Genomic DNA, 144,179 nt, shown 5'->3' with positions numbered 1-144,179 from the left:
TTGAAATTTAAAATCCTTTTTGAACACTGCAATGATTGGTAGGTGAGGCCGGGTACATTTCTATGAGCAAAACAAATAGATGAATCAGAACATAGGTCATTCGTATTATTTAAACAATGGAGAAGAGAGTTAATCTTTGACAGTATCTGATATATTGACATTTTGTTCTTCATAAAGATGAGGGGAACACATTTGATCCTGACACGAGAACAAATTTGTCCCCATCCCGCAGGAACTCAATTTCTCCATCCCGTCTCTGCAAGTTTTGTCACTATCCCTGTCACATTCCGGTAAGCTCTGCCTTAACCACTTATGATTTTAAAGTGTTTGAGGCTTGTGCAGATGAGGACAGAGCTTGCAGGAATGGGGGCAGGAACAGGAAAAGAACTCGCTGGGACGAGAAAATGAGCTCCCAAGGGGAAAGGCAAAAACTTGTCCCCATGTCATTCTCTAGTCTTAAAACTGCTCCCTCACTGCCATACAGTCTGCCACTGAGTCCTGTCATTTATTCAGGGAGTTCCTCCGAACTAACTCCTCATTAAGTCTGCTCTTGTCTTGGGCTTCTCTCCCCTTTCTTTACTGGGCTTTCCTCCTTTCTGTTTCAGGGCTCCCTATCTACTGTGATCCGCTAAGTAAAAAGGTATCAAAAGTGGGATACAACTAACATAGATAAAGGCCATAACAGTTTGAAGGGGCGACATTTATTTTTGACAATTTTGTGTACCACACAATTTATTTTTCATAATTTTGGAGTTTTCATGTTCTACAGCCTATAAAGTGCAGATACCCAAGGTGGAATATGTGATTTCTAGGGTTAATTACTTTTTCGTTGGTATATGTTTCTTGGTTTGTTTTTTTAATGTAATTAGTCCATACCTGAGGATGAAACTTTGCAGGATTATGCAGTTGATTTCCCTCTGTCATGTGGTAAAAATAAGTTACATATACCCCTCTGTTGGCACCTTTTCACTCAACAGGTCACGTTTTATCCTCTTATCCCTAGCAGCATGCACCACTGTTAATTATTTTCAGCTGTGGACGATGCAGCCATACTGCTTCTTCCCCACAGCCACGCCTGCTCATCTCAGCTGAGCTGAAAAGCATCACTGTCTTCTGGGACATGTAGTTCTCCAGCTAAGAAGAAGATATACCTCCCAGATTGTCCTGCCTTTAACAGTATAAGCATTTTAGATATTCCAGATTTTTGGTCAATAGTTCATTGTTTTCCCCTGCACCCCAATCTCTAACAAGATGCTTCCTTTTGATTCAAACCATCTTGATTCTCTTCCATTTGCAATTTGTATCCCAAAAAATGCTTTTTCTGTTCCCCTTACATCTCATACACTCATTGTATGTATCTTGTTGTAAACATCTCTTACTTCTTGTTGTATATATCTCTTACTCTCATTGTATGTAACTTGTTGTAAACCGCTTTGAACTTATGGTATAGCGGTATATAAGAAATAAAATTATTATTATTATATAAGCGGTATTCTCTAAAGAAAAAGGCCCCACTTCCACCATTCTCTTGGATTGGTCTTTAAAGAAGGAGAACAGTTTTCCCTAAGTGAAAACCCTTGATTAGTTTTTCTGCTCTTTCATTCTGCTTTTAAAGGTCTTATAATAATAATAATAATTTTATTCTTATATACCGCCATGCCCATCGAGTTCTAGTCGGTTCACAACAATTACATTAAGATCCGCATTGACATGCCGATTTACAAACAATGTATTGGATTTACAACACCTTCAGCCGAACATGGCTGAGGAAGCGGAAGTGGGAAGGAGAGAAGGAGGAAAGCGGTCAATAGAGGGGGGGAGGAAGGGCCGAACGGGCCGAATTACCACAGTTTATTGGATTTACAACAACTTTAGCCGAACTTGGCTGATGAAGAAGGAGGTGGGTAGGAGAGCAGGAAGACAGCGATCAATAAAGGGGGGGAAAGGGTCGAACGTGTGGCCTGGTAATTCCGGAAAGGGGGCGTTATGGGGCTTGTTTGTTGAAGTTTTGAGTGTTTTTCTGAAGTCGAGGTAAGAGGGAGCCTCGAGAATCATTTGGGCTGCATGTCATTCAGTTTTGTATGTTGATTGCAGTCTTCTTTGGAAAATTATGCTTTTGGATTAATCTGTCTATATATTTAAAATCGGATGTATCTGTGTGTGTGTGTGTATGTTCCAGCATAACTCTGAAACGCATGGACAGATTTCAACCAAACTTGGTATACATATCACTTACTATCTGAGGAAAAATACTGTGAGGTTGGGAAGGGGTGACATGTACAAATTATTGATAAATTGGGATAAATAAATATCCAGGCAACGCCGGGTGGTCAGCTAGTGAACTATAAAACATAACATTAATAAATAATGTTGCCTAGGATCAATTTGTTTCATGGAGGATCATTATATCAACACATCTGTTCCTGAAATACTTAGGAAACCAACCTATACAATCTTAGTCCTCGCTAGAACTATCAATCACTAAGTCTGTACTTGGTTTATTCCATTCAATCTGTAACATTTCTAATCTTTGTAAACCGCATAGAACTTCACGGTCCTGCGGTATATAAACTGTTATTATTATTATATCAGATCAGCAAAGGACTGTATAAGCAGGATGCTTAGCTTAGTTGTAGAACTATTTTGCTGAGAGGAAGGACGAGCTTAATGTGCTTAAGACTGGCCTAAGGTTGTCTTTTCTTTGTAGGTGCAGTACCGGCTGCTGATACTACTGATCTTTGTGCTGGGCATTGGAGGAAGCTTCCATCATGGCTTCCATATTGCAGTGATTAATGCCCCCTCCCTGGTAAGCAGAATGCTTCTGGTACACAGAAAAGCTGTTAAGTCATAATGATATTCAAGGCCAGCTCAACCTTTGGACCAGTTGAGGCACTGTCCCAGGGCACCAAACTCCTGGTCCAGTATATTTCCCTCTGTCTTCTCTCTCTCCCCCCTCCCCCCCCCTCCCGCAGGCGGAGAGAACGAGAAGTGCCAGATTGGGATCCTGGATTTTAGTCCCCTTTATTATTAGCTGTTGTGGTGTACAAGGGCATAACAACGGGGGTGGGGGTGGGGGCAGAGTCAGGAGGGTGATGGGAATTGAGAAGGCAGTAAGTAGGAACAGGTAGGACATGTGACACACAGGTATTGATAGAAGTACACACTGGGGCTATGATAACAGAGAGATACATGGTTATGGGAAATAATGTTAGAGTGTACATCAATATGATAGTTCTCACTATAATCACAAGAAATGCCTCCATATGAGGTTCTCTCAGGCCTCCTGGCCTCTTTGGGGATCCTGTACAGGTATTAGGGGGGGGGTTGGGGAGGGAGGACTTGAGACAGAGGGAGAGCTGCCAGATTAAGAACATAAAAATAGCCTTACTGGGTCAGACCAATGGTCCATCAAGCCCAGTAGCCCGTTCTCATGGTGGCCAATCCAGGTCACTAGTACCTGGCCAAAATCCAAGGTGTAGCAATATTCTATGTTACCAATACAGGGCATGCAGTGGCTTTCCCCATGTCTTTCTCAATAACAGACTATGGACTTTTCCTCCAGGAACTTGTCCAAACCTTTCTTAAAACCAGCTACGCTATCCGCTCTTACCACATCCTCTGGCAACGCATTCCAGAGCTTAACTATTCTCTGAGTAACATAGTAGATGACGGCAGATAAAGACCCAAATGGTCCATCTGGTCTGCCCAACCTGATTCAATCTAAAAGTTTGTTGTTGGGGGTTTTATTTCTTCTTCTCCTTAGCTATTTCTGGGCAAGAATCTAAAGCTCTGCCCGGTACTGTTCTTAGGTTCCAACTACTTAGGTTCCAACTACCATGAAAGCTCACTTCAATCCATCTACACCAGGGGTGCCCAACGCGTCGATCGCGATCGACCAGTAGCTCAGGAAGGCAACTCGAGTCGATCGCACTCGTGTTGCCGTCCTGATCTACGGGCCGATCAGCCTTCCTCTCCAGTGTTCTCCCTAGGGCCTTTTAGCTGGGCGGTCCGCCCAGCTGTCATCTGCCGCTGCTGAACATTAAACCCCCCCCCCCCAAAAAAAAAAACCCGGCTTGGAGATTTCAGCCCCTAGCGAACTTATGCTCCGGGCTCTAACGTGTGCGTACAGGCTTCTCTTCTCTTCCCTCCGAAACCGGAAGTTATGTCCGGGGAGGGGGGGGAGAAGGGAAGCCTGCACGCACATGTTGAGAGCCCTGAAGCAAGCGTTCGCTACGGGCTAATGCGGGAGACAGGTTAGTGAAGCATTTGTTCTTGTTCCTGTCGGGTCCTGCCTACTTTCTGTTTCCGCGAAGGCAGGACCCGGCAGCATTTCCCCCAATAGGTTGATCACGATCTTGGGCTGATCAGCCTTCCTCTTCCCGACGGCAGAATTGACGTCGGGGAGAGGAATGCTGGTTGGCCGAAGCAGGGAGAGCTTGGGGCCTGTTATTGGTGGCGTTTGGGTCCTGGTCCCCGATAGTAATGGCAGTGGCAGTGGCTTGGGGGAGGGCAGGGAGAAAGAAAGAAAAAGGGCAGGCAGGGAGACAGAAGGAAAGAAGAGAAACAGAAAAAAATGAAAGGGAGGCAGAGAGAAAGAAAGGGCAGGGAAGAAGAAGGAAAAGTTGGGGGGAAGGAATGAGGTCTGGAGGAGAAGAAGCATACAGGCTAAAAGAAGGGAAGAAAGATTGTATGCACAGTCAGAAGAAGAAAGTGCAACCAGAGACTCATGACACCAGACAAGGTAGGGAAAATGATTTTATTTTAAATTTAGTGATCAAAATGTGTCTGAATTTATATCTGCTGTCTATATTTTACACTAAGGTCCCCTTTTACTAAACCGCAATAGAGGTTTTTAGCGCAGGGAGCCTATGAGTGTCGAGAGCAGCGCTGGGCATTCAGCGCAGCTCCCTGCGCTAAAAACTGCTATCGTGGTTTAGTAAAAAGGGAGGGGGTATATTTGTCTATTTTTGTATGGTTGTTACTGAGGTGATAGTGCATAGAGTCATCTGCTTTGACCTCTTTGAAAAACCCTGGAATAGGAATGATGATTAACATTTTCTATGCATACAGTGTGCTTTGTGTTTTTTTAAAATTTTATTGTTGGTAGATCATTTTGACTTGGTCATTTAAAAAGTAGCTCGCAAGCCCAAAAAGTGTGGGCACCCCTGATCTACACCCTCCCAGCCATCGAAGCCCTACCCAGCCCATCCTCCACCAAACGGCCATATACAGACATAGACCGTGCAAGTCCGCCCAGTACTGGTCTTAGTTCTTCAATATTTACTATTATTTTCTGATTCTAGATCTTCTGTGTTCATCCCACGCTTTTTTGAACTCTGTCACCGGTTTCCTCTTTTGTAACCCGTTCTGAGCTGTTGGGAGGACAAGATAGAAATCTAAATAAATAAATATGTGGAACATGTATTGCTTCTCTAACCCTATTAACAGTTAACAAAGATAAACTGTTTCTAATATTGAATGGAATGGCACTACAAATTGGAAAAGCGTCACTCCTGAATTTTCATTTTTGGTGGGAAACAGCACGTCTTTACTACGAATCTTATTTGGCAGAAACATCTGGGAATATGGCTTCTTTTGTAGATGGGTGGGGCTCTTTTGAGGGCTTTGTTAAGCAATATGTGTGAATATGGTTGGCCTGCCAGACAAAATGGGAGGGGGGGGGGTAGGGAGAGGGGCTTGGGTAAGGGAGGGAATGGTTGATAAGATCCTGTATATTGTGAAGGGTTGTGTGTTTTTTCCTCTCTTTTCTTCATGATGTAATTACTGCGAGTAGCCAAACTGTTACTGATTATTTGTAATTTTGAACCGTTTTATAAGATGCTAAAAGTTGAATAAAGATTGAACTGGAAAGAAAAAAAAGAAAACCAGATGCAACAGTCCAACAATTTTTCATGGGAGCTTCTCAGGAATAGGGTGCAGTCCCTGATAGCAATTCAGTACAAACAACCAACATAAATTTATAGTTTCCTTTATAGCAGTGGTCTCAAGCTCAAACCGTTTGCAGGGCCACTTTTTGGATTTGTAGGTACTTGGAGGGCCTCAGAAAAAATAGCTAATGTCTTATTAAAGAAATGACAATTTTGCATGAGGTAAAAAAAACTCTTTATAGTTTATAAATCTTTCCTTTTGGCTAAGTCTTAATAATAATATTGTAATTTATAGCTAAAGAGATATATGATCAAGAACTGTTTTATTTTATTTTTGTGCTTATGATAAACATACTGAGGACCTCAAAATAGTACCTGGAGGGCCGCATGAAGCCCCCGTGCTGCAAGTTTGAGACCACTGCTTTATAGGGAACAGATTATAATTACACCTTGTCCCTGATAGAAAGCACCTCCCTCTCCTGCAGTGAAGCTGAAGGTTGCAATGTTTTCCTTTTAACAGCTTGCAAACATTGACAAGTATAACCCAAAGATCTATTTACTTTATACTGTATATTCAAAAAAGATTTATGACTCACGTTATCTACAATCCTGAGCGGGATAGAGGTACATAATAAAATCAATATGCAACATGGTACAAAACTCTATCATGTATATTGTTTGGTCAGTCGATGAAAAACCCCTTGGTTTGTATAGTGGTAGCACATTCAAGTTGCCATTACCTCATCCCACGATCACCAAAGATTAGAAACCTGGTGGTCAATATTCAGCTCTTGAGGAATCCTCACCTGCGCAGAGTCACGACTCAGTTTTGCTTTTAGTTATTAATCCACAAGCTTTTATATCTGGATCTTTAGGAACCCCTGAGGAAGACAGCATTGTCGAAACATGGACCATGATTAGTCCATAACTCTCAACATTTTGGGTCCTAGATATATTTTATGTGGATTATTAAATTGTACTTTTAAATAAAGCCTGCATCTTTCTTGAGATTTTTTGTATATTTTATTTTCTTATGACTGTTATTTGGTGTTTTTATTTCCTAAATTTTGCATGTTTTTACTGTTACCACTTAGGATTGCAGATAATGCAGGTTCTAAATATTTTTTTTATCTTTAAATCATGTTTATTAACCAATACAGAGACGAACAACGCAAACAGGACTGTCAACTGTGCAATACAAAAAACATTTTGTATATGGAATCCCAGCACAATAATCATACAATTCATCACAAAAAGCAACAACATCGCTCCATCAACATTTCATTTTAATTTAATTTATTTAATTTTTCTATACCGTTCTCACAGGGGAGTTCAGAACAGTTTACATGAATTTATTCAGGTACTCAAGCATTTTTCCCTGTCTGTCCTGGCGGGCTCACAATCTACCTAATGTACCTGGGGGGATTAAGTGACTTGCCCAGGGTCACAAGGAGCAGCATGGGTTTGAACCCACAACCCCAGGGTGCTGAGGCTGTAGCTTTAACCACTGCGCCACACACTCCCCCTCTTGTCTAAATGTTTTGGGGAGTATATATATTTATTGTGCCTTTGTCACCTTTGTCTTTTTCTTTCTTTGGGAGTGTGATTTTATTCACGTTTATTTCACAATGGACTATTTGATGTATGAGGCAGTTCTCATTTAGACTGCGGTCTGGTGCTGGTCACCTATGAGCCATAAGTTCCCGTTTATCCACCAAGGGCTCATACTGATGTCCATTATTCATAGAAGTTTTTTTCTTATTTCTTTCCAATTTTTTCTTTAAGTCAGACTTTTTATCCAAGGGATTAAGTGCGTTAGCCAATTCTTTAGTAGTATCATTTTTAAATAAATACGTGCATACATACATATGTATGATACTGATTTCAGAACGCTGCTATGTACACATGAAGATCCACATCATGCAGAGATTTTGAGGGGGCATGGTTCAGTATAGCTTGCAATCAAAAGAAAACCAACAGCACAAAAAGGGGGGGGGAGGGAGACTGCGGAAAAGATGTACATGAAACAGGCTTTTATTCAATTAATACAGTGAATCGCAAACTGTGTGCCACGGCAGACCAGTGTGCCTCTTGAGATTTCAGCTGTGCCATGACACACTGAGGAGGAAGAGAGGCACCGGCGTCAGCTGACTGCCTACAGCAGTGTTTTTCAACCTTTTTACACCTATGGACCGGCAGAAATAAAAGAATTATTTTGTTGACCGGCATAGGTCCGTGGACCTGCGGTTGAAGAACACTGGGCTAAGTCGTGGGCCAGACCCTGCCCATCTCTACCCAATCTCCACCCCAGACCCCACCCCCATGATAGTACTAATTGCACCTTGCACGTCCCGTGCCTCATCTGAAGCCTTGCCTCTGACATTGCAATGTCAGAGAGAAGGCTTCCGGTTCAGGAGCAGGATGCCCGTAGGAGTCACTGCCCTTGGCTTTGTGCACTGAATCAGTTAGGAAGAGGGAACTGGCTCGAAGATAACGCCACATCAATTGCACCGTGGACCGGCGGTTGAAGAACACTGTTTTAGGCCTGATGCACGTGCTGGCCCTGTGGTCCATGGACCGGTGGTTGAAGAACACTGGCCTACAGGATGTGCCTCTCTTGCGAGAGACACGTCCTGTAGGCAATCAGCCAGCGCTGGGGCATCTCCCTTTCTCTAGCCCTTTTCCCTGCTAGAACCCTCCACTGGTGGCTCAGGGTCCATCTGGAGGGCCTTCGTGCATGTGCAGACATCGAAGTGATGATGTCACTCATGCGCGTGACATCATCATGATGACATCCATGCACTTCTTTGTGCCTCGAGGACCCTCAAGGTTTAGTGTGCTGCGGCTCGACAAAGTTTGCGGAACACTGATATAATAGAACACAATGTAATGGTGTACATATGTAAATAATCCACATATGCTTATAGTGAGTAGGGGCCCAACACGGTCCGTGTTTCGATTAAAACATCTTCCTCAGGAGTCCGGAGGAATCTGTGTTCATAAATGAGAGACAAAGGTGGATGTAAGATAAGGATGATGCCTTAGTTGGAGTTAAATCGAACTCAGATAATCGTCGTGACGAAAGAAAACCATCCAGTCCAGGGCTGTGGACTAAAATCCACACACGTATTCCCCATTTTACAAAGAGAATACATGTGTATGGGATAAAATTTCCAACTGGGTTTTGCACCAGCTCAGAGGCAGACACAGATGTGTAAAAAGTGTTTTACCCCAGGCTTTACATGACGGATTAAAGGGAGTCATTCTTGAAGAGAAGAATGGCATAATGGTTGAGCCCCTGCCTCAACACCCTGAGGTTGTAGGATCAAATCCCAGCACTACTCCTTGTGATCCTGGGCAAGTCACTCAATCCTCCATTGCTCTGGGTATAAAATATGTACCTGTATATATGTAAACCACTTTGAATGTGTAACCACAAAAAGGAAGTATACATAGGTTTACCACCAAATTTTACAGATGTAAAATCTGAACCCATAGACCTGCCCGCCCAGTTCTATCCACCCCCACCCCATTATGCCAATGCCATGCCCCAGCCTTGACCCTAGCCCTGTTCCCCTCAGCCTGCTCATTTCAGTCGGGAGGGCATCCATGCATGCTCCACACTCGCCTGCCCCACACTAGTGTTTTCCCTTCCCCCATACCTCTTTAAATCTTTGTCAGCGCGGGCAGCTTCTCCAGCCCGCTGCTTGTGCCGGCATTGGCTTTCTCTCTGCCGTCACTTCCTGGCTAGTAGAAGGGTCAGTTAGTGCAATTTTCAGCCCCATACCAAACAAATAGGGGCTCATAATCGAAAGAGAAAAACGTCCAAAAAACGGCCTAAGTAGGCACTTGGATGATCATCAGTCAAAAACGTCCATGTGCTGATAATCAAACCAGGTTTTGGACGTATTTATAAACGACCTAGACCTTCATAGTGCCACTGAACAACCATAGCTAAATGGGGCATGTCAGGAGGAGTGTTGAGGGCGGGATTTGGGTGGGACGTGGGCAGGCTTAGACTTAGTCGTCCTGCATGAATAACCGAAAGTTCTCCTAGGACAAGCAGGATGAGTCAGCCACATATGGGTGTTGTCCCAACAGCTCCCAATTTGCGGATAAGCTCTCCAATAGCTCAGAGAGATTTTTTTTTTTTTTCTCTGAGCACGTGCAGTGCCCGGGCCCCACTGGACATGCCCGAGCCCTACCCATTTCCCCCTGCTTCCCCCTAATCCCCAGTCTTTAGTTTCCGCCCGTTCCCATCGGTCGGATTTTCTACAGCTCTCCATTACAACTTTTCTACTCATCACCTTGAAGATGCCTGAATCATCTAAAGAAACAACTGGGATGCAGGAGGAGGATGAAAACACTGGATCCTCATGAATTGTGTGCCCACTGATTGGATCCGGCGCTCGAGGTTTCCGTGTGGCTTGCATTGTGCGCACGTCACCACGTGCACGCAAGCTAAGAAAGAGGGCACTGAGAGACTTCATGAAGAGAAGTGAGGCCCGAGAATCTTCCTCCAGCAGCCATCCTCATCGGAGCGTAGCAGCGGGGGATCCACAGACGAATCCGGTGAGGAGCCTCCAGGACATCCTGGTTCAGTCAACTCCCCCGACTGCAACTTGCCCGGTCGAGAAATCTCTCCCGGAGGTCCTGCATGCTGTCGCTAGCCGCCACCCCCTGCAGGAAGCCGATAGGAGTCTCACCAGACCGAGAGATCTCTCCAGGAGTTCCTGCATGTTGCTGCTTACAGCCAGCCTCCGCAGCCCGAGAATCTTCCTCCAGCAGCCATCCTCATCGGAATGCAGCAGCGGGGGATCCACAAGCTACAGTGGCACGGAGCCTCCAGGATGCCCTGGCTCAGCTAATTCCCCCCGCCTGCACTCGGCCCGGTAGAGAAATATCTCCCGGAGTCCCTGCATGTTGCCGCGTACAGCCAGCCTCATAGTGCCACTGAACAACCATAGCTAAACGGGGCATGTCAGGAGGAGTGTCGAGGGCGGGATTTGGGCGGGACATGGGCAGGCTTAGACTTAGTCGTCCTGCATGAATAACCGAAAGTTATACAGTACAGGATCGATGGAACTTGGACTATGTGACTTAGACTAGTGGTTCCCAACCCTGTCCTGGAGGACCACTAGGCCAATCGGATTTTCAAGCTAGCCTTAATAAATATGCATGAGAGAGATTTGCATATAATGGAAGTGACAGGCATGCAAATCTGCTCCATGCATATTCATTAGGGCTAGCCTGAAAACCCGATTGGCCTGGTGGTCCTCCAGGACAGGGTTGGGAACCACTGACTTAGACCATTTAAAACATGGAATAGTCACAAAAACCCACCTAAAGTGACCAGATAAGCACTGCAAACACATAATACAGACCCCCACACACTATCCCAGTGATCACCGACCTCCCCCAATAAAAATATTAATCACAACTTGAAAATTGTGCCTCCAGAACATTATCACCAGGCAGCCTGGCATAGGAAAGTCTAGTCGTGCATCTTAAACCGTCTTGGGGTGGGTTAGGGACCCATAGAAAGGTAGATCCATTCTCATAAGCCCCTGTAATCACTGCATTGATATTGAAACATGTGCACTTCCTTATACACCCCCAAAACCCTTTTGTACTGGCATATAAGTGGCTCCTGCAGCCATAAGGGCTATTGGGGTGGTAAATAAGTGGGTTTAGGGGATTCTGGAGGTGGTTTGGGGGGTTCACCGTGACCTATAAGGGAGCTGTAGTGAGATGAAGACATGACACCCTTTTTGTGAAGTTCACAGCAGTGCCCTGTAAGGTACCTCACTATTTAGGTGCCTTATTTGGGTGTTCAGTCCATCACTTGGCAGACCCCTTCCATGTCCAACAGGGCTTGTTCTAGGCGTTTTTGACTTGGACAAAAAGTTGGACGAAAATGTAGTATAAAGATGGACGATTTAGCGACTTGGACGATCATATCGGCAGGACGTATACTTAGATGATTTTCGAAATGAAAAAAAATCTTGAAGTATTTTTCGAAAACATGTCCTAGGCTGTTTTTTACTTTGGACAACTTGCAACTTAGACGAAAACGGACTTAGATGTTCCTTTCAATTATGCCCCTCCACGTGTCTGATAATCCACATAATGGAGTTGTATGTTCACTGGCCGCCAGAGAATTTATAACTTAATTTGAATATTGGCACATCTCTATTTAATATCTAATTTTCCGTTTGAAATTCATTGCTTCACTCTCATATAAACTCATACCAATGAGGAAGTGAAGTTATTCCCATACTGAAAGTGTAGATCTTTTAGTAACCCCCTTCCCTCTAGGCTCTCCCCTACCCTGTGGAAATCTATGTGCTGACAGCACTTGAACATCATTTTCCCTGTTGTTTCTTGTCTAGTACATTAAAAGTTTCATCAATGAGACCTGGCAGAATCGATACAACTCTACTGTGAATGAGAAAACCCTCAAGGTGTTATGGTCTTCAGTCGTGTCTATGTTCAGTGTGGGGGGTTTCTTGGGATCTCTAATGATGGAATACCTAACTGGAAAATATGGCAAGTATGTATATCAAGCTATCAGTGCTGCTAATACATGTGGCTTTGGTGGAGGATCTCTGCGGATGGAGGCAGCAGGAGTGGTGGTCTCTGCGGTATTCAGACTGCAGAAGGCAGCCCGGCTGTCTCCTGTAGTCGGCAGAGAATCCGGAAATCCAATGCTGGGCCATTTCTGGCGACTGGCATTGAGTTTCCTGGGGGGTTTCTTTGCTGCTAGAAATCTAGCCAGTTAAGTCGATATTCATCGGCTAGCCACCTATGTTACAGCAGCCAAGGATAGATCTGCTATTTATGTGGGTATATCTGGCTGCTAAACTTAGATGGTCAACCAATGCATATTGTCGCTGGCTATGTTGTGTGATGTGGCCAGTGACTGGGCTAGCCTAGGCTTACCAAATTTCCTCTTTTAAAAAAAAGGACTGCCCCTCCCCGGCCATGGTTGTTCTTTTCAATTTCTTTATTTATTATTTTATTTTTCGTTTTATTTCTTTAATTTTTGTTTTTCCGTGTTTTCATGGGAGTGGAGGTAGGAGGGCTAGGGTTCCTCTCAGGGCTCATCAGAGTACAGAGCTCTGTTTGCATAATGTTGTGGCCTTTGCTGCTTGAGCCTCCCTAGTAGCACGGGGTTGGGTTGCTGCTGGTTCTGGGCTGGCATTTCGTGCTTCTTCTTTCTCCCGCTTGGATGGTGTTGGTTGGGGGTGGGTTGGGGGGGAGTAGGGTTTGGGGTGGGGGGAGGGGGAAGATTTGTTGTTACTCTTTTCACATGATTGTATTTTTACAGTGTTCTTTATGCTTCAATAAAAAATTGCTTTACACTAAAAAAAAGGACATGTGGCCCCACCCCATTGCATCACCAGCCCCACCCCTTTCTGCCCTTAGCCCTGCCCCCACACAAACCTCGCGTCTCCTTCACTGAGCTCTAGACCATGTCCAGAGAGCCTCTGCGCATGGGTGGACGTAAACATGATGACATCATGCGCAGTGTGTAGGTGTGTGACATCATTACATCAATGTCGACGCATGCGCAGAGGCCCTCCAGACGTGGCCCCGAGCTCAGGACCTTCCAAAACCTGGACAAACTGTCGGGTTTCTGAAATCCCTCTGGGCACCTGGACAGCCCTCTAAAAAGAGGACATGTCCAGGTTTCCCCAGACATTTGGTAGCCCTAGGCTAGCCACTAAGCACTAATATTCAGCAGCCATCTTTATTCTGAATATTAGCGTTTAGCAAGCTATTAACCGTCCAGGAGCTGTTCCTGGCCAGTTAAGAACTGCTGAATATCGGGCGGTGTGTGTTCTCTTTGAGTTTCATGCAGATGCATTCTTGATGCCATTTTGAGCGCATATAGAAGCAAACAAAAAGGAGAGAGGTCCCCATGAAGGTATGCACAAGAAGACTCAAGAACTGGGGTATCGAAAATCAAAAGGCTACCAGCAAGGGTAAAAAGTAAAAGCTGCCTTTATTTTCAGGGATATTAAGTAATGCATGTACCTCGAAGCCATGTTTCTATTTTGATCATAATTTACAAGTTTATTAGTACTACTATCACTACTTATCATTTCTATAGCATCAGTGGCTTAGTGAATATAGGAAGTGCCCAGGGCAATGGCACCTCTGCACTCACCTCTCTGCCCCCTTTCACTTCCTCCCCGCTCCTTCTCTACCCTTAATGCCACACTCACATCTCCCTTCCCCCTTTATCTCTTTAAATCTTCACCAGTGTGAACAGCTTCTCCGGCCTGCTGCTTGCACCAGCGTTGGCTTTCCTTCTGATGTCACTTCCTGGCCCTGAGACCCAGAAGTGATTTCAGAGGGTAGCTAGGCCAGCGCGAGCAGCAGGCCAGAGAAGTTGTTCATGCTGGCAAAGAGTTAAAGAGGTACCGGGGGTGGGGATGGGGCATGAGCGTGGTATGGGGGCCCCCACCAAGGCAGCACCTGGGGTAGTCCATCCCCCTGCCCCCCTTACTATGCCACCGTATAGCTTTATTAGTAAGAGGACAGAAGAGGGAAAAGGGGGTGCAGCTTCATGAATAAATTTTACTATTAAAGGTCTCTCTATTGTTCTTACAGGATGAAATGTCAAATGTGGAATAACATAGTGGTGCTAGGAGGGTCATTGCTCATGGGCTTCTGCACAATGGCTGGCTCCTTTGAGATGATTTTGTTTGGCCGTCTCCTTTTTGGTTTCAGTGCAGGTATCCTATCTCTTTCTCCTTCAATCTGTTCAGAACTCTGCTGCATGCTTCATATTCCATCAGTATTGCTATTTATTTATTTTAGCATTTATATACCACTTATAGCCTAAGTGGTTTACATTCAGGTACTCAAGCATTTTTTCCTATCTGTCTTAGTGGGCTCACACTCTATCCAATGTACCTGGAGCAATGGGAGATTAAGTGACTTGAAAAAATCTTCTATACAGGAATGAGAAAGAAAATCAAATCCAACTCCTATAACTTTCTCACTTATATTCAAGCAATGATTTACTTACACCACAATTTCATTGAAAGTTTCATGCACATCACATCTGAATAAGGGGAGAGCCTCAGAACCCCGTGCATAATAATGTCAATTACTGCACTAGAAAGGGAAAAGATCTTCACCGGCTCTTGACCCCCTTCCTACCTACAGCAGACACAGTAAATGTTTCAAAATGGTGTCAGAAAAGTCAAACTACTTAGCTTGTAGGTAGAATGTTCAATGGTATTGAAAATGTGTTTTGTCTCTGCCAGGACCGATCTTTTTCAATATTGTAATGCTTGATGATAATTGTAAAAGGTTATAAATAAAGTATGGAAAACAAAACTGAAAACTCGTATAATACTGAGGTCACAAGTACCTGGCAAGATCCCAAGGAGAAAACCAGATTTTATGCTGCTTATCTCAAGAATAAGCAATGGATTTCCCCAAGCTATCTTAATAATGGCTTATGGACTTCTTTTTGGGGGAAATTATCCAAACCTTTTTTAAACCCTGCTAAGCTAACCGTTTTCAATACAGTCTCTGCCAATGAAGTCCAGAGTTTAATTACCCAATAAGTGAAGAAATATTTTCTCCGGTTTCTTTTAAATCTGCTACCTACTAGTTACATTGTATGCCCCATGTACATATTTTTCAGCATATGAAAATGAAAGGGCTCCTTTTACTAAGTTGCGGTAGCGTTTTTAGTGTGCGCTACAGATTAGCGCACGCTGCCCCCTGCACTATGCGGAAAAACTAACACCAGCTCAGTGGAGGCATTAGTGTCTAGCGCGCACAGCATTGCAGCGCGCCTAAGCTTGCACTAAAACCGCTAGCGCAGCTTAGTAAAAGGAGACCTAAATCATTTTGAAAATTTGAGGATATGAATGGAATTGAATTGAATTGAACTTGCAGTCGGATTTTCAGGCTAGCCCTAATGAATATGCACTCCACACACACTCTCTGCTCACACACTCTGGGGGTCTCTCTCGCTATATCACATCCTATCTCACCCTCTGTCTCTCACAATCTCTCTAGCTGTCACTCTCACACACTCTCTGTCTCTCTCTCACACACTAGCACTCTCTCAGTCTCTCTCTCTCTCTCTGTTTCTGTCTTTTTTTTCACTATCTAACCACTTCTCCTCTCTCCAACACATCTCCTCATTACACCCACAAAGAATCGTCATTCCATGTGTAGAGCTATATAGAGAGTGGTTGACACCTGGAATGCCCTCCCAGAGGAGATTATGACGGAATCGACCGTCCTAGGCTTCAAGAGCAAATTAGATGCATATCTCCTTAAGAGAGGCATATAAGGATATGGTGGACTATAAATTAACACAAACGTGCTATCAGAAATAAAGTGCTCAACTTATACCAATAATGAAAACGGTATAGACCTCAGTGTTTCCCAAGATAAATCTTGTGAAACAATCTATGTCAGTATTAATACTAACATAGGAAATACATCCTTGGTCTAGTCATTTACCGTTCCTTCTTATTTCCAGATTTTTAATAATATAGTTTTCAAAATTTTATAGAAAAGTGAGCACTTATAGAAGAAAATAAGATAAGTGCTCACTTTTCTATAAAATTTTGAAAACTATATTATTAAAAATCTGGAAATAAGAAGGAACGGTAAATGACTAGACCAAGGATGTATTTCCTATGTTAGTATTAATACTGACATAGATTGTTTCACAAGATTTATCTTGGGAAACACTGAGGTCTATACCGTTTTCATTATTGGTATAAGTTGAGCACTTTATTTCTGATAGCACGTTTGTGTGAATATCATCTTGAGTGGTTAGAAATTTGAAGATATTCAGCTTGCTTTTTGCATAGGGACTATAAATTAAGCCAGGTGTACACCTGGCAGGGCCTCCGCGTGTGCGGATCGCCGGACTTGATGGACCGAAGGTCTGATCCGGATAAGGCAGTTCTTATGTTCTTATGTGACAGGCATGCAAATCTGCTCCATGCATATTCATTAGGGCTAGCCTGAAAACCCGATTGGCCTGGTGGTCCTCCAGGACAAGGTTGGAAACCACTGGATTATACCATCCCTAGAATGTCTAAGTTATCCCATAAGTTTCCATATATGGCTCATAAGCTGTCCAAAGCAGAAGCTCCTTTAAAATGTTCCTGATGATGTCAAAACGTTACCGCAGCAGTAATAGGACATTGTCAACATCCTACACATCTATATATAGCTCTACACATGGAATGACGATTCTTTGTGGGTGTAATGAGGAGATGTGTTGGAGAGAGGAGAAGTGGTTAGATAGTGAAAAAAAGACAGAAACTGAGAGAGTGCTAGTGTGTGAGAAAGAGACAGAGAGAGTGTGAGAGTGACAGCTAGAGAGATTGTGAGAGAAAGAGAGACTGAGAGAGTGCTAGTATGTATGTGACAGCTAGAGAGATTGTGAGAGACAGAGGGTGAGATAGGATGTGATATAGAGAGAGAGACCCCCAGAGTGTGTGAGCAAGAGAGTGAGTGTGTGTGTGAGTGAGTGACTGTGTGAGTGAAAGAGGTTGTGATGGGGGAAAGGTGGGGGCCAAATTACTCCCCATGGAAGATGGAGGCTCTTGTGGAGCTGTGCCTCCATTATAATAGGCACCTCTTTAAGTACAACGACCGCAGCTCCCCTTCCCCCCCCCCCCCCCCCGCAATGTCTTCCTGAGGGCCTGGCTATTTGTCCAGACCATCCTCCACAGGTGAGTGTCTGCTAATGGCCTCCACTATCTAAGCGCTAGACACAGGCAGCCAGAGCTCCATAGGGCCTCAGGAGCTGTCAGGGGGCCACATAACACCTATGGCCTCCTAATATGAGAGGCCCCAATCATGTCAGCCCCCACTAGCCCCCTCCAACCTTCCCTAAAAGCAGCCTGGCGCTATTTGTCCAAGGCCATGTGTGGAGTATTGCCCAGCAAGTCATAAGTAACAATCATGTATGTGAAGCCAAGAAGACCCCTCACCTTACCCCATTCTTCATCAATTTGTGTCTTTCAGGCACTTTGGGATCCACAGGGGTCTGGAGTTCCTGAGTCGCCAGTATAGGCGGGTGCCTTATCCGGCATCTGAGATGGCACCTCAGAGCTTGAAGTAAGCACCCCTTATACAGTAACCCTACAACCTCTCTGGTCCCCATCATGTCCTAGATGTGATGTGCCTACCTCTTTTCTGCACTTGCAACTAGGGTTACCATATTTGTGAAGTGAAAACAGAGGACACACGACCATGCCCCTACCCACCTCACCAGCCCTGCCCCGTCCTCACCCCACCACTAGCCCTGCCCCAGCCCTACCTCCCACCATTATTGCCCCTGCCCACCCCCAACTTTCACCTCTTAGTCCCCCTTCATATTCTCTGTACCATTTTAGTGCTTCTCTCTCCCTCCAACACCCCTCCCATGTGGGTGCTTCTTTCTCTCTCCCTTCCAACCCCACTCCCCCATGGATGTTTCTGTTTCCTTTTTTCCAGCCTCCCAGGGGTGCTTCTTTCTTTCCTCCCCAGCAGGATCCAATGGCACAGGCTCTTTGAGTCAGCTGTCAGCAGCGGCAAGGTTAGCCTGCTGCTGTCAGTCTGCCCCAGAAGCCTTCATTCTACAACAAAATCCTGTTCCCAAGTAGGCGGAACAACTGCAGAATGAAGGCTTCCAAAGCAGGCTGATGGCAGCAGGCTCACCTTGCTGTTGCTGCCAGCTGGCCTGAAGATTAAATATTCAGTGGAGGAAGTAGGTGAGGAAAACCTTGACAAACTCTTCAAATTTAGAAAGATGTCTGGACAACTAGACAGTCCTCTAAAAAGTGAACACATCAGGATGTTTTAAATCCAGACGTCTGGTAACCCTAACTGCAACCCCCAGGACCTCAATAAGATGACATAGGAAGGATCAAGGAAGGGGGGAAAGGTATATATCCACCAGTACCCATCAGTTCCAAAAGATACATTTTCCCACACATTCATATAATGTTCATTGCTGCAGTTGGGGGAAAAAAATAAACACAGTCACCACACACACCAACAGTGGGTATTGAACCCCCAAACTTTGGCACTGCAACACCTTAACCCAAACCACCATGCCACACAATCAGCTAACAGAAGGGAAAGGGATGAAGGACAGTACAATGTCAGTGGGCCCTCACTATAGCCCTGGCCCCTCAAACTGATAACCCCTCACATACCCCAAACCACACTCATTGCATACACTACAGTCAGCTCCACAGGTTAGGGTGCTCTCTTGCAAGACCGAGCAGCCCAAAACCTATTCACAGCACAGGGCCTCCACTAAAACCATTCTCTCTCTTCCTCCCCCTACCACACAAAACACCACCTATATCCATATGTGTTCCTCCCCTCTCCTTGCACCCCCAAAGATTCTTTATCAGTAAGGGCCTACATTGCCAACTGTTAGCATGACTCTCACACACAGACTGGTACCCAAAGGTCACATCCCCTACCCTCAAACCACAACTATGTCATCTTTGAGGGGGGCCTTCACAGTTCGGGCAATGCTCCCCTGATGGGCTTCAGTCTGCATTGGAATATATATGATTTCCAACACACCTGCTCCCACATCCCTGTCTACACACAATGGTCCCATCCATGCATCATCGCTGGACCAACCCACCCTCTGTCACACACTGCCAGGTCACCCTTCAGGGTTCTGTGCTATGTCATCTCATTGGTGCCACCCCTCAGACCTGACTCCCTGGTGCTATTAAAAAAAAACACATACCTGTGCCATTCCCTGCCTCCTGACCCTCAGCAGCACTACTATGTGACCCATATATGATGTGGTCACCCTAACTCTATGTCTTTACCAATGTCATCAGGCAGAGGAAGAGGGCCAGAAGGCTGAGGGTCTGGAGGGCTGGGAAGAGAATGAAGTGGCCTAGCAGCAGCAGGATGTGGCCCAGGAGAATCAGGAGGTAGAGGAGGTACCCCAGGAGGTGGAGGTGGACCAGGGGGTCTGGAAGGTGCCACTCCAGAGGTGGAAGAGGATCCCTGGGAAGACATGCCATCCAGGAGGGGGAGGAAGAGGAGGCGGCGGTGCCTCAGGGCCCATCTACCCAGCCACAAGGCTCTGCAGATGTGCCAGTGCCCCCTACAGGGCCTCCCCAATCCCCATATGCAGCTCCTGCAGCAAGTGCTGAAGGAGTTGCAGGGACATAATCTGATCCTGGACCAAATACTGGTGGTCTTGTAGTAGCTGCTACAGCTATTCAAATAATCTAATTAAGAGACTAGCCAGATTGTTTCCAGCTGTGGCCAGTCCAGCTCACCAGTAGCTGGCAACATGCCAATGACTGAAAAGGACATTATGAGGCCAATGCTTCCTATATTCTGTGGACTTTACCAAGTGCATTTCAACAAGACATATGGATATATGTGGTAAGACATTATCAGCCTAATTGATGTTACTGGCTGCTATGCTAAATGCAGTCACCACATTCTCTGCTAATAATTGCAAGAGTTGATGTATTATGTTGAAAAACATTGCAAGGTGATGTTTAAGGTTACTGTGGTTTGCAATTGTTTGTTTTTTGTTTTTTTTTAAAACATGTGTGTCCCAATCTTATGATTGCAGTAAGGAGATATAGATTTGCTGGGCCTATGTTCCCTGCTAAAGAAGGGTACCCTCCCCTAAGTTATGAAATAGTGCTACATAGTACTGTAGTCTATCAATAGGTCTGAAATCTCCCAGAAATAGTAAAGGCTATTTGGTACCTCATGGAATGGAATGTGCTGAAGACTGAGTAATTACTAATACTTTGAGAAAATACTCGGTGAATAGTGCCAGGCTAAGAGAAATAAACTATTTAAGGGTCAGGCAGAAAGAAAATTCTTCTTTGAACAAGTTGGACACTGTTAAACACGTTGCTTTAATTGGTCAGACCTGTATTGATTTGATATCATTTTAGCTGTAAGAAGCAATTTTTTCTATGTCTATTCTTATATTATTCTATTGTTAACAAGTATTCTAGCTTATTAATTCGTATTTCCCCAAAATGTGGAAGCATTATTATTATTATTATATACTTCACAATGAAAAGAGTAAAATAAAAATTACTATTATTAATAAAAACTTGGAGTTTCATAATTCTTGACAGGGAGAAGCACCCCTGCATCCATTTTTCTCCACTCAGGTTGTTTCAGTGACCTGAACCTGAGACTACAGAGCAAGCAGGTCACTAAAACAGCATAGTAGTTTTCAAGGGTGATGATGTGGAGGAACTGAAAGAAATCTCGGTGAATCTGGAAGATGTACTAAGCCAAATTGACAAGTTAAAAAGTGATAAATCACCCGGACCAGATGGTACACATCTCAGGTTAATAAAAGAACTCAAACATGAAATTGCTGGCATGCTGTTCATGATCTGTAACATGTGACTAAAATCATCTGTAGTACCTGAAGATTGGAGGGTAGCCAATGTTACACTGATTTTTTAAAAGGTTTCCAGGGATGATCTGGGAAATTACAGACCGGTAAGCCTGACTTCAGTGCTGGGCAAAATGATAGAACCAATTATAAAAGATAAAATTATGGAACACGTTGACAAACATGATTTAATGAGACAGAGTTAGCATGGGTTCAGCTGAGGGAGATCTTGCCTCACCAATTTGCTTCACTTCTTTGAAGGTGTGACTAAACATATGGATAAAGGTGAGCCAGTTGATGTAGTGTATTATGATTTTCAGAAAGCTGTTGACAAAGATCTTCATGAGAGGCTCCTGATAAAATTAAAGAGTCATGGAATAGGCGGCAAAGTTCAGTTGTGGATTAGGAATTGATTATTGGATAGAAAACAGAGGGTAGGGTTAAATGGTCATTTTTCTCAATGGAGGAGAGTAAACAGTGGAGTGCCACAGGGATCTGTACTAGGACTGGTGCTATTTAACTTATTTATAAATGATCTGGAAATTGGAATGATGAGTGAGGTGATTAAATTTGCAGATGACACTAAACTGTTCAAAGTTGTTAAAACGTATATGGATTGTGAAAAATTGCAGGCAGATCTTAGGAAATTGGAAGACTGGGCATCCAAATGGCAGATGAAATTTAATGTGGACAAATGCAAAGAGATGCACATTGGGAAGAATAACCCAAATCAGAGTTACCAGATGCTAGGGTCCACCTTGGGAGTTAGTATCCAAGAAAAAGATCTTGGTGTCATTGTAGACAATACGATGAAAGCTTCTGCCCAATGTGTGGCAGTGGCCAAAAAAGCAAACAAGATGCTAAGAATTATTTAAAAAGGGATGGTTAACAAGACTCTTATAATGCCTCTATATTGCCTCACCTGGAGTATTGCATTCAATGCACTGTTTCATTCAGGTTTTGTGGGGATGGAAGAAGATCACTGACCACTGTGGGAGTATGTGTGTGTGTGTGTGTGTAGGGGGGTAATTACTTAATCCCTCCAGTGGTCATCTAATCAGTTTGGGTACCTTTATGGCACTTAGGCGCTTTTAAAACAGGTCTATCTCATAACATCTAACTTCCGTTCAGGATATCTTAGGAAAGGTTGGATTATTAGTGCAAGACTTCCAAGTCTAAACCAGTTCAAAGCCTGCATAGAACACAAGTCTCCAACATGCCCCCTTTAGTCTTGGGCACAGAGCGGGTAGAACGCCTCGCAAGATGTCCAGATTTTTGTGCATTCTTTAACCTCCTTTATCTATTCTGCCTCGTTCTACCAACTGTTGTAGTTCCTTTGTTCTGGCCTTCGTGTGATTTTATTCCGTAAACTGCCTTATTTTGCTATGTAAAGTGGTACAGCAAATCACTAAGAAAATGGCTTGTTTTAAAATTGCCTGGACTTTAAACAGGCCAAATCACACATTCTTTAACCTGCAGTGAGTAGAGGCATTCTCATATCAGAACTAAGACATGGTCTGCACCTCCATGCGTGCTTTTGGATTCTGAAAAGTTTGTCTTTATTAAGTAGTAAGGTGCAGCTTTGTGCAGAGGTTTCAGTGAGATAATTTTGAAAAAGAAAATATGAATATACAGTAAAACCTTGGTTTGCGAGCATAATTCATTTCAGATGCATGCTTGTAATCCAAAGCACTCGTATATCAAAGCGAATTTCCCCATAGGAAATAATGGAAACTCAGACGATTCGTTCCACAACCCCAAAACTTTAATACAAAATACGTACCTGTATTGCAAGATCTCGCTCATTTAGAACAGTCACTACCAGTGTTCCCGCTAAGCTGCGCTGGCGCACAAACTATTACATCGCAGCGCACAAGTTTCACGTCACAGCGCACACTCGAGCGGAGGTGAGAGGAAGCGGCGGCGGTCTGCCCTGATCGCCTAAGATGCAGCAGCGGCGGCTCCTTTCATGATCCCCGTAAATTACGGGGATGCCGCCGCTGCTGCATCTTAGGCGATCAGGGCAGACCGCCGCCGCTTCCTCTCACCTCCGCTCGAGTGTGCGCTGTGACGTGAAACTTGTGCGCTGCGATGTAATAGTTTGTGCGCCAGCGCACGCCAGCGCAGCTTAGCGGGAACACTGGTCACTACACTCCTGCAGTGTCAGAGAGAGAAGAACCATTGGCTCAGTTGTGATGTGTGTATACTGTATGTACTTGTATTGCAAGACATTGCTTGTATATCAAGTTAAAATTTAATAAAATGTTTTGCTTGTCTTTCAAAACACTTGCAAACCAAGTTACTTGCAATCCAAGGTTTTACTGTACTTTCTTTTCTTAAAATTGATGTAACTTATGAGCATATTGGCTGCATACATTAGGCAAGCTTTTGCACATTTATCCTCCCTGGGGATAATCTTATGACATCACAAAGTGGAAAATATGACTTGTCCATCATTTACTTTTTAACCTAGTTGCACATTAGAGAGCCTTTGCGGGGCTATTGTTCTATGTTCATGCCAATCTCCATTTCACTAGATAGAAATTTAGAGCATTCTACAGTAGTTTCATGGTATGGCCTTTAGGAAAGTCATGAACTGTCCCTTATCTGCTATTCAGTGCTTCCTCTTCTTTCTTGTATAAGGTCTTGGTTTGAGCATACATCTGCAGTACCTTGCAGAAATTGCCCCAAAGAGACTGCGTGGACTCACAAATACCACTGCTGCGATCTTCGGCACAGTTGGGAAACTCACTGGTCAAATCTTAGGTCTCAGGTATTTCACCACATCAAATCTATTTTTTTTTTTTCAATGTTAGTATCTTTATTGAAAATTGTTTTTGTTGTAATAGGAGCAGTAAAATTATTTTTAACCTAACTAAAGATACAGTATACTCCTAAGTTGGAAATGATACAAAAGTAACAATATCTGATTGCAGAATTCAATTATGACTCAGGGGTCTCAAAGTCCTTCCTTGAGGGCTGCAATCCAGTCGGGTTTTCAGGATTTCCCCAATGAATATGCATGAGATCTATGTGCAAGCACTGCTTTCAATGCATATTCATTGGGGAAATCCTGAAAACCCGACTGGATTGTGGCCCTCAAGGAGGGACTTTGAGATCCCTGAATTATGTTGTAGTTTAAAAGCAAATGTAGTGATCAAGCTGGCTTTCTGTCCCTAAAAACCCAATCAGGGAGGGCCAGCCTGACCACCAGGCACGATGGCACAATTTGGGGGTCACCTGATATGGTAATCAGCAAGTCTATGAAAGAATCATTACAACAGGCATGGGGCCTTGAGTATCTATGCATGCTTAAGGTTTCCTGGATCCTACCCCCTCTGAACTTCCTGTTGACTGCTATATTGTATTAGGGTTGCCAGATTTTACATTTTACCCCCCTAGCCCCACCCCCCAGACCCACCCATCCCTGCCCCGTTACGCCTCAGTCCTGCCCCTAATCCCAGCCTTGCTCTGCCCTAGCCCCATCCCCACTGCTTGCTCTGGTCAAGCAGGAGGGCATTCGTGCATGCCCAGATGCCCTCTTGCCCGACACAATTTCGGGGAAAGTTTTTCAAAACCCGGTCAAAGTGTCGGGTTTTGAAAAGCTGTCCGGGACCCCAGACATGTTCTCAAAAGGAGGAAAAAGATGGTTTGAAAACCAAAATCACCAGACAACAAAGGTAGGGGAATTGATTTTATTTTCAGTTTTGTGATTGAATTGTGTCAGTTTTGAGAATTTACATCTGCTGTCTATATTTTGCCCTGTTCATGAAGAAATGCATTTGTTTCTATTTCTCTGGTGTTGTACTGCATGTAGAGTCTTGCATCTTAGGGTTTAATTTGTATATATTAGTACTTTTAGTTTGTGGTCCCGTATTTGCATAGGGGCTATCTGTGTTCTGTATATGTGGCCAAGGCCAGGTGTTCTGCTAAGAATGAATGTTGAGAAGCATACAGTGTGCTTTGTGTAGTTTAATTTTGTAATTAACCATTATGTGTTGTTAATATGATTATATTGTGTGTATATATGAAAAATGAATAGAAAAAATGGTATTACAATTAATACTATTATGGGGGGCGGGGTCTGGGGCGGAGCTTTCAGGGCCCCCTCCAAACAAAAAAGTTGTTCCGCTACCTACGCCTAGAATGACTATTTGAATAAAGTTGGGATTAAGTATGGTAACATCTATGAAATGAAAATAACCAGGTGGATTGCTGGAATGGTTTCTCAGAGTAAGGAAAGATCTATACTTCTACTAAGACTAAGGGCTCCTTTTACTAAGGTGTGCTAGCGTTTTTAGCACGCTGCATTGCCCCGCGCGCTAACCCTGCGCTATGTGCAAAGAACTAACGCCAGATCAATGCTGGTGTTAGCGTCTAGCACACGCAGCAATGCAGCGCACGCTAAGCACGCGTTAAAACCGCTAGCGCAGCTTAGTAAAAGGAGCTCTAAGTATCTTATTAAAAATTAAGCCTGTGATTTAGCCTGTGTTTTAGATTTCGGCCCCTTATGTGATTGAGTTTGACACCCCTGTTTGTAGACAATACGCTGAAACTTTTCACCTAATGCACGGTGGCAGCCAAAAAAACCAATTATTAACCTGTGTTGCCTGTTGTTTGAGGGTGGGTTGGGGGGTTACTGTGGGTAAGGGTGGGAGTGGGGAGGATTTCCAGTGGGGTAGATGTTTGGCCAAGTCTGGGTTATAAGAACCCAAACCTGGACTCTGATAGTCTTATTATGTTCTAATTGTTAGGTGGTGTTATGATCTGTAATTTTTCCAATAAACTGTTATAATGCCTCTGTATTGCTCAACGGTGTGACCTCACCTTGAGTATAGCGGAACTAGAAAAGGTTCAAAGAAGAGCAACCAAGATGATAAGACAGATGGAACTCCTCGCGAATGAGGAAAAAAGAGGTTAGGGCTCTTCAGATTGGAAAAGAGAAGGCTGAGGAATGTTAGAAGAGATTCAGTTTAACTGCATATACCTCATAAACCGTCCCTGTTACCAAAAAAAAGTTAGGGTTTCTGTCCTTATCTCTGTTAAAAACCTCCCCTTCTAAGCTATGTTCTCCCAGAGGTGACAAAAAGAAACAGAAATGCAGCTTAAAATTAAAGTGGTTTTGTAAGAATTACATTCATAAATTACAGAGGAGAAATATGGTACAACTGGTTAACATATAACTGGATGGCAAAAGATATATTTCAAAACAGACTAATTTTCTGCTAGGCTCTCTTTCTTTCTACTGCTCTATTACTCTATTAAGATGTTTCAGATTTTTCAAATTATGGGGCAACACAAGTACAAGGGGGCACTCGGAGAAATTGAAAGGGGACAGGTTTAGAACAAACGCTAGGAAGTTCTTCTTCACTCAGAGGGTGGTGGATACATGGAACGCGCTTCCAGAGGCTGTGGTAGACAGGAACACATTAAATGGTTTCAAAGAAGGTTTGGATAGATTCCTAGAAGAAAAAGGGATTGAGGGGTATAGATAGATATAGTCCACTGCTCAGGCAATGGGCTTGATGGGCCGCCGCGGGAGCGGACCGCTGGGCAGGATGGACCTATGGTCTGACTCAGCGGAGGCAACTTCTTATGTTCTTATGTGTTCCTATATTTAAAAAAAAAAATCCACAAGTTCCTCAGATTTTATACTCAGTAACTTTGAAAATGTAGAATTAAATTAGAAAGAAAAATATATTGCCCAATGTCTCTCTCAAGCTGCAGTTTCCCCTCTCCCCTATCACAGGGCTTTATATATCTTAAATCAAGTTCAAGTTTCAAGTTTATTTGTTCTTAATGAATCGCCTATTTTAAATTACTAAGCGATGTACAATACCATAAAAAATACAAATAAAACACTGGTGTCAACATATAAACTAACTTTTGTTATGCGATAAAAATTATCATACAAAAATACATACATATAAGAAAATATTAGTTATGGGTGAAAACATACAAGAGTGGTGAGGACAAATAGGGGAGAAATTACAATCTTTAGACAGGAAAGAGAGAGAAACATAAAAGGGAAGAACACATAGGAGGGAAGTCTAGTTTATCTGTTAAAAAACAATTATTAAAATATTAAGAATCATAAGCATCTTTAAAAAAAAATGCTTTTAGTATTTTTTTAAATACAGCTAAATCTTTTAATTCTCTAATATATTGAGGTAAGAGATTCCATGACTGAGGGCCATAATTGAAAACATGTCGTGTCATCTGATTCCTATAACTTTCAACGAGGGAACCGAAAGAAGGTTAGAAGAGGTTGAGCGGAGTGATCGTGTAGTGTTGTAGGGGATTAGCCACCTATTGATAAATTGTGGCTCATTAAAATTTATGGCTTTAAAAACTAAGAGTAATAATTTAAAAGTAATGCGGTGGCTTACCGGGAGCCAATGAGATTTAATTAACAGGGGGGGGGGGGGGTGACGTGATCATATTTTTTTGCATTGTAAATTAATTTCACAGCAGTATTCTGTATTAATTGCAGCCTTCTTTTTTCTTTTTGTGTAATATTAATAAGGAGAGAGTTACAGTAGTCTATTTTGGAGATTATTAAGGAATGGATTAGAATATTAATAGATTCAGGTTGTAGGAACTTGGAAAGTGAGCGAATTAAACGTAATTTATAAAAGCATGTTTTAACAGTGTTACAGATATGGTCATGATAAGTAAGTTTATCATCTATCAAAACGCCTAAAATTTTTATAGAAGTAACCAATTCTAATACAGTATTATTAATGGTAATTGGAGAAGTTAATTTTGTATCTCTTTTCCAGGAAAAGAGCATTGTTTTTGTTTTTTTGAGATTTAAAGCCAATTTGTTTGTGAAAAGCCAATTTTTTATTGAGACTAGTTTATTATTGATACATGTAATATCATCCAAGTTTTCAGGGTCTAAAGGATGAATAAGTTGTATGTCATCAGCGTATGCAAAAGTTGTAAAACCTAGAGACTGAGTTAAATTTAGAAGTGGAGAAAGGAATATATTGAAAAGAAGGGGGGATAGTATTGAACCTTGTGGGATGCCGTAATTTGAAGAATAAATTTTGGAAGTGTTATCATTAAAGCTGATGACAGAAGAGCGATTTGAAAGAAAAGAAGAGAACCAAGCCAAAACTTGGTCTTTAATTCCAATTGAATCTAGTCGATCTAATAATAGATCATGGTTTATGGTGTCGAAGGCGGCAGTTAGATCTAGGGAAATTAAAATTACCGATTAATGGTGATCGAGAAAGTAGTGGATGTTATTGGTCAAACCTATCATGGTGTATTCTGTACTGTGGAACTTTCGAAATCCAGTTTGGTGTGGGTGAAGGACGTTGGTTGTTTCGATGAAATCTGAGAGTTGTTCGAATACCAGTCTCTCAGTAAGTTTTGCCATAAAAGGAATGTTTGCAATAGGACGATAATTGGAAATTTCATCTGGAGTAACTTTAGGATCTTTCAAAATTGGAAAAGTTATGGATTTTTTCCATTTCTGGGGAAGAGAGGCCGTAAGTAAACTGTTTTGTATTAAAGATAGGATGAAAGAAACCAAACACGAAAAAAAAATTTTAAAATAGAATGGCGGTATTATTTCATCACGAGTACCCTTTAGATTAATTTTACGTAGACTGAGTTCAATATCATTTATTGTTGGGATTTTGAATTTGGAACATTTGGATGTAGGAATAGATAAAGCATTATTGTTATCTAAAGGTTGAAAGGAGGTGCCTGATTGAAATGTATTTCGAACAAGATTTAGTTTAGTGGAAAAATAATCTGCAATTTCTTGAGCTGAAAGAGAACATTTTTGAGTAGTATTATTTTTTGTTAAGTGGGAAACTGACTTCACTAAAGAGTATAAAGCTGATGGATTTTTTGCTTCAATAATTTTTTAATTATAGTAATTATTTTTGGCTTGATTAATTTTTTGTTTGTAAAATGATGCGTGTTCTTTGTATTGATGTAGGTTTCTGGTAGATTTATCTTTTCTCCATTTTCTTTCCAGTGATCTCAGCTGTAGTTTCAAAAGCGAAAGTTCTTCGTTATACCAAGGGTAAAATAGTTTGCGATATGAAATAGTTTTAGATAGTAAAGGAGCTTTAGTATCAACTAGATCTTTTAGTGTGGAATCCCAAATTCGTAATTGTTCGTCGAAAGAAGAAGAATAGAATGTTGTACTAATAGAATTAAAGATGGTGGTTACGTCGTTCAATTCAATTTTAGAGAAGTCTCTGTATGAAATTATTTTAGGAGTTTTAGGTAAAAGGTCCGAAATAATTTGTTGAAATGTAAAGTTACATGATATAAGATAGTGGTCAGACCAGGGTATTGGATGAATTAGAGGCTCAGAATATTTAAAAGATGAGATTTTGGGTACAAATATCATATCAAGAGTGTGCTTGGCAGTATGAGTTGGTTGGTGAATAATTATGGATAAGTTAATAGAGTTAATAAAGGTAAGCATGTCCTTTGTAATTGAATTTGTTTGATCTTCAAAATGAATATTAAAGTCACCTAAGATCAGGGGATGGGTAGAGGCTGTGCAATGGTCAAGTATTAAATTTTGCATTGTAGAAATATTATTTTGTCCTATAGAAGGAGGAGCGTAAAGTAAAAGAAGGTCAAGTTTGAAGTAGGAATTTATTTTAACATGTAAAAATTTGATAGGGACATTACCTACTGATTGATCGCACGACTCGATCAGACCGTTTTGAAAAATGATGGCTAACCCACCGCCCTTACGGTTGTGGCGGTGATTCCAAAGATAGCTGTAATTTGGAGGGCAACAATAGGTTAAATAGACTTCCTCTCCTTCAGTAAGCCAAGTTTCTATGATGCAAAGGATATGAAATCCCTGAGCTAGAATTGTATCTTTTAAAAGATGATGTTTATTTTTGATAGATCTAGTATTAATTAAGCCAATTGTTAAATTTGTATTATTTCTGTTGGGATTATTAAGGTTTAAAGAAAAGGGATTAGATGAAATTGGGTTAGGAGGTTTAAGGGAGGTAGAGATTTCAATAGTTGTTTTTGAGCGAGTCAAAGTAACATTTTTAGAAAGAGGACGGTGACCCCAATGAACTGGGATATTATTATTGATTGAAGGCATATTAGCCTTTAAGATGCTAGGATTAAAGATGATTACTGATTGTGAATTTAAAATGTGGTGAAAAGAAAAAATATTAGAGAAAAGTAATAAACCAAGTAAGAAAATAGTGCAAAATAGGGGAATAAAAAATTTGGCGCCCTCAGTTTGCGCACGAAAGAGCGCACTAATGAGCATGAACTGCTCCTTTGGCATGCTCCTTCGGCGTGCGCCAAAGGTGCGCGCCTCCGCGGCATGCGTCGCAGAGAGTTTGGGAGGCTTTAACATGGGCTGACCTGTTGGGGGCGGAGTCCGCCGCACCACCGCTTTGCGGCGGCAAAGACAAGGAGGAACAACAAAGGCTACAAAATAAAATAACAAGCAGGTAAATAAAACTAATAAAATATATAAAATAACTTAAAATTAGCTGTAAAAGTGCCTAAGAAGGGTGGTGCAGCAGTGCTGGAGTGCTGTAAGTTGTAAAGTGCGCCGCAGAGAGTTTGGGAGGCTTTAACATGGGCTGACCTGTTGGGGGCGAAGTCCGGCGCGCCGCCACTTCGCGGTGGCAAAGACAAGGAGGAACACATCTGTTTGAATGGAAAGTCCACAAAATGTCATGTTCAGGTGTACTAAGGCAAGCAGATGATGCATTCTTCCCAGGGGGGGAGGAGGAGGAAGAGAACCCTTACACCTGGCCCTTTCTCATTGGCCTAGATTGGCTCTACCCCTGCAATCTCCCTATTCTTCGAGTATCTTATTGGTCTAGCTCAAGCAGGCCATCAGCCCTTTCCCAGAATTTATTAGTTATCTGGGTGTTATGTCAACCCTGCAACATGTATCTTCCGTTGGCTATCCCTCGGTTCTTCTTGAACATATACGAGTACTGAATGAGATTCCATGTCAAATAGTGTGATATGGAAACATAAATGAATAACAATCAAAGGTGACTGCAGACTTGCCATGCAGGCCTTTCAGCCATCTCAGAAAGAGACAGCTCCCCTGTTTTCCATTTTATAATTAACATTAAAGCTATAGGCTTAGCACCCTGCGGTTGTGGGTTCAAATCCCATGATGCTCTTTAATCCCCCATTGCCCCAGGTATGTTAGACAGAGTGTGAATCCACCAGGACAGCTAGGGAAAAATGCTTGAGTACCTGAATGTACACCACTTAGGTTATAAGTGATATATAAATACTAAAAATAAAAATAAACAAATAAACATCTATTATCCCAAAATTCTTAAAGAAAAATATATTTAAAAAATTTAGTCTTAACACTATGATTAAAGTCTACAAAATCCTGAGTGGTGTAGAATGCATACAAGTGGATCGATTTTTTTTACTCCATCAAAAATTACAAAGACTAGGGGACACTCGATGAAGTTACAGGGAAATACTTTTAAAGCCAATAGGAGGAAATTTTTTTCACTCAGAGAATAGTTAAACTCTGGAACGCATTGCCTAGCTGGTTTTAAGAAAGGTTTGGACAAGTTCCTGGAGGAAAAGTTCATAGTTTGCTATTGAGACAGACATGAGGGAAGCCACTACTTGCCCGGGATCGGTAGCATGGAATGTTGCTACTCTTTGGGATTTTGCCAGGTACTTGTGACCTGGATTGGCCACCATGAAGATGGGATACTTGGCTAGAAGGACCATTGGTCTGACCCTAGCCCAGCAAGGCTATTCTTATGTTCTTATGATACTGGCCTACAGAGGGGTAGGGAAGGGAAGAGGAGATGCTAGGCATAAGGGGGAGGACCTTGAGCAGCCCTTGTTAGAGGGATAGGCACATGGCTGAAATTTTGCCTAGAGTGTCAGTTAATCTTGAGATGGCCCTGCAGTTAGGTCAAGACTGTCTACAATGATCACTTTATATTTGTAATGTGATTTGAGATCTATTTTGAGTTACTTGTTAGTTTTGCTTTAGTTTTATATTTTGATTAGATGGTAGATATTTGTAACTTAAGAACATAAGCATGGCCTCTGCCGAGTCAGACCATGGGTCCATCATGCCCAGCATTCCGCTCCCGCGGCGGCCCCCCCAGGTCCGTGATCTTATACCTAAAACATTCTATTCCTTAATCCTTTAATATCCTGTATGGTAACCCTCTAACTGTACCCTTCAATCCCCTTTTCCTTCAGGAAATCATCTAATCCCATTTTGAAACCCAAAATCGTACTCTGCCCTACCACCTCCTCTGGTAGCGCATTCCAGGTGTCCACCACCCTCTGAGTGAAGAAGAACTTCCTAGCATTTGTTTTGAATCTGTCTTCTTTCAATTTTTGCGAATGCCCTCTTTTTTTTGTCGCCCCCGCTAGTCTGAAGAATATGTCCCTCTCTACCTTCTCCATACCCTTCATGATCTGATTATGTATGTTAAAATTGTAATCCAAGTGTGAGCTACGCAGAATAGAAATATTTTTAAATAAATCCATGCTGCACAATTTGAGAGCCAAACGTAACAAAGAACACCTAAGAAAGAGGTAGCATAGACTCTTGGCAACCTTTGTATTTCCTCAAGATCATGAACATATTTTGAGGCTATTTTTTCATTTTCTACAAAAGCTTTTATGGGTCAAAAGATTTGGATATTTCCAGACCAGTGGCATACCAAAGGGGTAGTGGGGGGAGGGGGGAGGTCCGCCCCGGGTGCACGCTCCAAAAGGGTGCACAGCCGGTTGGGTCCGGAAGCTCGCTGCTGAAAATGGCACCTCAGTGTGGCTGCCATATTTATTCCAGAGCTGAAGTGCACAAAGGTCCCACGATGATGACTACTGCTGCCGTTGCTTCGGAAGAGATACGTGACGTCGGAGGGGGGTGGACCAGCAGCCGCAGTCATCGCGGGACCTTGATGCAACTCCCTGCGTCTGCCGGCCCAGCCCCCCTACGACATCATTTACCTCTTCCAGAACAGAGGCAGCAGTAGTCGTCATCGCGGGACCTTACTGATTTCGATGGAGAGAGAAAGAAGCATAGTAGGGTGGTGGAAGGCGATAAAGAGGGTCAGGGTGGTATGGAAGCATGGTGAAGGGTGAGAAAGGGGGTCAGGGTGGTATGGAAACGTGGTGAAGGGTGAGAAAGGGGGTCAGGGTGGTATGGAAGCGTGAAGGGTGAGAAAGGGGGTCAGGGTGGTAAGGAAGGGTGTGGAGGGTGAGAGGGGGGTCAGAGTCGTATGGAAGTGTGGTGAAGGGTGAGAAAGGGGGTCAGGGTGGTATGGAAGAGTGTGGAGGGTGAGAAAGGGGTCAGGGTGATATGGAAGCGTGAAGGGTGAGAAAGGGGGTCAGGGTGGTAAGGAAGGGTGTAGAGGGTGAGAGGGGTCAGGGTGGTAAGGAAGGGTGTAGAGAGTGAGAGGGGGGGGTCAGGGTGGTATGGAAGCATAGTGAAGGGTGAGAAAGGAGGTCAGGGTGGTATGGAAGTGTGAAGGGTGAGAAAGGGGGTCAGGGTGGTATGGAAGCATGGTGAAGGGTGAGAAAGGGGGTCAGGGTGGTATGGAAGCGTAGTGGAGTGAGAAAGGGGGTCAGGGTGGTATGGAAGCGTAGTGAAGGGTAAGAGGGGGGTCAGGGTGGTATGGAAGTGTGGTGAAGGGTGAGAAAGGGGGTCAGGATGGTATGGAAGTGTGAAGGGTGAGAAAGGAGGTCAGGGTGGTATGGAAGCGTGATGAAGGGTGAGAAAGGAGGTCAGGGTGGTATGGAAGCGTGATGAAGGGTGAGAAAGGGGGTCAGGGTGGTATGGAAGCGTGAAGGGTGAGAAAGGGGGTCAGGGTGGTAAGGAAGTGTGTAGAGGGTAAGAGGGGGGTCAAGGTGGTATGGAAGCATAGTGAAGGGTAAGAAAGAGGGTCAGGGTGGTATGGAAGCATAGTGAAAGGTGAGAAAGTGGGTCAGGGTGGTATGGAAGCGTGGTGAAGGGTGAGAAAGGGGGCAGATACTGATGGAAGTGGGGGGAAGGGAGAGGAGAGAGTGAAATGCCAGACCATGGGGGTGTGGGAGAGATGGAAGGGGGAGGCATAAAGTTTCTGGAAGGTGAATAGAAGGAGAGAAGATGCCATAAAGAAGGGGCAGAGAGGGTAGACAGTAGATGAAAGGAGGAGAGTGACAAGAAGATGAGGAAAGCAGAAACCAGAGAATACAAGGTAGAAAAAAATTATATTTATTATTATTTTTTTGCTTTAGGGGAGATGCATTGCTGTTTCTGTGGTGTTGCATTGTATGCAGAGTCCAGCTTCTTGGTGCTTCAGTTTAATCTTTGTCTACATATTTTTATTCTATCTCCCCATTTACAAAACTGTAGAGTGTTTTTTTGCGTTGGCATCTGAGCAGTTACCACCATGGCTAAAAACCACACTACAGTTTTGTAAAAGGGGGAGGGGTTTAGTTTGTGATTACATACTAGGCGAAGGTGTTTTCTGTGTGTTCGAAAAGACATGGTTTTCTGTTAGGATTGACTGTGTAGGATTGATCTGTACTAGTTTGGCTTGTTTAGTTTTACAATAGGTTTACTGACATACTGCTCACTGCAGTATGTAAGATGCTGCCTTTTCCTAGGTACACTCTTGTGTGACGTGTGGATTGTTACTAAAAATCATGTTTTTCATACAGATGGGGAGGTCATGTCAAAAAATGATGGGCCAGCTTTCTCCAGGCCTCCACCTAGAAGGCCTCCACAACAACAACGACAGCAGAAAGCTCAGACTCCTGCTGCAACTAAACCAGCTCAGTCTTTTTGACATTCCCAGTCTGAGCATACCAACCTCCCGTCATCAGACTTCTCTTCTGCTAATAGGAGGTCGTCTTCACCATTTTTGTCACCAGTGGAAGATGATCACCCACTCTCTGGGTTCTCACCATCTCTGGGTTCTCTCTGGGATCTCTGGGTTCTCACCATCCTTTGGGAGGGATACTCACTTCACTTTCTTCAGGTGCCTCTAGATCGCCCTCCAAGAGAGTGTCCTTCAAATTTGTCGCAACTTCCCCTTCTTCTTCAGGAAGCTCAGGCTCTTCTTCATTCACACCATCTGGGGTGTCTACTCTAATGCAATTTTGGTATCATCCTCAAAGAGGTAAATCTTACCTGACAACCCTTCAGCGATATCACTTATAAAAATGTTAAAAAGAACAGGCCCAAGAACAGAACCTTGAGGCACACTACAGAGCAATATCTATTGGCCACTACCCTCTGTTGTCTTCCACTCAACCAGTACTTGATTCAGCCCGTCACTTTGGGGCCCATCCCGAGGGCACTCAGTTTATTTATTAGAAGTCTGTGTGAAACACTGTCAAAGACTTTGCTAAAATCTAAATATACCACATCTAGCACACTCCCTCTATCCAATTCTCTGGTCACCCAGTCAAAGAAATTGATTAGATGACAAGACCTACCTCTAGTGAATCCATGTTGCCTCTGGTCCTGTAATCCATCGGATTCCAGAAACGTCACCATTCTCTGTTTTAAAAGCGTTTCCATTAATTTGTTTACCAAAGAAGTCAGACTTACTGGCCTGTAATTCCTTGTAAGTGTTGTATAATTTTGCAACACATAAATATGTTTTCTTTGACCCTCATCAGCTAAAAAAATTTATTGACGCAAAGAAGACTGAACCAACTGTAGTAACTAGTAAGGACAGACTTCAACAGGTTTAAATGCTTGCATGCTTGCCTGTCTTTAAGGCACTATATGTAGATGATTTCCTAAGGATGACCTGGCTTCAAGGTTTAAATTTGCTTTTGGATCTCCTAAACTGGACTGTTAAGCACTTTTTCCTCTCCATTTTCCTTATACAGATATATTTTCTTCTTAATATTGCTAAATGTGCTTTAATACCATGTTTCTCCGAAAATAAGACAGGGTCTTATATTAATTTTTGCTCCAAAAAATGGATTAGGGCTTATTTGGGGGGATGTCTTATTTTTTTCATGTACAATAATCATCTCTCCCTTCCTCTCCTCCATCCCAATTCTTCCTCTTTCCTTTCTTCCCCCCCCCCCCCCGCCATGTGCAGCATCTTACCACCCCTCTCACCCATACCCTTGTGCAGCATCTTTCTATCCTTCCCTCCCATCTCCCAGCAGAACCCCACTGATCCTCCCACTGTGAGACTGACATATTGTACCTCCGAGGCCTCCAAAAACAGCAGCGGCGGCAGCACTCTGAACAGGCTGCTTTGTGGCCTTCTCCGCCGGGGCCTTCCCTCTGCCGTATCACTGATGATGTCATCAATGACAAGGCAGTATCAGTGATGTGGCAGAGGGAAGGCCCCAGCGGGGAAGACCGCGAAGCAGTCCATTCAGAGCACTGCTGCTTTAGGAGGCTTCGGAGTGGAGGTATGTCAGGTCTCACCGGGATGGGAGTCACTGAATCAACAAGTCCAATTTTTTCTGCAAATCAGGCAGCACTAGTGTCAGGGACATTTGGGGGTCAATCTTAACTAGGGCTTATTTTTGGGGTAAGGCTTATATTAAGAGCATCTTTAAAAATCATGCTAGGGCTTATTTTCAGGGAAACAAAGTAATATAAGGAGTTACTGCTTGAGTAGTAAAATTAATATTAAAAAGAAAGGGAAAAAAAAAGAAAGTGGTAGCATAGGTTCATCAGAACCTGCCAGACCTCCTGGAAGTACCACTTTAGCATTTGAACTGGTTTTCAAGGGCCTCCATTTTGTGTTCACTGGTTTTTTCTCCCTAATCAGAGTTGCATTGCAGGCTTCAATAGCATCCATCTTTTGTTCTATCTGGACTAGACTCTCTTTAAGATCCTCCAAGAATTCATGCTGGGTAATATTCAGTGAACCTGGATTGGGATTTGAAAATACCGGTATGCTTCACTAAATACATCGATAACTGTAGTCACAGATGTAATGAGTTATTCCAGTGTTCTCGTGATACCCCAAGCCAGTCTGGTTTTCAGAATATTAAGAACATAAGAATAGCCTTACTGGGTCAGACCAGTGGTCCTTCAAGCCCAGTAGCCCGTTCTCACGGTGGCCAATCCAGGTAACTAGTACCTGGCCAAAACCCAAGGAGTAGCAATATTCCATGCTACCGATCCAAGGCAAGCAGTGGCTTCCCCCATGTCTTTGTCAATAAGACTATGGACTTTTCCTCCAGGAACTTGTTCAAACCTTTCTTAAAACCACTTACCACAACCTCTGGCAATGCGTTCCAGAGCTTAACTATTCTCTGAGTGAAAAAAAATTTCCTCCTATTGGCTTTAAAAGTATTTCCCTATAACTTCATCGAATGTCCCCCTAGTCCTTGTAATTTATGATGGAGTGAAAAATCGATCCACTTGTACCCATTTTCAATTTTTCACCCCATCAAAAATTATCAAGACTAGGGGACACTCGATGAAGTTACAGGGAAATACTTTTAAATTTGCACAGAACGGATGCTGTGCAAGCAAATTTCTTTCATATCTGCTCATTGTGGGTATCCTGAAAACTCAACTGGCTGAGTTGTGTCCCAAGGATTGGATTCAGAAGCCAAATGAAAAAGTCTCGTGACTAGAGTTACCAGACATCTGGGAAAATCTGGACATGTCCTCTTTTCAGAGGACTGTCCGGATGCCCAGAGGGATTTCCAAATCCCAGCAATTTGTCCAGGTTTTGGAAGGTCCCGAGCCCAGGTCTGCATCTGGAGGGCCTGTGGGAATGTGCAGACATCGATGTGATGTGTGATGTCATTGCACAGAAGTCCTCCAGACTCGGCCCCAAGCTCGAGGAAGGAGACATGAGGTTCGTGTGGGGGCGGGTCAGGCTAGGGTTACCAGACGTCCGGATTTCCCTGGACATGTCCGGATGGCTTTTCAAAACCTGACACTTTGTCCGGGTTTTGAAAAGCCTCCTCAAATCACATCAGGCAGGGAGGAAGTCCGCACATGCGCAGACTTCCTCCCTGCCCAAGAGCAGGCAGTAGGGGGCGGAATTAGGGCGTTACAGGGTGGGGATGGGTAGAACTGGGCTGGCCTGGGGGCGGGTCTAGGGGTCTGGATTTTCCAATTGGAAAATCTGGCAACCCTAGGTCTAGGAGCAGAACAGAGCAGAATGGGGTGGGGCCAGGTGTCCTCTTTTTTTAAAGAGGAAATCTGGTAACCCTACTCATTACAAATTCTTTATTGAGCTTTATAGCTATTAAACCTTTATGAAAAATGAACATAATTGAAGATTTTGAATTTATATTTTTACCTTTTATTTCTTAGGGAAATTTTAGGAACCAAATTCTGGTGGCCTTTACTCTTGGCCTGCACCTGCATCACAGCATTAATCCAGTTCGTCACCCTGCCATGTTTTCCTGAGACACCACCATATATTCTCATTCAAAAGGAAGACATAGAGGGCTGTAAGAAAGGTAACAGCACTCTCTACCTTACTGTTGGATGCTTCAGATCCCATTGTTAATGGCAGGGCTTCCCCAAACAGCCCTGCAGCCACTCAGGTTTTCAGAATATATAAGCATGAAATTGCATTCATGCATGTGTGTTCACTGTGGGGTTCCTGAAAACTTGACTGGCTGTGGAGTGATCAGGAGGGGGAAACCCTGGCCTGCTTTGTGGGCTTAGGGAAGAACAGATAGGGAGAATTAACTGCTTGCTTTGGATTGTGCTTCTTCCTGTGCTTGCCTGGTTTGAAGTCTGCCTGTCACTTCCCCTTGGCCCCTTCTCATTCAGTTAGGCCTTTTCCCCCAGCTGTTCCCTCAGGGCCTCCTTATACCTGGACATTTAGATAAGAGTGCCCATGTAAACATCTCCATATGAGGCTATCATGCCCCAGGCTGAATACCACTGGGGAAGGGAAAGGAATGAGACTTGTATACTGCTTTTTTGTAGCTGCACATTCAAAGCAGTTTACATTTATACAAGTTTTATTTTGCACCTGGGGCAATGGAGGATTAAGTGACTTGCCCAAGTCACAAGGAGCAGCGCTGGGAATGAATCCCACAACCTCAGCAGCAGCTCTACTATTAGGCCACTCCATTGGCTTGAGGCAATCTGATGATTCTTCCCATCCTATCATGACTTGCCTCTGGCCTTGTTATTCTTTCCCTGGGTACCTCATATTAATGTCCTGCATCTGAGAGAATAAATCCTATCCAATTCCCTATATTGTTATCCTATATGAATTCATTAACCCCTCTCCCAGAAAAATGTACATATTAGGGCTGTATGCTTCCTGGGTGGCTGGGATGTATGCTAGAAGGCTGGATTTTATGTTGTGTGGGATGGATTGTTTATTGGGGAGTGAGTTGTGAGCTTGCTATGAATTGTTCCTGTCATTTCTAGTCATGCAACAGCTCTGGGGGAACAAGGACCACCAAGGAGAACTTGCTGATTTATTAAAAGAACAAGCACTGAGAAAGACTAAGAACCAAATGACTCCTCTGCATCTTCTGCGAGACCGGTCCCTACGATGGCAGCGGTACTTCTTGGTTTTCCTGGTGCTTTCATTTCAGTTCTCAGGAGTAAATGCAGTTGAGTGTTTTCATTGTTTCAAGCCTTGGAGCTTCATCCATGCTGAAAGTTCCAGACTTACAAGCAATGCTTGTGTTCTTATGCTCTAATGTAATTAGTTCTAATATCTTGACCCTCATTTCTGCAACTTCAGCTTCTGAAGATGACCTGACTTTTGTTACTTTTCTGTTGCTTTGCAAAGTATCATGAAGGGGTTGGAAGAAGAATAGCAATAGCTCTGGCCTCTGAGGGGATCCAGGGCATCATGCTTCTCCTTAGTCCCAAAGGTACTGGCAGACCCTCAATATAATCGTTTAATGGAATGCTTCTAAGTAGAGAAAGACATGGGGACAAATTTGTCCCCATCCCCATGTCTGAGGCTTGTGCAGATGAAGACAGAGCTTGCAGGGATGGGGCAGAGACAGGGACAGAACTTTTGAAGATAGATCCTGCGGGGATGGGGACAAATTTGTCCCCATGTCATTCTCTACTTCCAAGTATTTATGCTCCTTTCACTTCATCACTTTCTGACCATTCTGAATGCTTCCTTCAGTCCAACACTCAGAAAAACACTTGATCTGGCTTGTTATGGTCATGGAGCTACTCAAAGGCTCCTTCTTCCTGCATCTGAATGCTACTTTGTTTCTCACTCACTGTTGCTCAGATCTACTGCCTGACTCTGAACTCAGTCATTCCAGAACAGAGATTGCAGACATTCTATAAGTTTTTGGATTTTTTTTTTTTTTTACTAATCTTGTACAACCATGTCCCAGACATAAGGATATACTTATCAGAAAGCTAAACCATCAGCATGCTAATACACACACAGAAAGTCCTTATAATTTTTTGATATAGCATTTGTACTCACAATTATCAGATTTTCTCAGAGGATGGCCACCTCTGAGCACAGGTTTCTTGGTTATAATATGATGTAGAACTAGGTGAAGGTTTGGAAAGCAGGAATGAAAAAAAGGCAGGATAGTGAGGAATTCCAGATGCCAGGGAACAAATGCAGAATTATTCTTACATGAGGTTAGATGCTTATTCATGTTGAAAAGACGATCCTATAATCAAGGGGGTTTCAGCCATGAGGAGCTATTGCAGTCTAGAGCACTAGTGATTCTGAACAAAGGGACAGAAAGGAGCACCCAAGGCAAGGAGAGGGGGTCCAAGAGAAAGACCAATAGGAACAGAGCACCAGGAAGCAGAAGGTCACATCTTGCTGAACTTGTCAGGGCAAAAGTATATAAATGACCAGGAAGTGAGAAGTAAGACAAAGGATTCAAGTTTAGATGAGAGAAAAAAGGGAGGTTGTCTTAGGAGAAAGACCACTGGCAGAGAAGCTTTTATAGGCAAGCAAGAGTGGCTACATCATGTATAGAACTACATTGCCTACAATGCCTAGTTCACATATCCTGGCAAAAGTAGCTACAGCAATAAAGTTCTTAGAAATTACTGAATTACATAAGGCTTATCATAGAGCCCTGACCCAACCAGGGTAAGGCTGCTGGAGGCAGAACATGGTTACTGTGACTTTGCTGTTCTGTGGGATACCCAAACCAAGCAGTGTTAAGTAGAGCTGAAGTTATCAGGGACCAAAATATATATAGTAACATGGTATTTATCTGCCATGCCAACAAGATGGCCAGAACTGGACCCACTATTCTTTGAAGGTTATACAGCAGTCAGTCATGCTTAAACACTGGTTGGCAATTTGCCATCATGCCAACCACATATAAGCAGATAAATATGATGGTATCTTGGGACAATATATGTTATAACCAAAGCATTGCTAACAATATATAACCAATATCACCCAGTTACAAATGATGCAGATATTTTTTGGATAGTGAGATCATATTTTGGAATTATATCTTGATTAAAGGTGATATTAATTCCCAGTTGCAAAGAACAATTTTCTATTGCAACCTGTTGAGAATGTTTTCCTTGGGTTTTTTTTCCCTCCAGATTTACTTCTACTCCTATGATGTGTTCCGCACAGCAGGGTTCTCGCTTGAAGAAATCCCTTATCTAACACTGGGAATTGGGGCCTCAGAAGCTATTGCCACTGTGCTGTGTGTATGTCATGGTAAACTGTTTGGGAAAGAAAGTCTGGGGGCAAGAGGAGGGGATGGAAGGAATAATAACTTGCTCTTCTTGCATCTACTGTAACAATTTCTCTGATAAAATGTTCATAGGTGTGAGTCTGCTGTGTGGACACAGGATAGGCAGAGGTCATTGGATGTGTTTGGGTTAAGAACATACAGTAAGCATTGTATACTGTGACATATTGAAGGTCCATCAAGCTCAGAATAGTTAAGCTCTGGAATGCATTACCAGAGGTTGTGGTAAGAGCGGATATTGTAGCTGGTTTTAAGAAGGGTTTGGCCAATTTCCTGGAAGAAAAGTCCATAGTCTGTTATTGAGAAAGACATGCGGCAAGTCACTGCTTGCCCTGGATCGGTAGCATGGAATGTTGCTACTCCTTGGGTTTTGGCCAGGTACTAGTTACCTGGATGGGCCAATGTGAGAACGGGCTACTGGGTTTGATGGACCATTGGTCTGACCCAGTAAGGCTATTCTTATATACTTATGGCAAGATCCCAAAAGGGTAAAACAGATTTTATGGTGCTTACTCTAGAAATAAGCAATGTATTTTCTCAAGTCCATCATAATAATGGTTTATGGACTTTTTTCTTTTTTATTCCAACCCTTTTTTAGACCCTCCTAAGCTAACTGTTTTTATCACATTCTCTGTGTTATGAAAATGAAGCCGATGGGTCACTAGCCATGAATATTTTACAGCAGGGGGTCAGTGGACAGGAACCCAGTTCAGTCAAGCATATAGACCAGTGGTTCCCAAACCTGTCCTGGGGGACCCCCAGCCAGTCAGGTTTTCAAGATATCCCTAATGAATATGCATAAGAAAGATTTGCATACCTGTCACTTCCATTATATGCAAATCTCTCTTATGCATATTCATTAGGTATATCTTGAAAACCTGACTGGCTGGGGGTCCCCCAGGACAGGTTTGGGAACCACTGATATAGACAGAAATTAGCAGAGAACAGATTATAAATCCAGGCTTTCTTATTTTCATATTATATATGAGTGCACAGTCTCTATTATTATTTTCATTGGGATATGTCATTTTCACCTGCAGTACCTCTCATCTGGCTCTTAATAGGGAGCTGTCATTTATCTTCAGTAGAAGATAAACATTATAGTGCCCTCCTCTAGGAGCTACAAAACATAGGCCAAGATGGAGATCCCTATAAAGAAGGCTTAATTTAGGTCTGTTAGAGAAGGGCCCAACTTCACATATTTCCATTCAAGCTGCTCCTGGAGTGCAGGGGACCCTATGTATTTATTTATTTAAAAAATTTCTATACCATTTAAAACTAAACAGTTTTCATAATTTACATACATAATTTTAAAACAGAGACATGATAAAATAAACATACAAAAAAATCCCCAGAAATCATGACTACAAAATAATACCATGCTGTGGAGGCCCTTCGTTGAATTTCTGCTACTGCTCAAAATTCCAGACTACTAGATATAATACAAAGAATTAGAGCAAAATCTATCACAGGGGAGCAGGAAGTGAATTTCACTGAGGTGAAACAGAATGATTTATTCAGTTGACTGGCTATCTGAAAATTTCCCTCATACAATCTAATTAAAGTTGATGTCCTTAGCTCAATTGAGCAGAGAAGCTGTCTGGGACACATTTTGGACAGGGTTGGTAAATAATATTTTAAATCCCCATGTAATATTTGCCAATGAAATTTTATCTACACAAAAAAAGTAAGTGGAAAGTTCATGGGTACTTTATATCTCTGCCAGTTTTCTAAAGGAACTTAGACATGCCCTTTTGAAAATTAGGTGTAAGGTTTGGGAGTACAAAGTAGCTCCAGATTTGCACCTAGGTGAGCAGTTGGAAAACTGATCACAAAATGTTGCCTCAGGCAGATCTGGAAACTGACACACACTGAAAGGCAAGATTTGAACTCAGTCCTCTGTGTTTAAGTCCCTGTACTGCAGGATTGCTTGGCAGTTCTGCTCAGGAATTGTCATTCAGTGATATGGAAAAGAAAATGAAGAGGAAATATGTTGGGTTCGGGGTTTTACACCAATGATGCCTTTGCATTTTCTATCTAAGTGTTTTGTTATTGAGCGGATGGGGAGGAAGAAGCTGCTGTTGAGTGGCTATGGACTCATGGCTTTCTCGCTGGGACTCCTCACAGTTACTCTCTCCTTGAAGGTAAGGAAATTGTTCGCTGGATTCCTTGTTAAACCAGACTGCTGGAATCTTTGAGTGAGGTCATTCATTTATTTTCTGTCTCTTAGGATCATGACAGTTGGGTTCTCTACTGCAGTCTTAGGCTGATCCATTCATTTACTTTCTGTTTCATAGGATTATTACAGTTGGGTGCCCTACTGTAGTCTTGGGCTGATCTTCCTCTACATTCTCTTCTTTGGGGTGGGTGCAGGTAAGAACCTTTCTCTTGGCTTTACACACCTAGAAGATAGTTTACAAAGGGTCATATCCAGTACCTAAGATGTTGCCTGGTTAGATTTCCCTAGATGAGATTGTCACCTATAGGGTGGATAGAAATGCACACCAGGTTTCACTAGGTGAGTACGATTATCCATACAAGAAAGGGCCACCTAAGGGCAGTGATGTTCAAAGTACTTAACCAAAAGTAAAAATACATGTATCTTTTAATACTGTGGAATACTGTGTGCAATTCTGGAGGCCACACTACCGAAAAGATGTGCTGAGAGTAGAATCGGTGCAACGGATGGCCACCAGGATGGTCTCGGGGCTCAAGGATCTATCGTACGAGGAAAGGCTGAAACATTTGCGGCTGTACTCACTCAAGGAACGTAGGGAGAGAGGAGACATGATCGAGACGTTTAAGTATATTACCGGCAATATCGACATGGAAGAAGAGATTCTCTTTCTCAAAGAACCCTCAGCCACAAGAGGGCATCCACTCAAACTCAGGGGCGGGAAATTTCATGGCGACACCAGGAAATATTTCTTCACCAAGAGAGTAGTTGATCCTTGGAACGAGCTCCCAGTGCAGGTGATCGAGGCAAACAGTGTGCAAGAATTTAAGAGCAAATGGGATGCCCAGTGGGATCCCTTAGAGGTTAAGCCAAGGGAGCCTGCCACCAGGAGTGGGATCCCTAGGATAGTAGGCTTGGGGTGGGTCAGTAGAGTGGGCAGACCTGATGGGCTATGGCCCTTATCTGCCGTCATCTTCTATGTTTCTAAGTAAAAGTACAGTGAAGAACACATTAAAAAATTTATTCCCCTTTTTGCTAAGCCCAACAGTGTAGGCTTGCACGGTAAATGCTCCGACACCCATAGGAATTGAACAGGCATTGGAGAATTTGGCACTTGGCTGTGCGACTTAGTAAAAGGAGATCTTACTTAAGTAAAAGTAAAAAGGTTATGCCCAATATAATAATTTTGAGTAAAAAGTAAAAGTATTGTAACTTCAATGAATGCAACTATTGTTAATGTTTTTATCCCAACAATTTTACCCCCTCCGGTGCTAAAAACGCTAACACGGCTTTGTAAAGGAAGGGGTTATTGCTCTACAATTCAGTCCACTTTGCTTTTAGTAAAACTACATTTTGAAACTAACCATCATTTATGCAAGCGTGCTAGTGAGTCATGATTTTTTTACTTGTTTTCTATCCCATTCTCCCCAAAGAACTCAGAACGGGTTACAGGTTAACACACATAATATGCATAATTATTAACCCCCCACCCCCCGCTTAAAAAACAACAACATAGTGCCAACAACGGTGGTAACAGATCTGACGCTTATAGGAATTCCATAAGCATTAGAGCTGTTACTGCTATGGTTGGTGCTAAAAACTGTGCTACAGTTTTGTAAAAGGGGTTGGGGGGGGAACCAGCACACTTAAAAAGGTGTTCAGCAACTAGAATGGCAGAAAGTGGTTTGCTCAGTCTGAGTAAAAAAGTTTCTTCAAATCAAGCTAGGCTACAATATTACTGATGACTCGATTGGGTCTGCAGATACTCATCAAGGGAATCTATCAGAAATAGAGAGTTGTGCGGGGACAGAAATCCAACCCATCCCTGCCCGTCCCCGCCAGAATCCTCTCTGTCCCCACCCATCCCCGCAAGGAATTACCTCCATCCCCGCCCGTCCCCATAAAAAGCAACAATTACTTCTGACAGGATCATCAATTCCACAGTTTCTTTTTTTGTTTGCACTGCTGTTTTCCTTGTGGAATCTCTTTGGTGGAACCCTTTTTTTGGTTTTTGTTCAGGTAATTAACTTATAAACCCCCTCTTTTACTAAGGCTGATGTGTCCATTATATTATATGGACGAACCCTGCTTCCAAAGTCTTCCATCCCCGTGGGAGTCCCGTTGGCTAGAGGGGGGTCCCCGTGGGAGTCCCGTGGGTTAGTGGGGGATTCACGCGGGACTCGCGGGACTCCTGCGATCCCCGTTCCTGTGCAGACCTATTATCAGAAACACTTGACTTCTGTATAGCAAAAAAAAAAAAAAAAACCCATCATCATCATTGGAAACAGTATGGTCTAATTCAGTAGTTCCCAACCTTGTTTTGGAGGACCACTGGGCCAGTCAGGTTTTCAGGATAGCCCTAATGAATATGCATGGAGCAGATTTGCATGCCTGGCACCTCCATTATATGCAGATCTCTCTCATGCATATTCATTAGGGCTATCCTGAAAACCTAACTGGCCTGAAAGTCCTCCAGGACAGGGTTGGGAACCACTGGTCTAATTCATCACTTGCATTATCATCTTCATATTTGCTATCATAATCATGCTGGCCAATTACAGATAAGGCTTTCACAAAACTGGAATTGTCTGTTATTGATCTAATATTTTTTCACTTGATAGCAAACTCTGAATATCTTTGAGAACTGATGCACGAACATCAAATGTGTAGGAACTCTTCATTCTTGGGACCAGACAAGCAGACTTCCTCTCTAAAGTATCAATCTCAAGGGTCCATAGATCTCATGCATATTCATTGGGGAAATCCTGAAAACCCGACTGGATTCGGTCCTCAAGGAGAGACTTTGGGGACCCCTGATCAATCTAGTACAGTGGTTCCCCCATTGCCCCAGTTACATTAGGTAGAGTGTGAGTCTAAGACAGACAGGGGAAAATGCTTGAGTACCTGAATGTAAACCACTTAGGCTATAAGTAGTTTACAAATATTAAAAATGAAAAAATAAATGTCATCATCTGACTTGCTCTTTTATTTTGCTTTCTCCAACAGGAGTCAGCTTGTCCATCATGTCTGAAATCTTCACCCAGTCCTCCCGAGCTGCAGCCTTTGTGATTATTGGAAGTCTGAACTGGGCGGGGATCTACGTGATTTCAGTGATCTTCCCCTTCATTGTAGTAAGTGATTTTGGTCTTGCCTCTTAAATTAGCCCCGAGACCTATGTACACTGCCATGTGCCAGAAAAGCCCATAGATGTGGCAGTGCTTCTTGGTGGTCCAGTGGCCCCTGTCACACAAGGAAAATACCTGCTGTGCTTAAATGTATCTCACCTTGAGCTACAATTGAAAAAGGCCTGAGCTACACCTTTTCACATGCAGCTGAAACTAAATCCAATTTTCCGTATTTAAACCTTTTGCATTCCATAGAGCAGTGATTTTACTTGAAGTTTTCCTTACTAGATGACTTTCTGCATCAGGGGTGAGACTAGCGCAGGAAAATCTGCAGTATACTGTTACGGTAAAGCATGGAGCAGTTTACTGCTTCAGCCCCCTGATACTTAGATCTCAGCTCAGCTCAACTCCTTTGACTGGATGGGCTTTTCTTTTCCACATCACTCTAGACCAGGGGTAGGGCACTCCGGTCCTCGAGAGCCGTATTCCAGTCGGGTTTTCAGGATTTCCCCAATGAATATGCATTGAAAGCAATGAATGCAAATAGATCTCATGCATATTCATTGGGGAAATCCTAAAAATACGGCTCTTGAGGACCGGAGTTCTCTACCCCTGCTCTAGACCATTGGTCTCAAACTCACGGTTTGGGGGGCCACATGTGGCCCGCCAGGTACTATTTTGAGGCCCTTGGTATTATAAAGAATGATTCTTTATGGAAAACTTGTGCTTTAAGTGTCCGGCGGTCACATTCTGGAATGTTGCCCGCCTGACTGCTGTAACCTCACGCAAGTGCTTTCCAGCGTCTGTACGCGATTGTCCTCTCCACTCCACCTCTCAATCTCGTGCAGACACAGGAAAGCACTTGCGTGAGGTTACAGCAGTCAGGCGGGCAACGTTCCAGAACGTAAGGTAACCATTGGAGGCAGTGCATCTTGTGCGTGTGTCCAGTGCTGGAGGAGGTGAGAGCTGAAGGCGGTTGTGGACGCGACCACTGGACACTTAAGGCACAAGTTTTCCATTAAAAATCATTCATTATAATGCCAAGGGCCTCAAAATAGTTGGTCCAAAATCTTGTCTCTTGCAGTTGATACTTTGATAGTTTTTCACTTTCTGCATGTTGCACTGCTTTCAGCTGTGCATAGCTGAAATTATCAGAAGCAATTAAGGAAAGATTTATAAACTATAACGAGTTTTACCTCATGCAAAGTTGTCATTTCTTTAATAAGCCATTAACTATTTTTTTCTGCGGCCCTCCAAGAACCTAAAAATCCAAAATGTGGCCCTGCAAAGGGTTTGAGTTAGAGACCACAGCTCTAGACAGCTGGCTGACACCTTGAGATATCAGCAAAGTTAGTCATTTTTCTATCTCCCTCCTTTCAGCTCTAAATCCAGTGGTGTAGCAATTGAAGTATGCACCCCAGGCGGAGGTGCCTAGCATCACTGTGCCGTGCACCTAGGGTTACCATATTTGGAGCCTCACAAACCCGGATGCATGGTCCCGCTCCATTCTGCCCCCAACTTCGCCTTGTTCCACCTCCAGCCCTGTCCAGTTCCGCCTCAAGTCCCGCCCTGTTCCACCCCAACCCCACCCCCTCATAGCCTCATCTTCTTCCCCTACAAGCTCTGGCCACGTATGGAGGGCCTTGAGCATGCGTGGATATGTATGACATCATCCACGCATGCTCAGAGGCCCTGCAGATGTAGCCAGAGCTCATCGGGGGTTTCCAAAATCCGGACAAACTGCTAGGGTTTGGAAAGTCTGTCTGGGAACCAGGATAGTCCTCTAAAAATAGGACATGTCTGGGTTTTCTTGGATGTCAGGTAACCCTACATGCACCCATTCCCACAGCCCTCTCCCCATACCTCTTCAAATCTTTGCCGGCTGCAAACAGCAACACTTACCACTTCCATCAGCATCTGCCCCCTTTCTTTCTCTCCAACCCAATTCCATCCAGTATCCTTCACCCTTATGTCTCTATATCCTTTCCCTGCACCATAATTCCATTAGCATCTGCCTCTTTTCTTTCCCTCCAACCCAATTCCATCCAGTATCCTTCCCCTTGTATCTCTCCCCTTTCCCTGCACATCAACTCCATCAGCATCTGTCCCTTTCTCTCCTTCCACCACCCTTCCATACCAACCTGCCCCCTTTCTCTTCCTCCACCACCCTTCTAGGTCAGAGGGGAACCGCTGAAGAAACAGAGAACTCAGGTGTTTGTTTGTTTTTTTCTTTGGCAACGCAGGCCCCTGAGAAAGATCGGCAGTGCTGGGCCCCCCCTGGAAGATCGTCAACACCTTCCCCCCGGGGAGATCGACAATGTCGCCCTCCCCCGGCATCGACATCAGCGAACCAGAATAAGTGACGTCGGAGGGAGTGGACCGACAGATGCAAGGAATTGCTGCAAGGTCCCGCAATGATTGTGTCTGCCGGCTCTGCTCAGGGAAGAAGTAAGTGACATCGGAGGGGTTGGACTGGCAGACGCAGTCATCGCGGGACCTTGCAGCAACTCCTTACATCTACCGGTCTACCCCCTCCAACGTCACTTATTCTGGTTCGTTGATGTCGATGCCGGGGGGAGGGCGGCGTTGTCGATCTCCTGGGGGGGGGGAGCGCCAGCGCTGCTGATCTATCCCGGGGGGGCCCAGCACTGCCGATCTTTCCCAGGTGGCCCGTGTTGCCATGGAAATCCCCCCAAAACACCTGAGTCCTCTGTTTCATCGGGCCCCTCTGACAACTTCGGGCCCTAAGCACGTGCCTACTGGGCCTATTCATTAATCCGGCCCTGTGTTCGAGGCTTGTGTGGTTAAGGCAGAGCTTACAGGAATGGGGCAGGGACAAGGACAGCAACAAAACTCATGGGGATGGGATGAGGAAATTGAGTTCCTGCGGGGATGGGGACAAATTTGTCCCTGTGTCATTCTCTAGTAAGGATCTTGAGGTGGGGCATGGAATTCTGTTATTGGCTTTGATCTGGGATGTATGGCACCAGGTCTGAGAGGTAAGACCTCTCAGGTCTCATGATCAAAGCATTTGTCTCTTTGATTCTGGTGGGTTACGATACAATGAATGTCACTTTAGCCCTGTACTGAGGGGATCTCTACGGTTCTCGTACTAAAGAGTGACAGGCCTGGGCTTTTACAGTGCTTTAAAATCTCTTCCCTCCACTGTTCATTACACCGTTCCTTTGCTTTTGTAAAGTACTAAGGTAAGGCATTTTTACTGTAGACACTTGCTTCTTCCCCTGATGCAAAATTAAATCTCATTGCTCTTCCGTATGTGCATTTCATTGTCAATAAAGAATGATTTTCTCTTTTTGTGTGGAGAGCAGTCATTTCAGATTGAATGGTTGTAAGCATTATGGAATATGGATCAAAAGAGAAAATCTTTCAGGGAAGGGCTTTTTTGAGGTGGAACTCAGGGATACTGAGTACTGGAATTTTTTCCATTGCTTGATAAAAATGACCCATGTTCCCCAAATATTAATAAAAGAGCTCAGGTTCTGCACAGTCAGTACTGCTTCTTTTTGAATTCTGTGGCTGGCTGCAGGGGGCCTGACTACTGTAGGGTGGGTCCTTCACTGGTCATCCCCAGTGGCATAGTAAGGGGTGGGGGAGATGGGGGGGTAGTCTGCCGAGGGTGCGAGCAGCAACTCTCAACCTGATGTTGGCCCAGCTCGGCTCTTCCTCTGATGTCACTTTCTGGACCCGCACCTAGGAAGTGACAGAAGAGGAAGAGCCGACGCTGGCTTGACAGTAACTTAGGGGTTGCTGCTCGCGCCAGGAACATTACAGAAGTACAGGGGAAGGGAACAGCAGGAGAGGGCAGAGAAGAGGGCGGAGAGAGGCGCCTCATCCTCGCTATGCCACTGGTCATCCCATTCCTGAAGAGTAGCCTGGTATTTGAGTACCAGCATCTTTTTTGCCAGACAAAAATGCACTGCTCAGAGGTATTCTAGGTGTCAAGCAGCAAATGATGTAAATCTCTCTCTTTCTCTCTCTCCCCACTACTCTCTATCCCCTCCACCAGGACAGCATGGGTCAGTACTGCTTCCTTATCTTTTTGGGCTTCATTGTGTCTTCATGGATTTTCAACTTCCTGTTTCTCCCGGAGACCAAGGGCAAATCAAGCATGGATATCATGATGGAATTCAACAAGTTAAACTTTGGCTCAGCGTATACCCATTCTGCTTCAGAAAATCCTCAAGAGGCTAATGAGAAATGCTCCGTGCTCTGAGCTTGGCGAGGTCAGTCTTTAAAGATACTGACAGGACTGGTGACTCTAATCAAAATGGATTGTTAGCGCAAACATCTTGTATCACTGTCATGCCATAACTCCAGGTTTGTGCTTTTCCGTTGTGGCCCAGTATTTTCCTCTGGCTCCTTCATTCAGATGGTGCTGACAGAATGACATGTCTTCTCTTGGGCTGTAGCATAAGAAAATAGTGACTTAGATGTTGGGGGAGGTTAAAATGGGGAGGGATGGGATGTGTCAAAGCAAATTAAAATCTTCAGGGTGGAGGGTAACATCTTTGTCAGCAATAGACGGACAATGGGAGCAATTTTGAACACAGCAGGGAAGGACCCCTTTACTGTGTTACTCTGGTACAGCTGCACCAGCTGTCTCCCCTTAGTACCTCTGTTATGGATAGTAACTAGTATTTTAGCCCGTTACATTAACGGGTGCTAGAATATATGTCTGTGTGTCTGTCTTTATTTCCGTCTCTCTCTCTCTCTGTCCTGCTGTCTTTTTCTGTCTGTTTCTCTCCCTGGCCCCCTTTGTCTGTCTGTCTTTCTGTGTCTCTCCCTGTCCCTGTGTCTTTCTTCTTTTCTTTCTGTCTCCCTTCCTCCCCCTGGTGGTAGAATATATGTCTGTCTTTCTTTCTGTTTCTCTCCATACCCCTGTCTTTTTCTTTCTGTCTCTCTTCCTCCCGCTGTCTTTCTTTCTGTCTCTCTCCCTCCCTGGCCTCCTTTGTCTGTCTGTCTTTCTGTCTCTCTCCCCACCCCTGTCCCTGTGTCTTTCTTCCTATCTCCTTCCCTACTTCCCTGTCCAGCAGCCGCAGCATTCCCTCTCCCTGTATTTACCTTGACAGGAGCCTGCACGGACCTAACAGCCCGAGCCAACAGTGTAACTTCCCGGCGGCTCCTCTAACGATCGCCGCCTTCTCCGACGCAGGAGCTGCTCTTGAAAGAAGCCGCTGCAGCGTCTTTGAGAAGTTTAAAAAAACTTCGGCCCGTCTCCGTGCTCGGCCACGGTGGGCTACAGTTGCCGCGGCCTGCAGCCGCCGACAGCCGCCGCAGCTGACATCCGCCTTGCCATATTTTTTTTTTTAGTTGAAAGATGCGGCGGTGGCTCCTCTCATGATCCCCACCTGCGTCGAAAGTCCGACGCAGGCGGGGATCGTGAGAGGAGCCACCGCTGCGTCTTTCAAAGAACCGTAAGCCGCACATGTGCACTTCCTATGGGTCGCTACAGCTCATGGAAAATGGACCCACGCGATGGGAGTGCACATGCGCGGCCTAGCGTTATATTATATTAGATAGACATACTAAACTCACTCATGGCGTCAAAGGGGGAACCGCCCTGAAATCAGCTCTGCTCACCCTCCCTAATCCCCCCCCCCCACGCAACTTGTTTTTCTTTTTGCTGGAGCACATTGGGTTGAGAAATCAAAAAGAGTGAAATTCTGATTCCTGCCTGAGCCCGCTCTTGTGCACATGAGCAAGGCAGGTTCTGAAAAATTTCCTATATGATTTGCATGCTATTAGTGCTGAACATTAGGAAATTAGTTTTTTGCATTGGTCCCACAGTACTCTCCTGCGCTGTACAGAACGGCATAGGAGGTCTGAGCATCGGCCTTTTGGTGAATTATTTTAATTTTGGGGGGATATAATTCTCTTCTCATACGTCTTTTGGTGCAAACTCCCTACCATTTTTGTCGACTTTCTCTGGACCACTTTAAGGGCTCCTTTTACTAAGGTGCGCTAGCAATTTTAGCACGCGCATGCTAGATGCTAGAGTTTGCATTAGTATTTTCTATATAGCGGGTGGTTTACGTGCGCTAATCATCAACATGCGCTAAAAACGCTAGTGCACCTTAGTAAAAGAAGCCCTAAGTCTTCTTATTGTTTATCCTTAGCCAGATACGGCCTCCAAAACTGAACACAATACTCCGAGTGGAGTCTCACCAACAACCTGTAAAGGGGCATCAACACCTTCCTTCTGCTGTTTACGCCTCTGCTGTTTACGCCTAGCATCCTTTTGTCTACAGCCACTGCCTTGCCATTCTGTTTCGTCACCTTCAGATCCACAGACACTATCACCCCAAGGTCCCTCTCCTCATCCATGCATATCAGCCTCTCACCCAGCACATATGACTCCCTCAAATTTCTACTCCCCAATCCATCACTCTACACTTCTTTGCATTGAATTTTGGTTGCCAAACATTAGACTATTCTACTAATGTTTGCAGATCCTTATTCATGTTTTCTACTCCCTCCAGGGTGTCCACTCTGTTACCATTCTTGGTATCATCTGCAAAAAGGCAAAACTTATCTTCTAACCCTTTGGCAATGTCGCTCACAAGTATATTGAACAGAGTCGAATCCAGCACCGATTCTTGAGGCACTCCACTACTCACTTTTTCTTCCTCCGAGCAAATTCCACCACTCTGGCGTCTGTCCGTCAGCCAGTTTCTAATCCAGTTCACCACATTGGGTCTTAACTTCAGCCCGTCTAGCTTCAAGAGTCTCCTTAGATGAACTGTGTCAAAGGCTTTGCCAAAATCTAAGTAAATTACATCTAGCGCACTTCCTCGATCCAATTCTCTGCTCACCCTGTCAAAAAATTCAATCAGATTTGTTTCCGTGATATATGTCATCTTGAACTGTGCAAAATGTGAAGATAGCAGATTTCAAAAACTGACAGCCCCCTCACTGAATTAAAAATTAATAAATAAAAATAAAACAAAAAAAGGAAAATAGTGATACCTTTTTATTGGATTAGATCAGTGGTCTCAAACTCAAACCCTTTGCAGGGCCACATTTTGGATTTGTAGGTACTTGGAGGACCTCAGAAAAAAATAGTTAATGTCTTATTTTAAAAAATGACAATTTTGCATGAGGTAAAACTCTTTATAGTTTATAAATCTTAACTTTTGGCTAAGTTTTAATAATAATATTATAATGTGTAGCTAAAGAGACATATGATCAAGAAATTGTTTTATTTTACTTTTGTGATTATGATAAACATACCGAGGGCCTCAAAAAAGTACCTCGCGGGCTGCATGTGGCTCCCGGGCCGCGAGTTTGAGACCACTGGACTAGATACACATTCTGACTAGCTTTTAAAGGCCTAAACCTCCTTCCTCAGATCAGGATCCTATTTTTCTTTTTCCTGACATATCAAATTTGGACACTGAGATAAATATTTCTGGCTAACATTCCATTGACATGTTTGATCTTTGGGCTGGCTCATTTTTCTGAATAAATGACTGCACTGAATCTTCCCTGTCTTAGGGTTACCAGATTTTATTGTTGTTGATTTTTTTGTTGTTGTTGCATTCCTCCTTCGGTGGCATGTCTTGTCTTTCAATGTTAAAAATTACAGTCTTGTTAACTTCTGATCAAATTCTAGTTTTTCTAAATTGCTTTGATATTAGATTGAAGAGCAATATATCAAATCTTGTTAACAACAATTAAAAATAGGAATATGTGAAAGTACTAAACTACAAAGTGGGAGAAATTCTATAAACGGTGATGAAAATTGGGTCTCAATAAAAACTAGCACTCAACAAACATTATTCTATAAAGAATGCTCCAGGATGAGGGGGGTTGGGGGAAGGTGTGGCTCACTGGTAGATTTGCTGCCCCTGCACCCAGAGACTGTGAGATCAAATTCCAGTGCTTCTCCTTGTGAACCTAATCCTCTAGTGCCCACCACCTTGAATGTTGGGTTTGAAATGCCAAAGTCACAAAAAGGCAACATACAAGTCCCCATTCCTCTCCCTGCCTTTCCCTTCTCCCCCTTATAGAACAACATTGAGGGCCAAATTCTACACTCACAGTGGGCACAAAGACCCATGCCAGTCGAAACCTGGTGTAACTCCTGGCAGGCAAGTTGGGCATGGAACCCAACTGTTCTATAACACTGAGTGCATCTTTTTTGAATACCTCTGACCCATCCGTGCCCTCTCATGGCCACACACTCTTATGAATTACATGCAATACAAGGTAGGCACCCATTGTTACAGAAGAGCGTACAGCCAGATTGGCACCCAAATCATAATTAGCGCCAATTAAGTGTTTGTTAAAATCAATAATTAAATAATTAGAGCCCATTAACTAATTATTTTGGGTGTCAACCTGGATCCACACCCTTTATAGAATCCGGGGGCGTGTGTCTATGTGAAATGCTTCTAAGGTACTTTCTTCTGCCAGATGTTAGAACGGCTGATGCTGAATCATGCCCTCTGACATAACACACATCTGATCCTGGCTATCATTAAAGTCCCACCTTCTCTGAACCCATTTCCATCCTTCATACCTTTCACCTATTAGTTCAATACCATTCTTCAAAGATTAACCAAAAAACAAATTTATGAAAACTTGATCAACTGCTCTCATTCTAATCATCAGGAAAAAGAAAGAGCTGCCTGATCAGCGAGTTTTCTTTTAAGGTTAACAGCATGTAGTAATGTTAGTTAGGACAGCTGGTTAATCTGTAACTAGAGGGTGGAACTGATGACTTGCTATGACTCAGGAGAAAGTCTAAGACTGCTTCGTTAAACACAATTCAAGAGATTATGTCCATCATGAATACTTGGATGAAAGATTACAAACTGAAAAACTCAGAAAAAACTAGGTGCTTTTTAGCCTGTCTTTCAAATAAGATGGTAGGTAAAGAGCTCATGTTGGGTGGAACCACTTATCCCATTGAATCTGAAATCAAAATCCTGGGAGTATACTGAGACAGAAATTTAACTATGAAAGCATTCACCTCAGCGTTGGTGAAAAAAATGCTTCTTCATCCTGTGAAAGTTGCGTACCATAAAATCTTATTTCGAACCTATGGCATTCAGACTCCTTGTCCAGTCCCTGATACTTAGTACTTTAGATTACTGTAATTCAGTTCATATTGCGAGACATCAAACAAATATACTTAGACTTAAAAGAGTTAAAAATGTCGCAGAACACTTGATCTTTGACTTGAAAAATCAGATCATATTACATTTTACTACAGAGAACTTCATTGGCTTCTGTTTGAGGCTCGTGTGTTATTTCAACTGGGCACTCTCTGTTATAAAATCTTGCACGGCCAGGCGCCGGAGTATGCACTAGAATTATTTACTTTGCTTACACTAAACTGTACTTTACGCAACTCTACATTATTTGTCTTCCCCCCAGCTCAAAAGAGATTCATAAGAACTTAAGTATAGCCTTACTGGGTCAGACCAATTGGCCATCAAGCCCAGTAGCCTGTTCTCATGGTGGCCAATCCAGGTCACAAATACCTTGTCAAAACCCAAGGAGTAGCAATATTCCATGCTACCGATTCAGGGCAAACAGTGGCTTCTCCCATGTCTTTCTCAATAACAGACTAAAGACTTTTTCTCCAGGAACTTGTCCAAACCTTTCTTAAAACCAGCTATGCTATCCGCTCTTACCACAACCTCTGGTAATGCATTCCAGAGCTTAACTAATCTCTGAGTGAAAAAAATATTTCCTCCTATTGGTTTTAAAAGTATTTCCCTGTAACTTCATCGAGTGTCCCCTAGTCTTTGAAATTTTTGACGGAGTGAAAACCCGTCTACTCACTCAGGATTTTGTAGACTTCAATCATATCTCCCCTCAGCAGTCTCTTTTCCAAGCTGAAGAGCCCTACCCATTTTAGTCTTTCCTCATACAAGAGGAGTTCCATCCCCTTTACCATCTTGGTCGCTCTTCTTGAACCTTTTCTAGTTCCACTATATCTTTCTTGAGATAAGGAGACCAGAATTGAACGCAGTACTCCAGATGAGGTCGCACCATGGAGCGATGCAGGGGCATTATAACGTTCTTAGTCTTGTTAACCATCCCTTTTTAAAATAATTCCTAGCATTCTGTTTGCTTTTTTGGTCGCCACCTCACATTAGGTGGAAGGTTTCATCGTATTGTCTATGATGATACCCAGATCCTTTTCTTGGGCGCTAACCCCCAAGGTGGATCCTAGCATCCGGTAACTGTGATTCAGGTTATTCTTCCCAATGTGCATCACTTTGCATTTGTCCACATTAAATTTCATCTGCCATTTGGACGCCCAGTCTTCCAATTTCCTAAGGTCCGCCTGCAATTTTTCAGAATCCGCATGCGTTTTAACAACTTTGAACAGTTTAGTGTCTTCTGCAAATTTAGTCACCTCACTTGTCGTTCCAATTTCCAGATCATTTATAAATAAGTTAAATAGCACCGGTCCCAGTACAGACCCCTGCGGCACTCCACTGTTTACTCTCCTCCATTGAGAAAAATGACCATTTAACCCTACCTTCTGTTTTCTATCCAATAACCAATTCCTAATCCACAGCTGAACTTTGCCACCTATCCCATGACACTTTAATTTTCTCAGGAGCCTCTCGTGAGGAACTTTATCAAAAGCTTTATGACAATCTAGATACACTACATCAACCGGCTCACCTTTATCCACGTGTTTATTCACACCTTCAAAGAAGTCAAGCAAATTGGTGAGGCAAGATCTCCCTCGGCTGAACCCATGCTGACTCCGTCTGCTTGCTTATCTGGCAGTGAGCTGGAACAGGGAGTTACGCTCTTTATTCACAAAGTCTTGTTCTTACTTACGTTTTAGAAAACTACTAAAATCAATATTATTTACAAAATTTCTAGAGCACTAATACAATCTTATGACAAGTTTTGTAGATCACTGGGAATGTCCAGTTTGTATCTTTTGTGAACCGCATCAATCCGTAAGGTTTTGCGGTCTAGAAATATAAATGTAATGTAATGTGACCCTCTCCCAGTGAATGCACCGGCTATGGTTGGATGGAGGTTACTCAATAGAGCATGCTCTTTTCTGTTTTCTTTACATCTGTTTATATTGAGGGGACAATTATGACATGTTGTTTCTTTTTTGAGGGGTAACTTTTTAACAAAGGTATAGCACACAGACATATGGGACTCTTAACTCAATAACAGAAGAGAAGCTTGATAAAATCATGAGAGTCCTCCAACCAACCACCTGCTCCCTCACCCTCTGCCCATGAAAGATAACACAGAAAGTAAGCAAGAGCCTCATAGAGAGGGCCACAAAAATCATGAACTCATAATTTTCTAATGGGCAACTGCCAACAGCATTTAAAAGAACAACCTTGACCAGAGGCATAGTAAGAGGGGAGGGGGGTGGACCACCCCGGGCACCATCTTGGTAGGGGCGCTGTTACATCTTCATCCCCCCAAATTATACCCATGCCCTCCCTTTCCCCTGTTACCTCTTTAAATCTTCACCAGCACAGGCAACTTCTCTGTCCTGCTGCTCATGCTGGTCTGGACCCCCTCTGAAATCACTTCCTGGCCACGGGGCTGGAGAAGCTTCTCACACAGGTGAAGATTTAGAGAGGTAAGGGGAAAGGGGGGTGCAAGTGTGACAGCAGGGGGTGGGGGATGGAGCAGGGTGGTATAAGGAGCCGGGGCAGAGAGGAGGGCGCAGGGTGGGAGGCATTGCCGGATTTAGATGAAAAGAGGCCCTAGGCTATTCCACTTATGAGGCCCTTTCACCTCCCATTTTTAAGTTTGTAAATTACATGAGAGATAATAAAATACATCATTACTGTGATATATATCAATATGTTAAATGAAACATGTTGTTATTGGTACTAACTTTTATAAAAAATGTGACACGGACAATAAATAAAAAAAAGTCGAGAACACTTATTTGGACATTTATTCTCAGTACCATATATAGTACTTGTAACAATAACTAATCAAACATAACACACAACATTGCCCCTTCCTATGTCCATAGTGCCCCCAGTGCGTCCTTCCTCACCTCACCCCCCTCCGATGCCCGCCTGCCTCCCATCCCCCTTCCATTGAACACCCCCCATGCCATCCTGCCTGCCTGCCTTCCATTAAATCCCCCCACCCCCCCTCCGATGCCAGCCTGCCTGCCTCCCATCCCCCTTCCACTGAAACCTCCCACCCCACCCTACCCCCCGATGCCAGTCTGGGCCGCCCTGTCCTGACAGATCCACGTTTTGCCTCTCTCCCCGCGGGGCTGGGCTATTCCCAGCTGTTTCCGGACTGACGTCTTTCCCTCCCCAATCCTCCTCCCAGGGTGAGAAAAAGAAAGGGAGAAGCCGAGTTGGCGCCCCGTTGCAGCCGGAGCCGGTTCCGATCCCGAAGCGTAGAATTTCTCCTTATTTTCGGTTCAGTGTTTTAGTGTTTACTGTTTTTAGAATAGTGTAATTTTAATTTTGCTAACAATTTGAATGTAGGCCCCTCTTGATCTTGAGGCCCTAGGCTGAAGCCTAGTTAGCCTATAGGAAAATCCGGCCCTAGTGGGAGGGCACCACCGCTCTGAGTGCCTCCTCCCCTCGCTACGCCACTGACCTTGACCAGGGTAAGCTAAAACATTTCAGCCAATATCTAACATTCTATTTCTAGGAAAACTTATAAAACAGTCTATGTTCAGCTAGATCCATTTCAATCTAGATTCAGACCTAATTATGGAATAGAGTTGTTCCTCGTATTCCTGCTGATTAATCTTCTCAAAAACCAAAGACTGGGGATTCACTTTGGTGTTAGTTCTGTTGGATTTCTTAGCAGATTTTGACATTGTGGATCATGGAATCATGCTAGCACAACTGGCACAAACAGGTTTCAGTGACACAGTACTTGGCTGGTTCAAATCTTATCTATCAGATAGACAGTACTTATAGCTGTTGGCACTGACCTATGGGATACCACAAACATCAATAATACCAACCTCATGCCACTAGCTGAACTGATTCAGTCGACTGATACGTTTAGTTCTGTATCTATATCAGGGGCTTAGCCACAGGTGGTGCCTGGGCCCCCTCCCCACTTTGGGCTCAAGCCCCCTCCAAAATTGTGGCACTGGTTTAATGGTTGGTGGGAATGCCCAAGCCCCACCAACCGAATAGGCCCACTGCCTGAGTCCCCAGCCCTAGTGCTTGAGCAGTGCTTCAGTTGGTGGCATGCTTCAGCCACCAACACTGGCATTCTCACACATGCTTAGTTCAGTGGCTAAATTGAACATGCCTGGGAGTGCTGGCATCAACATCTGAAGCACACCAACTTCCACTGCGCAGGCAGCAAAGGTAAGGTTTAAATGTGGGGGAAGGGGGGAGCTGAAAGGAAATACGAGGCCCCTTTAGTACACCCCTGGTCCCTCCCTCAAAATGGACTTCTGCTACACCCCTAATCTACGCAGATGACATGTAGCTATTCTTACTTGTTGAACCAAAGTTACTGTTAGCCCTGAATAAGCTGCAAGTTCAGAAAAAGTTAAAAACAAACTATCTAAATCTAAATAAAACTGAGCTCCTCTGGGTCCCTAACACCAGTGGTCCCATTCTTGGTATCAAAATCCCCTTTGAGAGCTATGAATGCTCACTTAAATTGCAGGTCAGGAACTTTGGGGTACCGTTACATTCAACATTTATGCTGATCCCTCCCAAATCTAACCTCTCTTCATATATCAAGAAAGCAAGTCGTGTCACAGTGGTTCACACCCTGATAACATCAAGGCTGGGTTACTGTAATGCAGTCTACATGTGTCTGACTACAAATGATTGCACCCTCTCCTGTTGATTCAGAATACTGCAGAATGAAAGAAGGTTACAAATAACATGATCACATCACACTATTTCTGCAAAATCTTCACTAGCTATCAGTATAATACATTTAAAACTACATCTGATGTTCAAGGCCCTTAATGGAAATGGTCCAGAGTACTTGAAGAGCAGGATCTCCCTCGACACACCTCCAAGATAACCAAGGTCCTCCCAAGGAATATCTCTAATTACACCCTCTCCAAAGGAAAGTACGTTTTGTGACACCCACCAGTGAGCCTTCTCCAGAGTATCCTCCACAATCTGGAGTGGCCCTTACTCTCTGGAATGCTCTCCCTGAAAGACTTCACTCAGCACAAGACTAACTCCACTTCAGGAAGTAGGTGAAGGCCCGGCTCTTCTCCCAAGTCTTTAATGGAATTAACTATAGGACTTGCTTATTTTATTTATTTATCCATTCAATTTTCCAGGGGAGCTCAGAATGGTTTACATGAATTTATTCAGGTACTTAAGCATTTTTCCCTAGCTGTCCCAATGGGCCCACAATCTGTCTAATGTACCTGAGCAATGGGGTACCGAGTGGCCTGCTCAGGGTCACAGGGAACAATGTAGGCCTGAACCCATCCTAGTTCTATCCTATCTGAGGTCATTTTCATGCACCTATTCTAATGTCAAGTAGAGTTTTCTAACTCCTGGTTTTCTCTCATACCCCCTCTTATACCCTATTCTGTCTATTAAGATGTAGTGTGTATTGTGTTGATATTGTAAGTAGTACACTATGCCAAATTATATACTATGGTTTATAAGTATAACACCCTCTTTGGGGTGGCCCTGAGTCCAACGCCTAACCTAGCTGGATTTTTACTTTTGGAACTCATACAGTGCATTTGCCCGGAAGAAGTTTTGCCTTTGACTCAATCATTTTTAGTGGTTTTTAACAATCATGTTGTCTGCCATATGACTCTTTACTCGTGACACATTGGACATTTCAAACCCCTGAGGAAGGAGTGTTTCTCTGAAACACAGACCGTATTGGGTCCGTACTCCATGTGTTTCAGAGTCACTATTTTGGATTGCGTTTTTATTCCTGAACCTTGTACATTCCATTCTACAGTTCTTTTGTTTATGGAGTCCCCCAAAAGCAGTCTCCATTGGTCCCTCACTCGTTCGGGATGGGTGGGCTCACTTTCTTCTCTCTCCCCCCCCCAAGAACCCCTCCCCCTCAAAGTCTGTGAACAAAATATACACAGGCCTAGTCATGAACAATTTTCAGTGGTTCAGATATACACACATATGTACACAGCCTAACCACCATGCATGTAGTTCGCCAGTGGCCCAGGCTTCTGATTTAGCTTGGGCACTAGGTGGGTGTAGTTATGCAATTAACTCTTTCCTCCTTCCTGCCAAGCTCTCCCTTTACCTAGCTCCCAAGTTCTCACCCGATCCGTGGAAGCTGTCAGGGGTGGTTAGTGGCTGGTCTCAAAATATATCAAAACAAAAAATGGAAATACTGTAGACCAAAAAAAATCCAATCACAATCACCCAGGGGTCTATTTATTGTGTTTGCATGCCACATTCTGTATATAAATATATGGAGGAAAAGGATTTCCAGATACATACAAAAGTTCTTCAAAGATACTTATACAAAAAGAAAGTAAATAAATAGAAAAAAAGGATCTTTGTATGTAACTGGAGGGTTTTTTTGGATCAATGAAAAAATTAAATCCAGAATAACCAATAGACAGCAATGCAGTCTATGGTTTGGATTTTTGAGATCCTTTTTCTCCATATATTTATATATGTGGCATGCATTCTCAATAAATGATAGCTGGTCTCCCAAGCCTGTGGGTCTGGTGTTAAAGTAATCACCTGGGGCCCTTGATCCTTCTTAGAATCTACCCTTTCTTTCTACTGGTGGGGATCGTTCTCACCCCATTGGGCTACTAACAGGTCCACATCCCAACAGCTTGGGCTATTGGCCCAACTCCTCAAGAGCATCCCTAGTGTTTCACCTCTGAGAAGATCTCTGTGTTAGCTGATAACAAAACTTCCTACCTAGAGAGTCATCTCCCAAAATGTAGATATGAATATAGCCAATGCTTCACATAGATTCAAGATCTTTCTAGCTCCTTTGCTTGAACAATTCAGCTTGGTGAGTCCATCATGCCCAACTAGTTCTTAAGAACATAAGAACATAAGAATTGCTACTGCTGAGTCAGACCAGTGGTCCATCATGCCCAGCAGTCCGCTCACGCGGCGGCCCTCTGGTCTAAGACCAGCACCCTAACTGAGACTAGCCCTACCAGCGCACGTTCTTGTTCAACAGAAACTTGTCTAACTTTGTCTTGAATCCTTGGAGGGTGTTTTCCCCTATAACAACCTCTGGAAGGGCGTTCCAGCTTTCTACCACTCTCTGGGTGAAGAAGAACTTCCTTACGTTTGTACGGAATCTATCCCCTTTCAACTTTAGAGAGTGCCTTCTTGTTCTCCCTACCTTGGAGAGGGTGAACAACCTGTCCTTATCTACTAAGTCTATCCCCTTCAGTACCTTGAATGTTTCGATCATGTCCCCTCTCAATCTCCTCTGTTCGAGAGAGAAGAGGCCCAGTTTCTCTAATCTTTCGCTGTACGGCAGCTCCTCCAGCCCCTTAACCATCTTAGTCGCTCTTCTCTGGACCCTTTCGAGTAGTACCGTGTCCTTCTTCAGGTATGGCGACCAGTGCTGGACACAGTACTCCAGGTGAGGGCGTACCATGGCCCGGTACAGCAGCATGATAACCTTCTCTGATCTGTTCATGATCCCCTTCTTTATCATTCCTAGCATTCTGTTTGCCCTTTTTGCTGCCGCCGCACATTGTGTGGACGGCTTCATCGACTTGTCGATCAGAACTCCCAAGTCCCTTTCCTGGGAGGTCTCTCCAAGTACTGCCCCGGACATCCTGTATTCGTGCATGAGATTTTTGTTACCGACATGCATCACTTTACACTTATCCACGTTGAACCTCAACTGTCATGTCGATGCCCATTCCTCAAGCTTGATTATGTCACATTGCAGATCTTCGCAATCCCCCTGCGTCTTTACTACTCTGAATAACTTTGTAACATCCGCAAATTTAATCACCTCGCTCGTCGTACCTATGTCCAGATCATTTATAAAGATGTTAAAGAGCACGGGTCCAAGCACCGAGCCCTGCGGCACCCCACTGGTGACGCTCTTCCAGTCCTTTAGACTTGGGGTGAGTAAATTTCCATCTCCCCTATTTTTGATTCAGCATTTTTTGGTTTATAACCTCCCACTTGTCTGAATCCACAAGCTTTTTTTCCACCCCAAAGCAACTTTTAAACAAGCCACATCTCTCAAAAATGTCATTGTTTTTGTCCTTCAGTGCCTCATTTGCATGGTTACATCATCCACCTCTGTTGCATAACCTAGGTGGGCTGGATGCAGTTCCCTATGTCCCCAACAGGTGGCAGTCATAACTGTTCCCATTCAGTTTCAGTTCAAAACAGATAAATACCGGTTTAAAACCAAATTAGGTATAAAGACTGTTTATTTTTCAGTTCTGTCAGAAGCCCCCTGCAATGAAGGGGGGGGTATATTTTTACTTCTTTCTGGATTATATTGGCTGTATACTGCTTTGAGTGAATTACTTCAAAAGAAGGTAAATATATCCTAATAAATATATAGTTGGTCTGCTACTCAGAACTTAAATGTGCTACTAAGGACAGCTATATCAAATCCCAAATCAATTAAATACAGAGTTCCCCATGGTGCCTTGCTATCCCTTCTCCTATTCAATCTGTATATCAGGCCAATCATTGACATTGCACACAAATACAACATTAAGATTCACTCCTATGCTGATGATCTTCAACTATTGCTCCTCCTAGGTGACGATCGGCCAACCTAACTCACTAACCTCCTACACTGCCTCTCTGATATGAAAAACTGGATGACAGCCAATAAACTCCAGCTGAATGCCTCAAAGACTGAACTACTCTGGATCAGGAAAAAGAACACTACTTTCACCCATCCGATACTATCCTGGGAATCCACCCCCTTAACAGCAAAAGACCAGGTACGAAGTCTTGGAATTATACTGGATGGCTACCTATCCCTCTCCACCCACATCTTTTTACTACCTATTCCAACTGCGAAGGATCAAACCCTACCTCCCAGAAACAGACTTAGCCCAACTGCTATATGCCTATGTACTCTAAAGACTAGACTACTGCAACTCCCTATTTAATGGCATCGCTGCAAGAGATCTAAAACACCTCCAAAAGTCCAGAACTCAGCAATTCAACTCCTATACAACCTCAGCTACCATGACCCCATTACTCCAGTGCTCTATGCAGCTCACTGGTTACCAGTCAAAAGGCAATGCATCTTCAAAGCCCTGGTCATGACACACAAGAGATTCTACAAAAAAAAACAAACAGCCTACATAGCATCCAAGCTATGCCTATACACCCTTAACCGCCCCCTCCGCTCCAAAGCAGAACAAAGACTCAGCATTCCTGCAGGGAGATCCCTCCGAATAAGTACGGCATACAAATGATCCTACAACTATTTCCTACCTCAGCTATGGAACCAACCACCCACACAGATCAGGTTGCTAGACTCACTAATGACCTTCCGCAGAGCAGTAAAGACCTTCCTCTTCCGCCAATCGGGCCATTAAAAACTGCCTCCTCAATATACTTCTCCTAGTACTCTTCGCTATGACCAGTCTGGTCTCTAGAATAAGCTCTGTTATTGTCTACTGTAACCTATTTGTTGACATGATTAGTCTGTTTTCAAATGATTGTGAATGTCTACTTGTAACCCATTCTGAGCTTCTGGGAGAACGGGATAGAAATATAAATAAAATATAAATATTTGATCTGGCATCCTATTAACATTTTATTCTTCCTGAGCCCTTCATTGGAATGCCATAGGGAAAAAACCCACAAATGGTAGGGAAAAGGAAAACCTTGATTGTGGATGTTTGCTTTTACCAATTCAATTTTTTGAGATCAAGCCGTTCCTATTGTAACCAAGGTTAAAATACCTGGGTGGGGTTCTGGAGAAGCACCCAGGTGACTATCCTGGTCCAGCAATAGATCTGGCATTCATGCCGGATCCAGGAAGTATCATGGCTATTCTGGGCTGCATGAGAAGATTAGGAGGGCCAGGAGGAGTGAGTTGGGCCACTTAAACGCTCTCTGAGCATTTCCTGAGGCTTGGTAAGAGTGGGGGAAGCTGGGTCCTATTCACCAGAGGTACAGGGAGGCCCAATCCTAGCACATGCATGTGATGTCATTGCGCATACATTCATGATGATGTCATGCATGCATGGTAGGCTGAACATGGCCCAGAAGGAAGGCTCGGGGAAAGAAAGTAAAGCCCGGAGGGCAACAGTAAGAAAATATGGGTTGCGCTGTGTTACAGGGTGGTAGGTCGTTGTGGTGCTTGCTGGTTGTGGCGCGGTGCATGCTCGATTACATCATTGTGTATGCACGATGGTGATGTAATCGAGCTGCATATGCATGGAGAGTACTGGGGTCCGGTCAGGTCTTTTCAGGGCTGAAGAAAAGGGTTTTTCAGGGAGGGAGATAAGAAGAAGCCAAGGAAGGTACTGGAGAGAATGGGGAGACTCTGGAGAACACCTCAAAGATTATTAGCCCACAAATCCTGAAGAGCATGCACAGTATAGGACTGTGGGGGTACGAGAAGCGTCGGAGATGTCAGCATTGCCCTGGAGATGCTCGAGGGCAGAGCTGTGCAACTAGCGCATGGGGGCTTCCTGGTCTCACGATGAGTTCACAACGAATGCTAAAATCTTGAAGAGAGGAAAAAGACTCCCAAAGGTAGGGAATATGGTATTTAAATTTATTTTAGACAGAAGTTAATTTTAAAGTGTGTACATGTTTAGGTGACAGAAACTTTATTTCTGTCACAGGCACGTGAACCCTTGTAGCAGAAGTCAGTAGTTGTTAGTAAAATTCTAAAACTGCCATTTTGGCAGTTGGGAGAGAATTCACGGACAAGGCAGTGGCGTGTTGTTGGTTGTCCTTGTGAGAATTGTTTTGGATGGTAAAATTTTGAAAAGAGTGCTTGGGTTAGTTAACTAAGGGTCCACGGTAAATTTTAGCCCTAAGTGTATGCACGTGAAGCGTGTGCTGTCTAGTTTGTTACCTTTAAAAGGTGAGAAATGATTGGTTTTATTTAAAGTGGTTTCTTTCAATATATACTAGATTAATGCTGTGAGTGCTGTGACAGCAGTTCCTTCTGGGGTTTTCTAATTTAACGTATTTTATTACTGCTCCTCTGGTATTTTCTGAAAATAACCTACTGTTAGGCTGAGTTGTAGAATCTGCTTGACTGCTTTTGCAAACAATTTATCTTAGTGGCTTAAGGTGGCTGAAAACTTATTAACCTTGGAGCCTTGTAGTTTGACCTTCGTAGACTAATATTTAAATAATATTGCTATTTATTTAAGAGGTATAAATTTAAAAATGAGAGGATTTTCTTTTCTGTTCTGAACTGTGTGGGAGGGTTTTAGTTGAGGGTAATCTGAATTATCTGTTCTTTTCGGGTAGTTAGCTACAAATAGTAATTAATTATATTTGGGTAAAGTTTGCTTTCAGTTAGGCTAGTAGGTGTCTTCGTTGGAATCTGCAATCAAAAGTGCTGGTACCCAACGCAAGAATGGAAAAAAAAAGAAGAGATTCAAGAAAGTTCTACACATACTTACCTGTATCGGCTGAGCTGAAGTCCAGTACACCATCTGAAATACCTGTAAGACAGAACATGTACAGAAAGAATTAAATTCGTAAATTAACCAATTGCTTAAATTTATACTGGAAAGATTTAATTAGAAAGATTAAATAACATTTACTTATCTGATCATTCTGTGCTGAAATTCATGGTGATAATCTAAACGGTATATTTTCTTATAATTGTTAGATATTTAGGGCTCCTTTTACAAAGGTGTGTTAGGGCCTTAACGCGCGGAATAGTGCGCGCTAGCCACTTTCGCCTCCTCTTGAGCAGGCAGTAGTTTTTTGGGTAGCGCGCATTAATCTGGTGCGTGCGCTAAAAACGCTAGCGCACCTTTGTAAAAGGAGCCCTTAAAGTAGTCATTTTGTTATCACTATTCAATGAAAATAGGGATTTTCACTTCATTGGTGTTACACATTTATTGGTGCAATAAAGTTTTTTGCACTTTCAGATTTTGTCTGATCTTTAAAATTTAAGTTTTGTGTCACCCAGCCAAATAATTATTTGGGTGAAGTATATAGCGATGTTCACCCGATCTGCTCTTTCAGAGGAATCTCACTGAAAACCCTCAGTTACTGCACAACTACAGGGAGAAGGTGGCAGTGAGAGATTCTACCGAAAGGGGTGATGGGTTATACTATTTATGGATTCCTTGTTGAACCCCCTTGTCCATTGTTTATACCTGCCTTTACTATATAGGATGGGTGATGTTTTTCCTTGATTTATTATAAGCAGAAAAGTCATTCCAAGCTCCTAGGGCTTGAAACTAAAGAAGGTGATGACATGAAACAAAGGATAGAGTAGCATTAATTGATTTATAACGGTATGAGGGGGTGCTGAAAAAATCTCAGCCCAACCAACCAACTTCTTAAATTCTAAGCTTTATTTTGCCACTGTAGCTGAAAAGAGTGTTATCTTATTTTGTTAAGTGCCATTTGCAGAAATGAAATTCTATGCTTTGACATTGTTTCAGATCATTAATTGAACCATAGGTTTAGAACAAACGCTAGGAAGTTCTTTTTCACTCAGAGGGTGGTGGATACATGGAACGCGCTTCCAGAGGCTGTTGTAGACAAGAAAACACTAAATGGTTTCAAAGAAGGTTTGGATAGATTCCTAGAAGAAAAGGGGATTGAAGGGTATAGATAGGTATAGGCCACTACTCAGGCAATGGGCCTGATGGGCCGCCGCGGGAGCGGACCGCTGGGCAGGATGGACCTATGGTCTTCCTCAGCGGAGGCAACTTCTTATGTTCTTATGTTCTATGTTCATATCCGCGTCATTCTCGTTTTGGTTGGGCTGAGAACTTTTCAGCACCCACTTGTAGAATGAAGAACGGTGAAAAGCCATTCATATATCTCTATTCAGATATAATAAATAGCAATAAAGCAAAACAAAGAAAATAAAGTTGATATCTTTTCTATTGGACCAAATACATTTTTATGGCGCTTTCTTCAGATCAGAATTGAGCAAATGAGGACATATATCAGAATATGTGTGAAACATAAAAGAATTCCAGTGACAGTCTCATAGGGAAGGCTAGGAGTAATGGGGGAGAAGAGAAAAGGGAGAGATGGATGGATGAACAGAGGGAGATCAAGGAGCATAGTTTTATGGTTTATAATGTGATAGGAAACTCAAATCTTTGGGCTCCTTTTATCAAGGTGCGGTAGGCGGTTAACGCGCGGAATACCGCACATTCAACCGCCTGCCGCGCTAGCCGCTAACACCTCCATTGATGAGGCGTTAGTTTTTAGGCTCGCCGCGGGGGTTAGCGCATGATGAAATGTCTGACGCGCTAACCTCCGTAGCGCGCCTTGATAAGAGGAGCCCTTTGTTAAGTCCAGTCTGGTGGGTATCAAAATATTCCATCATGGTAACTTCAAAGGTTTTATATTCCTGGTTTAAAATTTTGCTTTTAATATTTTCACCATAAAATCATTCCTGCAGGGATCTGGTCCAGCAAAATGTTGTCCCACAGAGGTGTCACCATGGTTAGCACTCTACTGTTTATTGAGCCTAGTCTTAAGCACTTGGCCTTTCTCTCCTATATACGAGGGGCCACTGAAAAGTCCTCGCCCAAACAACAAAGTTAGGGCAGTCTCCATCGAGGGCTATTCACTTAGTCCAGTGATTTTCCACTTTTGTCATTCCATCGGAAAAATACGGAACAAAAAAAGCTGGACTTGGGCCCTCTTTTACTAAGGTGCACTAACCGCTAACACGTGCATGTTAGTCTATGGGCGCGTTAGCGTATGCTAATTCAATTAGCGCGCGCTAATCGGTTAGCACACCTTAGTAAAAGAGGGGGTTAGTGTATATCCATCGATGGAGACTGCCCCAGCTTTATTGGTTGGGCTGAGAACTTTTCAGCAGCCCCCTTTTTTTTTTGCATTGAATAATTTACACTACATTGGAAGATGAGCATGTGTAGGATCCTCTTATGCTGAATGTTTTTCTCATGCGAGTGACCGTTTTATTTATTCATTTATTCATTTAAAACATTTACATCTTGCACATCTATGGTCATGAGTGAATCATACTAAAACATAAGCAATATTGAAATAAGAAGGTAACAAAAAATAAAAATAAAACAGAGCAGAGCAACATAAATAATCAGCAAAATCTTGGGACAATGCTGAAAAGTATGCTGAACGCAAGATCTGTTGGAAAACATTTGGGGCTCCTTTTACTAAGGTGCGCTAGCGTTTTTAGCGCACGCGGGATATTACTGTGCGCTAAGCGGCTAGAACTAACGCCAGCTCAATGCTGGTGTTAAGGTCTAGCGCGCACAGCAATAGTGCCCTAACACCCCTTAGTATGATTTCACCTTTTTCTTGAACCTTTCAATCTCAGCTTTAGTCCAACCTATGTGATTGTGTCTCCTTTCTAGGCTTTGGCCCTGAGTAACTGCTTCATCTGCTCCCCTTCTCTCACTTATCAATCCATCACTGAGCTCAGCAACCCAGCTAGTGCATTAACAATCATCAGCCAGAATCATAAATTATAGATCCTTCTACTAGAAATGACAAAGGGACAAATTTGTTCCCATCCCCGGCAGAACTCAATTTCCCTATCCCGTCCCCACGAGTTGTGTCGCTATCCCTGCCCCATGCCTGTAAGCTCTGCCTTAACCACACAAGCCTCGAACACTTATGATTTTAAAGAGTTTGAGGCTTGTGCAGATGAGAATAGAATCTGCAGGAATGGGGCAAGGCCAGGAAAAGAACTCACTGGGATGGGATGGGAAAATGAGTTCCCATGGCGACGGGGAAAAATTTGTCCCCGTGTCATTCTCTACTTTCTACAAACTGCTTTCATTTGTCTTGCTACTAGGGGGACTGGCTGAGACCTTTTACTCCATAGAAAAACAGACCATAAATAATAATAATAATTTATTTTCTTGTAAACCACCCCATCAACAGTTCTATAATGTGATATCTAGTCTAGCCATCTATTATCCTCTCCTCCCCTTTTCTGGCCCAGAAGTCAAACTGACAACGCACAGGGTTTGTTATGAGCTGGCGACATGGCTAGAGTTTGCCAGGCTTGTATGATGCAATCTACATTAATCCTTAGTGCCCACAAATCATCACCTGTAGAAAACCCAGGTTTGACAAGTCTTGCTGCCCTTATTAGAATAGCTAATCTAAATACCTGAACTCTTGGCCACTCGAATCCAATGATGCATTACAGAAAATTAACCTCAGTTCCATCTTTGCAATCTCCCTGAGCAAGAAATCAAGGCGGTGAAAGAAGAGAGCTGTGAGAGAAGGTACAGCACTGACACAGAGTCTCCCATGAGCAGTGACTATTGTGGAGAAAAGGCACTGACATTCGACTTTTTAAGCCTAGTCTACTCTAAGACCTGGTGAGTACTCAGACTTTGAGCTCGCTGAGGCTTTTTGGTGAGGGGAGAGGGTAGGAAAGGAACTGCTGGTGAGAGGGAGGGTGGCCTCTCTACATTTTGGGTTAGAGTATCATGATGTTTCTTCATCCCAAGTCCTCTGACAGCCACTTCCTTTGCTCCTTCAGTTCTTCTTATATTTGGTCCAGATAGTGGCCTTAGGGTAATTGGATGCAGCAATATGTGAAAATGGGCATCATTTCTGGAAAGCGTTCAGGACAAATGGTCACTTAAAGAGCAATTCTATAAACTGGGCCCTGACATTTACATGCCCAGCCTGTCTCCGTTTGTACAAACCTGCATAAGTACTATTTTGCAAATATCCACTTAACTTAACTAGCACTCAGTGGCGTAGTAAGGAGAGTGCGGAGGGGTGCAAGTTTCAAGTTTAATAAAAATTTGATATACCACCTTCTCAATTTATTTCAAGGTGGTTATACATTTTAAAATAGGGTAAAAACAATTAATACAAATTAACATAACTTTAACAAAAAAAAACATGCTCGACAAAACTATAACATACTGGACTAGACAAACAGTTATGAGTGGGAAGAAAGGGTAGAACTGCAATGATTAAAGAAAAGTAAAATATAAAGGTATAAACATAAGGGAGGGGTTAAAAACAAATAAGTCCAATACAAGTGGACTCCTAAAAAATAAAAAGTCTTCCTCGGAGTGCTGGCACCCCTCCAGCTCTCCGCTCCCCTTTCACCCCCCCTCCCCCCATTACTTTTTATCTTCGACATGAGCAGCCATAAAGTCACTACTCGCGTTGGCTTTGGTGCTCTCTGATATCACTTCCAGGACCCGCTCAACTTCATGCCTGCTCATGCCGAAGATAAAAAGGTATGGGGAAGAGGTGTACGTGCACGTGGCAGGGGGGAGCGGGGAAGAGGACAGGAAAGGGGTGCCACTCACCCCGGTACGCTACTGCTAGCACTTATTTGAAAGGGGGCCTAAACGGGCAGAGCATGAGAACATAAGAACATAAGAAGTTGCCCCCGCTGAGTCAGACCAGAGGTCAGTCTCGCTCAGCGGTCCGCTCCCGCGGCGGCCCATCAGGCCCAGTGCCCGAACAGTGGACCCTGATTAATTTTGTAACTTACCTCTAATCCTATCCCTATAATCTACCTCTACTCTTATCTGTACCCCTCAATCCCTTTGTCCTCCAAGTACCTATCCAAGGCTTCTTTGAACCCCTGTAGCGTGCTCCTGTTTATCACATCCTCCGGTAGCGCGTTCCATGTATCCACCACCCTCTGTGTGAAAAAGAACTTCCTGGCGTTTGTTCTAAACCTCTCCCCTTTCAATTTCTCTGAGTGCCCCCTTGTACTTATTTGTCCCCTTAATTTGAATAATCTGTCCCTGTCTATTTTTTCTATGCCCTTCATGATCTTGAAGGTTTCTATCATGTCTCCTCTAAGTCTCCGCTTTTCCAGGGAGAAAAGCCCTAGCTTTTTCAGTCTGTCAGTATATGAGAGGTCCTCCATGTCCTTTATTAGCTTAGTTGCTCTTCTTTGGACTCTCTCAAGTACCTCCATGTCCTTCTTGAGGTACGGCGACCAGAATTGAATACAGTACTCCAGGTGCAGGCACACCATAGCACGATACAGTGGCAGGATGACTTCCTTCGTCCTGGTCATGATACCCTTCTTAATGATACCCAACATTTTGTTTGCTTTCCTTGAGGCTGTTGCAAGTGGGTGGAGCTTAAACAGGGCTTCCATTTATGTGTATAACATACAGAATACTGTAAGCTATACATGTCCTTTCTTCACTTAGGTAGGGCTACCATATTTAACGATGGACAAACCCAGATGCATGGCCCTGTCCCACTCCTCCCCCAGTCCCACCTTGTTCTGCCTCCAACCTCACCCAATTCTGCCTCCAGTCCCGCCCCAGTTGGCCTCCAGCCCCGGCCCCAAAAGCCTTGTCTTCTAGCCTCCATCATGCGCCTGGAAGGCCTCCATCATGCCGAGTTTTGGAAATTCTGTCTGGGCACCTGGACAGTCCTCTAAAATGAGGGCATGTCTGGATTTACCTGGATGTCTGGTAACCCTACACTTAAGCACATGTACAGCTGTCAGCTTTGGTGACCCGTCAAAAGCGCGCCAGACATTGACATGCCGACAATCACGCCCCAACATTTGCACACAGGACAATGTCAGCTGCCTTGAACACTCTGAGCCCTTCCCATTTGCGTTCTGAGGGGGTGTGTGGGGGAAACCCCCATTATACTTACAACTCCTCGCGTTCCCGTTGAGGGGCTGGGGGGAACCCCCAATACACTTAAAACTCACACTCTCCTCCCGAAGCCCAGCTCTTCTGCTCTGAGAGGGGGTTGGGGGACACCCCCCCTCCCCCGCCACCAAAAATCGCACTCTCATTTGGGGGATGCCGACGTGGTCTCAATTTGAAGATTGCCGCAACCCCCCCCCCCCCCCCCCACTACACTTACAATTGTGCTCCGAAAATACCGCTCCCTTCATGCACGCACTTGTCGGTGCGCACATTTGATGGAGCAGAATTGTCGGGATGCAATTATCCTGTGTGCTATTGAAGGTGTACCGTCAGCTTTAGGGTTGGTGTTAGACATATTGGGGCCCAGGGCAGAAACCGAGGAGAGGAGCTATGCTTCCTTCAGCTTGAAGCAGGTTTGGAGCTTACTGAGGTTTGGAGCACATGCCCTGTTGCCACCCCCTAATGCCGGCCCTGGTGTCAATATCAAGTTACACTAGCATACTAGTTGTCCGGGCTTCGTTATAGAATAGGCCTCAACCATTTGGCCTCAGGGAACCTGAATAGAATTGTTTCTAGAATGCTTTGTTTTAAACACTCTGGCCCAAATTCTATAAATGGTATCGGTATTGGTGGCCGCCTAAAAACAGCCGTCAATCACACATTGGCGCCATTTATAGAATTGCGGCTGTTTTAAAACTACATGTAGGCCAATATATACCTAAAGTAACATCTGAAGTCTTCAGAAATCTTCAAAGTGCTGACGGTAAACCGAGAAGAATAGAGTAAAATGGATTCTAGACAAATACATTACATATAAGTACGATATAGCGTCAGCAAAAACTAATATAACAGTAACCAATAAAAATATTTGAATTTAAAAAAAAAAGTGCTGACAGGGTAATATAACTCTTATTGGAAGCAATCATCATTGATTCCACTTTTAATGTTATGTGAATCTAAATCTTACCTAATATATGGTTATTTGTAAACCACCTAGGTTTAGGCAGTATATACATTTTTAAAATAAAATAGATCTACTGTAGACTCTGTTATCTGGCACCCATGGGGATTGGTAGATACCAGATAGCTGTAGTTTCTGGTTGCTAGAGAGCTACTGTAAAAATAGTTTTGTCTCCATTCCTACCTCATTCTATCATCCCCCCACCCCAGCTTGTAGGTCCAGCATCTGTTCTTCCCTTCTTTCTGGATCACTTTCTCTCCCCCTTTCTTCTCCCACTTATGGGTCCAGCACCATAAACATGCTGCTTCCAGCTAGCCATAGCAGGGCCTTTCCTCTGCCACGCCACTTAAGATGTGGCGGTAGAGGAAAGGCCATCCCGGGACTGGCCAGTAGCAGCCTGTTTACGGTGCTTCTTCTGCTCACTGCATTGTGTGTCACACTGAATGGTTTCTGAACTTAGCAAAATGTAATATTAGAAAAGGAAACCTGAGTAAATAAATAGCATAGCCTGAGGTTCAGCTGATCCAGCTTGCCTGAGTTCGGGGCAGGCAGGAGAAGTCGGGCCGAGGAGGGAGAGAGGAGGAATCGAACTAAGGAGCCAGAAGGGAGCAAAGAGGAGGCAGAGGGTGAGGGGCTGCGGTGAGAGGTAGCTCCGCCCACCCCCTGACATCACCCGAAACAGACCCGAAGCTCCCCCTTAAAAGGTAAGGGAGGAAAGGAGGGAGGGGGTTGTCAGGACCAGCTCTGCTGCTTTGGGTAAGGGAAGGAGGGAGGATTGTCAGGATCAGCTCTGCTGCTTTGGGTAAGTGAGGGAGAGGGGGTTGTCAGGACCAACTGCTGCTTCAGGTGAGGAAGGGAGAGGAGTTATCAGGACCAGCTGCCTACTGATTTGAGGGCTGGAGGGAGGGATGTAGGGAGATTTGTGGCTGCCATGGATGCTTCAGGGGAGTTGGAGGGAGGGAGATTTGTGGCTGATGCTGATGCTTCTGGGGCTGGAGGGAGGGTTGTTGGGTCAACGACTTTGGATGTTGTCTGAGGAGCACAGAAGACAATTTTTTTGCCAGCAATTTTTTTTTTGCCAGTTGGTTGAGAGTATCAGTTAGTTGAATACCGGTTAACTGGGATTCTACTGTGTATCTTTACCTTCAGGCCTTCTTGCCATCACTTACTATCACTACTCTCTTTCATATTTTGGATACAATTCAATATACTGTAGAAGAAATTATTTTCCTCTATAAAAGATAAGATGATAGACCAATTCTGAGGTATTGAAGTTCTAGCCCAGTAAAACATATTTCTCATAGGAAACATGAAAACATTTAAACAGTCTTTCAAGTATCTTTTTGCCATTACAGGACGAAATGTCAACTGTGGAACAGTCTCATCCCAGTGGAAGCTGCTCTGCTCTGTGGCCTCAGCAGGCTGGCCGAATTCTTTGCAATGATTATGGCTGGATGTTTCTTCTTTGATTTTAATGCGGGTCTGCTCTTCTAATTTGTTGCCTGATAGTGTTCCAGCGACTCCCATTCTACAGCACTTTTTAAGGACTTCAAGTCTCTATTATGATTAAGAACAAGGACCAGGAATGAGAGGAAAGTTCTAGAACTGGAGAAAAGGAGGAAGGTAGGAAAGAAAGATTTAAAATAAAGGAAAGAGAGGGAGGGACAGTGGAAAGAAGGGATGTTCTGGGATTAAAGGAGGGAAGTTGTGGGAAAACAGAGGCATATACTTTCTGGTAGAGGTTCTGGAATCTGAAAGGGGGAGAAGAGTGCCCACTGCCCAACCCTTGGCTCTGATATGTTCGGGTGCTTTTGTAGAAGTGATCCTAGTATTTAATTTTAATTTTGTTTCACTTACTGTATTCTCTCTCAGTTTCTAGTGGAATTGTGTATGGCTTTCACAGGAATCATCCCACCTCCGAACAAGAAAGATGCTTTGTAGCTTTAATTGATGAAACCAAGGATGGGATGTTACTAAATTCTGCTTTTCATCTTATTCAAAGAAGCCTTTAATCTTTAAATATGCTCAAAGTTTTATTTTAGCTTTTTCTCACTTTTCACTTTCCCCTCCCTTATGTTTTTCCCATTTATGTTTTCTTCTATATTCTAAAAAATTGAATTGTAGTTCTATCCTTCTTACCTTATGTATCTGTTAGTCTGTAAGTCTGTTAGTTTAACCTATTATATTTAATAATTTAATTAGTATATGCTTATACTTTTTAAAATTTGTAATTCGCTTAGTAAATTAAATAAGCGATTCATCAAACCAAAATAAAAACTTGAAACTTGGGGCTTAGCATTCAGGCACTGTACCTCAGGGAAATTGCACCCAAAATCTACATGGCTTTACCATCTCTATTAGCCCCATTTTTTATGACAATAGGAAAACTCATGGGGCAAATCGTTGGACTGAGGTAAAAGAAAGAGACACTTTCTTCTCGTTCCGTTTTCTGCTTCTTCAGATCTGTCCACTCCATACTTGTTACCTTTCTCTTTAGTTACATTCCTCCGATATTCAAAGCTATTTAACTGGCCAGAAATGGCCGCTGGCCAATTAAATAGTGTTTGACCAGCTAAATGCAAATATTCAGCATGAGATAACCAAATATCCCAGCTGAATATTCATGGTTAGCAACCAAACGTTGATTGGTTATATTGTGCAATAAATAGCAATATTCAGCGCTGGCCAACTAAGTTTAACAGGCAAATCAGACTGCCTAAATAGTAGTCCTAGTTTTAGCCATTATATGAGGGCACAATGAAAAGTTCTCAGCCCAACCAACAAAGCTGGGGCAGTCTCCATCGAGGGCTATACACTTAGCCAGTGATTTCAATATGGAATGAAAAAAGTGGAAAATTGCTGGACTAAGTATATAGCCCTTGATAGAGACTGCCCCGACTTTGTTGGTTGGGCTGAGAACTTTTCAGCAGCTTCTCATAACTTAACCAGTTAGTGCTGAATATTGACTTAATCAGTTAAAAAAAAATAAAAATTCACATTTGTTGTCCATAACAGAGTCATTGTCTTATCCGATAATTATATTAGGAGGTACTGGGCTACAATCTTCCTTAAATGCCTAAAGACACAATTGTTAAAGATCCCCTACTAGTTTTAAGCATAAGTTAAATGAACAAGTAAATCATCGGCAAAGGATGAGATTTTCAATTCATGGCCCCTGATTCGCACCCCCCGGACCGCTGGATTCAAAATAATTTCTCGTACCAAAGGGTCTAAAAATAGCACAAAAAGGAGGGGCAAAAGAGGGCAGCCTTGCCGCGTCCCCCGCCGAATAGGAAAGACCGAGGATTGAACTCCATTAACGAGCACTGTCGCCTGTGGCTGGTCCCGATTGAAGATACATACCAACATCGACGTAATATCAGGTTGTAACAGCCGATAGAACTCGTTCCGAAAACCATCAAGCCCAGCAGCCTTGTCAAGAGGAGTCTGCCCGATAACATATGCCAATTCCTCCTCTGAAAAAAGACATTGCAACGGGACAGCCCGGTCCGGGTCCACTACCGGAAGGTCCACCTAATCCAAATACAGATCTCCTGCCAAAGGCGAATCCTGTGGAGCAGCATAGAGATTGATAATATTGTTGAAAAACTGCAGAAATCTCATCATCCTGACGGACGAGCCTCCCGCAAGCCACCCGCAATTGAATGATAGGGGAGAACCCCTTCGCCCGTCTAACTAAATTGGCCAGCAACTTCCCACTCTTGTTGCCATGCAAAAATAATTGATACTTATAGTACGCCATAGATTTAAGAATGCGTTTGTGAAGAAGTTCTTGCAGAGCCTGCTGGGATGCCATCAACAAGGCTCTATTGATACTAGTGGGACGAAGCCCATAGTGATGTCGGTCTTCCCGAACCTGATGCTCCAAATGCAGCAACTGATGGTCCTTCTGTCTCTTCTTTCTGCTGGAGTAAGCCAGGGTCTCCCCCCCGTAAGACCGCTTTGGCTGCCTCCCAATACAATATGGGATCCCCCACATGCTCTGCATTATGAGTAGCGTATTCCCTCCATTTAGCAATCAAGTAGGAATGAAACTCCTGATCAAAATGAAGATAGAGAGGGAACCGCAAATGGTACCTCTTCTGAACATCTCCTGGAAAATCAAGAGCAAGCAAAATCATAGCATGATCAGAGACATCATAGCCCCCTATCTCCACCGAGTGAACCTGTGGGAACAGTGAGTTGGATAATAGCCAGTAATCAATATGGCACTGCTTTGCATGGTCCCGAGATGTATGAGTGTATTCCTGATCCCCCAAATGTAAGGTCCTCCAGATATCCAGCAGAGATAAAGAAGAAGCAAACAAAGGAAGTCCTCTTTCTGGAACATATCTATCCTGAGGAAGGGCTCGAGACTTGTCAATAGTAGGATCAAAAGGTTGATTGAAGTCCCCCCCCCCCCAGCACGATAGGGAAATTCTGATGTAATAGACGTGTGAGTAATTAGATAAATGCCTCGTCCCAAGTATTAGGAGCATAGGGATTGCATAACAATAACTCCTGTCTATGAAGGGTCACTCGAGCTATTAAGTAACGACCCTGCGGGTCCGACCACACTTTATAAGTAATGACATTAAACCCCTTCCGGTAGAGGATCACCATACCATACCAGGTACATTAGCTAGATTGTGAGCCCACCGGGATAGAGAGGGAAAATGCTTGAGTACCTGATTGTAAAACTGCTTAGATAACCTTGATAGGCGGTATATAAAAATCCTAATAAACTAAAAAAAAAAAACTTTCCTGTGATATGCCGGGGCTTCCAAAATGTCCCCCATCCACCATCGTTTAAGTTTCAGATGTTCTACAGCAGGCAAATGGGTCTCCTGCAAGAAGGCAACATCAATCTGCTGGCGATTCAATGCCCGCAAGATTTTCTGCCTCTTAACTGGAGAAACAATACCATTTACATTCCATGATGCAAACTTAAGCACCATAGGGACTCAGAGCCAATAGCAAAGAGAATTCAAGGTAGAAAATAATAACAGGAAAGAGCCGTCCTGGCTTCTGGCTCCTCCCAAACAATGCTAGAAAAAAGTTAAGAAAATGAACAAGAAAAACAAAAATCAGAAAGAGTACCCATCCCAAGACTCACCAACCAAGCACCCAAGACACCATGCACTCCCCCACAATCACACCCCCATATCCCCAACTCAGTACCGCCCGACACACACCCTTAACCATCGCTCACCCTCCCTGGAACACCACTCCCCACCCCGTGTCCATTACCCAACACCAAAAAGAAAAATAGAGTCCTGGACACTCTGCCAGGCCCAGATCACAGTGGACAGACCTCCCGAGCCACCCCGTCTCCTCCAACCCCCAGAAACAACAAGTACACATCTCCAAGATAGAATAACAGTAAACAGTCCCTCCAAATGATGCCTTCCTCAGTAGAAGAACTGGCTAGCTATATGATCCAGCATCTGAACACAGTTTAGAGGAGAGAGACAAACAGCAGAACCAGTGGCAGATCACATAAATGTCCAGGCCCTCTGACCCAGTGCAATACACTAAGGTCTCATCACTACAGCCAGGGATTCCGGCAGGAGGATATTCCACTGAGTTTCAGTTTTTGTGTTCTCCGATGCTGACCACTGTTCTGAGTGCAACTAGGGCAACTGCTCCCTGGTCAAAGAGAGATCCCTAAGCCAGCTGGAAGCTATAGAAGCACAGCCTGGGTTTTGCGGTCCCCAGTTATGTCTAATACAAACTCTAGCAGGATACATATTTCAAATATGAAATATTCTAATCACAAAATCTTATAATAATAATCCTCTAAGCGCGCATGCGCATTTAGAAGGATGTGGGGACCTGATATGTGCTGTGTCCGTCCGTGGCCGGCGGCTTCAGCGCATGCGCCGGCTTGGCACATCAGATGGAAGGATGAAGGCGGTGCGGAGCAGCGCTGGCGGCGGCAGTGTCTAGAAGGGAACATGTTGATGACTCCCCCCTCCCGCACCAACTGCTGTCACTCCTGTTTAAAGCGGCCTGCTGAGGTTCGTGGCCGGCTGTAGCGAACCTCGCAGGCCACTCTCCACATGGAGCACGTTCCCTCTGACGCAATCGCATCAGAGGGAACATGCTATCATATGGAAAGCGGCCTTCGAAGTTCGCTACAGCCGGCCATGAACCTAAGCAGGCCGCTTTGAACAGGAACAGGAGTGGCAGCAGCGGCAGGAACCATGGATGGATGGAGGGAGGGGAAGAACGGGAGGGGAAGCGAAAAAAGAAAGGCTATGGAGCAGGCAGGAAAGGGGGCTGTTTTGGTGGGAGGGTTGTGCTGAGTGCAGACAGCAATCATGGCGGATGGGGGAAACAGAAAAGGGGCAACGGAGCAGGCAGGCATGGCACAACAGGGGGCCAGAGGGAGAGCAAAAGGGGGCTGCTTTGGGGGCAGGGGTATGATGGAGGCATACAGCAATCGGGGGGGGGGAGGAACAGAAGGGGACCACAAAGCAGGCAGGCATTGCACAACAGGGGGAGAAGGAAAGGGGGCTGCTTTGGGGGAATGGTTGTGCTGGGGGCAGACAGCAATCGGGGGGGAGGAACAAAAGAGGGGCCACGAAGCAGGCAGGCATTGCACAACAGGGGAAGAGGGAAAGGGGGCTGCTTTGGGGGGATGGTTGTGCTGGGGGCAGACAGCAATCATGGGGGGAACAGAAGGGGGCCATGGAGAAGGCAGGCATGGCACAACCGGGGGCCAGGGGGAGAGAGAAAGGGGGCTGCTTTGGCAAGCAGGGGGGCCAGGGAGACAGACAGAAAGAAAGACGCACAGACAGGGGACCAGGGAAAGACACAGACACAAAGAATGACAGACAGCGTCCAGGGAGAGAGAGAGACAAATAATTTTTTTTTAAAAACCCAGACATAAAGACATCTACTCTAGCACCCGTTATTGTAACGGGCTTAAACACTAGTATAAAATAAATTAATTTTTTTTTTCTACCTTTTGTTGTCTGGTAATTTTATTCTTCAAATCACATTAGTCTAAGGCTTTGGTTTTGGGTTCCTTCTGTCTTCATTGTGGCATGGCTGGCTCCTGAAGTAAAATAGGTGCAAGAGGAGCTTGGGAGGAGATGCCAAGTCTGACACAGGCACAATTTTTTTTACTACAGAAGCAAGACTTTTCACTGCTCCCACAGGGCGGTAAGAGGTCTTGTCTCCATTCCCACGAGGTGCTGAAAGATCTTGTCCCCATTCTTGCGGGACGGTGAAAGGTCTTGTCCCCATTCCCGCGGTAAACCAGTTGCAAATTTCTCCATTCCTGCGGATTTACTGCGGAGACCATGGTTTACCATGGTAAACAGTCCCCGTGTCATTCTCTAGTAAGGAGTTCCAGAGTTGGGGGGTTGTAACGGAGAAAATGTCATTACGCTGTCTACAAGTTGGTGAGACAAGACTTCCCTTGGCTGAACCCATGCCGACTCTGACCCATTAAAGCAGGGGTGCCCAATAAGTCGATCGCGATCGACCGGTCGATCGCTCAGGCAACCCCAGTCAATCACTGAGCCATGCGGTTTCCCTTCTCTTTTTTTCCCCTCCTGACTGGCGTCCAATTAATCCGCCTCTTGAAGAACGCCGGCCAATCAGAATGCTGGCAGGGCGGGATTAGAAGGTCGGTGGGGGATGGAGCTTAGCGTACTACAGAAGACAGAAGCACCTGTTGTGGTAAGAGCCAAGGACTTACTGCTGCCCAATTCAAATTGATTCACATCCGATGAATCGATACGATTTTTTTTAAAAACCCCAAAAATCGGCCTCCCAGTTCAGTGATTGACCTTCCCCCTTCGCCCCCTAAAGCAGGATCGGCAGCACTGCCTCTTGCTGGCCGGCTGCCGCCACCGCTCCTGCTTTAGAGAGCGAGGGTCAGTCGGGAAGTGCCAGTTGTCCGGCTTTCTCCCTGGCCTCCCGCGCATCCCTTTACCTAATTTTAGCAGGGAGCAGCCTGCAGAGAGGATCGCCAGTACTTTAGCGATCCTTGCAGGTTGCCATAGGCCTCAGGAGCTGTCTTCCCTCTGCTGCGATCCTGCCTCTGACTCAGAGGAGGGGCGGGACCGCGGCAGAAGGAAGGCAGCTCCTGAGGCCTATGGCAATCTTTAAGGATTGCTAAAGTACTGGCGATCCTCTCTGCAGGCTGCTCCCTGCTAAAATTAGGTAAATGGATGTGCGGGAGGTCAGGGAGGAACACGCAGGCCTTCCGGAAGGGATAATCCTTTTGGGGGGGGGCAGGCCTTTAGAGGTGGTGGTGTAGGCCTTTGGCGGGGGACAGGCAGGCCTTCAGGGGTGGTATGCAGGACTTCAGAGGGGACAGGCAGGACTTCAGGGGTGGTATGCAGGCCTTCAGGGGGGACAGGCAGTTCTTCAGGGATGAGGTGCAGGCCTTCAGGGGGACAGTGCAGGCCTTCAGGTGGGGACAGGCCTTCGAGGGAGGAGGGCCCTGGTGTAGAAGGAAGGGAGGGAGGGTAGGGGGGTTCAAAGAGATGTGCATATGCCGGACTTTGAGGGGAAGAAATAATGGGTCTAAAAACAGGAGTGGGAGAGACATGGTGGACAATGGGATTTAGGGAGGGAAGGAACAGAAAGGGAAAGTTGGACACAAGGTATGATGTAGATGGGGGGGGTAGAGATACTGGATAGGAGGGTAGTTGGGAAAAGAAAGGGAGAGATGGTGGACCCTGGGGTGGTGAGGAAGGAGGGAGAGATGCTGGATGAAAGGGTAGTTGAGAAAAGGTGGATCTGTGGATGGAAATGAAAAAAAGGAAAGATGCCAGACTTCCAGGGGAGGGAAGGGAAACAGAAGGGGAAGATAGAGATAGAAGATGGATTGTTAGCATGGAGAAAGAAGGAGACCCTGGCAAACAAGTTATCAGAAGACAACCAGAGCCTAGGACCAACAATATTTGAATAATGACCAAACAAAGGTAGGAAAAATGATTTTATTTTCAATTTGGCCGTTTTGAGAATTTGTTTCTGCTGTCTATATTTTGCACTATGGCTCCCTTTTACTAAACCGCAATAGTGTTTTTTAGCGCAAGGAGCCTATGAGCTTCGAGAGCAGCTCCCTGCGCTAAAAACCACTATCGCGGTTTAGTAAAAAAGGGAAGGGGGTATATTTGTCTATTTTTGTATAGTTTTTACTGAAGTGACATTGCATAAAGTCATCTGCCTTGATCTCTTTGAAAAATAACCTGGAATATAAATGATAATTAACACTTTCTCTGCGTAGAGTGTGCTTTGTGTTTTTTTTAATTTTATTGTTGGTAGATCATTTTGACTTGGTCATTTTAAAAAGTAGTTCGCAAGCCCAAAAAGTGTGGGCACCCCTGCATTAAAGCATTTTTTGTATTGTTCCTTTAGATTGGTATAACATGTATCTGTTGCATTTGGATTGTATTTTGCTTGTTTAGCCTTTGATTTGTAATTTCCTTGCTGAATGGTTTGTATCCACTTTGGATTCTTGGCAGGAATAATAATAATAAAGCAGGACAGGGAAGTGAAGTTTATATCAGTGTTTTTCAACCTTTTTACACCTATGGACCGGCAGAAATAAAAGAATTATTCTGTGGACCGGCATCGGTCCGTGGACCAGCGATTGAAGAACACTGGGCTAAGTTGTGGGCCAGACCCTGACCCTCTCTACCCAATCTCCACCCCAGACCCCGCCCCCATAATAGTACTAATTGCACCTTGCACGTCCCTTGCCTCATCTGGAAACCTTCCCTCTGACTTTGCAATGTCAGAGAGAAGGCTTCCGGTTCAGGCGCAAGATGCCCGTGGAGCCACAGTGTTCCCGCTAAGCTGCGCTGGGGTGCGCTGACGCACAAAATATTACCTCGCAGCGCACAAGTTTCTCGTCACAGCGCACACAGTGTAGAGCACAGTTCTTCAACCGCCGGTCCGCAAACAAAATCTTGCCGGTCCGCGAAGGATTCGGTCCCCGCCGCAACGAAAGGCCGGCGTCAGCTGACTTGCAACTTCCTGTTGCAGTCGCTGTGCCGGGACTCCTGCCTTCGCCGGGACTCCTGCCTTCCACCGCGTTTGCCTCCTGCCTTGTCTCCGCACCTCCAGACCAGCAGCGGCAGCTGTGTATGCTTTTAACTTCGGCACAGAGCTGCCCCTAATCAATAGTTTAGCGCGGTTTCATAAGGCAGCCTCGGGGCCTTTGCTAGGCCGGCCCACATCGCATCATCGAAGCGGGCCGGCTATCAAAGGCCCCGAGGCTGCCTCATGAAACCGCGCTAAACTATTGATTAGGGGCAGCTCTGTGCCGAAGTTAAAAGCATACAGAGCTGCCGCTGCTGGTCTGAACTCTTGGGCCGCTGAAGGAGGGCAAAAAGCAGCTGTCCTGGAGGTTTCCCTTCCTCTCGCCTTTACAGGTTCCTTTTTTCCACCTTTTTTTTTTTTCCTTCAAACGGCAACGGGCCCCAGCATCGACATCAATCAAGTAAGTTCCACTGTCAATCAAGCGGTTCTGCTCGGCCAAAGCTTCCCCTGTGACATGAGCCACCCTCAGGGGAAAGAAAGTGACCCACAAAGGTGAGGGGAAGGGGGGCAGATGATGGAAGTTGGGGGGGGGGAGAGAGAGAGAGAAGGGGCAGATGATGGAATGGAGGAGATGAGAGAGAGAGAGAAGGGGACAGATGATGGAAGTGAGAAGAAGGGAGAGAGAGCAGAAGGCAGATGGATGTCAGTTGAGAAGGGAGAGCAGATGCTGAATGGAAGTGGGGAAAGAACACATACTGGATGGAAGGAGGAGATAAATAAAGGGGGAAGAAAATAGTAAGATAATGGAGGGGTGAGGGAAAGGGGTGACAAGCTGTGTGTAGACACAGTGAAAAGAGGGAAACGGGACTAAATAGTAAGAAAGAATTTAATTTAGATGGAGGCAGAAAATAGAGAAGGAAGACCAGAGAAGAAAAGGGAAGAGAGAGCAGAGAATGATCAGATCTGAGTGGAGGAAATGAGAAGAGAGATATGCTAAAAACCACAGGGGGGAGGGAAGGATAGAGATGCCAGACCATGAGGGGAACAGAAGGAAGATGATGGATGCTAGACCAAATTGGGGGGTGGGGGGGGGGCAGGAGGAGAGATGGCAGGGAAAGACAGACAGTGAATGGAAGGGGCAGATGCTGGACTGAAGAGACAGAGAAGGTTATCATGCTGCTGTACCGGGCCATGGTACGCCCTCACCTGGAGTACTGCGTCCAGCACTGGTACTTTAAGAAGGACACGGTACTACTCGAAAGGATCCAGAGAAGAGCAACTAAAATGGTTAAGGGGCTGGAGGAGTTGCCGTACAGCGAAAGATTAGAGAAACTGGGCCTCTTCTCCCTTGAGCAGAGGAGATTGAGAGGGGACATGATAGAAACATTCAAGGTACTGAAGGGAATAGACTTAGTAGCTAAGGCAGGGAGAACGAGAGGGCACTCTCTAAAGTTGAAAGGGGATAGATTCCATACAAACGTAAGGAAGTTCTGTGGTAGAAAGCAACATATTTATTTGGCTCATAACTTGCTGGCGCCCGATATTTTTAGCTCACAGTGAAAAAAGTTTGCTCACAACACCCGCCCGCTTAGAGGGAACACTGGCCACTGCCCGTGGCTTTGTGCACTGAATCAGTTAGGAAGAGGAAGCTGGCTCGAAGATAATGCCGCATCGATCGCACCATGGACCGGCGGTTGAAGAACACTGTTTTGGGCCTGATGTACGTGCTGGCCCTGTGGATGGGCAGGAAATTTCTGTGGACCGGCACTGGTCCATGGACCGGTGGTTGAAGAACACTGGTTTATATCGTCTTGGTCTTTACTGTCCCAAATCACTGTAGTCACTAATTTGAAGATGCTTCTGTTTGAAGAGGCTTTACCTCTGTGAACTGTCCCTATTGGGCTTAACGATTTTCTGCAATGTTTAATCCAAGCGTCCCACATTCATGTCAGTGAGGCAGAAAGATCGTTTTCATTTAAATCCAGCATTTCCAAGTAGAATTTTAACCTCAGTGCAACGCCCTCCTCCTGAGTACTGGGGTAATGTGTCTGTGAGGAGACATAGAAGGCATTCATTGAAAAATCCCTGTCTGGGAGTGAATGTGAAAGGACAGCACTGCCTACCAGATGGGGACTTTACTCTCAGACCTGGTAAATACCCTAAATCTTACTTCATCTGTGATTTTGTATCAGCCACTTCCAAGGGACATAGAAAATAGATGAGGATGTTTTCTCCTAGAGGAATAGAGGAAGCAGAATAAGAGACAAGACAATGTCCGAACGTAACAGCTCTCCAGGCATGACTTGTTTTCTGTGTCCCGTCCCCCCCCCCCCTCCATCCTCATAGATTGATTGAAAAGGGCCCTGACCTGGCACCTCAAGCAGCTGTCAATCTGCTCACACCTTGCAATGGCTCATATGAGAGATCCCTCCTTCAAGACTAGAGACATCAAAGAACAAGGATGAGAAATATAGGACAGAAGTGAGGGCCCCCTCCATTTGTGGAGGGGGAGGGGGGCTATAAGATAGGGAATGAAAAAAAATCTCGAGAGAGAGAATACAGGATTGGATTAGAGGAGCCCTCAGCCCAGAAGTGAGGAGGTTATTTTGAAAGATCAGGATGCCTGGAACTAATTATCATTTTCTGAAGCATAGAGTTTACTGTTCTGAGCAAAAATATTCCAGGTACAAATCTAGAGGCACAAGTGACAATAAAGTGGTCCCAAATTAATGAAGAGGACTAGAATGTTCTTTAATCAAAAGACTCCTTAGCAAGAAAACGTAGAACAGGCATATAAGATCTCTAAGGGAAAGGAAGGGATGGCAGATGGTATGGATGAGCAGACTAAGAAGAAGAAAAACAACAACAAATTTTTAGATTGAATCAGGTTGGGCAGATTAGATGGACCATTCGGGTCTTTATCTGCCGTCATGTACTATGTTACTATGACTGATCTGTTTCCCCCTTCTTCTGGAATTGTCCTTTAAAGAACCATTGAGACTGGAATGCTATCTAAGCTCACCATGCGGATAGGTCATAAGGTCTTTGTCTGCTGTCATTTTCTCTGTTTCTAACAGTAGTGTAACTGAAAGTACGCCAAGCAGTGCCGCTGAATATTGATTTTGGCCAGCCATTTACTAAGTGGGCTGGAGAGAGGCATTCTGAGGGCAAAGTCAAAGAGGAGCTGGCAGCTATGTGGGTACTGGCATTATTCATTATCAAAACCTGCAACCAAAGAGGGATACATAAAAAGCAGTCCTACTCTGGTTGCTTAGCTATGTTGGTGCTAGCGCCTGCATAGTTGTCTGTGTTTGTCCTGGCTGTCAAACACATGCTCAACCTGCTTCTCAACATCCCCTCAAGCCCTGTCACCATTACAAATTCCCTTCCCCCAAATTCCAATCATCTTCAGGGCCCCATCAGCATAATACAAATTCTTCCCCTGAATCTGATCCCTGCCCCAAATACCAACACCCCCAAGTGTCAGTAGACTCCCCCTCCGAGCCTTCCTTTAGGTCCCTGGTGGTTGAGTGATTCTTTGGAGCAAGAGCACAGCCCACTTGCTCTTCCCCCTAATAGCTTTAGCTTTAAAATGGTGGCTGGAAATTGGAACAATGATTGAGTTGATTAAATTTGCAGATGATACTAAATTGTTCAAAGTTGTTAAAACACATGCAGATTGTGAAAAATTGCAGGCAGACCTTAGGAAATTGGAAGACGGTGTCCAAGTGGCAGATGAAATTTAATGTGAACAAATGCAAAGTGATGCATATTGGGAAGAATAACCTGAATCACAGTTACCGGATGCAAGGATCCACCTTGGGGGTTAGCGCCCAAGAAAAGGATCTGGGTGTCATTGTAGGCAATACGATGAAACCTTCCACATAATGTTTGGTGGCAGCAAAAAAGCAAACAAGATGCTGGGAATTATTTAAAAAAGAGACGTTTAACAAAACTAAGACACTCCATGGTGCGACCTCACCTGGAGTATTGCGTTCATTTCTGGTCTCCTTATCTCAAGACAGATATAGTGGCACTAGAAAAGGTTCAACGAAGAGCAACCAAGATGATAAATGTGATGGGACGCCTCCTCTCATAGGAGGAAAGACTAAAAAGGTTAGGGCTCTTTAGCTGGGAAAAGAGGCAGCTGAGGGGAGATATGATTGAAGCCTAAAAAATCCTGAGTGGTGTAGAACGGGTACAAGTGGATCAATTTTTTTACTCCGTCAAAAATTACAAATACTAGGGGACACTCGATGAAGTTACAGAGAAATACTTTTAAAACCAATAGGAGGAAATATTTTTTTCACTCAGAGAATAGTTAAGCTCTGGAATGCATTGCCAGAGGATGTGGAAAGAGTGGTTAACATAGCTGGTTTTAAAAAGGATTTGGACAAGTTCCTGGAGGAAAAGTCCATAGTCTGCTATTGAGACAGACATGGGGGAAGCCACTGCTTGCCCTGGATCAGTAGCATAGAATGTTACTTCTCTTTGGATTTTTGCCAGGTACTAGTGACCTGGATTGGCCACTGTGAGGACGAGCTACTGGGCTAGATGGACAATTGGTCTGACCCAGTAAGGCTATTCTTATGTTCAACTTTAGCAATAGTTTCATGCTGCTACTACTACTAGAGATCAGCCTTCCATATATGGATGGGGGGGGTAATCAGAATTGGGGTGATCATTATCATGAGGGAAGGAGGAATTTTTACTATGCCATTAGGGACCCACAGGGAGAAGAAGACTGATTACTTTATACGAGTCCCAGTGGATATTCTGGGACTCACATAAATTCATGCAGCAAACTCTTGGCCAGTGAGCCCCAGCTATTCAATGCCAGTGTGATTCTAATTTCGCCAGAGACAGTGTTTAAAATAAATAGACTACACGCCCCCTAGTGGTCATTCTTGGAGGAGAAAATTCTAGAGAAAAATGATTCCATCCACTCTAGGCTCACCTCTGGGCTGGGAAGAGCAAATATCTTACCAAAATGCTACACAGGCTCTTTTCCCCAAAGATGCTTCTTACACAGCTGGATCTACCATCAACAAATGGGGAAAAACATTTTCTGAGAGGGAGAAACTGGTATGATTGTTACAAGCCTCAAGGAATGTCTGAAATTAATCATTGTCTTGATGTTCTTCTTCAGGTTCAGTACCAGCTGTTGTTTATAATGATATGTGTGTTGGGCATTGGAGGAAGCTTCCATTACGGCTTCCAGATTTCAGTGGTGAACGCCCCTTCGCCAGTAAGTGCAAACTGTCCAGACTTCTGACACTATCCCTAGCTTCCAGTCCAGAGGGAAGGGAGGGGAGAGCCAGTAATCCAACAGAACCTGCACTAGTATGCTAGCAAGGGGAAATGGGTCTTGTACTCCTAATTTGTACTTGCTGAGCCTGTATTCCTGGTTCCTTTGAGTTATTTTTCATGGTTGCTGATAGTAGAGGCAGGAGATGAGGAGGGCTAGAAATAAAACTCTGTCCTTCTAGCTCTGAAAGATTTTCTACCCAGCTCTAGAATCCCAAAGCTGCTGAGATGTAATGGAAAGGTTTGACGGCATGTAACAGTCTATGACTGTGCTCCTAGTCAAGAAAACACCTTTGGGCAAGTTAAATGTTTATCTGGTGCTAAAATCACCATTATGGTATCTTTTGCCATCAATCACTCAGAAGTTTTTTTAAATAGGAGGTGCCATAGCTGTACAGACTGTGCCTTCCACTTAAGGAGGACAGAATACACCATTAGTGATTAATAAACATTTATAGACTTACCTCCCCACCCCCACCCTAGTGTAACTCCTCACGCCCAACTGATGGAAATTGGGCATGAAAATCCAAGTATTCTATATAACACCATGCATAATTTCTGGGGATACTCCAGACCTGACCCTGCCCCTTCCATTGCCATGCCCCCATGGCCACATCCCCTTTCAGAGTGCATGTTACAAAATTTAGGCACACATGTTATAGATTATGATGTAGAGTAGATGTAAACCCAAAAAAAAGTAACAGAAACCCCACTTAAAATATAACAAGAAAAAAAAAAAAAAGTGGGGAATAGGATAGAACACATCAACCTTGAAACAAACAATATTTATTCATATAGACTCAAATTAAAATACATAATATTGCAAGGAAATAGAGTCCTATTTTGCAGGTGTATAAATGTAATGTCCTTGACATTCAATGACCCAGTGGGTGACCTGACATGGTCCGTGTTTCGGCCTCCAATTGGAGGCCTGCCTCAGGAGTGTGGATGTTCATCGTATGTTGCACCAATTATTTTAGAGTCTGTATTTCCAGCACCGGAGTGCCATCTAGTGGACGGACATCCACACCCCTGAGGCAGGCCTCCAATCAGAGGCCGAAATACGGACCGTGTCGGGTCATCTACTGGGTCATTGAATTTCAAGGACATTACATTTATACACCTGCAAAATAGGACTCTATTTCATTGCACTTTTATGTATTTTAATTTGAATCTATATGAATAAATATTGTTTGTTTCAAGGTTGATGTGTTCTATCCCATTCCCCACTTGGTTTTTTTTTTCATGTTGTAAAGTAGATGTATACATAAGTCCTAATTAGTACCAATTGTCAATTAACTCTACTAATTATCGATAGCACCTAATTTACTAATTTATGCACACATTTGCAATCCACACCTAAATTTGGATGACCTATATAGAATCTGGGGATAGTGCCACCAATTATAGGAACAATATGAAATGTTTAGACGTTTCCAATTATTCCCAAGACCTTTAACTGAAAATTGGTTGCTTCATATCTGATGTTTCCTTTCCAGTTCATAAAGAGCTTCATCAATGAGACCTGGCAGACTCGGTACAACTCATACGTCAGTGAGAATATCTGCACTTTACTGTGGTCTTCAATTGTGTCCATTTACAGTATAGGAGGGGTCATAGGGGCCCTTGCAGCAGGATACTTATCTCAAAGATATGGAAAGTATGTCTGACTTATAATGCCACATCTCAAAAAGGACACAGTGCAACTGGGCAATAATGATGGGCAATAATGATGCTGAAGGAGAAGACACTCCTCCCTTATGAAGAGAGGCTAAACAGGTTTGGGTTCTTCAGCTTGGAGAAAATGCAGCTGAGAAGGGAGATGATAGCAGTTTATAAAATCATGAGTGAGGAAATGATAATATATAATTGTGAGAGGGCTGGAACAGTTACTGTAAATAGGGAACAGTTGTTGATCCTGTCAGACACCACAAAAACAAGAGGATACTCCATGAAAATAAAAAACAGCCAATTGATAACAAATCATAGAAATTATTTAAGAACATAAGAATAGCCTTACTGGGTCAGACCAATAGTCCATCAAACCCAGTAGCCTGTTCTCACAGTGGCCAATCCAGGTCACTAGTACCTGGCCAATACCCAAGGAGAAGCAACATTCCATTTAGAATCCTACAGAATAGCAAGATTCTGGAATCTCAAAGAGTAACATAAGATTCCGGAACCTCAAGGAGTAGCAACATTCCATGCTATCGATCCAGGGCAAGCAGTGGCTTCCCCCATGTCTTTCACAGTAACAGAGTATGGACTTTTCCTCCAGGAAATTGTCCAAACCCTTCTTATAACCAGCTACGCCATACGATCTTACCATAACTTTGGACTAAACGTTCCAGAGCTTAACTATTCTCTGAGTGAAAAAAAATTTCCTCCTATTGGTTTTAAAAATATTTCCCTGTAACTTCATTGAATGTCCCCTAGTCTTTGTAATTTTTGACAGAGTGAAATATTGATCCACTTGTTTTGGGGTTTTTTTTAAATTGAAATTTATTAATGTATCCAAACAAGTATACAGGATATGGGAATTTACACAAAAAATATAGAAATATTATTTCTTAATACAACTTAAATCAGTCATAGAAAAAATCCCATCAAGCCCACATCCTTGAGGAGAAAGAATTATATTACATAATAACATAAAATTTAGTAATCAATAAGGGATAACACCCTTAATTTTATAGAGGCATTTAACTATTTAAACTCCTATTTTCATTGAAATTATCATAACCAAGAAAGGAAAATTTGATTCACTTGTTATGCAGTGCATAATTAAGCTGAGGAATCAGTTGCCAGAAGATGTGGTCAAGACAACCAACATAGCAGGATCCCAAAGAGGCTGGACACATTTCTGGAGGAAACATCCATAAAAATTATTAGCAGGTGAACTGAGAAGAGCTGTTGTTCATCTCTGAAAATGAACTATGGAAAACAGATCTACTTTTTTGGATCTGTCAGGCACTTGCGAACCAGACTGACCACTATCAATTAGGATGCTGAGCTCGATGGAGCCTGGTCTAACTCAGCATTGCTTTTCTTATGTTCTTAACAATAATTGTAGGATGGGAGGGAGGGAGGGAGGGAGAATAGTAATATTATGTATGGTAGATAGTTTATGGAAACTATGGTTAAAAGTATATATTTCTAATTATTGCTAGTTAAGGGAAGGCGGGTAGAAAATGATTTGTTTGTATAAAGTGCTTTTTCTGATTTGCTCTTGATAATTCATTGTAGTGCACTGTTATTATTTAAAATCAATAAAGAATTTAAAAAATAATAATAATAATTGTAGGAATCTGGGGTGTTCATGAGTACATTGCAAACAAGTGTTTTTGATGTGAATTTTCCAGCGTGGCAGCCTCCCATGTCAGTAAAGCTGAGGAGTGTTGGTGTCCAGATTTTGTTTACCCAGGATCGTTTTAGTATTGTTTAAAATTTAAGCTTGATGTGTTTTATGTATGTTCCCAGAAATGTGTTTCTGGCTTCTTCATGTGGAATCCACCTTCAACGTAGTAGTATATGTGGAATATGAGAAATGGGAAATGTAATAGATGGTCATGAAACAGGTACAGTACCTATCATTTCCACAATCACTTATGTGAAGTATAAATCAGAGAAAAATATCAAGACATAAAACCCTTGTTAGCATTTCCATTCTCTGTCTTTCTGGTTCTGGCTGATGGTAAGAGGATTTGCTAGTTCCTTCCTCATTACAGTTCCTTGACCTTTAGCCAAGGAAATTTTGGAAGAAATAGTAAGCCAAATTGAGTATTCACTTAAATAACACAAAACATTCATTTGCCATTATAGGAAGAAATGTCAACTGTGCAATAGTCTGATCCCAGTGGGAGCCGCTCTGCTCAGTGGCCTCAGCAGGGAGGCCGGTTCTTTTGAGATGATTATGGTCGGACGTTTTTTCCTTGGCCTCACTTCAGGTAAACCAGTTGTATCAAAGTCAGATGTATTCGCCAGTAGAAATGTTCACAGCAATTTTTAGTGAGAGGTTGAGGCAATGATCTTAATCCAATGGCCTTGAGAGGGTGAAAAGTAGTAAAGAAAACATAAACAGGAAATATCGGAGAAGATGTTTGCCAAAAAGGAAAGTATGAAAAAAGAGATTTGGAGACAACACAGCAATGGCGTACCTAGCATATGTGACACCCAGGGCCCATCATTTTTTGACACCCCCCCCCCATCTATATGGAAAAATATGATTTTTAGTAACAATCCACATATTGCACAACAAGAGTGTACCTAGGAAAAGGCAGCATCTTAAACACTGCAGTGAGCATTAGAACACCAACACATACATTGTAAAACTAAACAAGCCAGATCCTGCACAGTCAATTGATCCTGTACAGTTGATGCTATCAGAAAGCCATGTCCCTTTCATACACACAGACAGATACACCCTCGCCCAATATGGAATAATCACAAACTAAAAATAGAAATATGTAGACAAAAGTTAAACTGAACCGCCAAGAAACCAGACTCTGCATACAATGCAACACTACAACACCACAAAAATAGTAACACATGTCCTCTAATACTGTGCAAAATATAAAGGCAGTAGATGTAAATTTGAAAAAACTGATACACAACAATCACCACTTTACAAATTAACAAATAAAAATCAAACAAATAATGAGAAATAAGAAAATACCATTTTATTGGACTAATCCCCGTAAGCTCGGTCCCCATCCCCACAACCTGATTCCATCCCCACAAGCCTTGAATTGTTTTATATTGAACTTATTATATTAAAGTATAAAAAGAAACAATATTCTGTACAATTGTCAATTTATAAATCAGCGTCTTCTCTCCACTCTCTCTTCCCAATTTCCCTTCAGCGTCCTCAGCCCACTCTCTCTCCACTTTCCTTCAGCGCACACACATAAAAACAAGCAAGTAATTTTATATCATTTACATTCTATTCATTCATAGAAATTAAAGTCTAAATAATGCCAGTCACATAACAAAACATGATTTTATAAAAATAATTCCCTGCACATTCAAGCCTGCAAGGATTACTAGATGTCTTTCAGCAGCACCCCTCCCTCTCTCCCCCTTACCTTTGTGGCCAAGTCAAAATGATCTACCAAGAATAAAATTTTAAAAACATAAAGCACACTGTATGCAGAGAAAATGTTAATTATCATTTATATTCCGCAGGTTTTCAAAGAGGTCAAGGCAGATGACTTTATGCAATGTCACCTCAGTAACAACTATACAAAAATAGACAAATATACCCCTCCCTTTTTACTAAACCACAATAACATTTTTTAGCGCAGGGAGCTGCGCTGAATGCCCCATGCTGCTCTCGACGCGGTTTAGTAAAAGGGGGCCATAGTGCAAAATATAGACAGCATATATAAATTCTCAAAACGGACACATTTTGATCACTAAATTGAAAATAAAATAATTTTTCCTTCCTTTGTTTGGTAATTTCATCAGTCTCTGGTTGCACTTTATTCTTCTGACTGTGCATCCAATATTTCTTCCCTTCTTTCAGCCTCCTGTATGCTTCCTCTCCTCCAGACCTCATTCCCTCCCCCAACTTTTTCTTTGTTTCATCCTGAACCCTTTCTTTCTTTCTTTCTCTCTCCTTGCCCCCTTTCTTTCTGTATGTCTGTCTTTCTTTCTCTCTCTCTCTCCGTGCCCCATTTCTTTCTTTCTTTCTTTCTTTCATCCTGCCCCTTCTTTCTTTCTCTCTCCCTATGCCCCCTTTCTTTTTGTGTTTGTCTTTCTCTCTCTCTCTCCCCATGCCCCATTTTTTTCTTTCTTTGTTTCACCCTGCTCCCTTCCTTTCTTTCTGGCTCCCTGTCCCCCCCCTTTCTTTCTTTCTGGCTCCCTGCCCCCCCCTTTCTTTCTTTCTGGCTTCTTGTCTCCCCCCTTCCTTTCTTTCTTTCTCCCTGCCCTCCCCCATGCCACCACCATTGGGAAACATGCTGCTGCCACCGCTGCCGGGAAAAGGCTGCCACTGATCATCAGGAACAAGCCGGCGCTGAGTTTGCACTGCTTCTCTTCCCCTGTGGGCCGACCAACTCTTGCCGCCCGACGTAAATTCTAACGTCAGAGAGGACACAGTCAGCCAGGCAGAATTGACGTCGGGCGGTGAGAGTTGGTCAGCCCACGGGGAAGAGAAGCAAGGATGGAGAACTCGGCGCTGGTCTGTTCCCGATTGCAGCAACCTATTCCTTGGTGGGTGGCCAGCTGTGCACCCCCTTCCCCCCCCCCCTTGGTACCCCACTGCAATACAGCTACTTCATGAATGCCCACAAACTCCTCCTCATCTCAAAGGTTTTCTTGCTGGTTCATAAATTACTTTGTTCAGGTATTCCATTGTACCTATCTGACATTAGCGAATGACACAGGGACAGATTTTTCCCCGTCCCTGAAGGAACTCATTTTCTCATCCCAGCAAGTTTTTTTCCTGTCCATGCCCCATTCCTGCAAGCTCCGTCCTCATCTGCACAAGCCTCAAATCCTTTAAAATCATAAGTAGCAACATTCTGGAGCTCAGATTGTGATGTCATAATGCCTCATTCCACAATGCCTAAGCTCCGTCCTCGATCTGCACAAGCCTCAAACACTTTAAAATCATAAGTAGCAACATTCTGGAGCTCAGATTGTGATGTCATAATGCTTCATTCCACCAATGCCTAAGCTCCGTCCTCATCTGCACAAGCCACAAACACTTTAGAATCATAAGTGTTCGAGGCTTGTGCGGTTAAGGCAGAGCTTACAGGAATGGGGCAGGGACAGGGACAAAACTCACGGGGACGGGGAAATTGAGTTCCTGTGGGGATGAGGAAAAATTTGTCCCCGTGTCATTCTCTATCTGACATTCTTAACCCTGCTCCTTCCTCAGACTATATGAATCAACTGGTCCTGCCTTCCACCTTTCTACCTTGAGTGCACGAAACAGTCCTGTTTGTACCTGGGTCCTCTTCTTGCCCTTAAGTTAGGCAGTGAATTTAATTGGGTAAACTTAATACCAAGCTGAGAATGTTCCTGGCCAGTGAGATCTTTTATTTTCCCATCTCTTTCCCCTCCTATCCTTCTCTTCCATCTTTGCTGCTTGGTTAGTGTATTTCTTCTCTTTCTTTTATAATATTTGTTGTTTTATATAGCTTGATGATTGGTTTATCAAGAAATGAAACTAAACTAAGCTTCATTACCCCGCCCTCTTTTTCATCTCCTGTGCTTTCATGCCCTTTATTGACCCTTTCGCCTTTCTTCTACCCTCTGATGGTTTGTAAACATGTAACTCCTATCCCTAATGTATTTTAGGGCTTATTTGTTTGTTTTTTTGTTTAATAGTAGTATTGTAAACTGCTCAATATTCACGTACTAGCGGTATATCCCTTAAAGGGTTTGGCTTTACATTGGATTGGATATATTCGACTGGGTAACAAGACAACTGGATGCCGGGGAGTCCCTGGACGTAGTGTATTTGGACTTCAGCAAAGCTTTGGATAGCGTCCCACACCGCAGGTTATTGAACAAGTTGAAATCGCTGGGATTAGGGGAAACACTAGCTGCATGGGTTAAGGATTGGCTGAGCGGTAGAATTCAGAGGGTGATGGTAAATGGTACCCCATCCAAAACATCAGATGTGACCAGTGGAGTGCCACAAGGCTCGGTCTTAGGTCCAATCCTATTCAACATATTCATAAGTGATATGACCCAAGGGCTCAGAGGAAAAATATCATTGTTCGCCGATGACGCCAAACTGTGCAACATAGTAGGTAAAAGCACTATGCCTGACAGTATGACGCAGGACCTACTACTATTAGAACAATGGTCATCGACTTGGCAGCTCAACTTCAATGCTAAAAAATGCAAAGTGATGCGCCTGGGTAAAAGAAATCTGTGCAGGACTTACACGTTAAATGGTGAGACCTTAGTTAGGACCACGGAAGAACGGGATTTAGGAGTAATCATTAGTGATGACATGAAAACTGCCAATCAAGTGGAAAAGGCTTCCTCCAAGGCAAGGCAAATGATGGGTTGTATCCGTAGAGGTTTTATCAGCAGGATGCCAGAGGTCATAATGCCACTGTACAGGTCCGTGGTGAGACCTCATTTGGAATATTGTGTTCAATTCTGGAGACCACATTACCAGAAAGATGTGCTGAGAGTTGAGTCAGTTCAGCGGATGGCCACCAGGATGGTCTCGGGGCTCAAGGATCTTCCGTATGAAGTAAGGTTGAATAAATTGCAGCTGTACTCACTTGAAGAACGAAGAGAGAGAGGAGACATGATTGAGACATTTAAATATATCACGGGTCGTATCGAGGTGGAAGAGGATATCTTTCGTCTTATGGGACCTTCGTCCACCAGAGGGCATCCGCTGAAAATCAGGGGAGGGAAATTTCATGGGGACTCCAGAAAGTATTTCTTCACTGAGAGGGTGGTCGATCATTGGAATGAACTCCCACGGCAGGTGATTGAGGCCAACAGCGTGGCAGATTTCAAAAATAAATGGGATATTCATGTGGGATCTCTAATGAGGTAAGGGCAGGAGGTTGGTGAGCAAACTCATGGGGGAAGGGTCACTGGAGTGGGCAGACTTGATGGGCTTTGGCCCTTTTCTGCCGTCATTTTTCTATGTTTCTATTACAAACATAGAACATGTTTCTATGTTCTATGTTAGTAATAAATCCAATCCAATCTAAAGCCAAACCCTTTAAGGGCAATTTTGTAAGGGCTGCCTAAATGTACGTGCCAGTTGAACGTACTGCTTTAAAGAATAGGCACACTTACGCATGTGAATGATGTCAGAAAGAACTTGTGCTATAATGTTTAATCCACTAAACAAGTGGGGTGTTTGGGTTTTTTTCCCCCCAATTTCTGTTCAAGGTTTGGGTCTTAGTTTACATGCACAATATGCAGGAGAGATTGCCCCCAGGAAATTCCGTGGATTTACAAACACTTCAATCTCCATTTTTGTGACAATAGGAAAATGCTTTGGGCAAATCTTTGGGCTGCGGTAAGTCCAGTGTACGCTTATGAGCATGCTGATTTTTTTTTTTTTTTTTTACTGCTCTTTTTAAAACATACTAAAAATAAATTTATGATCTGTGTTCTTCAGTGAAATTTTAGGAACAGAAACCCTTTGGCCATTGCTTCTGGCTGCCAGCGGAATATCCTCAGCGATTCAGCTGGTCACACTGCCTTTCTTTCCAGAGTCACCTCCCTACCTCCTAATGCAAAAAGGAAACAAAGAAGCCTGCATAAAAGGTAAAATGAGCCAGAAGCTCTTCACCTAAATAGATTTGCTATTATTTACCATATTTTTCACATTATAAAAGACGCACCTAGGTTTAGAGGAGGAAAACAAGAAAAAAAAAACATTCTAAACCAAATTGTGTACCATTTAATAAAATATACCAGGCTTTGCACCCAGCCCCCCCCCCCCCTCACTCCCTACTGGGCTCTGCACCCAGCCCCCTTCCCTCCCTGCCCTATCAGGCTATGCAGCCAGCTCCTCTCCTTGCCAGGCTCTGTACCCTATCCCACCGTCCAGCCTTGTACCCAGTCCCCCCGGCACAGGGCAGGTCTAGTGGTAGGCAGCCCCCCCCCCCCCGGCCCAGTACCTTTTTTAATTCTGGTGGTCCAGCGCTGTGTCGGCAGGAGCTTTCCACGCTCCTGCCCCTCCGTTGTTGGACAGTTGCCTCCTCATCTCTTGCGGCCGTCGAGCAAGAGAGGGAGAGGGGGAGGGGCACGAGCACGGATAGCTCCTGCCGATACAGCGCTGGACCACCAGAAATTTAAAAATGTACCAGGGGGGGAGGAGATGTTTAAAAAATTGTTATAGTCGCTCCATAAGACGCAAAGACATCTTTTGGGGAGGAAAAAGTGTGTCTTATGGAGCGAAAAATACGGTATTTAAAAACTCCACTTACACCTAAGCGGTCCACATAGTACATCCATAATATTTAGACATTACAACAATAAATAGACCAAACTTTAAAATGCACTCTAAGAAAGTAGCATAAACCATCTTTCATTTAAAAAAAAGCTTCTGCACATAGGGTTGTGTTCAGCACTTTTTTAAATTTCTGAATATCAGAAATTACCCTGAGTGATCCTGGTAGCTTGTTTCACCAAGTCACCCCTGCCACCGAGATTACAGAAGATCACATTTTAGCATAATGCACTGTCGTTAATTCCTTGCTCTCTATTAACTTATGAATTATAGAATATTAATGGAAGTCAACATTTATGTGCTTACTTTTAGGCATACCCACTTACATTATATCAATAAAGGCCCAAATGCACGCACCTAAATGAGGCGCTTTAGAGCATAAATGACAATATTCTATCACCTACGTGTGTACAGTTTTGACAATGGTCAACTACTTGGCAGCTAGGCTTCAATGCTAAAAAATGCAAGATAATGCACCTGGGTAAGAGAAACCCGCGTAGAACTTATGTACTAAATGGTGAGACCTTGGTTAGGACCACGGCGGAACGCGACCTAGGGGTGATCATTAGTGAGGACATGAAGGTTGCCAATCAAGTGGAGAAGGCTTCCTCCAGGGCAAGACAAATGATGGGGTGTAGCCGCAGAGGTTTCGTCAGCAGGAGACCTGAAGTTATGATGCCGTTGTACAGAGCCATGGTGAGGCCTCACTTGGAGTACTGTGTTCAGTTTTGGAGACCACACTACCAAAAGGACGTGCTGAGGATCGAGTCGGTTCAGCGAACAGCCACCAGGATGGTCTTGGGGCTCAAGGATCTCACGTATGAAGAAAGATTTAAAAAATTGCGGCTGTACTCACTTGAGGAAAGAAGAGAACGGGGAGATATGATTGAAACATATAAGTACATCACGGGACGCATCAAGTCAGAAGATGATATCTTCTGGCTCATGGGACCCTCGACCACCAGAGGGCATCCGCTGAAACTCAGGGGAGGGAAGTTTCATGGCAACTCCAGGAAGTACTTCTTCACCGAAAGAGTAGTGGATCATTGGAACAGACTCCCACTCCAGGTGATAAAGGCCAGCAGCGTGACGGATTTTAAGAGAAAATGGGATACTCACGTGGGATCTTTAAGGGAGTAAATTCAGGGGAGGGGATACTTGGAATGGGCAGACTTGGTGGGCTATAGCCCTTTTCTGCTGCTTTTTTCTATGTTTCTATGTTTCTACCCTAGTGCCTCCCCTTTGCATCTACACACTATGAGACTTGTGCACTTACACCATAGATTATCGCTGAGCATGCACATAGAACTCATCGGGCTCATAATCAGAAAACACAGACATCCAAAAAGCATCCTAAATTGGCACTTGGACGTCCTTTTTTTTTTCCAAGTATATTTATTAGCAATTGCAAAAGGGAACATACAACCAAAGGGGGATCAAATAGGTACAGTCCAAAACAATCAAGTGTCGCAGCAAGAGGCAGAACATGCCAACAACAAGATAGAGAACAATATACCCTTAGTTAGATGCCCATCACAATTGACATTTTAGGTAAGAAAATACCCCCATCCATACACACCCAAACCACAGTCAACCGTCCTCAAGTCACAACAAACACTCACCAGGTTCTCAGTCATTCATATCCCCCATGCAACCATGTATCATCTACCTAGGGAAAAATGGCACCAGCCCCTGAAAGGAGTCAGTGCATAGGAGCTGCAGCAACATCCGCATTGCCAGAACACAGGAGCAAGGCCCTCAGCCAAAGAGCTAGGTAACCCCGGTGTGCTAGGTGCCCCAATTTAAGAGTGTACTGTACTTCATAGCGGCCTACCTCAGCCAAGCGAGCAAGCCACTGCGGGAAAGGGGCTACAGTGTCAGTCACCCAATGTTGCAACAGAAGCTTTTTTGCCGCCATGATAGCCATGTAGAGAACTTGCCGCTGAGGCAACGTGAGCCCCACCTCAAGCGATCTACGCTGATCCCCTAGCAGCAATAAACCATAATCCCAGGGCACAGCGCGTTGAACAAGGCACTCCAAAAATGGAAGTACTTGCAGCCAGAGTTTGGAGGCAGGACATTCCAAAAAATGGTGGATGAGAGTACCCAGAGCGGTGACATTTACTGCAAACCTCCCCCTCCCACAGGCCCATACGTGCCCCCTGTACCCTGGAGATATAAGCTCGGTGCAGTATTTTAAACTGCATCTACCCAAAATCCGTGGAGCCCCTCACGGCGTATACCATGGCAAAAAGATCAAGAAAGGTCTTCCGCTCATAGGTGATATCAAGGTTTGAGTGCCACTGGGAAACCAATCTATCAATGGAGCCCATGGCCGAAGCGTTCTTCAAAATGCGGTAACAGGTGGCCAACTTGTTCAATTCAGGAGTCACCTGAAAAAATTGGCTATCTGGGGACCACAGAGCCAAGCATCCCCCCATCTATGACGAAGGGACTGGTAGTAATGGCGGGCTTGAAGGTAAGCCCAGAAATGAGTTTGGGGCAGATGCCAATGGGACTGTAGCTGGGCAAACGTAGGAAACTGGCCACCCCCCACATTGAGAAGATCCTGAAGTGATCTGCACCCTCTCTGCTCCCACTGCCGAAACCAAGAGTGTCCCACTCCCGGGGGAAAATCAACATTACCATACAGCTGTAACAAGGGGGAAGCCGCCGGCACTTGGACGTCCTAATTGTCAGGATATCCTAGTGCCGTTAATCGAAAGCACATTTGTTTGTTTATTTGTTTATTTATTTATCCCCGCCCTTATCCAGGGCAAGTTACATATTTACATACAAAATACAACAGTACAGTTTACATTCAATACAACATCAAGAAAATCATAAAGCAAATACACCCATACATACAGGATATAAAAATACATGAACCATGCAAGTCGCTTCAAGCTCATACATCATTGTAGCCTATAAAAACTGGCCAGATCGTAAAGTACATCAAAATATAAAATTGCATGTCACATTTAAACTACCTTTCTGGACTTCTAGCGAGGTATCCCAGCCTTTCGGCATCCAGATCACGAGATGGGCATGGTGGAGGCGGGCTAAGGGCAGGCTTTGGGCGAGCTTAAGGGCAGGCTAGACAGGGACGTGTTGCAGCGATAATCAAATGTTTTGCAAAACATCCTGAACGGAATTTACACGTTTGGAACTAGACCTGTCTTAGAAGCATCTGAGTGCCACTGGTCAACTGACCAGTTGACCACTGCATGCTTCAAGGTAAGACATCCCCACACGCCCCTTGTACTCACTGACCCCCCCCCCCTTCCAGCAAACAAAAATGAGAACAAATAGGTATATACCTAGCTCTAAAACAGCAGCATCTGGTATAGGGAAGCCTAGCAGAGCTGCATACAGGTGTCTTAAGTAGCCTGGTGGGTGGGCTAGTGAACCATAGAGAGGATGACCCAGGCCCATAAGCCACTCTAACTACTACATTTATGGCAGAACGTGGGAGCCTACCCAAACCCTACTATACTGTACTGTCATATAAGTGCCACCTGCAGCCATAAGTGCTATTGGGGTGGTACACTGGTAGGTATAGTAGGTTTGTTTTTTTTTGGGGGGGGGGGCTCACCATAAATTATAAGGGAGTTATGGATAGTTATACATCTGGCACCCTTTATGTGAAGTTCACAGCAGTGTCTTCCAAGGTGTTCTATTGCTCTGTTGGGATATCTATGTGGCCAGTTCATTACTATTCTAGCCCCTCCCATGTCTATTTGAACGCTTTCAACATGGATGTTTTTCTCATCAAAAATGGGGTATAAAGTTAGACGTCTTGGTGGCCAAGACATCTAAGTGGACAATTAAAAAAAAAAAAAAATTATTATTATAGTTGGACGTCCAGCAGTTTGCCGTTCGAAAATGGCCATGTCTGTTCCTGGTTTTGGGTTGTTGTTTTTTAATGCCCCTCCACGTGTATAAATGTTTCATTCACATGTGGAAGTACAAGTATTCCATAATTTTAGTGTGCTGCAAATCATGTTTGCATTCATGCACTAAGACACCGATTCTATCAGGGGTAGGGAACTCCGGTCCTCGAGAGCCATATTCCAGTCGGGTTTTCAGGATTTCCCCAATGAATATGCATGAGATCTATTTGCATGCACTGCTTTCAATACATATTCATTGGGGAAATCCTGAAAACCCGACTGGAATACGGCTCTCGAGGACCGGAGTTCCCTACCCCTGCTATATATGGTGCCTAATAAATTGGCACTGATTAGTGTGGCGTTAAGCGTGATTCTATAAAAATTAGGCACACTGTATAAAACAGGGGTAGGCAACTTCGGTCCTCAAGAGCCGGAATCCAGTCAAGTTTTCAGGATTTCCCCGATGAATATGCATTGAAAGCAGTGCATGCAAATAGATCTCATGTATATTCATCGGGGAAATCCTGAAAACCAAACTGGATTCTGGCCCTCGAGGACTGGAGTTGCCTGACATCAGAGGAGGGGCAGGACCATGGCAGAGGGAACGTGCTGCGGAGGCTGATAGTAGCCTGCAAGGAACGCTACAGCACCAGCGATCTTCTCTGCAGGCTGTGGTAATTAGCTGAAACTAAGATCGGGAGGAAGCTGGAGGACACTGCAAAGAAGGGGGGAATATGCAGGCCTTCGGGGGGGGGGAGATTTATAAACTATAAAGAGTTTTACCTCATGCAAAATTGTTATTTATTTTTCTGCGGCCCTTCAAGTACCTACGAATCCAAAATGTGGCCCTGCAAAGGGTTTGAGTTTGAGACCACTGGCTTAAGTGATGCTAGGCATTGCTAGGCGTTCTAACTTTTAGGAGCACTGTATTTATACCAGGGTTTTTTGTGGCCTAAATGTATGCGCCTAATTTAGACGTACAATGGCGCTGAAGTCAGAAACAGGCACCTAACTCGAAATCACACTCATGATCTGCCTCTAACCATGCCCAATTTACGCACTTTGGTCTGGGCGCCTACTTTTTATAGAATCGCATTGTTTCGAGTTAAACGCCGAGGCCCAAATTCTCTTTAGTGTGCCTTAAGTTAGGTGGCGATAGGCACCTTACCGCCGCCTAACTTAATTGTTTTAATTGGTGATAAATGGCGTGGTCATTGACCATCTCATTAAAAACCAATTGTTTATTGTTTATTCAGATTTTTGATTAAACGCTTTTTCGAAACTACAAAGCGTTGAACAAGATTTAAAATAACATTTAAACAAAAATTTAACAATTAAAACATACATTTCTATAAAAAAAAAAACTACAAGACTGACAGCAATTACATACTAGGTAAATACGGACCGAAAGGCCCCTAAACACGAATAGGAAGAGGGGGAGAAATACAATCGATATAGAAAATGTGAGAAACATTTAAGGTAAACACAAAAAGGGACTGGGAAAATAAATGTAAAAGACAAGAATAGGTTAATTTCTAAAATACAATTGATCAATTAAAAGCATCTTTAAAAAGAAAGCACTTTAAATTGCTTTTAAAAAATTTTAAGTTTTTTTCAGTTTTTAAGTGTAAAGGAAGAGAATTCCAGATCATAGGGGCTGTCACAGAAAAAATTGAGGTACGACGTGTACCGATTATTTTTAAAGATGGAATGTTAAGATTGTATTAAAACTCTCGGAGGGTCATACGGGATCAAAAGTCTGTCTATAAATGCTGGTGTATTGGTCTGCAAAGTTTTAAATGTCAGAAAGGCGATTTTATAAGTTACCCTGTGTGGGACAGGCAACCAGTGGGCTTTTTGAAGCAAAGGAGTAACATGATCAAATTTCTTTAAAATCTAATTTCTTTAAAATCTAATTTAAAAAATATATATATAAGCGCTTGCACGTGCCTACAAATGATGGCATCCAACTCCCATGCATAGAGGCACCTACCAGCGCCTATATCTAAAGAAGGCGTAGTTTATGCCGGAAGTAGACATAGGTGCCAATATGCGCCTCTAGGGATGCAATTCTCGTCAAAAGTAGGCACCGGAAATATAGGCCTGTAAAAACCCTGGCCTACATTTCTGGTGCCTACTGTTGACATGGCCGCAATTCTCGAAACAGTGCAGCCATGTGATTGGCATGCGATCGGCACCACTTTTCTAAGCAGCCGCTGCTAACAGCGCTGTACAGAGAATCTGTCCCCTATTTTTCAGTTGAGTCCAATTAACGGCAGTTATGAGGTTTAAGTGCTAATTATAAGCATCAATTAAGCCTATTAATCACATCAGCTAGGTGCCTAACTTTAAGCACACTTTATAGAATTTGGGGGTAAGTTTGTATAATTGGGTGAAAAATGGTGTGGCTGAAATAAAATACTTTCCTCAATCCAAGAAGGGAACAAAGCACTTGCACTGACAGATAAGATGAGTGAAGGAATGAACACTCATACTGTACCTAGACATTTTCTGCATTTAAATTTTATTACTCACCTTCACAAAACTGAGCTCAAGGCAACTTATAGACAGGAACAGTTGGTAGGTCCCCTGCCTTATAGGGTTTATAATCTCAGATTTATACCTAAAACAACATAGGGTGAAAGACTTGCCCAAAGTCACAAGTAATGTCAATGGGAGAAGTAGGTTTGGCATCTAGCATCCAGGGTTCACAGCCTGCTGCTCTAATCACTAGGAAACCAACACAGGAGAAAATCATTCTCACAATGGAGAATAAAAGAAAGAATAGCGAAGGCGACCTCTGTGTTCTAAAACTTTATTTACTTGAAGATTCAGCCCATAGATGTTTTGGCCTAAACAACCTGCATCAAGGATCCTGCTTTTGAATATCTTTTCACTGGAAACATTGTAGGCGAAATCCAGCCCAATGGCGTCCGACATCACAATGACTCTCATGTGAGATGTATGTGTCAAATCTTCAAGTAAATAAAGTTTTAGAACGCAGAGGTCGGTCACCTCCACTGTTCTTTTTTTTTTCCTTTTCTCTAATCACTAGACCACTCCTCTACTAAATGATGATAGGGATTTGTGAAAAATGAATCATTGAAAGCAGTGAAAGTAATTAAGAGTCTGACCAACTGATGACCTAGTTCAGGGGTAGGCAATTCTGGTCCTCGAGAGCCACAGGAAGGTCAGGTTTTCATGATATCCACAATGAATATATATGAGATGGATTTGCATGTACTGCCTCCTTGCAGATCTATCTCATGCATATTTATTGTAGATATCCTGAAAACCTGACTCGCCTGTGGCTCTCGAGGACCGGAATTGCCTACTCCTGACCTAGTTTATTCTTGTTCTCTTCTCTAGCCATAAAGCAGCTCTGGGGAGAAGGAGATCATCATGATGAGATTGAGGACATGATGAGGGAGCAAGCTGCAAGAAAAGGAACCAAAATTCTGAGTATCCTAGAGCTGCTGAGAGAGAAATCCTTGAGATGGCAGCTGTACTGTGTATTTGCCTTGATAATTGCCTTACAGCTCTGTGGAATAAATGCAGTTAAGTGTAATTGTCAATCTGCATGTGGATACTCATTAGTATACCATGATTTATCTGCCTTCATTTTTCTCTGTTTTATATGTGATCAAACTTGATATAATCACTGGAAGGGGGACATTAAGGAAAACTACTGCAGTTACATTTAACTTTAAAATGGGAAACGATAAGAAAATTAGAACAGAACTAAATAGAGTAACTGCAAAGGTGAGAACATTGCAAATGATGTGAACACTAGTGCTGCCCGATTCAGGGAAAAAAAATTTGATTCGATTCGATTCAGCCTATTGAATTGGTTTTTCGATTCGATTTTCCTGCCCAATTGGGTGTTTTTGTTTTTTTTTCAAACATCCTGGTGGGTTTATTTTATAGCCTCTTCACCCCCTTTGCCTTCTTCTAACCACACTGGCGCTGTGGTGTAAACAAAATAAACAAACAAAAAAGACTTTTCCTCTCTCTGTTAAATCCTAGCTCGCATTTGCGGTCTAACACCAGCTCTGACAGGATACACATTTCAAATCTGACATATTGTAATCAAAAAATGGAAAATAAAATTAGTTTTTCTACTTTTTTGTTGTCCGGTCATTATTAAAATCTTGTTGGTCCCAGGCTCTGGTTGTCTTCTGATAACTTGCTTGCCAGGGTCTCCTTCTTTCTTCTTTCTCCGTGCTAACCATCCATCTGCCATCTCTGTCCTCCCCTTCCGTTTCCCTTCCCTCCCCCGGAGGTCTGGCATCTTTCTATTTTTTTCGTCTCCATCCACAGATCCACCTTTTCTTAACTACCCTTTCATCCAGCCTCTCTCCCTCCTTCCCTACCACCCCAGGGTCCACCGTCTCTCCCTTTCTTTTCCCAACTACCCTCCTATCCAGTATCTCTATCCCCCCTCCACACCATCCCTTGTGTCTAACTTCTTTCCCTTTCTGTTCCTTCCATCCCTAAATCCCATTGTCTATCATCTCTCTCCCTCTCCTCTATTTTTAGACCCATTATTTCTTCCCCCTCCTAAGTCCGCCATATGCACGTCTCTTTGAACCCCCCCTTCCCTCCCTTCCTCCCTCCATGTATTATACACCAGGGCCCCCTCTCCCCTGAAGGTCTGTCCTCCCTGAAGGCCTGTCCCCCCCCTTGAAGGCCTGTCCTCCCTTAAAGGCCTGTGCTCCCCTTAAAGGCCTATGCCACCATCCCTGGCCTGTCCCCACTTTGAAGGCCTGTCCCCCCCTTGAAAGTCTGTCCCCCATTGAAGGTCTGTGCCCCCCTTAAAGGCCTGTCCCCCCCCTTAAAGGCCTATGCCACCATCCCTGGCCTGTCCCCACTTTGAAGGCCTGTCCCCCCTTGAAGGCCTGTCCCCCCCCTTGAAGGTCTGTCCCCCCCTTGAAGGCTTGTCCCCCCTTGAAGGCTTTCCCCCCCTTAAAGGCTTTCCCCCCCTTAAAGTCCTGTCCCCCCCTTAAGGCCTGTCCCCCCTGAAGGCCTATGCCCCCATCCCTGGCCTGTCCCCCCTTTGAAGGTCTGTCCCCCCCTTAAAGGCCTCCTCTCCCCCTTAGAGGCCTGTCTCCCACCTTGAAGGCCTGTCCCACCCCCCACTCCAAAGGACTGCGTCCCCCCTTCCCCCCCCCCCCCCGGAAGGCCTCCGTGTTCCCCCTGGCCTCCCCGCACCGTTTACCTTCTAGTTGCAGCCTGCACAGAAGATCACGGTTATAGGGTCTTTGCAAACTTCTTTAGCTGTTTCCTCTGCTGCAGTCCCGCCCCTCCTCTGACGACAGAGGCAGGATTGCGGCGGAGGAAACCACTAATAGCAGTTTGCAAAGACACTATAACTGCGATCTTCTGTGCAGGCTGCAACTAGAAGGTAAACGGTGCGGGTAGGCCAGGGGGGAAGCGGGAGGCCAAGGGGGAAGCCGGACGCCAGGGTGGGAAACCGGATGCCAGGGGGGAAGCTGGACAGCAGCACTTCCCAACTGACCCTCCCTCCTCGCTCTCTAAAGCAGGTGCGGCTGCGGCCAGCCAGCAAGAGCAGCGCTGCTGCTCTTGCTTTAGGGGTGGGAGGGGAGGGTCTGAATCGGGAAGCCAATTTTTTTTTTATTTTAAATCAGTTCGAATCGATTCACCCAAAGTGAATCGGTGAACCAATTCAAATCGTAAATCGGGCAGCACTAGTGAACATAGTTTAAAAATACCATCTTGGAAGCTCAGATAAAATGTATTCCATGCATTATGGAAAAAAAAATTTGACCAAAACACTATCAGCCTGGTTAAGTGGTGAACTGAAAAAGACTATTAAACCCAAAAGAATATCTTAAAAAAATAGAAAACAGATCCAAATGAAGAAAATAAGAAGCAGCATAAGCACTGAGAAGTTAGATGTACAGCACTATAAGGTAGGTAAAAAAAGATTTACAAATAAACTTGCTATAGAGGCAAAAACTCATAAGAACTTCTTGAAGAGCAAGAAGCCTATGAAGAAACCAAACTACTGAATAACCAAAATATAAAAGGGATATTGAGAGAGGAGAGGGCCATAGTTGGAGAAAGAACCACACCAGAAACACTGTGATGCTGATGACTTAGAGCAGGAGTGAGGATTTCCCCAATGAATATGCATGAAATCTGTTTGCATGTCTTGCTTCCATTGTATGGAATAGATCTCATTTAATCCTGAAAATCCAAATGAGCTGCAACCCTTAAGGACCAAATTTGCCCACCCCTGATTTAGAAAAACCGAAGCACTTCATAGTGAGCCTTGAAGATGTAATAGAACAAAGTGACAAACTAAATAGTAACAAATCACCAGGATAAGTTGGTGTATGGCCTCAGAGTTCTAAAAGAATGATATTGCAGACCATGTAATGGCAATCTTTTAAAAAAGACTTAGGGGGATGATATAGGACACTATAGACTAGTGAATCTGACACCAGTGTCAGGCAAAAGGTAGAAGCTACTATAAATAACAAATTATGAGCGATATGGATGAACATAGATTTAACAGAGAGAGGTCTTGCTTTTCCATTCTGTAAAATGGTGGATACAAGGGCAGTGTTTGAATTTAAGAAAGAATGAGACAAACACAGAGGATCACTGAGGAAGAGGAGTGAGTTGTAGAGACTAGGCGATTAGTATGGATAGGTAGACTGGATAGGCCACGTGGTCTTTCTCTGCCACTTATCTCTGGGTGTGAGCAACAAAGAATGTATCTACTCTTTAGGATCCTGCCAGGTATTTGTGACCTGGATTGACCACTATTGGAAGCAGGATGCTGGGCTAGATGAACCTTTGATCTGACCAGGAAGTTTTCTGTATTAATAGCATTAGTAGGTTGAAATTCACAGTTTGTCCTGATCAGACCCCTCTCCAGTCAACAGAAATTGTATGTCCTTCGGTAGCTCAAGTTCTCTGCCTCCTATGAGGAGAAGCTGCTGATTCTTTTCTGTCAGATACCCAACAGACTTGGCCAAAGAGACGAGATTTGCATGGGTCCAGGATTGGGGAGGCAGAATGGGGCGGGCCTGGAGTTGGAATGGGGCGGGGCCACATGTTCTCTTTTTCCAGATGCAAAATCTCTGGTATGAGAAAGAGAGGGAGAGAGACTAGGTTTGGTCTTTTATGATTGTGGATTTGGGTCAGAGAGACTGTTTGAGGGCTGGGGAAGGGTTATGAAAGAGAAAGAGACTAGATGAAGGTTATAGAGGGGATATGAGAGGGAGAGAGAGTAGGTGAAGGCTGGGAAGGGGTATATGAGAGAGAAAGAGGGTGAACGCTGACGAGACACTGAGAGAGAGAGTCTGATGGGGACTCAGGCTATGGAGATATATGAAACAAAGAGACAATTACCTCTTTGCTTCATCCATCAAGAGGGTGCTATCCCACAGTTATAGCCTACTTTGGGAAGGGAGATTGCTGGCTTCTGCAAGTGCAGAAGTGTAGCCAGACCTCAGTTTTTTGAGTGGTCTTGGAAGTGGACATGACCCAAGTATTTCCACTCTGCCCCCCACCCCACCCAAGCCAGGAATGCCCCAAAATAGCCTATGTTCACACAGGCACTCACTAGTAATTTTCAGCAGTGATAACCAGTTAAGTGCCAAATTAGCAGATAGCCCCAAACAAGGAATTTAACCGTTCAACAGCTGTTTCTGACCAGTTAAATCATTTTGAATATTGAACATTTTGAGTAAAAATTTATAGACTCAGCCCTAGCAAATTTTCAGAGGCCAATTTATGAGCAGAACTCTCAAAGTCAGGAGCATAAATCACTTGAATATTGAGCCTTTAGTTTCTAAAAGAGCTACTGCTGATCTGGGAGGGGGGCTTCCTGCCCCTCCCCCCAAAAAAAAACAACATCATTGCAGATAATGTTGGAGGGGTGAGGAAGAAAACTCAAGCGAGGTCTCAGCTGCTGGCACCCATGTTTGTGGGCTGGTCCTAGATTTAATGAAAATTTAATGAAAAACAATGCTCCCTCACCCCCTCCACTGCTACCCAGAATAGTGTCAGGATTAAAGATGACACCTATGAGGACAGGAAACCACTGTAATCTACAATCTACATCCCAGATAGGTCCTGGGTAGGTGGAGAATAATGAGAGTAGGATTCAAAGCCTCTTTTGTCCAGGATGAGGTTTTGGAACTCGTCGTACTGATATATTTTCTGTCATAGCCCCACAATTATGGAATAACTTGCCCCTGTATCTTAGAACTGAAAAGGATTTAAAGCAGTTTAAAAGTAGCTTAAAAAGTTTCATTTTTAAGGACGCATATAATGTATGAAAACAATTTCCCTAATCCTTCATAATTCCATCTTTTTCCTTATTTCCTTCCCTTACCTCATGTTTTTTTTTACCTCACACCTTTTATTTTTTTATACATATGTAATTTTACCCTTCTTTCCTTATGTGTCTGTTAGTCTGTATAATTTTAACTCAATTTTATTTTATTTTATTTTATTTTTTCTCTTTTTAACATTGTATTAAAGTTTAACTAACCTTGTATTTGTATTATTTTTCTTGTTTCTGTAAATCGCTTAGTAAATTTAAATAAGCGATTCAACAAATTTTGAATAAACTTGAAACTTGAAACTTCTTAAGGTACTCGGGATTCAATTAGGGGGCAAGAAAGGGATTACCAGATGTCCGGATTCCTCCGGACATGTCCTCCTTTTGAGGACATGTCCAAGGATCTGGATGGCTTTTCAAAACCCGGCACTTTGTCCGGGTTTTGAAAAGTTTCTGGCAACGAGCAACATCGGGATGGCATTCACGCATGCATGGATGCAACACGGTGACATCACGTGCATGCACGTGAGGTCATATTGTCACACCAGCGCATGCACGGATGCCATGCGACATTGCTCGTTGCTCGTGCAGGTCGAGGGGGTGGGCCTGGGGGCAGAATGGGGCATGGCCGGCCAGAACGGGGTGGGCCTGGGGACAAAGCCATGGGTCCGGATTTTCCATTTGGAGGGAGATCAGGAGGGAGATCAGATCTGTTGGTGGAGAGGAACAGGAGGGGTTCAGGTACTGTTGGTGGGGGTCAGGTGACAGCTTGGACTATTTTGCACAGCTATGTTGCTATTTCACAACACAGATGTTCATGTGCTGTGAAAGGGACATCTATGTGCCTGCTTTTGACCGTCCATATATTGGATGAGGGTTTTTTTTTTTTTCTAAAACAGACATTCTGCAGCATGTCGCTGGCCAAGGAAGTCCATTTCACAATTTGTTTTATAATAGCCTCTACATTAGCAAATCGTGATCTAAAATATTAGCAGATCTCCTAGGTCCTGACCTGGGTGTCTGATTTTCATTTTAAATGCCCTTCATGGAGAAGAGGAGACTTAGAGGGGATATGATAGAGACTTACAAGATCATGAAGGGCATAGAGAGAGTAGAGAGGGACAGATTCTTCAAACTTTCGAAAAATAAAAGAACAAGAGGGCATTCGGAAAAGTTGAAAGGGGACAGATTCAAAACGAATGCCAGGAAGTTCTTCTTTACCCAATGTGTGGTGGACACCTGGAATGCGCTTCCAGAGGACGTAATAGGGCAGAGTACGGAACTGGGGTTCAAGAAAGGATTGGACAATTTCCTGCTGGAAAAGGGGATAGAGGGGTATAGATAGAGGATTACTGCACAGGTCCTGGACCTGTTGGGCCGCCGTGTGAGCGGACTGCTGGGCACGATGGACCTCAGGTCTGACCCAGCGGAGGCATTGCTTATGTTCTTATGTTCTAGAATGCTGCTCTTCATACACAAAAAAATTGAGTTAGTGAAATTCTTTACTGAAACCAGAAAACCAAAGCACATCCCTGTGGGAGACATAAACACTTGAGCTACCTCCTTTCTCCTTTGTAACATGTCTTCATGGTGCACAAACATTGAACAGGATAATATTAAAAACCATTCTGTACCATACCTACACATAACGACTTTCTGTTGTGATGTGCAGCTCTTGAAAGTGTGTGAAAGTTTTTATGACTGAATGCCAGAAGTTAAACTGTTTGCTTTGTCCATAGCCTGTACAGAGGTGGAGCTGTGTTGCATATCTTAGTGTTCGGTCTTTTCTGATTGTGGATTTCATTGTGTTTTACAGATCTACTTTTATTCCTATGATGTGTTCCAGAAAGCAGGATTTCCTCCTGACAAGATTCCATATATTACACTGGGAGTTGGGATCTGTGAGGTCACATCTGTTATTCTATGTGTAAGTCCGGACTAGCAAAACAATCTGATTTCAGCAGTTTCCTCCTGCCCATTTGGGCTTCCAGATCAATCAGAAGACCCAGATCTGGCACCACGAACCTTCATTTACAACTAGACTGGAGTTTTTACCCCATTTAATATCTCCTCCCAACTCACTCAACCCAGTCGATATGATGACAGTCCTTGGCTGGGCATTCTGCACCCCATTTTCACCAAAGAACTTTTGGGAACCTTGAAATTGTTGACATTAGATCTGGTCACTGAGTGTCACTATTGCACAATAGCTGGAATTCCTCTACCCTAAAGATAACGACACTGATCCAGGGAGAATCCCATCAGTGAATCAAACCTAGCTCATCTGTATGGCAACACACTGCCATGGGACCAAAAGGATGGTCCTTCATCAAATAGTCCTAAAAAGACTGGAAAATAATGAATGTAAAAGCCTATTTTATTGTACTACTTAAAAGAGTTGGTAATAGACTGCAGATAATTGTGTATGACATAACTTGTAAGTATCTGAAATGACCTGAAACGGTTACGGAAATAATGTAAGGAATGCAGTTATCAAAGTGGACGACCATCAAGATCTATTTTACTTCAAACTCAGGCTGTTTTAGCACAGGTCCTATTTCGTGCAACGAGACCCAGTTACTAATAACTGTGGTTAACAGTAACATTACACATCTTAACAGTAGCCCACATTGATAACTTCCCCCCCCTTAATTAAAGAAAAAAGAAGATGTCTTTAGAAATCAAAATCACTGCTATATGTAATAAAAGTGAGCCAAGTATAGGACAATCAAGCCATTGTGACATCACTGGTGAGGTTGGCTCTTAGGCATTGGTGGAATGAGGCATTATGACATCACAATATCAGCTCTGGTTACCAGAAACTGAAACTGTTCACACTAAGGGGTGAAGTTATCGGTGTAGCTCCCATTGAAACATGTTAATTTACCTTTATCTCATGTTATTTAACCTGGGTCCCATTTTATGCAGACTTAGTTACTAATATAACATGTCTTAATGGTGGCCCACATTCATATCTTCACCCCCTTATTACCATTATTTCCCAAGTGTTTTTATTATGCTTATTTTTTGTAACTTGAATGTTTTATTTTAAAAGTTCTGAATGGTACGGTTCTTGAAGCCCTGACTTTATTGATTTTTTTCCCTTGTGGTAGGGGGTTCGTCCAAGTCTAGAAATCTTGTTTTTTTATTTTTCATCCTTTAGATTAGTTCATTATAAGAAGGTATTAGAATTACTGGTATCTTTCTTCTTCCAAGTTGTGCAGGCCTGGAATAACCTACCACTATCGATCTGACAAGCTCCTTCTTATTTTATAGTTCATAAATATTAAAAAACTTGATTGATTCAGATAATTGCTCATAATTATGATATACTATATACTACTGATTGCTATTCTATTTTATTATTGTAAAATACTTTAGACCCTAATTATTGGGGATAAATAACATAACATAATCGGCTTCTATACCGTAGGACCGTGATGCTCTATGCAGTTTACAAAAGAAAAATTAAAGAATTAAATAAGAAAACTTAGGGCTCCTTTTACAAAGGCACTAAACTGCTGGATGCCCTACCCGCTACCGCCTCCTCTTGAGCAGGCGGTAGTTTTTGGCCAGCACGGGGGTTAGCGCGTGATGAAACGTCGTGTGCGCTAACCCCGCTAGCACGCCTTTGTAAAAGGAGCCCTTAGTTACCCAGATATTTAGCAAAAAGGTATGTTTTTAGGTGTTTCCTAAATTCTAAATAAGTACTGGAAGTCATGATCAATCAGTCTAAATCTTTACCCCATAAAGCTGCCTGGTCTATAAAAGTTGAAATTAGATTAAATTCTGTGATTAGCTTTTGGTGATATGACTAGAAAGGTAAAGGCAGTAAAGGAGTAATATATTCTTGTATTAATTCTTCCAGAGCCTCTTGGTTGAGCGTTTTGGCAGGAAGACATTGCTGTTGAGTGGCTATGTACTCATGATATTGACATTGGGACTGCTCACAGTGACTCTCTCCCTGCAGGTAAGAAAATCTTCTACGGGACACTTTCCTATAGCTGTCCTCTCCAGGGTCTCCCATTCCTTGACATATCTAGTCAATATCCAAGGATGACCAAAATAATGGTGAAAGATTGCAGGTAGAAATAGATGAGGAGAAAGAGAAATCATGAAAACATCCTGATGGGTCTATTCATTTTATTTATTCATCTATTTATTTATTGGGATTTATTAACCGCCTTTATGAAGAGATTTACCCAAGGCGATGTACAGCAAGTACAGATCAACACAAATTTTACAGTTTTGTTAACAGCATAACAATAGTAAAAGGACCAAATATAAATGCTGAAGGGCCAAGTGCAGATATTAGATGGGGACAACAGTGGTTTAGTAAGGAGGGGTGGACTGCCTCAGGCACCGTCTTGGTGGGGACACCAACCTGCTACTCGCACCAGCCTCAGCGCTCCCCTCTGACGTTACTTCCGGATCCTGTGACAAGGACGTGACATCAGAGGGAGAGCCAACACTGGTGTGGGCAGCAAGTTGGAGATGCTGCTCATGCCAGGGAAGATAAACAGGTACAGGGGAAGGGAAGGGGCACTCGAATGGCAAGGGAGGGCAGAGAACAGGGCGAGGAGGGGGGGGTGAGGTGGAGCGCTACTACCCCCAGGCACCTCCCACCCTCGCTACTCCAGTGGATACAAGATGGGTAGTACAGTCCACTAGGATAAACAGATCAGTAGCTAAACTCAAGGAAGTTGTTTGTACAGTTAATCAAGATATAAGCAACTGTTCTAATCATTTTACACCTTCAGGCCCAGATTCTGCAAACAGCAGAGTTGTTGACGGCCACCTTAAAAGCGATGTCAATTACATGTCAATCATGCAACAGCCCCATTTACGGAACTGCACAATTTACTGAATTGTGCCCCTCCCCCACCTCCCCTGACGCACGCATGCCCCTCTCTCTCTGTACCTTTTTAACTTCTCCAGTGTGAGCAGCATGCCCACGTCAGTGTCAGCTCGCCCTCTGACATCACTTCCTAGGCGCAGGACCCAGAAATAATGTTAGAGAGAGCACTGATGCCAACAAGGGCGGCAACCTCACGCTGGGGAAGTAAAAAAGGTATGGAGGAAGGCAAGGGGCGCACATACACAGCAAGGAGAGGAGCAGGGGGGCAGAGAGGAGGGGTGCCGCATCCTAAGGAAGACCGCGCCCGGGGCGGACCACCCCCTGCACCTCCCTTACTACTCCACTGGGCACCGGAAATGTAGGCCAGGATTTTCAAGGCCTACATTTCTGGTGCCTGCCTTTTACATGAATCTCACCTACAGAGGTACTTTACGATGCCCAATGCCACTTCCGGTGTTTGCCTACAGTGGAATTAGGCATCAGAAAGCACCTCCAGAGGAACAATTCTGGTGCCGTTTTTTTTAGACACTATTAGATACCCTTAATTTTGTTTTAACCCTTTAATTGGCAGATGGTGAAAGGGCTGTTTTACATAACGATATTAAATGAGAGCAATAGTGCCAAGGTAACAAGCATTTGGGTAGGGTTAAATGGTCACAGAAAACAGAAGGTAGGGTTAAATGGCCACTGTTTTACTCTCTTCCATTGAGAAAAATGACCATTTAGCCCTATCCTCTGTTTTCTACCCAATAACCAATTCCTAATCCACAACTGAACTTTGCCACCTATCCCATGACTCTTTAATTTTCTTAGGAGTCTCTCATGAGGAACTTTGTCAAAATCTAGATACACTACATCAGGAGTGTCAAATAAAATTGTGGAACATGTGGTGCAGTGGTTAAAGCTACAGCCTCAGCACCCTGAGGTTGTGGGTTCAAACCAACGCTGCTCCTTATAATCCTGGGCAAGTCACTTAATCCCACTATTGCCCCAGGTACATTAGATAGATTGTGAGCTTGCTGGGACAGATAAGGAAAACTGCTTGAGTACCTGAAAATGCATGTAAACCATTCTGAGCTCCCCTGGGAGAATGGTATAGAAAATTAAATAAATAAGGGGCTGAAATCTAAAACATAGGTTAAGTCACAGGCTGAATTTTATATTAAGATTCTTAGGGGTCCTTTTATTAAGGCATGCAAATGATTAGCACACTCTATTACATTAAATTAGTGATTTCTATTCCGCCATTACCTTGCGGTTCAAGGCGGATTACATAAGAATTGTCATGATATTAAGAAATACATAAGAAATAGTTTGAACATTTTCTAATTTGCTAAGGAGTATATAGTATTGCAGGTGGAGCTTGGGACAGATCTGGTTGTGTTATATTGGTTTTATGTATTTTTTAAAGAGTAGGGTTTTTGTTTATTTTTTAAAGGTTTTGTAGTCTGTGGTCGAATCAGCAGATTGGTGAGTTGTCTGTCCAGTTTCACTGCTCTGGTGGCCAGTAGGTTGTCATATATGTGCACCTTAATAAAAGGACCCCTTATTTTTAGTAGAAGTATAGGGTTACAACCTCTCCAACCCCACGCCGGCTCTGTGATGTAAACAAAATAAACAAAAAAGACTTTTCCTCTCTCTTTTAGGTCCTAGTTCACGCTTGCTGTCTAACACCAGCTCTGGCAGGATACTCTGACATATTGTAATCACAAAACAGAAAATAAAATTATTTTTTCTATCTTTTGTTGTCTGGTCATCATTCAAATCATGTTGGTCCCAGGCTCTAGTTATCTTCTGATAATTCACTTGCCAGGGTCTCCTGCCCATTTGTCATTTCTTTCTTTCTCCATGCTAACCATCCATCTTCTATCTCTGTCCTCCACTTCCGTTTCCCTTCCCTCCCCCGGAGGTCTGGCATCTTTCCTTTATTTCATTTCCATCCCTGCAGCTGCAGCAATGGACCTCCACTATCCCCAGATCCACCATCTCTCCCTCCTTCTCCACCACGCCAGGGTCCACCATCTCTCCCTTTCTCTTCCCAACTACCCTCCTTTCCAGTATCTCTATCCCCCTCCACACCATCCCTTGTGTCCAACTTCTCTCCCTTTCTGATCCTTCCCTCCCTCCATCCCTCTCCTGTTTGTAGACCCATTATTTCTTCCCTCCCCCACCCTTAGTCCGGCATATGCATGTCTCTTTGGACCTCCCTTCCCTCTCTCCGTGTACTTCTACACCAGGATCCGGGCCCCCCCTCCTCCCCGCATGTTTCCCCCTTCTTTCTAGTGTCCTCAGGCTTCTCGGTCTCACCTTCAAAGCAGCCTGCAGAGGATTGCCGGTTGGCTTTAACGATCCTAGCAGGCTGCTGTCAGCCTCAACAGCACATTCCCTTTGCTGCAGTCTCGCCCATCCTCTCACGTATGGGACCATGGCAGAGGGAACATGCTGCGGAAGCTATGGCAGCCTGCTAGGATCACTAAGCTCTCCCTCAGCTGAACCCATGCCGACTCTATCCCATTAAAACATGTTTGTCTAAGTCTCCCACAATTTTATTTTTTTATAATTGTTTCCAACATTTTGCCCAGCACTGAAGTCAGGCTTACTGGTCTGTAATTTCCCGGATCTCCCCTGGACCCCTTTGTAAAAATCAGTGTAACATTGGCCACCCTCCAATCTTCAGGCCAATGTTACACTTCAGGCCAATCTACTGACAATTTTAGCAACAGATTACAGATCACTAACAGCAGGTTAGCAATTTCATGTTTGTGTTCTTTTAGTACCCTGGAATGTATACCATCTGGTCCAGGTGATTTATCACTTTTTAACTTGTCAATTTGGCTTAGTACATCTTCCAGATTCACCGAGATTTCTTTCAGTTCCTCCGTATCATCACCCTTGAAAACCATTTCCAGTTCAGGTAGATCTCTTACATTAGCAATGCCTTTCTATCTCTTTAGTACATCCAAGTGTCCAGACTAATTTGATTAATACATATGTGGTGTTTTTTTTAGTACCACTAAACACTTCATCTAGGGACCAGGGTCTGTTAAATCCAATTTCTCACTCAAATCAATACCCTATATGGAATCAGATACCTACTCTGCAACACTAAAAGGCCTTAATCAGACACATCAGTCATTCACACAGCACAACATAGGAAAGCAGGAAGAAGAAAAAGAAAAAAGAAGTGGAGAAAAAGCCTCAGTTCTGCTTCATCTGGCAAAAAACTCCATTTCTTAAAAATAAACACTCCTGCATGTAAGTGAAGTGGAATGAGAGCCTGAGAAGCATGGTGGGTCTGGAAAGCTTGCATGGGAAGCAGTGGAACCGATACCCCTGACGCAGCAAGACAAAGCGAAACGGAGGGTTCCCCATTGGGTTAACTGGCTGCAAGACCCAGGAGGTAGAGTTTGGACTGAGAAGTTCCTGGACGCCAGTAGCATCTAAGTTGTTTTTGGTTTTTCTGCCTCCTATGCAATATCTTGGACCGTAGTGCTAAAGTGCTTACTTACCCACAATATCACGATTTGGGGCTATGCGCCCTGGCGTGTTGTTTGACATCACTCTGCAGGCTATTACAGTGCTTTTTTCTATATTTTTTGTTTACATGCAGGAGTGTTTATTTTTAAGAAATGGAGTTTTTTGCCAAATGAAGCAGAACTGAGGCTTTTTCTCCAATTCTATTTTCTTTTTCTTCTTCCTGCTTTCCTATGTTGTGCTGTGTGAATGGCTGATGTGTCTGATTAAGGCCTTTTAGTGTTGCAGAGCAGGTATCTGATTCCATATAGGGTATTGATTTGAGTGAGAAATTGGGGTTTTTTAGCCCACCTCAGGATAAGGTGGGTTAAAAATATTTTTTTTTTCCATTTCTTTATTCACTTTTTCATCTTACATCAAGTGTACAATATTACATCAATTAAATCATATACATCACTTGAAATTCTTTCCTATTATTATTCCAATACATATTTTAAGCCCCTCCCACACCCTCCCTTTCCACAATTATTGTAAATCAAACATATCATACGTGGGTTATAAATCTTAATAAATGGAAATACACCAGAAATTATTTCTCTCATTATGTGGATAGGTGTGTTGATCATAGACACATAAAAGAAAAAGAAGATATTTTCCTAAAACTTAAAACACCTGAAGGACATATCTAATGAAAACAAAAAGGAGGACATGTCCTCTTAAAAGAGGATGTATGGTAATTCTAAGCATTGAATATCTGGGGTTAGGTTACCCACAGCTAGAAGCAGATTACAAGTAATTTACTGCTGTGGACTGAATATTACCCCTTAGATTCTTTATAAATGGGACTCTGTAATACCTTAATGAAATCTCCTATCAAAAATGTAATCTCCTTATGGTCTAAATAAGGCTGTGGATTTTTCTAGATGTGATAGACTGGGCTCCTCCTTTTTTTTTTTTTTCTTCCTATAGAAACAATTTTCCTGGATGCCTTTCTGCAGTGTTGCTCTGATCTTCATGTTCAACATCTCCTTTGGGGCTGGACCAGGTGAGTTCAATACTGTAAAAGCAGAAGTAAGAACCTAAATAACACATGAGCTGCCCTATACTATGAGTATATCACAAGGTTAAAAAAAAAAAAAGTTATATCTCTTATCATAGAAATGTATAATATTATCTGGATAGGTATAAATATCCTTTATATAACATATTTTTATATGGCTGTTTGGTATTAAGAGGATTCGGGGGGTATCCTGGTGGGGTGTTGGGGTGTTCTCAGGCAGGAAGGAGTGGATATCCCTCCTACCGATTTCAGATGCGGGGGGGAGGGGGGGGTGATGGACAGGAGGAAGTGGGCACCCCTCCTGCCAATTGGGGGAGTTATCTATCACAGCCAGCTCATGTTGGGGGCTCCACACATGTTGGGGAGATGTCAGGGGGATGTTGGGAGGTCCAGACATGTTGGGGAGATATCAGGGGAATGTCGGGGAGGGGTATAGGGGATCGGTGGGTGTGAGGGAAAGGAGAGCGAAATGTTTTTTCTTCCTGCCAATTCACAGGGGAATCCACTTCAGCTGAGCCGGCAGGACTGCACCGAAACAAGGTAGTTGGGTAGGTCTACAAAACTTGCTTTTGTTTGTTTTTCATGTAGACATTTTTATTTTTGAAAATGGCCAAAAAAGTTAGACATACTAAGGACCAAAACAGCTACATAGGTCATTTTCAAAAATAAAAAACAAACGTCTGGCTGTTTTGAAAATAGACATTTTCTCTACTGGATTTCTGGATGTTTTTTTCCAAAACATCTAAATTAGACTTAGACATCCTATTGAAAATGCCCCTCCACGTCACTTAACCCTCCATTGCCCCAGAAACATAATAAGTACCAAAGTAAGGTAGTGCAGTATATCAAAAGTATTAAAGTAGATCTGGAGAAAGGGTTGGCTACTTTTTGAGATCCTGCCAGATTTCTGTGACCTGGATTGGCCACTGTTGAAACAAGATGCTTGGCTTAATGGACTTTTGGTCAGATCCAGTGTGGTAATTCTTAAGTTATGCTTTTATACTTTCCCTTAAAGAACTCAAGAATCCTTGGGGTCAGGTGAGAGGAATAATTTAAAGGCCGAAGTCTACTCCTCCCAGAAGAAGGTGTCCTAGTTATATCTAGACCTCTTGTTTAAAATCAATGTGATATCACTTAGGAGATGAAGGGCGAAGGGGTCAGAGTTACCAAAGAGGCCATTGGTTAACACCTCAGCTGCACAAGGTGATACCTCTCCTTAAAAAAAACAGAATTCTAACAGCATTCACTCTGGTTTGTAAAATTAGTTTAGGTGCAAAATTCACAAAAAGAATCACATTAATTCCCCTTCAGTTCATCATTTTGATTATTTGCAAGTAAAACCTTTATTTTCTGCAGGTGGGGTCTCGATCACAATGTGTGTTGAAATGTTTGGCCAGTCTTCCAGAGCTGCGGCCTTTGTGATTGTTGGATTCCTGAACTGGATAGGGCTATATCTACTTGGAATGATTTTCCCCTACATAGCAGTAAGTGACTCAACTCCAGTTCTTTGTACTTTAAGGTCAAAAGCTGTCAGGAAAGTTACAGAATCTCCTAAGGCCTAAACCAACGGTCTCAAACACTCAGCCCACGGGCCGCATGTAGCTCTCCAGGTGTTATTTGCGGCCCGCGGTCTGGACGCGATCAACAGAATTTCTCTTCCCCTTTCCCTTCCTTTTGAAGCAGCAGCGTGTCTGGCCGGCTCGTTCCGTTCAAAGCCGCGGGTTAGCGGCTCCTCGCGCTATCCACTCCTGCATCGGAAGCCTCTCTGATGTCACAACATCAGAGAGGCTTCAGACGCAGGTGCGGATCTCGCAAGGAGCTTCCACTTGCGGCTTTGAACGGAACGAGCCGGCTAGACATGCTGCTGCTCCACAAGGAAGGAATCAGAAGGGGAAGGGAAAGAGAAATGCTTCTGCTACATAGGAAAGGAGGATCCTAGGGAAATGCTGCTGCTGCTGTACAGGGAAAGGAAGAAGGAGGGAAAGGGGAAGAGAAATGCCTCTCCTGCACAGGAAAGGGGGAAGGGAAATGCTGCTTCTGTTGCTGCTGCACCCAATTGGGGAAAGAGAGGGAAGGAAGGAGAAGGGAGAGGAGAGGAACAAGAGAAGCCAAGTTCATGGGAGGGAGGGAAGGAAATGAGATATCAAACCATGGAGGGGGAGGGGGAGAAGCCAGGGCATGGGGGAAGGGAAGGAGACAGATGCCAGACCAGTGGAAAGGAAGGAAGGAAGGAGGGAGGGAGAGAAAGGAAGGAAAGAGATGCCAGACCATGGAAATAGGACGGAAGAAGAGAGAGATAGGAAGGGAAGGGAAGACATGGAAACGTAGATTTTGAAAAGAAAGCAGAAAAATTGAACATTAAGTTAATGCCAAAGATGGATGCAAGGCAGAAAGTGAAGACGGAGAGAAAAACAGTCAAAGGACAAGAAGGCCCTGGAAACATAGTTGAAAGCACAGAAAAATAAAGTCACCAGACAACAAAGGTAGGGAAAATGATTTTATTTTCAATATAGTGATTGAAATGTGCCAGTTTTGAGAAAGAAAAGATATTAAACTTTAAATGTGAGGCCTGCAGAAAAAATAGAGTACTTGGAGGGCCGCAGAAAAAATAGTTAATGTCTTATTAAAGAAATGACAATTTTGCATGAGGTAAAACTCTTTATAGTTTATATATCTTTCCTTTTAACTGTTAAAGGAAAGTTTTATAAACTATAAAGAGTTTTACCTCATGCAAAATTGTCATTTCTTTAATAAGACATTAACTATTTTTTCTGCGGCCCTCCAAGAACCTACAAATCCAAAATGTGGCCCTGCAAAGGGTTTGAGTTTGAGACCACTGGCCTAAACCCTTATCTCCCAGGATAAGGCCTTTCATGTAACATTACTAAGATGGAGTTCCTGCAAGGAAAGATGAGTGAGTAAATGGAAAGGGGACTGGAGCATGGGAAGCAGAGAGAGGAAAGCATTGTGCAAGTAGAAGAATACTAGGTGCATATGAACAGAGTGGAAGGCAAGGAGAAGTGAGAGGGACAGAGGGTACAGAGAGAAGAGTGCAGGATACATAATGTGACCATTTATTTTTTTCATCAAAACGGGACATCTATTAATATTCAGTCCTAGGCGGTTTACAATCAAGAGTGCTGGACATTCAGCGAAATACAATAAGTAGATATTCAGAAGAAATACAGAGATCAAAGACCTCAGGAGGCAATAGTATAGAAATACAATTTGCTGAGCGAAAATGTAATATGTACATTTTAGTAGGTAATGTCCGACAGGACCTGTTGGGGATAAATAGCAACGTAAAGTTACGATAAGATGAAGATAACAGATTATATTTATAACAGTGCTGTAAGTTCAGGTGGAATAGGGAGGGGGGAGGGAGAGGGAGAGCGGGTCAATTGTTTAGGTATTTCTGGAACAGGTATGTTTTTAGGCGTTTCCTGAATTCCCCGTATGTAGTGGGCGAAAGCAGTTGGTCTAGGTCTTTGCCCCATAGGACTGCTTGGTGAGAGAGAAGGTGTTCGTGGTGTTTTTTCATTTTGCAGCCTCTAACTAGAGGGGAAATGAGTTTTGGGTGTGTGTTTCTCATGAGTTTGTTATTAGAAAATGCGAAAAGGTCCATTATGTACTTGGGGGTCAGGCCGTATAGTACTTTGAAGCAGAGGCAGGCAAATTTAAACCTTACTCAGGCTTCCATTGGTAGTCAGTGCAGCTGCCGATAGTAGGGTGTCACGTGGTCGAATTTCTTCAGCCCGAAGATAAGTCTGACCACAGCATTTTGCATTATTTGGAGACGTCTCATATTCTTTTGTGAGATTGCTAGATAGGCGATGTTGCAGTAGTCAAGCTGACTCAGTATGAGGGATTGCACTAGGATTCTGAATGTTGATGTATCGAAGTATGATTTAATGGTTCTGAGTTTCCAGAGAGTAAGGAAACCTTTTCTGAATAGGGAATCCACTTGTTCCTTCATTGTTAGGCATTGGTCTAGAATAACACCTAGTATTTTCATGGTGGGCTGAATAGGGTAGTTGAGTTTATTGATGCATAGTGGGGTTTTATTGTCAAGCGGGTGAGGGGAGGCAACAAAGAATTTTGTTTTTTCTGGGTTGAGCTTGAGCTTGAAATCTGTCATCCATTGTTCCATCTCATTTATGGCATCGGATGCCTTGGGAATGGTTTCCGAGATGGAGTTGGCGAATGGGATGATGATCGTAAAGTCATCTGCGTAGCTGAATAGTTTTATTTCTAGTTGGGTTAGTTTCACACCTAATGAGGACATGTAGATATTGAAAAGCAGTGGGGAAAGCGGTGACCCTTGTGGCACTCCGGATGAGTTGCTCCAGGTGTCGGAGTGTTCATTGTTAAAGCGTACCTGGTAAGAACGGGATGTGAGGAAGCCACGAAACCAATTTAGTACCTCTGCTCTGATACCAATGGCGTCTAAGCATTGCATCATTTTCTCATGGTCTACCAAGTCGAATGCAGAGCTCATGTCGAATTGCATGATCAGGGCGTTGAGGTCCTTACTAAATAATAGGCGCAGATAGTCTAGGATAGCAGCGATTACTGTCTCCGTACTGAATAAGGTTCTAAAGCCGGATTGAGTTTCATGCAGGAGAGAGAATTGATTAAGGTAGTCCATTAGTTGGGTGTGTACTAGTCCTTCCATGATTTTTACAATGAATGGAATAGATGCTATTGGTCTGTAGTTTGTTATTAGTGCTGAGGATTCTTTTCTATTTTTTGGGATGGGGGTTATTATTATGTGGCCGTTGTTAGTGAGGAAAGTCCCATTTTTTAGGTTATGGGTTAGGTAGTGTAATAGTGATATTTTGAATTCTGGTGGTGCCGCTTTCATAATCTCCGGAGGGCACGTATCTAGGATGCAGTGAGATTTAGAGTATTTGTTGTAGAGTTTGGTGTAGGTATTCCATTCTGGATCTAGAAAGGAACTCCAGATCATGTCTGTAGGTATTTCATTGTCATGTGAGTTAGCTATTTGGTAGTTGCTGGGGATGATTGTTACATCGTTATTGCTTATACAGTTATTTTTTAGGTTTTTAATTTTGGAATCAAAATATAGAGCTAGGTCCTTCGCGGTGGGTAACTTCGTGTTGTGCTCAGGTGTGGTGTAGCGGGTGGTGTCAAATAGGTTTGTGACTATGTTGAATAACTCTTTTGTATTGATTCCTTGTGAACCTTTGCATGATAAGTTAATTTTGGTGGAGTAGAACGCTTTGCATTTGTCTTTTATCAGTTGTTTGTAGGTTTTTATGTAGGCTCTCCATTTGTTGCGGTCTGTCAGTTCTCCTGTTTTATTCCAAATCCTTTCTAGTCGCCTAGCTGTTTGTTTCGTTTTTAATAGTTCGGTGTCGAACCATTTGTTGTATTTGTTTGCGTTGCTTTTGCTTTTATGTATGGGGGCGATTTTATCTAGGATGGAAGTACTGGTTGTATTCCAATGGTCCCAGAAGTCTATTCCTTCCTCTGTTACTGTCTGCGGTTCGTATTCTGACCAGTATTCTTCTGGATTAATATAACCTCTTGTTTGATGTTCTTTTTTTATCATCAGACGTGTTTTAGATTTTCGGTGTGACCAGATCAGCTTAAAATAATGGGTGAAGTGATCGGACCAGATGTCGTGATGCCAGGTGCCTTCAGTCAGAGAGATGATTGGGTCAAGGTTTTCCTTTGTGGACATGGCAACTAGGTCTAAATGATGGCCTTTTTCGTGAGTTTGTGTGGGTACGGGGATGTTGTAGTTGAGTAGAGTTAGGAAGTTTATAAGCTCTATTGCATCTGTGTTGTTCTCTTCGTCTAGGTGTAAATTTATGTCCCCTGTGATGATGTTGTAGTTGGGGCTGATAGAATTGTGCAGGACGAATTCGCAGAAGTCTTCTTTGGCTTTGGGCCAGCTTTTAGGCGGGATGTAGAATAGTATGCTGGATAAGGATTCTTCTAGCTGGGTATTATTGATTTTACAGGCTAGGATTTCTAGGTTGTCGGTCATTTTAGAATCTAGAAGTTCGAACTCGAATCCTTCTTTAAGGATTATGGCTAATCCTCCTCCTTTTTTTCCTGTGCGGTTTAACGTAAGGATTTTGAAATTGTTTGGTAGAAGATCAGATATAATAGGATCATCTTCAGATAGTAATCAAGTTTCAGTTAGAAAGAGGCAGGCTATTTGTTTGCTGGTGACTCAGCATGCTGCAACCACCTCCATCCCATGTGCATATCTTAATACCAGATCTGTTAGAAACAAGGCATTCCTCATAAATGACTGCATTTATGAGGAATGCCTTGTTTCTAACAGATCTGGTATTAAGATATGCACATGGGATGGAGGTGGTTGCAGCATGCTGAGTTAGTGATTTTGATGGTTTTTATTTCCCTTGTTCTTTTTTTAAAGCTATGGTGGTGTCTTTTTTATATGAGATTACATTAATATGATTTGTAGTGTCTTCTTGCAGGTTGGTGATGTAGGGGAAGGATAGAACAGGGTGGTGGATGGATTGTAATTGAGGGTAGAGAGAGTGAACGTCTTTGATGTTACCGCTTATTAGGTAGATCAGTAGGATTAGTAGGAGATTCATGATTGGGAGGTAGATTGAGTATTCCTGAAGTCCTGAGGCAGGGGAAGGTTTTGTTTCCCTAGAATTTTTTTTTTTTTTTTTTTTTGTGACCCGGGAGAGGAAGGTGCTCAAGGAGACCTGGCTGGCTGATCCAGGTGGGATTAGTTCTTAGGAGGTCCAGGTAGTAGCGACTAATAATTGGGCATGTTTCTAATAGATATTCCTGCGACTGATTAATGTGTCACTTGCAGTTGACTCTTGTGGTTGATCAGATGCTACTAATACATTCGACTAACATATGCAACTAACTTGTTGTACATGCATCTAACAATTATTTATCCCAGGACAAGCAGGCAGGTATTCTCACTAGTGGGTGATGTCATCCGACAGAGCCCCGATACGGACATCTTGCAAGCATGTCTTGCTTGAAGAAACTCAGAAGTTTCGAGATGCCCGCACCGCGCATGCGCCAGTGCCTTCCCGCCCGATGTACCGGGCGTGTCTCCTCAGTTCTTTTCTTTCCGCGGAGCTGAGAAGTTATCTTCATTCTGCGCTGACTGAATTTCAGTTTTCTTTGCCTTCTTTACCCGCGTTTTAGTTTATTTCTTTGAATTTCTTTCATTTTTACTTTCTTTAAAAAAAAAAAAAAAAAAAAAAGTTAAAATTATTTCTTCCGGCGGTTCGGCCGGGCCGGCCTCGTGGCTGCGGCCTACCGCTTTCGACCTTGCAGCGTCGATTTTCCGGCCTATGTCCCGGCCAATCACCGGTTTTAAAAAGTGCAGCAAGTGCCAGCGTGCGATTTCGTTAACGGACCCGCATCGACGCTGCCTGCAGTGTCTTGGTCCGGAACACGTTCCGAAATCGTGCCGGCCTTGTTCCACGCTGACTACGCGCTCGTTTAAGAGGCGTTGCTTGCTTTGGGAGTCGATGTTCAAGATGGAGACTGCCAAGGATCTGTCTGCTTCTACGTCTGCTGAGGTTTCGCCGGTCCGCTCGAAACCTGCATCGACGACTCCCGCATCCAGCATCGTGAAGCCAGCATCGTTTACACCGGCTACGGCTTCAAGTTCAGCTGCGGCGCCTGCCTCCGTCTCCTCGGTTCAGGTACCGCCTTCCACTGTCCCTCCCGTGGTCATCAAAGTGCCCAAAGCTAACAAGCAGAAGCACTTGGCCACGAAGGAATGCGAAGACCGTGCAGGAGGACCCCCTTTCGGTGCGGATCCCTCCATATCGGCTTCGCTTCGATCCCTGCTAGAAGCTCAGTTTGTCCAGCTTATGCAGACTATGGGACCCCGGCTTATCGCCAACATTCAGGGTGAAGTCCGGGCACCGGTTGCAGGGGGCGGTCCGCCCCCTCCCCCTCCTCCTCGCCGTTCGATCTCGCTGCTCGACGAGGGGGATCGGCGGAGGGCGGCGGAATCCTCCAGAAGGGCTTCCCTTCCTGATATGCCACCTTTAGAGCACATCACACCTCCATGACAACAGGGTGCTGGGGCAGCTCCTGTCAATCGGAGTCCTGGGCATACTGCATCGCAGGAAGAGTTCTTCCGCACTCCATATCAGACTTGGGTGGCGCTGCGTGAGTCCGCTTCCTTACCGCCTCTGCGGTCCACCGCATCGAGCCCCATCCATTCCTTAGAGGCTTCAGGGGATCGTGCGATGCACAGAAGATCTCGCTCCCCATCCCGTCACCGGGAGGGGCATCGATCTCGACACTCATCTCGACACTCCTCACGCCATTCGGAGGTGTCTCCGCAGAAAAAGATGCAGCGTTTGGGATACTCATCGTCGGATGTATCCCCGCCGGAGGGACCAGAGTATGAGGAACCATCTACCTCCTATTCTCCTTGCCGGTCTCAGCTCTCCCTGGACCCGGAGGCTTCCACTTCATCTAGTCCGTCTCGGCGGCCGGCCTTGGCGGACCAATTATCTTTCTCATCTTTTCTCCGACAGATGGCGGATGACTTAGATGTGACTTTGGACACTGGGTCTAAATATTCTAAAGAGTATTTGGATACTATGCATTTGCCTCACCCTCCAGCGGAGACTCTTCGGCTGCCTTTGCATAAATTGCTGGACCAGACTTTCATGCGCTGTTTTGAGACACCGTATTCTATCCCTGCGGTGCCCAGTAAGCTGGATGCTCGATACCGCATCGTTCACCACAAGGGGTTTGAGGGGGCTCAACTTTCTCATCAGTCCCTTCTGGTCGAGTCTTCTCTCAAGCGTTCTCACCCTTCTCAGGTCTACGCTTCGGTGCCTCCGGGCAGGGAGGGGAGAACGATGGACAAGTTTGGTAGACGTGTATACCAAAACTCGATGATGGCGACTCGAGTGCTCAATTACAATTTTTTCTTCTCATCATATTTGGATTTCTTCTTGCCGGTACTCCGCAAGTTCATCCCTTTCATCGATGCTCAGGCTCGTTTCCAGTTTGAGGAGGTGGTGGCGACCCTGTCCCAGTTGCGGCTGCAGCTGATGCAATCCTCCTACGATGCTTTCGAGCTCTCGGCACGTGCTGCGGCCTGTTCGGTCGCCATGCGTCGCCTGGCCTGGCTTCGCACTATTGACATGGATCCGAACCTCCAAGACAGACTGGCTAATGTGCCTTGTGCGGGAGCGGATCTGTTTGATGAGTCTATCGAGACTGTTACTAAAAAGCTTTCGGACCATGAGAAGTCTTTTCAGTCTATTCTGCGCCCTAAGCCTAAGCCTCAGCAGTCTCGTCCCTCTAGACCGCCTCAAATCTATCAGAGGCGTTATCAACCGAGGCAGGCTCCCCTGGCGAGACAGCCTGCGAAGAGGCAGCCTCCACAGAAGACTCAACAGAAGCCTCAGATGCCGGCTGCACCCAAGGCTACTCAGCCTTTTTGACTCTCTCCCAGGGAGCATAACCGACTTCGTTCTGTCTCCTCCCGTTTTTCCCATCGGGGGTCGTCTCCACCTTTTTTGTCATCGATGGGAGACGATCACCACGGACCTCTGGGTCCTTACCATCGTAAGAGAGGGATACTCTCTTCATTTCCAACGGGTCCCCCCGGACCGCCCGCCAAGAGAGTATCCTTCCAACTCGACGCAGACCGCTCTTCTTCTACAGGAGGCGCAGGCTCTGCTTCGGCTTCGAGCCGTCGAGCCGGTGCCAGTAGATCAGCAAAACCAGGGGTTCTACTCCCGGTACTTCTTGGTTCCGAAGAAGACGGGCGATCTGCGTCCCATTTTGGACCTTCGAGTCCTCAACAAGTTTTTGGTCAAGGAGCGGTTCCGCATGCTGACCCTTGCTTCTCTCTACCCCCTACTCGAGCAGAACGATTGGTTATGCTCTCTGGATCTCAAGGAGGCCTACACTCACATCCCGATTCATCCGGCCTCCCGCAAGTTTCTCAGATTTCGGGTGGGACATCTACATCTGCAGTATCGAGTGCTTCCATTCGGCCTGTCCTCGTCTCCCAGAGTCTTCACGAAGTGTCTGGTGGTGGTGGCCGCTGCACTCCGGAACATGGGTCTTCAGGTGTTTCCATACCTCGACGACTGGCTCATCAAGGCACCGTCGGCTCCAGAGGTCATTTCGGCGACCTTGACTACAATTTGTTTCCTGCAGAACTTGGGCTTCGAGATCAACTTTCCCAAGTCACATCTTCAGCCCACCCAGTCTCTCCCCTTTATCGGGGCGGTACTGGATACCATCCAACTTCGAGCATTCCTTCCTCCTCAACGCAAGGAGGCTCTTCTTCTACTCTGCCAGTCGGTGTCTTCTCGCCAATTCATCTCAGCGAGACACATGATGGTCCTCTTGGGTCACATGGCATCCACAGTTCATGTGACGCCTTTTGCCAGACTACATCTCAGAATTCCTCAATGGACCTTGGCATCTCAGTGGACTCAGGTGTCCGATCCGTTGTCCCGCCACATTGTGGTCACTCCTGCTCTACGGCAGTCTCTTCTCTGGTGGATGACCTCTTCGAATCTATCCAGAGGTTTGCTGTTTCACTCTCCTCCCCACCAGAAAGTTCTCACGACCGATTCATCGAACTATGCATGGGGAGCTCATCTGGATGGTCTTCGCACTCAGGGGTTCTGGACCAGTGCAGAACGACTCCATCAAATCAATCTCCTGGAGCTCAGAGCCATCTTCAATGCTCTTCAAGCTTTTCAACATCTGCTTCACGACATGGTGGTCCTTATTCGCACCGACAATCAGGTCGCCATGTATTATGTCAACAAACAAGGGGGCACGGGCTCGGCCCCTCTTTGCCAGGAAGCTCTTCGAGTCTGGGATTGGGCAGTCCGCCACAACACCTTCCTCAGAGCTGTCTACATTCAGGGGAAAGACAACGTCTTAGCAGACAAATTGAGTCGTCTTCTCCAGCCTCACGAATGGACGCTCCACTCCGACCCCCTTCATCAGGTCTTTGCACAGTGGGGGACACCTCAGATAGACCTCTTTGCAGCCCCCCACAACTTCAAACTGCCTCAGTTTTGCTCCAGGATCTACACTCCTCATCGCCTCGAGGCAGATGCTTTTCTACTGGATTGGGGGAATCGCTTCCTATATGCGTTTCCTCCTTTTCCTCTCATTCAAAAGACTCTAGTCAAATTGAGATCAGACCATGCCACCATGATTCTGATTGCTCCTCGGTGGCCCAGACAACCTTGGTTCTCCCTTCTACTTCAACTCAGCAGCAGGGAGCCAGTACTTCTTCCAGTGTTTCCTTCACTACTCACTCAACATCAAGGTTCACTACTTCATCCCAATCTGCAGTCCCTCCACCTGACAGCTTGTTTCCTTTCAACATAACTCCTCACCAGTTCTCTCAAGCAGTGAGGGAGGTCTTGGAGGCCTCAAGGAAGCCTGCTACTCGACAATGCTATTCCCAAAAATGGACTAGATTCTCTTCTTGGTGTATTTCCAATGCCACGGAACCTCAGCGAGCTTCCCTATCTTCTGTATTGGATTATCTTCTACACCTGTCCCAGTCTGGTCTCAAGTCTACCTCTATACGAGTCCACCTGAGTGCTATTGCGGCTTTCCATCAGCCTCTACAAGGGAAACCTTTGTCTGCTCATCCTGTGGTTTCCAAATTTATGAAAGGGCTTTTTCATGTCAACCCTCCTATCAAACCTCCTCCTGTGGTTTGGGATCTCAATGTTGTCCTATCTCATCTTATGAAGCCTCCGTTTGAACCTCTCAACACGGCTCCACTCAAGTATCTCACCTGGAAGGTGGTTTTTCTGGTGGCCCTCACGTCAGCTCGTCGGGTCAGTGAGCTTCAGGCCCTAGTGGCGGATCCACCGTTCACTGTATTCCATCATGACAAGGTGGTTCTCCGTACTCATCCAAAATTCTTACCTAAAGTGGTCTCTGAATTTCACATCAACCAATCCATCGTGCTTCCAGTGTTCTTTCCAAAGCCTCATTCTCATCCTGGGGAATCTGCTTTGCACACTCTGGACTGTAAACGTGCTCTAGCTTTCTACTTGGATCGCACAAAGCCACACAGAACTGCTCCTCAACTTTTCGTCTCCTTTGATCCAAACAAGTTGGGACGACCTGTATCGAAGCGCACCCTCTCTAACTGGATGGCGGCTTGTATCTCTTCCTGCTATGCCCAGGCTGGATTATCCCTTCCCTGTAAGGTCACAGCCCATAAGGTCAGAGCAATGGCAGCCTCTGTAGCCTTCCTCAGATCGACACCGATTGAGGAGATTTGTAAGGCTGCCACTTGGTCCTCGGTTCATACATTCACCTCTCATTATTGTCTGGATACTTTCTCCAGACGGGATGGACAGTTTGGCCAAACAGTGTTACAAAATTTGTTCTCTTAAGTTGCCAACTCTCCCACCATCCCATTGGGGTTAGCTTGGAGGTCACCCACTAGTGAGAATACCTGCCTGCTTGTCCTGGGATAAAGCAATGTTACTTACCGTAACAGTTGTTATCCAGGGACAGCAGGCAGCTATTCTCACGTCCCACCCACCTCCCCTGGGTTGGCTTCTCAGGCTAGCTACCTGAACTGAGGAGACACGCCCGGTACATCGGGCGGGAAGGCACTGGCGCATGCGCGGTGCGGGCATCTCGAAACTTCTGAGTTTCTTCAAGCAAGACATGCTTGCAAGATGTCCGTATCGGGGCTCTGTCGGATGACATCACCCACTAGTGAGAATAGCTGCCTGCTGTCCCTGGATAACAACTGTTACGGTAAGTAACATTGCTATATGCGCTTAACAGTTACTTTGTGTCTAATAGTTATACATGCGACTAATAGTTGTTCATGCAGTTAACAGTTGTACATGCAATTAACAGTCTCTGATAGTTAAGAATGTGGCCAACAGTTATTCATGTGGTTAACAGATGGAGGGTATGTGTATCTAACAATTATACTTGGTTGCTAGGCGGATCTTTAGGAGGGCCTATAGGGAGTCCTAGTTCAAGCGACTAATAATTGCGCGTGTATATAGCAACTATTCATGCAGCTTAACAGTTAGGCTTGCCTCTGACAGTTAATTATGTCTCTAATGGTTGTTTATGCTACTAGCATTTAATTAGGCACCTAACAGTTATAAATGTATGGAAGAACTGGCAATTATAATTTGGCCTTAAAGAGGGAAACTTAGCAGACAGTCTGTAGTAGATGAGGACGCTTCTCCAGGGCGCTTCACCAGGACGCTTCACAAAGGTGCGTGCTAAGGCGCACGCGCCTTTGCCGTGCACCTTAGCCGCGCGCCGAATGGCGGTGCGCCGTTGACGCAGCGGTCTATTCAGCAACCCCGCTGGTTCGGGGAAGGGGCAGCACGGTGCTCGCGTGGCTCTCTAGGGCTGGTTCACGAAGAAATGGCTAGTCCTGTGCAGTCCTGACGGGAGGGGGGAGGGGCGGAGAGCGCTCCCACACTGGCAAGCCTCCCTGCCTGCTCCTGGGTCCAGCAATGTGGCCAAAGTGAGATTCAAACGAAAAACAAGAAATAAACAGAAACTAACAGAAAAACGGGTGCTGAGAGACTTCCTGAGCCTTCCAACTGGCTCAGTGTAGTCTCGTCGGGTGGGGGGAGGGGCGGAGTGCACTCCCACGCCAGCAAGTCTCCCTGCCTGCTCTTGGGTCCAGCGATGTGGCCAAAGTGAGATTCAAACGAAAAACAAGAAATAAACAGAAACTAACAGAAAAACGGGTGCTGAGAGACTTCCTAAGCCTTCCAACTGGCTCAGTGTAGTCTCGTAGGGTGGGGGGAGGGGCAGAGTGCGCTCCCACGCCGGTAAGCCTCCCTGCCTGCTCCTGGGTCCAGCGATGTGGCCAAAGTGAGATTCAAACGAAAAACAAGATATAAACAGAAACTAACAGAAAAACGGGTGCTGAGAGACTTCCTAAGCCTTCCAACTGGCTCAGTGTAGTCTCGTCAGGTGGGGGGAGGGGCGGAGTGCGCTCCCACGCCGGTAAGCCTCCCTGCCTGCTCCTGGGTCCAGCAATGTGGCCAAAGTGAGATTCAAACGAAAAACAAGATATAAACAGAAACTAACAGAAAAACGGGTGCTGAGAGACTTCCTGAGCCTTCCAACTGGCTCAGTGTAGTCTCGTCGGGTGGGGGGAGGGGCGGAGTGCGCTCCCACGCCGGCAAGCCTCCCTGCCTGCTCCTGGGTCCAGCGATAAAATATGCAATGTCACCTCAGTAACTATAGAAAAATAGACAAATATAGTGCAAAATATAGACAGCAGATATAAATTCTCAAAACAGACACATTTTGATCACTAAATTGATAACAAAATCATTTTTCCTACCTTTGTTGTCTGGTGATTTCATGAGTCTCTGGTTGCACTTCCTTCTGACTGTGCATCCAATCTTTCTTTCTTTTGCATTCAACATTTCTTTCAGAATCCAGCCCTATCCCCTTTGGGTCTAGGTCTCTCTCTCTTTTCCCTCTGTTACCCTCCCCAGATTCAGTGTCAGTTCTCCTTTCTACCTTTGTTCCAGGTCTCCCTCTCTCTCCCCCTCTGTTTGAACCTCCCATAGTCATGCATCTGCCTCCTGTCTTTCCACTTTCGTCAAAGCCTTTTTCTCTGTAGTCTTTCTAATGTGCTTACAACCCCCCCTTTCTCTGCCTCTTTCTCTCCTTCTTCCCTCCCAGCAGATTTTAGCATATCTCTCTCCTCCTTTTTTCCCCTCGGATCTAGTATCCGTCTTCTTCCTCTTTTCCTCCTCCCAGGTCTGGTATCTGTCCCTCTCCTTCCCCCCTGCTCTGGCATCTCTCTCTTCGCTCCCTTCCTCCTATTCTTCCCTGGTCTTCCTTCTCAATTTATTTTCTGCCTCTGTCTAGCCCGCCTACTTCGCAGGGCTTTAAACTAGGTAAGTTGGGGGAGGGTATCCACTCACATTCCACAGCAGTAAGGAATCATCCAGTGGAGGCGAGACACAACCGCCCTTTTGAGCCCAAGGTAAGCACCCATAGCACGCATGACAGCCCTAACAAACACAAGGGATGGAGGGCCATGTATGTCAATGCACACAGTTTAGGCAATAAAATTCTGCAATTGGAAACCGAGATAGTGAATGCCAACTTAGATGTGGTGGCAATATCCGAGACCTGGTTCACGGACTCTCATGGGTGGGATATGGCTATACCGGGTTACAGTTTACTTCGTCGAGACAGAGAGGGCAGGTTAGGCGGAGGGGTAGCGCTATACATTAAAGAAGGAATTAAAACCACCAGAATCACGGAAGTCAAGTACACCGGGGAATTCCTCTGGGTGAACCTGGCCAGAGGGAGAGAAAAATGCCTGTATCTTGGTGTGGTATATAGACCTCCGAGACAACCGGAAGACAAGGACACGGAACTAATCGAAGACATAGAAAATATCGCGCTAAGGGGGGACGTTGTACTAATGGGAGACTTCAATATGCCGGATGTAGACTGGAGCACACCTTCAGCAACAACCAGCGGAAGCAAGAGGCTATTAGCCTCCATAAGAGGAGCACGCCTCAATCAAATGGTAATGGAGCCCACTAGGGCCCAAACGATCCTTGACCTAGTACTCACCAATGGAGAAAGCGTCTCAGAAATCTTCGTGGGAGATAAGCTAGCCTCCAGCGATCACAACATGATATGGTTCCATCTGAGGAAAGGTTTCCATAGATCAAACACTAAAACAAAAGTACTCAACTTCCGAGGAACAGACTTTGCACGTATGGGAGTTTTCGTCCATCAGGCACTCCAGGACCAAACGGAGACAGAGAATGTGGAGGATATGTGGTCATCCCTGAAATCTGTCATACACGAGGCAACCTGCCGTTACATAAAATCATCACATAAACAGCGAAGAAAGGACAAACCCCAGTGGTTCACCGCAGAGATCTCACGTCTCGTTAAGGAGAAGAAAAACGCATTTGCTTCCTTCAAACGCACCGGGAAAAGCGAAGATCAACTGCTACACAGGATCAAGTCCACAGAGGTCAAAACGGCAGTCAGGGAGGCCAAACTTCGAGTGGAAGAAACTCTAGCAAACAACATTAAGAAAGGGGACAAATCCTTCTTCTGGTATATCAGTGACAGGAAAAAAAACACAGACGGGATAGTACGCCTGAAAAAAACAGACGGGAATTACGCAGAATCAGATCCCGAAAAAGCAGAAATACTAAATAAATACTTCAGCTCGGTCTTCACCTGCGAGGCGCCAGGGTCCGGCCCTCAATTGAAACCACAGTCAAACACAAAAGACCCGTTTCGGAATTTTAAATTCACACCCAGCGAGGTTTACTTTGAGCTAACAAAACTCAAGGTGGACAAAGCCATGGGACCGGACAATCTGCACCCCAGAGTGCTTAGGGAGTTAGGTGATGTCCTGGCAGAACCGTTAGCCGTACTATTCAATCTCTCACTGAGTACAGGGACAGTCCCCTTGGACTGGAAAACAGCTAACGTCGTTCCTCTACACAAAAAGGGTTGCAAGACAGAGGCTGCAAATTACAGACTGGTGAGTCTGACATCAATAGTATGCAAAATCATGGAAACACTGATCAAACGCCAGTTGGACACGGTCTTGAACGAAGGGAATCTACGGGACCCCAATCAACATGGATTCACCAAGGGTAGGTCCTGCCAATCAAACCTCATCAGCTTCTTTGACTGGGTAACAAAAAGACTGGACGAAGGAGATTCACTGGACATAGTGTACCTGGACTTCAGTAAAGCTTTTGACAGCGTCCCACACCGCAGACTGTTAAACAAGATGAAATCAATGGGGTTAGGAGAGACTCTGACGGCATGGGTCAGAGATTGGCTGAGTGGCAGACGTCAGAGGGTGATGGTTAACGGTACTTTCTCTGGGACATCGGAGGTGACCAGCGGGGTGCCTCAGGGCTCGGTCTTGGGTCCGCTCCTCTTCAACATATTCATAGGAGATCTGACTCAAGGGCTTCAAGGTAAAGTAACATTATTCGCCGACGATGCCAAACTATGTAATATGGTAAGCGAGGGCAATTTACAAGATAGTATGGCGCAGGACCTGCGCACATTGGAATGCTGGTCCTCAACCTGGCAGCTGGGCTTCAATGCTGGAAAATGTAAGGTCATGCACCTAGGTAACAGAAACCCGTGCAGAACTTATACCTTGAACGGGGAGACCTTGACCAGGACTTCAGCGGAACGAGATTTGGGAGTAATCATTAGTGCAGACATGAAATCTGCCAATCAGGTGGAGAAGGCTTCCTCAAGGGCAAGGCAGATGCTGGGTTGCATCCGTAGAAGTTTTGTCAGCAGAAAGCCTGCTGTCATTATGCCATTGTACAGGGCCATGGTGAGACCTCATCTGGAATACTGCGTGCAATTCTGGAAGCCACACTACCGCAAAGACGTGCAGAGGGTCGAGTCGGTCCAAAGAATGGCCACCAGAATGGTCTCAGGGCTTAAAGGTCTCCCGTACGAAGCAAGACTAGACAATTTGCAGCTCTACACTCTAGAGGAGCGCAGGGAGAGGGGAGACATGATTGAGACGTTTAAATACGTCACCGGACGTATAGAAGTGGAAGATAACATCTTCCTTCTTAGAGGCCCCTCAACCACAAGAGGGCACCCGCTCAAACTCAGGGGCGGAAAATTTCACGGCGACACCAGGAAGTATTTCTTCACGGAACGAGTGATTGATCGGTGGAACGGGCTTCCAGTGCAGGTGATCGAGGCCAGCAGTGTGCCAGATTTTAAGAATAAATGGGACACCCATGTGGGATCCCTAAGAGGGTCAGGGCAAAACACTAGCTAATCTTAAGGGGAGGGTCTATAGTGGGCAGACTTGATGGGCTTTGGCCCTTTTCTGCCGTCATCGTTCTATGTTTCTATGTTTCTATGTCTAAATTCTTTTTTACTATTCAGTCCTCAATTTCCCTCTTTCACTGTGTCTACCTATAGCTTGCCACCTCTTTCCCTCACCCCTTCCAGTAACTAACTCTATCTTCTTCCCTCAATCCTGCATGTGCCCTTTTATCTTTCTCCTCCCCACTTCCTTCCAATGTCTGCTCCCCCTGTCCCTCACACTTCCATTCAGCGGCTGTCCCTCCTCTCCTCGACACTTCCATTCAGTGTCTGTTTCCCTCTCGCTATCCCTTCCATCTACTGTTCACCCTCTATCTGACCCCTTCCATTCACTGCCCTCTGTGCTCTTTCCATCCAGTGTCCGCCCTCTCTCTTCCATATGGCATCTTCCCTCTTTCTATGTTCCTTCCATAAACTATCTATCCCGTGCCCCTTCTCTCCTTTGTACATGATTGATTTCAGCTCTGTTACCTCTCCGTTTTTCTCTCTCTGTCTCCACCCCCTCCTTTATGCTCTGGCATCTCTCTCTTCTCCTTTCTTTCCTTCACCCATGGTCTGGCATCATCCCTTCCCTGATTCCCGGCATCTCTCTCCTTTCCTTTTCTTCCATCTCTCCCTCCCCCTCCATGCTCTGACATCTCCTCCTTCCTTTTCCCTTGGGCTGGCATACATTCCTCCTTCCCTCCAAGCCCTGGCATTTCCTTTCATTCCCTCCCTCATCTTCCTTCAACACTCTCCCCAATTCTCTCCCCCTCTGCTCCCTTTCCTCCTTGTCACCCAAGAACTTCATCGGGCAGCAGCAGCATTCACAATTCACTGCTGTTGCCGGCTTCAGGCCTTTCTCTCTGTCGGGTCCTGTCTTCATGAAAACAGGAAGTAGGCAGGACCCGGCAGAGAGCAAGGCCTGAAGCCGGCAACAGCAGTGAATTGTAAACGCTGCTGCTGCCTGAAGCACCCGAGGCAGATGCTTTTCTCCCCTCCCAGCCCAACCCCCGCTGACCCTCCTATCTCTCCCTCCCGACCCTCCCAGCGAGTTGACAACCTCCCTCCAGTAGCGTCGGCAGCCGCAGCAAGCTAAACAGGCTGCTTCGCAGCTTTCTCCTGTCCGCGAATCTCTCTGCCGCGTCACCGATGACGTCATCAGTGACGCTTCACCAGCAGTAGAAAGCCGCGAAGCAGCCTGTTTAGCTTGCTGCGGCTGCCGACGCTACTGGAGGGAGGTTGTCAACTCGCTGGGAGGGTCGGGAGGGAGAGATAGGAGGCTGCGATCCCCTGTCCCGTTGTCCCCACTCACAGCTTTGGGATGCCCTCTCTGAAAACGGGACATTTTGGGCGTCCCGAAGCTGTGAGTGGGGACAACGGGACAGGGGATGTGAAAAAGGGACGGTCCCATTCAAAACGGGACGTATGGTCACCTTAAGAATACAGGGAGAGGAGAAAGGGGATAAGGACATAAGACAGAGAGAAGGGTGAAGGATGCAGAGAAAGAGGCACAAGCAGAAGAAAGCAGGTACAAGTAGAAGGGTGCCAGGTACATAAGAGGAGAGTGGAATGCAGGGAGAAGGGAAGAGAGCACAAGGCACAGAGAGGAGGATGCAGGGAGAGGAGAAATGGAGAGAAGCACATCAGGGCACATAGAGAAGGGTGCAGGATGCATAGAGAGGAGAAAGGGGAGAGGGGCACAGGGCACAGAAAGGGGGCAAGATGCAGGGAGACTCAGGGCACAGAAAGAAGAGTGCAGGATGTAGAGAAAAGAGAAAGTGGAGAAGGGCACAGGGAGAGGAAAGCAGGATGCAAGTACAGAGATGCATGAGAGGATATTGGAATGCAGGGAGAAGGGTATAGGGAGAGAGGAATGGGGCACAGGATACAAGATATCTAATGTACTTCTTGTCTTTTTTTTTTTCTATCAGGCAGGCTTGGGCCACTTTTGCTTCCTAATATTCTTGGGCATCACTGCCATCTCTGGGATTTTTGCCTACCTATTTCTACCAGAAACAAAGGGAAAATCAATCCTGGAAATCTCAGAGGAATTTAACAAGTTAAATTTTAGGAGAAAGCATGATCGGGTGACAACAGAAGACTTTCAGCTGCAACAGTGTACCGTCAGTACCAAGTTCTGAACTGCAGCTCTGCAAAAAAGACACTCTCTCAACTCTTCCAGGAACAGAAGATTCTGTGAAACTCACAACATTCTGAGAGGGAAATATTTCCATGTCAGAGCTCCTGGCTTTCCTCACATTCATAATCTTTGGATGTAGCACTGACATTGTATACAGCACTGTCCATGGCCAATGCAGGATACAGTCAATCATCAGCACAAGTCAGATAGGTACAATAGATTATACAATTCCCTTCCCCAAAGAGCTTACAAGAGTGGAATCGTAGAAGGATTCCCCCCCCCCTCTTTATAATAGTCATTATCAATTACTGTATTTCAGCTGTAATATTAGCACTGTAAGTGGGTTCAGGCCCACTCGGAGAGAAAACGATGGGTCCTTGTGGGTAAGGATGGCAATCTCTCACTGCCTAAATATCAAAATTTACATCACACAGCTCCAAAGATAAGTCCACAGTTCATCTGTTTTTCATTTAAAAAATCACCTATATTTGGTGAAATCCTCCAAAACTAAAGGACTCTGAGTAAAAAATAAAGTCAGCATAAAGAGAAAAAGAGACAAAGTCAAACCTGCAAAATCAAGATCAGTCTCTTTAGCTCTCTCAAACCTTCTGGTAAACTGAATTTTCTGGTTGCATTGGCCAGCTGCAGTCAGGGCTGGCCCTGCCACTAGGTGGACTAGACAGCTGCCTAAGTTGGCAGAATTGGGGTGGGGGTGGGGGAAGCAGCATGGCAGTAGAATGGCATTTTAATTCTGCTTTCAGTGCAACAGGTGGTTTTAGTACAGGCTTGCACTCAAGCCTTGCTCTACATTGTCCCATCCCCCCCTCCAACAGAAAGTCTGCATTTGGAGGGGGGCAGGGCATGACAGCACTTGAGTGCAGGTCTGTATGAAAGGCCCCACTCAGTGCTGCTCAGTTCCACTACAGCTTCAGGCCTGGGAAGAGATACTTTGGGTAGTGGAAGTGGACCTAGCAGGGAGAAAGGAGGGGGGAACATTATACCTAGGGGGAGATAAGATGATGGACTCAGGAGTGAGCAGGGGAGATGAGATGCTGAATACCTTGGAGGTATTGAGATGGAAAAGGGAGATACTGGACTACATAAAGGTAGGCAAGGAAAGGGAAGATAATGGAATACTGGGGGGTAGGGCCTTGAACTGCCCTGCAGGGGATGAACAGCTGAAGGTTCATTGAAGGCATCAGATACTCTTGGGCCAGCTGAATCCCCTCTATATTCTTCAATTTCCAGTTTGCTTCTTTTCTTGGGCCCTTGGGTGAGCACACTGTCCTCAAAATTTGGAAAACACTAAAAAATACTACTATTAATTATTTCCATAGCGCTAAAAAACATTCTACCCAACTGTTTGTAATTTTATTTTTATGTTTTACTTAAAGTATTATGTATTTTATTCTGTGAATCGCTTTGAACATATTGCGTATCAGGGAAGGGGGGAATAAGTCCTTTTAAATAAATATACAAATAAATGTTCTCCAGCAATTTCATTTAGTACTTGAGCCAAGTACCTAGATTGTGAGCCCACTGGGGACAGAGAAAGTACCTGTATGTCATATGTAAACCAGTTTGGTTGTATTCTGGACCTCTTCTCAAAACCTCCCAAAATAATAATTTCCTTGGCAAAAGGCACAAACAGAAAAAAACACCACCTCTAAAAAGGCAAAAATATCACTATCTCTCAACATTTCCTCACTGGATTCAGACACTTATAAATCAGCACAGACTTCCTAAGTTGCTTGCTGGGCTGCACCTTCTTGGAATAACAAACATCCTCAGGTGTATTAAAATGCTATGACATTATCCTGTCTTCATGTGGACCTAAGCTGGGTTCCTCATCCCCTCCAGACCTGTATGGTGTATTTCTATACTCATTTTATCATTTACAGGTTAGGCCAGGCTGCACCGATGGTACCAGGAGATAATCCAGAGGTACCAGTGCTTTTCTTCTGGGTGCAGCTCAATACACTGTTTCAGAAGGAATTTGGGTGATGCATGAAAACTGCTTACCCCAGTATCAACTCCCTTGGTACCGGCCCAGCCTAAGTTTCTATTATACTAGCCTTAATTGTCTTACTTAATTATCAATGGAATTCTTCCCTCTACCTTTTTGTTTTCTTTTTGTACATCAGTCTAAGTCAATGCTTGTATCTATCCCCTGATTTTATATTTATGCACTCTGCTTAGAAATATGATAGGCGGAATAACAAATTTTAAATAAACTTGGAACCCTATAAATCAAAATAATGGAATTAAAGTAAAATTTTAATGACTTTCACATTTTAGATAGGGCATAGAGTGATGTAACTTGCATGAAGTGGCAGGTTCAAACCTAAACAAAGGCAAGGCAGTGAGGAAACAGAGGCAGGGCTGGCCCAAGGGTTTCCAACACTCTATGAAACTTCCATGTT

General features: G+C 44.2%; 2 protein-coding genes across 6 annotated transcripts; both read left to right on the top strand.

Moving 5' to 3' along the window:
- Positions 1-1,888: 1,888 nt before the first annotated feature.
- Positions 1,889-51,520, top strand: LOC117365514 (solute carrier family 2, facilitated glucose transporter member 11-like). Its single transcript, XM_033955995.1, has 12 exons — positions 1,889-1,900; positions 2,708-2,806; positions 12,281-12,441; positions 14,508-14,632; positions 23,929-24,058; positions 38,552-38,700; positions 39,632-39,819; positions 41,768-41,878; positions 43,965-44,066; positions 44,220-44,295; positions 47,105-47,229; positions 51,251-51,520. The coding sequence occupies exons 1-12, from the start codon at positions 1,889-1,891 to the stop codon at positions 51,455-51,457; spliced, it is 1,485 nt and encodes a 494-aa protein (XP_033811886.1). The 3' UTR covers positions 51,458-51,520.
- A 20,008-nt stretch (positions 51,521-71,528) lies between these two features.
- On the top strand, positions 71,529-142,745 carry LOC117365090 (solute carrier family 2, facilitated glucose transporter member 11-like). 5 transcript variants are annotated; one of them, XM_033955038.1, is made up of 13 exons: positions 71,529-71,662; positions 76,256-76,523; positions 90,058-90,156; positions 91,715-91,875; positions 94,038-94,162; positions 99,093-99,222; positions 99,325-99,473; positions 107,424-107,611; positions 114,191-114,301; positions 116,243-116,344; positions 121,676-121,751; positions 123,123-123,250; positions 141,548-142,745. In XM_033955038.1, the coding sequence occupies exons 3-13, from the start codon at positions 90,082-90,084 to the stop codon at positions 141,755-141,757; spliced, it is 1,455 nt and encodes a 484-aa protein (XP_033810929.1). In that variant the 5' UTR covers positions 71,529-71,662; positions 76,256-76,523; positions 90,058-90,081; the 3' UTR covers positions 141,758-142,745. The 5 variants fall into 5 exon arrangements, 4 of the variants coding, with proteins under 4 accessions (XP_033810929.1, XP_033810928.1, XP_033810930.1 ...); XM_033955037.1 differs by lacking the exons at positions 71,529-71,662; positions 76,256-76,523 and adding an exon at positions 86,987-87,058; XR_004540349.1 differs by lacking the exons at positions 71,529-71,662; positions 76,256-76,523 and adding an exon at positions 122,263-122,314 and having other exon boundaries at positions 89,566-90,156; positions 141,548-141,686.
- Positions 142,746-144,179: the final 1,434 nt, after the last annotated feature.

The sequence above is a fragment of the Geotrypetes seraphini genome, chromosome 8 (assembly GCF_902459505.1).
Source record: "Geotrypetes seraphini chromosome 8, aGeoSer1.1, whole genome shotgun sequence".
Classification (NCBI taxonomy): domain Eukaryota; kingdom Metazoa; phylum Chordata; class Amphibia; order Gymnophiona; family Dermophiidae; genus Geotrypetes; species Geotrypetes seraphini.
The sequence above is the reverse complement of the archived record's forward strand: the minus strand, read 5'-3'. Positions and strand labels throughout refer to the sequence as shown.

Bases quoted from the DNA above. Each gene is read 5' to 3' on its own strand.
- LOC117365090 (XM_033955036.1), top strand. From the start codon at position 89,899: ATGCTACACAGGCTCTTTTCCCCAAAGATGCTTCTTACACAGCTGGAT. The intron at 91,876-94,037 runs GTATGTCTGACT...TTGCCATTATAG, and splicing joins TTATCTCAAAGATATGGAAA to GAAGAAATGTCAACTGTGCA. The intron at 121,752-123,122 runs GTGAGTTCAATA...TATTTTCTGCAG, and splicing joins CTCCTTTGGGGCTGGACCAG to GTGGGGTCTCGATCACAATG.
- LOC117365514 (XM_033955995.1), top strand. The intron at 14,633-23,928 runs GTATCCTATCTC...TTCTTGTATAAG, and splicing joins CCTTTTTGGTTTCAGTGCAG to GTCTTGGTTTGAGCATACAT. The intron at 24,059-38,551 runs GTATTTCACCAC...TTTATTTCTTAG, and splicing joins GGTCAAATCTTAGGTCTCAG to GGAAATTTTAGGAACCAAAT.